Source organism: Pteronotus mesoamericanus, unplaced genomic scaffold, assembly GCF_021234165.1.
Source record: "Pteronotus mesoamericanus isolate MK-2021 breed Mesoamerican mustached bat unplaced genomic scaffold, CSHL_Meso_final contig_20, whole genome shotgun sequence".
In the NCBI taxonomy this organism is placed as follows: Eukaryota; Metazoa; Chordata; class Mammalia; order Chiroptera; family Mormoopidae; genus Pteronotus; species Pteronotus mesoamericanus.
This window is the reverse complement of record NW_026555085.1, coordinates 22,322,428-22,466,606: the sequence shown is the minus strand read 5'-3', so window position 1 is coordinate 22,466,606 and position 144,179 is coordinate 22,322,428. Positions and strand designations below refer to the sequence as shown.

Here is a 144,179-nt window from a genome sequence, read left to right as displayed (position 1 = left end):
AGGGAAACTACGAGGAACTTACTGCAAACTATATCAGCATGAGAAAGGACATAGGAACTATCAATAAGAGAAAACAGGAAATGAAGAATACAATCTCTGAATTGAAGAGCACAGTAGAAGGAATCAAAAATGGTCTAGATGAAGCAGAGGATCAAATCAGTAAGCTGGAGGATAAGGTAGAAAAAAGCTCCCAGAAAGAGCAAGAAAATGAAAAAAGACTCAAAAAGAATGAAGAGGCATTTAGGGAAATTCAGAACAACCTGAAACATAATAATATCCACATAATAGGGATACTAGAAGGAGAAGAAGAGGAGCAAGAGATAGAGAACCTGTTTGAAAAAGTAATGAAGGGAAACTTTCCTAATTTGAACAGAGAAAAAATCACACAAGTTCAGGAAGCACAGAAGGTCCCATTCAAGAGGAACCCAATGAGGCCCACTCCAAGACACATCATCATTAAAATGGTAAATATCAGACAGAATCCTAAAGGCAGCAAGGGAGAAACAGGTAGTAACACACAAGGGAGCCCTGATACAGCTAGCAGCTGACTTCTCAGCACACACTATAAGCCAGAAGAAAATGGCAAGAAATATTCCAAGTTATGAAAAGCAAAGACCTGCAATCAAGACTGCTCTATCCAGCAAGGCTCTCAATTAAAATGAAAGGTGAAATTAGGAGTTTCCCAGACAAAAGAAGGCTAAAAGAATATACCTCCACTAAACCAGCACTGCAAGATATGCTAAAGGGGCTGTTTTAAGAAGATGAAGAAAAAGAGTGAGAAAGAGAGGAACACAGGTACAAAGGGAAAAAAATGAATCAGTACCAATCAATAATAACTTTAAATGTAAATGGATTAAATGCCCCAATAAAAAGACATAGGATAGCTGAATAGATAAGAAAACATGACGCACCATTGCACTGCCTACACAAGACCCACCTCAGAACAAAGGACATACACAGACTGAAAGTAAAGAGATGTAAAAAAATATTCCAAGCAAATTGACAGTAAAAAAGAAACAGGGGTAGCAATATTTATATCAGAGAAAATAGATTTCAAAACAAAGGCCATAAAAAGAGCCCCAGAAGGACACTTTATAATACTTAAAAGAAGAATCCATCAAGAAGACATAAACATTGTAAACTTATATACACTCAACATAGAAGCACCTAAATATATAAGAAAAACCTTGGAGGACTTCGAGAAAGAGATAGACAGCAACACACTGATTGTAGGGGATTTTAACACCCCACTTTCAAAAATGGATAGATCTCCCAAACAAAACCTCAACAAGGATATTGTGGAACTAAACAATGCATTAGACCAAATGAACTTAACTGACATATATAGACCCCTTAATCCCAAAGAAGCAAAATGCATAATCTTTTGAAATGCACCTGGAACTTTTTCAAAGATAGACCACATTGTAGTACACAAAACAAGCCTTAACAAATTCAGGTACATTGAAATCATAATAAGCATTTTCTTGGACCACAAGGGCTTGAAACTAGAAACCAACCTCAAGGGAAAAACTCAAAAACATTCAAATACATGTAGACTGAATAGCATGCTATTTAACAATGACTGGGTCAATGATGAAATCAAATAAGAAACCAAAAAGTTTCTGGAAACAAATGAAAATGAACACACAACTGTCCAAAACCTATGGAACACAGCGAAGGCAGTCCTGAGAGGAAAGTTCAAAGCAATACAGGCCTACTTAAAAAAGATAGAAATATTTCAAATAAACAACCTAACCCTCCAGCTTCAAGAACAGGAGAAACAACAACAAACAAAGCCCAGAGCAAGTAGGAGGAAGGAAACAATCAAGATCAGAGCAGAAGTGAATGACATAGAGACTAAAAGAACAATTCAAAGGATCAACCAATCCAGGAGCTGGTTCTCTGAAAAGATAAACAAAATCGACAAGGCATTAAGCACACTCATCAAGAAAAAAATGGAGAGGACCAAGTAAATAATATCAGAAATGAAAGAGGATAAATAACAACTGATACCACAGAAATACAAAGGATTGTAAGAAATTACTTATGAACAATTATATTCCAAGAAATTTGAAAACCTCGATGAAATGGACAAATTTCTAGAAAAGTATAACCTTCCAACACTGAATGAAGAAGAAGCAGAAAGCCTGAACAGACTGATAACAGCTGGGGAAATTGAAGCAGTAATCAAGAAACTTCTGGCACACAAAAGCCCTGGGCCGGATAGTTTCACAGGAGAATTTTACAAAACATTTAAGAGCTAACCCCTGTCCTCAAACTGTTCCAAAAAATCCAAGATGAGGGAAGACTCCCAAACTCTTTTTAAGAAACCAGCATCATCCTAATCCTAAAACCAGATAAAGACACAACAAACAAAGAAAACTACAGGCCAATATCACTGATGAATCTAGATGCTAAAATCCTCAACAAAATATTGGCAAACCCCATCCAAAAATACATTGAAAAGAAACCAACAGAGACAAGAGGGAAGTAGGGAGGGGGGGCAGGGGAAAAGGAAGGGAAGGGGAAAGTCAAGGAACATATAGCAAGGACTCATGGACAAAACCAAAGGGGAAGAGTTGAGGGAGGGGGGGAGCAAGAGAAAGTGGTGGGGGGAAGGCAGAGACAAATGTATTTGAAAAAATAAATTAATTAATTTAAAAAAATCATCCACCATGATCAAGTGGTATTCATCCCTAGAGCAAGGGACATAAAGGATAAAATAAACAAATGGGACTTATTCAACATAAGAAGCTTCTGCATGGCTAAAGAAAACTTTGACAAAATGGAAAGGGAACCAACCGTATGGGAAAATATATTCGCCAATGCTCTCTAAGAGAAGGGTTTGATCTCCAAAATATGTAAAGAACTCACAGGACTACATGCCAGGAAGACAAAAAATCCAATTAAAAAATGGGCCAGGACCTGAACAGACACTTCTCCAAGGAGGGCATACACAGGGCCAAAAGACATATGAAAGGATGCTCAGCATCACTAGCCATCAGAGAAATGCTAATTAAAACCACAGTGAGATACCACTTCACACCAGTCAGAATGGCCATCATAAACAAATCAACAAATAATAAGTGCTGGCAAGGTTGTGTAGAAAAGGGAACCCCAGTACACTGCTGGTGGAAATGCACATAGGTGCAGCACTGTGGAAAACAGTTTGGAATTTTCTCAAAAAGTAAAAAGGGTACTGCCTTTTGACCCAGTGATTCTACTGCTGGGATTATACACTAAGAATCTGAAAACACCAATTCAAAAGGACCTATGCACCCCAATGTTCATAGCAGCACAATTTACAATAGCCAAGTGCTGGAAGCAACCTAAGTGCCCATCAGTCAATGAGTGTGTCAAAAAACTATGGTGCATTTACACAATGGAATACTACGCAACAAAAAGAAAGAGCTGCTACTCTTCACGACAGCATGGATGGAATTGGAGAGCATTATACTAAGTGAATAAGCCAGGGGGTGAAAAACAAATACCATATGATCTCACCTATAAATGGGACTTAATCACCAAAACGAACAAGCTAGGAAAATATAAACAGCAACATTGAAAGAAAAAAGAAACCAACTGTAACATGAGTGAAGAAGGGAGGGGGTTGGTGGGGAAAGGAAGGGGAAGGGTCAAGCCAAGGAACATGTATGAAGGACCCATGGACAAAGCCAAAGTGGGGAAGGAGTGAGGGAGGGAGGTTGGGGTGGTTGGGGCAGGGGAAGGTGGTGGTAGGAAAATGGAGACAAATGTTTTTGAAGAATAAAAATTAATTAATTAATTAATTAATTAAAATTATATGACACAATGAGACAAAAAAAAAAGAAAGAAAGAGCTTTATTTAAGACAGGGAAAGAATACCCAGACCATCTCTGACCCCTCTACCGCTGTATCACCTTTAATCATTGATTTTTCTACTGAGATTTCTAATGGCAGAAACAGATCATTGGTGATTGTAACTATGATAAAAATGCTGGATATAATTCATGCAGAATAAGAAAGAACAGTTCTGGTCTGTATTATTTTCCTAGAACAAATGCGGTTCTGATTTCCAAGTTGTTAAATGAAGACATTCTAATTTAAATCAACTATGTATATTTTCACTAAGGGTTAACGTAAAAATCTAGTTTATTTTTAAATGGCTGTCAATATCATGCAATATAATTTGTTTTCCAATATATCTCAAATAATTGAAATGACATAGTTGTCTTATACTTAATCCCTGTAGATACTTATTTCAATTTATGAAATATGATAGAACTCTGTGTATGTTTGTGTATGTGCACACACATATATATTCTTATTGTGTTATCACACTATCTTAATAATCATAGATTTATAATAATAAGGGCTATTGAAATGTATTTTTCAAAAAGGTCTCAATTTTGTCCACGAATCCCTTTACTAAAATTTAAAGTTTCACTACAAAGATATAAATATTAGTTTTCAAAATTATTTTAATAGGATATTATTAAAGACAAATTTTGACTCTATATATTTATGGCACTTTTTAATTTGTTCAGTAAATTTTCTTAACATTGGTCCTGCATATTTTTTGATATATTGATCTCTAGGTTCTTTTTCTTTGTTTTAGGGGAAGAGGTAGTCAATGGTGTTAATGGGACATTTTAAAAATTATATTTTAAGAAAAAATTTATAACATTTATTTTATTTCAGGTAACTCTATAAACTTGCAATTATAATTGTTCTTTAATTAATTCTCTTAGTATTTCTAAATACTTTATCTTATAATCTGCAAAAAATATTAATGGTCCCTCCTTCCTTTCAGAATTTAGAATTGGTATTCTTTACTATTTTTTTAGCTGAAATGACAGATCCCACTTTATTTATTTTTTAAAATTTATTTTATTTTTTCAAATACATTTGTCTCTGCCTTCCCCCCCACCACCTTCCCCCGTCCCCTCCTCCCCCTCAATCCTTCCCCTTTGGTTTTGTCCAGGAGACCTTGCTACACGTTCCCTGACCCTCCCATTACCTTCCTTTTCCCCGTCCCCCCTCCCTCCTTTCCTCTTATCTCTGTTCCTTTCTTTTCCTTTCAGTGTTGCTGGTCATATTTTCCTTGCATCTTTGTATTGTTGGTTAGGTTCCGCTTATAGGTGAGATCATACGGTATTTGTCTTTCGCCCCTGGCTTATTTCACTTAGCATAATGCTCTCAAGTTCCATCCATGCTGTCGCGAAGTTTAGTAGGTCTTTTTTTCTTTCTGCTGCGTAGGATTGCATTGTGTAAATGTACCATAGGCTTTTGATCCAGTCATCTACTGACGGGCATTTAGGTTGCTTCCAACACTTGGCTATTGTAAATTGTGCTGCTATGAACATTGGGGTGCATAGGTTCTTTTGAATTGGCGTTTTGGGATTCTTAGGGTATAGTCCCAGCAGGGGAATCACTGGATCGAAAGGCAGTTCCATTTTCAGCTTTTCAAGGAAATTCCACACTGCTTTCCACAGTGGCTTCACCAGTCTGCATTCCCACCAACAGTGGACTAGGGTTCCCTTTTCTCCACAGCCTCGCCAGCACCTGTTGTTTGTGGATCTGTTTATGATGGCCATTCTGACCGGTGTGAGGTGGTACCTCATGGTGGTTTTGATCTGCATTTCTCTAATGGCTAGAGATGCCGAGCATCCTTTCAAATGTCTCTGGGCCCTCTGTATCTCTTCCTTGGAAAAGCATCTTCCCAGGTCCTTTGCCCATTTTTGGATTGGATCGTTTGTCTTCTTGGAGTGGAATTGAGTGAGTTCTTTATATATTTTGGAGATCAAACCTCTATCTGATGTATCATTAGCAAATATATTTTCCCATACGGTAGGTTCCCTTTTCATTTTGCTGATGTTTTCTTTGGCCATGCAGAAGCTTCTTATTTTGATGAGGTCCTGCTCGCTTATTCTTTCCTTTATGTCCCTTGCTTTAGGAGACATATCGGTGAAAAAATTGCTGCTTGGGATATCTGCGAGTTTCCTGCCAATGTTCTCCTCTAGGACTTTTATGGTGTTGCAACTTATGTTTAAGTCTTTTATCCATCTTGAGTTTATTTTTGTGTATGGTGTCAGCTGATGATCCAATTTCAATTTTTTGCATGTAGCTGTCTAGCTCTCCAGCTCTGTTGAAGAGGCTATTATTGCTCCATTTTATGCTTCTGCCCCCTTTGCCAAATATTAGATGTCTATAGAGACCTGGGCTTATTTCTGGGCTTTCTATTCTGTTCCACTGGTCTATGGGTCTGTTCTTGTGCCAGTACGAGATTGTTTTGAGTATAGTGGCTTTGTAGTAGAGTTTGATGTCCGGTATTGTGATCCCTCCTACTTTGTGTTTCTTTCTCAAAATTGCTGCGGCTATTCGGGGTCGTTTATGGTTCCATATAAATTTTTGAAATGTCTGTTCTATTTCTGTGAAATACGTCATTGGTATCTTAATAGGGATTGCGTTGAATCTATAAATTGCTTTGGGTAGCATGGACATTTTGATGATATTAATTCTTCCAATACATGATCATCTTGATAGATGCAGAAAAAGCATTTGATAAGGTACAGAACCCATTTATCATCAAAACACTCAACAAAATGGGAATAAATGGGGCATTCCTCAACATAATAAAGGCCATATATGAAAAACCTACAGCCAACATCATACTCAATGGGCAAAAACTGAAAGCTTTCCCACTAAGATCGGGAACACGACAAGGATGTCCACTTTCACCACTTCTTTTCAACATTGTGTTGGAAGTTCTAGCCACAGTAGTTAGACAAGAAAAAGAAATAAAAGGCATCCAAATAGGAAAGGAGGAAGTAAGACTATCATTGTTTACAGATTACATGATAGTGTACATAGAAAACCCTGTATACTCTACCAAAAAACTACTCAACCTAATAAGTGAATTCAGCAAAAGAGGAGGATACAATGTCAATATTCAGAAATAAAAGGCATTTTTGTACACCAGCAATGAAATAGAAGAAGAAGAAATCAGAAAAAAAAATACCATTCGATATAGCAAGAAGAAAAATAAAGTACCTAGGAATAAATTTAACCAAGGAGGTAAAAGACCTCTATGCAGAAAACTATACAACATTGAAGAAAGAAATTAAGGAAGACACAAATAAATGGAAGTGTATTCTTTACTTTAAATGTGATGACTTTTAGATTAATGTTAAATAAGAGCATGAGAGGAAGCCATTCTGTCCTATTCTTGATTTTAATGCATCACTCTAAGGGCATCACAGAAGAACATATGGATGACCAATAGACGTAAGAGAAGATGCTCAACATCACTAATCATCAGAGAAATGAAAATTAAAACCACAATGAGATATCACCTCACACCTGTCAGAATGGCTATCATCAATAAATCAACAAATGAGTGCTGGCAAGGATGTGGAAAAAGGAGAACCCATTTGCACTGTTGGTGGAAATGTAGATTGGGGCAGCCACTGTGGAAAGCATTATGGAGATGCCTCAAAAAATTAAAAATGTATCTGCCTTTTGACCCAGCTATCCCACTTCTGGAAATATATACAAAGGAACCCAAAACACTAATTTGAAAAAACATAAGCATCCCTGTGTTCATTGCAGCATTATTTACAATAGCCAAGATATGGAAACAGCGCAATTGTCCAATAGTAAATGAGTGGATAAAACAACTATTGGACATTTACAGAATGGAATTCTACATAGCCAAAAGAATGAAAATTTTACCCTTTACGACAGTGTGGAGAGAACTGGGGAACATTATGCTAAGTGAAATAAGCCAGTTAGAGAAAGACAATTGCCATATGATTTCATTTATATGGAATCTAATGAGCAAACTGAACTAACAAGCAAAAAAAGAGAGACAGACTCATAGATAGAGAGCAGAATGACAGCAAAGGGTTTGGCGAGGAGGCTAGAGGGTAAAGGGACTGAGCAACAAGGAAAAAGGACACATGAACATGGACAACTGTGTGGTGATTGCAGGGATGGGAGGTATAAGGGGACTAAATGGTAATAGAAAAAATACAATAAAAAAAGGAAAAAAAGTGAGGCCGATAGTTTCTTTAAAACTGTTGGAAGTTTCATGATTTTTTTGTGCATAAGCTTTATTTTTTAAGAACGTATCATTTGATTTGTATTTTAATCAGTGGCTATTTTTGCAGTTGCTAAATTTTATCAGAAGCTTTTTTAAAGGACTGTTGAAATTATAATTTTGACTTTTTATTAACATGCTCAATAATATTAATAAAATTTATGAAATGAACCCCATTAAGTCATGATATAGTGTTCTTTTATGTTTCTTGAATGCATTTGATAATAGAATGTTTCAGATATTTAATTTATTATCAACTATAAATTTTATCTTTAGCCAGAGTTGCAAATTCAAATATTTTAGACAAATTATATAATAAAAATTATGAAAAGGCTGAGTATTATGTAAACAGGAGTGGCCTATGCTCAATGGAATGGGAGAGAATTTTTCTTGCCTAATGACATTCCTTTTATTAATATTTTTATTGAGTTTATTGGGGTAACATGCGTTAATAAAACCATATAGGTTTCAAGTGTACAATTCTGTAACACAGCATCTGCATACTGCATCATGTGCTCACCACCCAAATCAGAGTCTCTGTCTACCACCATTTATTCCTCCTTTGCCCTCTTCCAACTTCCCCCACTTCTCTTTCCCTCTGACTATCATCATACTGTTGTCTATTATCTATGTGGTCTTTTTTCTTCTTAATCCCTTCACCTTTTTCACCCAGCCCTCCAACCCCTCTTCCCTCTGTTCTTTGTATCTATGATTCTGTTTTTATTTTGGTTTTTGTTTTTGTTTTTATTTTATTTTATGTTTTTATTTCTAAATCATGTTTATTCTATTACACTTGTCTCAAATTTTCCCCCTTTGCCCCTGCCACCCATTCCACCCCCACCCCCCTCTCTCACAGTCAATTCCCACTCTGTTGTCCATGTCCATGGGTCATTTATACATGTTCTTTGTCTAATCCCTTCGCCTTCTTTCCACCATTTCCCTCTTTCCCTATCCCCTCTGGTCACTTCCAGTTTGCTCCATGTTTCCATGTGGTTTATTTTGTTCATTAGTTTATTTTGTTGAATGGAGTCCACTTATAGGTGAGAGCATGTGGTATTTGTCTTTCATCAACTGGCTTATTTCACTTAGCTTAATATTCTCCAGTTTCATCTATGTTGTTGCAAAAGGTAGGAGTTCCATCTCTCTCTCTCTTTTCTTTCTTAAATGCAGATTGATTTTATTTATTTTTTTAGATGTCAAAGTTAATTATAAAATATTTAAAAAATATAAAACCGTTATAAAATCTCAGCAATTAAACCAACATGACATCAACACAGAAATAATCAAGTAGATCTATGAAATATAATGAGCATTCTAGAGATAAACATATATAATCTATCTAACAATATAATATATGATTAAGTTGATGCTTCAAATCAATGTGTAAAATAAGGATTATTCAACAAATAAGGTGCATAGACCACTATTACTTGAAATAAAACAAATATAGAGCCCTATTTCACACATTATACAAGAAATATTCAGGTGAGTTAAAAATCAATATGTAGAATCTAAGGAGTTTTAGAAGAAAATAGAACTAATATTTTTAATGACCTGAAGTAAAATATTCAAACCCAGAAGTTATAAAGTAAATATTGACAATGACTATATTAAACATTTAACTATATATTAATATACATATAAAAAAGTTAAAGGATAAAAGAAATTTTTAAAAAAAGAAATAGAATAGAAAAGTATTTGCAACACATCTAAAACATGGTTAATAGGTTTTTGGGGGGCTTTTTAGGGAAAAACATTCTACAAACCTTTAATCAATAAATGGATAAAAAATACCAAAAAGTCATTTAAAGCTACTTTTTAAAAAATAATAGAAATAGGCAAGAAATATACTAAAATAGGTTTAGTTTCAATAGTAAAGGAACAATTAAAATAACATCACTGTCACAATCAGATTAATGAGTATTAAAAATATTGGTAATATCAAGTGTTGGCAACTCTGAAAGGAACTGGATATTCATAGAATGTTTTTCTTCATCTTAAAGCAGTCCCTTTAGCATATTTTGTTTCTATTTTGTTTGTTACTGTATTTTGTTCAAGATTACACATATAAGTGAAATCATATGGTATATTTATTTGTCTATATTCTCTTCTGGTGACACCAAATTATCTGAGGGGGAATTCACAGAGGTCCCAGGTTTGTTATCCCTGATATATGGTTTTGCAATACATTGTGACTGGACTATCAGGACACACAGACTCCGAAGGGGGAAATGTTTTTGCTTTTGTTTTATTTTTGATAAATTTGACAAGCAATGAAATCCCTTAGCTGGAGATTCCCCATGCATGCTAACACATTTCAGATCTCTGAGTGCTTCTACAGTAAGGGAATCTGTTTAATCCAGCTTTCACCACACATTTTTTGCAATCATTGTATCTCCCCTGCCAGGTAAGTATCCCCCCTGCCAGGTAAGTATCCCCCCGACACATTTTTCACCACAGCAATTACTATTAATACCCAATCAAACATGAAAATCTGTAATTAGAAAAATACAGTCCTGCTGTTACTGTTCCATCCTTTTGCTAGATATTTGCTTAGTGTTATTTAATTCCCTCACTAAAAAAAAGAAAAAAATATATTCCTGCCTTGTTTAGACTTTGGAAAAATTAACTTAGCATTATAAATATGCATGGTGGTTGAGATGCTTGAGAGGTTAAAAATATTCTCAACAGAATTTGGTGGTCTCAGCATTTGATAGGAGAGTGGAGAGTAAAAAATGTAAATCAAGTGGGCTTTAAAAATATTGTTAATTTAATCCTTCCCTTAGGTTTATGTAAATTTGTAAAAAAAAAAGATATTAACATTATCCATGATTTTAAGGTTATTAACAAAATGTTCTACTAAATATTCTTTGTCATATATTATATAAAAAAATAAATTTTCTTATATATATTTTAAGTACATCTGGATGTGTGGTAATTAAATATTTCCTATTTTTATTGTTTTAAGTTTGTGGATTCTGGTATCTTCCTTATTCTTTATTAGTTTAAATAGTCATTTATTTTATTGAATTCTTTCTTAACTGGAAGATCAATTTTTTGTAATATATATCTAGTTAATATTTTTGTAATCTAATTTATTAACTTTTTTACTCCTCTTTTTTCTTTATTCTACTATTTATAGGTGTTTTATTTATTTCCTACCTTCTTGATTGCTGAATGCAATTATACTTATTTATTTTCTTGTCATGTTATAAAAGTATATATGAACATACCTTTTTCTTCTGAAAAAATTTTACATCTTATAAATTAGATATATTTTTAATGTTATGATTTTATATATATTCAATAATTATAATCCTATTTCTTCCTTTCATTCCAGTTTTCTCAAAAAAATTGAATTTTCAGTAGTTGAAAGATTTCTCCTTAGTTTTTATTATTTTAACATTATTGTTATAAGAGTATGGTGAAAATGGACTATTTCTAGTTTTATATAGTTCAAAAATATGACTAATTAAAATTCATGTTCCAGCTATTTCAAGATGTGTCTTTGTTTTCACATAAATATCTATTAGCTCACCCATTTTTGTTGTTATAACAGATGGACTTGGTGTATTTAATTTTATTTCAAGCTTTTGGCTTAGTGCTGCCTTTTTATTATTATTATTATTTTTTGTTGCTCTTTTTATTTTTAAAAAATATGACCCGATTCCTGGAACACTGATCAACCTCTGCAGTAATTTAGAGGACACATAGTCTGTTTTTCTATTCTATTGGCATTTACTTTTCTTCCAATAAAGTAATTACTTAACTACATAAACTACGTTCACAGTCATACACTGTGAGTTACATCTCTCCTCCCTTCCATATTGCCAATCTCCTGATATTTGTTCATAGTATCTGTAACTGTTTTTTGATTCTATTAATGATTATCATCTGACATTATGAGGGCTTTTACAAAATTTTTAATATTTGTACTCAATGTAGTAACTGTAATTATTTTATTTATATTTATTTATCATTCGAATGGATTCAGTGCTCACTGACAATTTTTCATGACAGAGTTTTAACATTCATGAGTTCCTCTTGATTCATATCACATATGAACAATTGTTATACTGTACTTTATTAAGTTCAAGAACAATTGTTATATTGTACTTTATTAAACTATTTGGAAAAGTATACTTATGCATTTTTACATATAAATAACAATTTGGTGTATATGACAGGCACTGTTGGTTACCTAGCTATTACCAATTCCTTCTTACTTGCCAACAAAATTTCAGGGTTTTCTGAGCCAGCAGTGCACACAAGTAAATGTTCCAGTCTCCCCAAACAACAGGATATAAACACTATGATAAAAGGTACAAATGCAGTTGACTGATACTCTCAACATTCTCGTGAATATGGACACGGGAAACTGATTCAGTGCCTGCGGACCAGGAGGCCACAAGCTTGAAGACAAAATCTAAGAGGGTAAAAGGGTTGAAGAAAAAACCTAGCATTTATGCCTCTGGGGTCATTGTTTATCATTTGGACTAAACATCAGCACCTGTCTGCCCCTGGAATTCTTGCATTTTTGTGGAGGGGAAGAACTGATTTATTTAATTTGGGTTTTCAATTATACAGAACTGAATGCATTCCCAACCGGTACAGTTTGACAAAGAATATAGCCAGTCCTAACCTGGTCCACTACTTGACCAAAAATAGGGTAAATGGAAATTCTAAATAACAGTTATCTTAGTAGTCATCAAGCTAATTTAAAACTCCTAGAGATATTTTAATTATGCTGATGTTCACATAACCCAGTCCTCAACATTTATTCTGAGCTATGTAATTCTTGCTTAAACATGTGGCCAGTCAAGAACTACTGATCTAGACCTGTGGTGATGAATACGGCAGCCACTTGCCTCATAGATCCAATTAAATTTCCATTTTTAATATTAAATAAGAATTCAATTCCATGGTTACAATAACCACATTTCAATAGCCACAAGTGGTTGGTAGGTATCATATTAGAAAGAGCAGATATAGAACATATCATCATTAAAGAAAGCATTCCACTGGACAGCAATCTTCTAGACTTCACTACACAAAAAAAGAGTCCTTGGACTAGAAACATCTACATCATCTGGGCTAGTTAGAAATGCAGAATTTCAGATTCTATTACAGATCTCCAAATTAAAATCTGAATTTTAATGAATCCCAGGTGATTTACATAAAGCTTAATGTTTGATGTTCACTGTCCTATATGATCTGGTCTTATAAATACCTTGGTGTGAGCATTTAATAATGATCTAAGACTTACTGATCTCTACAAAGTGACTAAGAACTATTCTAAGTACTCTACAAAAATCTCCATTAATCTTCACAATATCCCTATGACATTTGTATTATAGTTCCTTTTTATTTGTGAGGAAACAAAGTCACAAAGCAACTACATAATTTTACTCAAATTACTCTGTGAATATGTCAAGAAACCAAGATTAAAACTTACTCGCTCTGTTGGTAAAACTCACAGTACTGGCTTGCCAGAATGCTCCATTATCTGTCTACTTTAAACACTAGGATGTAGACTCTTTGAGGGATGTACTATGTTTTATTTATTATTTGAGGTTAGAGTACAGTACCGTACTTGGAATGTAACAGGTATTAGGTTCCATTGATGGGATGAAGCAGGCATGAATGAATGAAGGGATCAAGGCTACTTTTGTCCATGTCAGGTGGAGTCCATGGCAACATTGTCATAAAGCCCACTTTTTTTCAGCTGAAGTCAGGAAGACTTTGTTTCCATTTAGCGTAGGTAAAAATAAGAACCCACCCCCTCCAAAATACTCTGCACAGCTATTACTTTAAAGCAAAAAACAGATCTAGTTAGTGGCCCTGTATCAAGCACTATGAAAGAGAGTGGATAGAGTGTGCTTAGTAATGAGCAACTAGCAAAGCAATAAAAAAGTGTTCGGAGTATGAAAATATTTTGAGAACCAAATCAGGAAAAGCACACTTGCTGTAACAAATAAACTCCAGGATGTGGAATGGCTTAAACATGATAAAAGTTTATCTCTTATTAATGGAAAATTCTAAACAGATGTTCTTAGTTGGTGCCAAGCTTCCTTTCAAATGATTTTTTTGGGAGAGGCAGGTTCCTTGTCTTTTATAACTGTGCCAGGTTTACCATGCTGATTACAGTGCTCAGAGTTCATCGATAAGCCAAGAAAGCATGGTTTAAAACAAGGGTTGAGAAAGCACATCCTCGTTTTAACCCTTAGCCTGGAGATAACATACATTGGCATAGGCTAGGCATGTAGCTCCCTCGGGACGCCAGAGGGCAAGTGCTAGGGAAATACTGGCCTCATGATGAACACCTGACTGAACACACCCTGCAAGGCACCCAGTTTGCTAGGCTGCACTCTTCTGCGTCAACCCACAGCCCTCTTCCCTAGCAGAAATATAGGGAGAGAGAACACCCACAAAGGAGGTATTTACTAAGCCAACATTAAGGAAATTCATAAGATCCACTAGTGCTGCAAACAGAGTAAAAGTGAATTATATTAAATAAGTCTTTAAAGTCAGATAAATATGGATCTATTATTTAACAGCATTGTGAACCTGTCCTGGGGAATGGCTTAACCTTTCTAAATCTAAAAGTCTCCAGAAATAAATAAAGATGGGCTGACACCTACTCCACGAGTGTCCTATGCCAGTGTTTTATGCTAGACTGGCATAAAAGAAAGACGAGAAATGTGTGATATATTTTAATACTGAGATAGAAAATAAGTCAATAGCAGAAAAAGTGGAACAAACCAACTGAGATAAAAATACTGCAAGAATTTCAAAAAGAGTAAACAAGGGCCTTAACACTCAAGTCTTGGCTGGCAAAGAAAGTATTCCTATTCCTACTCCTAAGTTGGTTTTCTACATTTAGTGTCATATCAGAAAGAAAAATGCCCATGAGCTCTAGCAATGTTTATAAAATATATTTATTTCAGAATGAACATTTTCTGCACTAATCAAGGTGCGACCTGCCTCCCCAGACCCCCTCATCGTTCTGTCTCCACAGGTAGCTCTAGAAAAAAAAATCAATGGCACTATCTCCCTGGGCTCTTCTTTGGAAGGACTAGAAGCAAGCCAAGTGACTTTGAAGTTGATCTTTGCTAAAAAATCAACACAATAGAGGATGTCCTCAACATCTGTAGCATCACTGATGAATTATTTATTCCTGATCATTCTGACCAGACTTGTTTGCAGTAAATGTCATGTGTAGAGCACCTTCAGTACTATGGTTCAATAAAGATTGACCTTGTAGTAGGATAAAGTGATATAATCATATTTTCATAACCACAATAATTTAATAATTAGAAATATTAATTAATGTCTTTAGTGTTAGTGATAAAAATATTTTTATCAGGGTCTGGTTTTTGATAATATGTTACTTCTATGCTTATATTTCTATTTCACTTATCAACTTCTTAGTAGTTGTGTAATATCTGTCAATATTTACCTTAACGCCATTATTCTGGAGGATGAATCTTAATTATGTCTCTTATTACTAATTTAATTTCAAGTAACAGCTATGTTTTCAATAATGAGTGGCAAATAGAAATATAATCAAAAGTTACTTTTTATTTAGTCTAAAAAACATATAAATCACAACTGAGACACTTGGTCAAAGAAAGTTCATTTTTTAAAAAATATTACAGTGTGAATTTAGCCTTAGTGTATGCCAAGATTTGTGCTGAAGTCCCTTCTAATGGAAATAATAATAAAGAACCATTTTTTTTGTTTAACTAAAATTTATATCATTGCTGATAAATGTGGTACTCACACATCTCTTCTTTATTGATTATAGGTACTAGCTATTATTGAAATCATGAGTATCATTTCCCCCCCAAAAAAATACCACTTCATACTTTATCCACACCAGATGCCCCCTCCCCATACTATTCAATGTCTCCACCACTGGCAATGGTGAGTGTGCACAGACACGCGGTCATAGCTTTGCTACCTTGATACTATTTATACTACTTAATTGGCATCCTGCTTCAGTGAACTGCTGAATAACTGCCCCAACACTTCCATGGAAAACATTTTCTCTGGAGCTACCATAGACAGGTCTCAAAGACGGTGTTAATTGAAATGTTGAGTGGTATTGTCAAGGTTATCATTTCTAAAGTGGTTTTTTATCATATTTTTCAGTATTCACTTTTATATGCTTCTTTAGAAAATTTATTTGTTACTCAAAAGGAATTTAGAAAACACTGATAATCAAAATAGAGAAAATGAGAAAACTCATCAGTCTGGAAGAACTCGATTAATTTTGCCACATTTCCTTTAAGCATACTCTTTTCTGTATTTATATATTACATATATGTGGTTTCCTCTGTAAGGAATTATTTGTCATAGTATTTTTTCAGCTGACTTTTTTTACCCTGATGTCTTGAATATCTTTTTATTTTACTATTCTACTACAACACAATTTTAATAGCTACATGGTATTAATTGTATGGATGTATTATAGGTTTTTCCTTATTTTCTGGTTTGTCCTCTATTAGACATTTAAGTTCATTCTAATTGTTTTTATAGAAGTATAGTTGACACACAATATTATTTTAGTTGCAGATGTATAGCATAGTTATTCAACATTTATATGCCTTATCATGTCACTAAGTCTAGCAACCATCTGTCAACATACAAAGTTATTACAATATTATTTACTATATTTGTTGTAGTGTATATCACCATGACTTAGTAATTTTATAACTGGAAATATGTACCTCTTATTCCCTTCACCGTTTTTGCCCGTTCCGCCCCATCCTCCCTCCCCCATCAGCCATCAGTTTATTCTCTGTGTCTATGAGTATGTTTCTGCTTAGGGTTTTTTGTTTGTTTGTTTTTTGTTTTGTTTTTATTTAGATTCAACATCAGTGAAATCATATAGTATTTGTCTTTCTCTGTCTGACTTATTTTACTTAATATGCTTAGGTCCATCTGTGTTGTCACAAATTGCCTGTCAGGATAACCATTATTAAAAAGTCAACAAACAGGTGTTGGCAAAGACATGGAGAAAAGGTAACCCTCAAGAGCTGGTGGGACTGCAAATTTGTGTAGACACTATAGAAAACTATGAAGGTTCCTCAAAAATTAAAAATAGAACTGCCATATGATCCACCTGTTCTACTGGTTGTTTCCAATTTTTGGCTGTATGAAGAATTTTGTGATAAATGTCATTTTAGCTAAACTTTGCCTACGTTCTTGATTATTTTGAGGATAAAATCCAAGAGCAGTAATTTCTGGATCAACGTATAACAATATTTTAATGATTTTCAATATCTACAGAAAAACTGCCTTTCAGAAAAGAAGTATAAATGTACACTTCCACTATTTATATTTAAGGGTCCCCTTCATCTTGAACCATCATCAACACTTGCCATCCACTGTATTCTGTGTGGCTAATAAAAGAAGGAAGAAAAAACACATAACTGGGATGAGGCAAGGGGGAGATTGAAATCAGGGAGAAAGGAGAACCCTGACTTCTAAATGTTGGATAAATCACTGCTGAACAAGGAGGGGGTTCTTCTGAAAGACACTTCTCCAATGTCACTTAACGGAATACACTACTGAAGGCCTTCTTCAGGAGTTCCCCGGACACTTTTCATCATTGTTTCTCTGGGGGAACTTAATACCAACAGTTTGGAGCGCTGGAGGTTGATCTTTTTTGAGAACCTCCATACTGTTTTCTATAGTGGCTACACCAATTTGCAATCCCACCAAGAGTCTGATGTAAAAGCACTTTAAAACTATAAATTTCTATGCAAACATATGTAATGTTACAAATAATAATGATTCATAATGTATTTCCCATTTAGTTTTCTAGGATTATCTCTCCACCTACCTGCCCACCGCAGAAGAAAGTGCACTCTTAGTCTATTATTACTAGATTTCAAAATAATTTATAGAACACAGATCAGATAATCTACAAAAACACAGTCGCCTATTGCTTAGTTTACTGGGAACATGTTGAAAGCACTGTTCAGATGAAGAGAGTGACAGGGAAGGAGAATGTGCTGTTTTCTAACTTTTGTTCTTACAGAAAGAACTCTCTCTTTTAGTTCTTTTATACCGAAATTTGGATTCACTTCTTAGTCTCAGTTGGAAACCATCACCAATGCCCTCCAACTCAAACTAGCCTCTTTTCTCTGCTTAGAAATTTCCTGAATCAATTTTTTCACCTCCCTTGGATGCACTGCACTTTTTTTCTCTTAAACCAATTTTATATCTTCACTGTCACATTCCGTTGTAGCTTACATTTTATATCCATAAATTATTTATATATTAATCCTATAACTTTCCATTCTAGGCCTCCCAACATCCCTCAAGTTTTCTAAACTCACATATTTATGCTGATCAGATCAACTGGTTTAATTTTCCTTGGAAGAAAATCTTTGGAAATTTAAATTCTTTAGACATTCTTTCAACCAAATTTCATTTGATCATGACTAGGAACTGAGTTCTTTTGGATAGAACTTCAAATTGTATAAGCTACATACAAATAAAAACAAATACTTGTTTTTATTTCTTTATAAATATATGTAAATAAAAAGGTTTGATATTACATTCTATTTAACAATGGGCTTGTCAAAATGGTTGCACTATTCATTGTAACAAAATTAGTCTGATTGCCTACTTTTTATGTAAATATAATTATGTGGCATTTTTACAGGATGGATTACCCAGAAGGCAAAAAACAACTCCTAACAATAATTGAGTGTCTATGTTGAAATTTGTTTTCTTTAAACTCTGTATTCTACATCATAATAATCATTTTGTCAATGTTATTGGAGAAATAGATTTAACATTATAAAGTCCCTTCTTTCAGGACTCACAGACTTTTATTTCTCTATTCTTTGCAAATGGTCTTCAGTGTGAAACTCTCAGAATCATGAAATAAAATCAGTTTGGTTAATAAAGATATTACAGCTTCGAACATCTTACAGGTATCCAAAACCCTTATGTGATTTAATTTTATATAAACTTAATACCTCCTGCACAATTATTCTTTCACAAGTATTAGTTGATCTATTATTTCAAATATTACTATATTTCAATTTTACAAAGAGAAAGTTGTTTTAATATGATGTTGCATATTAGTCTAAATCAAAGTTATCAAAATCTACTTGTTTGTTGATATGAAAGGCAAAATAATTGTCCCCAACGATATCCATGTCTTGCTCTTATGAATATATTGGCTACTTGGCAAAGGGAAATTAAAGTTGCACACAGAATTATAGTTGTTAATCAGCTGATGTTAAAATACCAAGATTATTCTAGATTATCTAGATGGGCCTAAAGTAATCACAAAAGTTTCCTAAAAGTGGAAGAGAGAGTCAGAAGAGAGAGAATCTGATGATCGCGACATGAGGACAAACTCCCTGCTGATGGAGAAAGAGGACCATGAACCTGGAAAAAGGGTGGGTGGCCTCTAGAAGCTAGAAAAGTCAAGGACATGGATTCTCCCCTAGAGCCTCCAAAATGGAATAATACTTTGCTGAAAACCTTGTTTTTAGCCCAATGAGATTCATGTCAGATTTTGATCTATAGACCTATTAGATTTAAGATAATAAAATTGTATTAAGCCACTCAATACATGATGACTTATTACAACAGCAATAAAAAATGATAAGTTGGTACTTTGGTTATCTGTGTGAATGTTTAAATTTAAATTCTACATAATTTAAATGAGCTTAAATATACTGTTTTCCTAACTCTGATTCTTGGTTCTAAACTTTTTTTCTCCATTTACAGAGTTCCAGTTTAATTCTAGTGAGTGCTTTTTTCCCCAGTCGTAACTTTAATTCCATCACTCCTTTACCCACAACTCTGTGATGACCTTTCAGCCTTGTCAATCTAATCATAATTCTTGATTATGGGTTCTCATTCCACCAAAAACCCCAAATTCTTAGGAAATACATTTGTCATCTCCTCAAGGCTCCAACAACATTTTGTGTATATTCCAACCCCTACTGCACTTGGTTAACTTGTACAAATCTATCTGCCCACTGGATGATGAGCTCTCTGGGAAATCAGTATAATATAGGAAACATACAAGAACATCAGTAGATACTTCTGAATAATTTCTAATGAGAATACTTATTAGCATCATAGTTATTCAAGCTGTACTCTATTGCTTCTGATTTCCAGTATATAATACAATCACTGACCTACACTAAAAAATTGTGGTGTTTTTTTTTTCTCAAATAAATGAAGATATTCAATACTAGTCCCTCTTTATGCCAGGAAACACCCCTTGCAAATTCCAATATATGGCAATAGCTGTCGCATGTTACTTTAAGATTATGAGTGAGGAAATTTTTGTATCTGTGTAATTTTGGAGTAGGCAGGGCTGCTGACAACTGCACTTTCATATGATTCTAAGAGCGTTTTTTCCTGTTGGCTCACTATCTCACTTGCTTTGCTCAGCTTAAGGACTGTGGTGAACGGAAAGTGATGGGCGCTTCTTCCGAATTACTAACTTGAAAAACTGGCTTCTCCAGGAAGTATCACCAGGATGTTGAAACCATTTTATATGAGAAATAGTCTTTGTAAAAAACTTTGTCTTTTAAGTTGTACTTATGACAAAAGAAAAATTAAAATTCATATGCTAATTTATTATATGAAGGAGGAAGTATATTTATTTTCTCTTCATTGTTGTTCCAGACACCAGAACTTAGAAGAATAGTTGGGAATTAAAGAAGGAGAATCTGGCTTAACACTAAAATTAAATCCATCAGTCTTATTTATTTATTTAAAATGATATTTTATTGATTAAGCTATTACAGTTGTCCTGATTTGTCCCCCTCCACCCAGCACCCCCCACTCCCTCAGCAGTCCCTCTCACCATCGTTCATGTCCATGGGTCATGCGTGTAAGTTCTTTGGCTGCTCCATTTCCTATACTGTACTTTATATCCCCATGGCTAATCTGTAACTACCTATCTGTACCTCTTAATCCCCTCACCTCTTCACCCATTACCCCATAACCTCCCCCCATCTGGCAACCATCAAAACACTCTTTGTTTCCATGAGTTTGTCTGTTTTGTTTGCTTAGTTTGTTTTTTAGATAGATATGTATTTTTTGTCATTTTATCATTCATAATTTTTCAGGATTATCATGTGACTAAGTAGATACGACCTAGTTCCCAGCAAATTTTCTAACAAAGCCTGTGCAATCATCCTAATAAAAAAGATCCTTCTTTGGGGTGGGGACAGGATACTTCTTAACTTTCTTGTGTATAATAAAATATGATTTTCTTTTCTATTCACATGCAGTACAAAGTATCCTTAATATCATTCTCAAATATCCAGAATGAGAACTATTGGGTCAAACTTCCTGATTTTGAATATTGGCTCTCATAACTTCATAGTTGTTTGACTAAGCAAGCCTTGAAACTTCTATTTGACTTGATTTCCTCAGCTGAAATCTGGGGAGTTCACTCCCAGTGGTATTGTGGGGAGTAAGTGAGATTAGGCATATAAAACATTTGAGACACAAGTACTCGAAAATAAGATATCAATATATGTTAACCAGCATTCTCAACAATTCTGCATTACTTAGTCAGAAATGAGATCCTTTTTCTGATAATTACCTTTTTAAATAGTTTTTATTTTATTATAAACTTAAAATATATGTTTATAAAAGTAATAAATACGTAATATGTATCCCCAAATACCAACAGAAATTATGTCTAATTTAATATATATCATAATAGAATTTTAGCCACATAATTATAATTATGAGACATGTATATAGATTTACCTATATAAATACATGTATTCACATATACTATCTTACATCTTAATTTTTTGCCTTGGTTATTTATTGGACACATCTCTCCATTTATGTACATATAGTACAAATGTAAGCTTCACAGCTTGAGGTTAATGTTTTATTAAGAATTTTTATTTGATTGATATTTAAATTTTTTCTCTCACCATCAGTGCTACAATGAATATTCCTAAGAATTGTAAACACATTTTTGTTAGCATCTCTGCAGGAGAAAGTTTTAGATCTATAATTGACTAGTCAGATTTTAAATTTTATATTCTCACACAATTTGTACTCATTTTCTATCACTTAGGATTAAAAATATTGTCCATTTTTTTTTACCAATTTTAGAGACTAAAATCATATTTAATTGCTATGATCTTCAGCTATTTATTTGCAACTCCTCACATGTTTACCTGCTTTTACTCCTTTGTAAAATAAATAAATAAACATCCCAAAGGTGAAACTGTGTTCATTTTCATTTGGGGCTGTTTGATACTCTTATAAATCTGCAGACACTGTATAGTCTAAGGAGAGTCATGTGTTGTCATACTTAAAATTTTTTTCATTTTCGCTTTCACTAAGCCATCAGTTATGCAGACTTATTTGTGTGGTATAAATATTACAATTTTTAAAACATGAAACAAAACAGCCCATTTATTTTTAAGTCATGCTAAAAAAAGAAAGCTTTTCCTAAGCTTGGATTATTATTTTTTTTTAATTTATTTACTTTTAAAATACATTTGTCTCTGCCTCCCCCCCACCTCTTTCCCTTGCCCCCTCCCACCTTCCCTCCCTCAGCTCTTCCCCTTTGGTTTTGTCCATGAGTCCTTGCTGTATGTCCCTTGACTTTCCCCTTCCCTTCCCTTTCCCTGCCCCCCCTTCCCTCTTGTCTCTGTTGATTTCTTTTCCTTTCAGTGTTGCTGGTCCTAAGCTTGGATTATAAAAATGTACTTCAAAATTTCCTTCGTTTAATTTGCAGATCTACATTTTTCTTTACATTTTTTATTGAACTTAAATTCATTTTTCTCTTTTGTATTTGGCTGAAAGATATTTTTCCCTTAATCTATGCTCAAATATTTCCATGCCATTTATTCAATAATCCATCTGTACCCCACTGATTTGTAATGTCATATATTATCCAATATTAAGTTTTAACTTTTTTATTGGATGTTTCTGGACTTCGCAATTTACTTCTTAGTGTTTTTCTATTTTTATGTCAATATGTCATAATTATTCACTAACAAGCACTTTGTAATGTCTTGATATCTTTCTCAAAATCATTTTGGTTATTCAACAAATGTATTCATCTGGATGAATTGAAATCAGTTTGTCAAGTTCCTCACCTCAAAAGAAGAAAGGAAAGGAGAGAAAAATAAGCTAAAAAAGAAAGAAAAGGCATTAACCTATCCTCCCAATGGGGGAAATTCCATTTAATTTATGTTTTGAAAAACTGTGTGTTTACAGTCTTAAAACTTCCCTTTCTGAAATATTAATTTAATCTTTCTATGACTCTCTTTGTTACCTTTCTTACTCTGTATCTTTTGAACTGTATTCATATTAGTATAATATAAAAATTAGAGCATAATTTGGGAAAAAACGATGCTTTATTCAATGCTTAGTCTTCTTATTCTTTAATTTTGTGTCTGTAGACAACTAATGCCTTCTTTAATGTCTTTTCAGAAAACTTAATTTTTTTTTTATTTTTTTTATTTTTTTTTTTAATTAATTTATTTACTTTTTAAATACATTTGTCTCTGCCTTCCCCCCACCTCTTTCCCTTGCCCCCTCCCACCTTCCCTCCCTCAGCTCTTCCCCTTTGGTTTTGTCCATGAGTCCTTGCTATATGTTCCTTGACTTTCCCCTTCCCTTCCCTTTCCCTGCCCCCCCGCTTCCCTCTTGTCTCTGTTGATTTCTTTTCCTTTCAGTGTTGCTGGTCATATTTGCCTTGCTTCTTTGCATTGTTGGTTAGGTTCCGCTTATAGGTGAGATCATATGGTATTTGTCTTTCGCCCCCTGGCTTATTTCGCTTAGCATGATGCTCTCCAGTTCCATCCATGCTGTTGCGAAGTTTAGTACTTCTTTTTTCTTTCTGCTGCGTAGTATTCCATTGTGTATATGTACCATAATTTTTTGATCCAATCATCTACTGATGGGCATTTAGGTTGCTTCCAACACTTGGCTATTGTAAATTGTGCTGCTATGAACATTGGGGTGCATAGGTTCTTTTGTATTGGCGTTTTGGTGTTCTCAGGGTATAGTCCCAGCAGGGGAATCGCTGGATCAAAAGGCAGTTCCATTTTCAGCTTTCTGAGGAAATTCCACACTGCTTTCCATAGTGGCTGCACCAGTCTGCAGAAAACTTAATTTTTTAAAGTATCAGCCACACTCACCTCTTACCTTTCCTAGACATTTGACTGTTGTCTTTCTTACTCTTTTTATTATTATATGCTTTTCTATTTAGAAGTTTTTTCTGCTATATATATTTCCTACTTCGTTATTGTTGACATTGTGTTTTGTGGCTTTTTGATCTTGTGTTTTGCCATGTTTTAAAGAATTTCCACTTGAAGATGAACATTGCTGCTGACTCCTACTTTTATGACTTTGTGGATCAGATAGTGACCCATTCAGTCACATGCACATTTTGTGCCTCATGGCCAAGCATTTTACTTAGGTCAGTACACAGTATCAAGCCAGGAGCTATTTCGCAAAGCAGAATAGTCATCTGCAAAAAACGTCATGCTTTTTTCCATAACTCGGGGGCCTGCCTGTAATTTCCTAGTGGAACTTTCTATAGTTTGGTCACATTTCATGTAGGCCGCCAGTGCCTTCAGTCTTCAGTCAACCAATCAGACACACAAGGCCAATCTTAGCCACTTGGACTAGAACAATAAATTCAAGTAAGTCTGGCTCATATTCCTAGAAAAACAAATGCAACTGAATCTAAAAATTATGGTCTTTTCTCCTAGGTTTAGCATCCTTAGAATCTATTCTCACATATTCCTCAGATTTCTCCTAATACAAATTAACAAGATCTTCCTAGGTCAAACTTTGTAACAATATATATGGCCTCTGGAGTCAGGGCATGGGGCCTTGTGTGAGGCAATGAGTGGTGAAGAATGAACCTAAGGAAAACTCCTGCCTAGTGAAATGAACATAGCTGTTAATGTCTCTGAAGAGTCTCCAAGCAAGGTAGGACTAGCTTGCTAAAACAACTTGTAAAAAACTACTCTCGCTAGCAAGGATGACTTAATAGGGTTTTTAAGTTCATAGTGCTCAGAGTTAACTTAAATTTCTAGAAATATTCCAGTTCCATTACTCAGCATTTCTATCCTTTGCAATTGAGAGGTTACCAATTTTCACATAAAAGATTTAATACAAATATAAATTCAACTTATATTGTATTTCATTAATCTATAAAATCAGATTTTGTATCTCATTTTCAGAAATTTTAGTTCTGAAATTCTTTTAGGCTAGTGATAGAAACTATCCCTAGTCCCCTGATCATGCCTACAGGCAAAAAATTATTTATTTGTTTTATTGTTTTATTTTTCAGTATACTTTATTTTTAGAGCAGTGTTAGTTTCACAGAAAAATTGAGCATACAGTGCAGAGAGTTTCCATATGCCCCTGCTCCCATGCATATATAGTATCCACCACTGTCAACATTCTTAACATAACATCATCACCCAAAGGCCACAGTTTACGTGTGAATTCACTCTTGGTGTTAGATATTTATGGGTTTTGACAAAGGTATAATGACATGAACCCACCATTACATAAATAGTATCACAGAGAGTAGTTTCACTGCCCTAAAAAGACCCTGTGCTCAACCTATTCATCTTCCCACCCCTTGGCAAATACTGATTCTTTTATTGTCTCCCTGGTTTTACCTTTTCCAGAATGCCATCTAGTTGAGATTATAAAGTATGTAGGCTTTTCAGATGGTCCTCTTTCACTTCACAATATTTGTTTAAGCTTCCTGCATGTCTTTTCACAGCTCGATGCCTTATATATTTTTATAAGTTAGTAGTATTCCATTGTTTAGGTATACCATAGTTTATTCATTCACCTACCGAGTTTTGGCAATTATGAATGAAACTGCTACAAACATCCTGCAGACTTTTGTGTGGTCATAAGTTTTTGATTTATTTGGTAAAAACCAAAGAGCATTATTGCTGAATCATGTGGTGAGACTATGGTTAGTCTTTTGAAAAACTGCCAAACTGTCTTTCATGGTGGCTCTACTATTTTGCAGTTCCATTAGCAATAAATCATAGTTCCTGTTGTTCCACATATTCACCAGAATTTGGTATTGTTGGTGTTTTGAATTATGGCCATTCTAGTAGAATTGTAGGGGTATCTCCCTGTTGTTTTAATTTGCATTTTCCTGATGATACATGACATAAAACATCTTTTCAGGTGCTTCTTTGCAATCTGTGTGCCTTTTTTGGTGAGGTATCTGTTCAAACATTTTGACCATATTTTGACTGGATTTTTTTATTTTCTTATTGTAGAATTATATATTTTGGATAACAGTCAGAAACCTCTTTCGCAAATATTTCCTCCCAATCTTTGGCTTGTTTTATTATTTTCTTGAAGGAATTTACTTTTAAATACTTTTTAAAGCCCCCAGTGCTGCCGGCGTTAGTCTGTCCAGTCCGTAGTGCCTGTGAACCTCATTCACACCCTGCTCTACTTTCCCCGCTTGGTCCAACAAGACCTGCCTCCTAAGAGCATGTTGTTGCATGCAATTGCGAATGCTAATTTAAGTAACTCTTTTGCCTTTGCAGTCTACGTAATGGTAATGTTTCACTTTCCAACAATGAGCAGGTCATCATTGTCTTTAGATTCTACCAGGTAAGATGAACATCATGGTTTTCCTCCTTACAGCTCTATTGTATGCAGGCATTTATGGTTTCAAATATGGTATCAGTCAGGTTTCAGTGTAAGAAACAGAAGCCAGCTGATTTTTTTTCTTTTAAGAAGGCAAATGTATTTATGCCAGTCTAAGTTACTGAAGGACTTAAAACATGTGTTGCATGGCATCCATTGTTAATATTTGATCCAGTAAGGGAAGAATGTGCCCTAACCACAGCAGCTCTGCCCGAGGCTTGCCAATAGCTACTGTGAGGTTCTCCATCAGCTCAGGCAGTCTTCTTCCTCATGTGCAGTCCATGAAGCTTTTCCCTTGTAACAAAGGGCTCCTTAACTCTGAATTCATTTTGTGCAGAGAAGAGGAAAGAATCTGATATACTGATTGTTCCTCACTGAAGCCAAAACTTAAATCCTATCTCAATATTTAACTATTTTCTGCTTTAACATAGAAAAAAAGGGGAGAGTGAGGGAAGGGGCAATAGAAATTTCACTGTGCTGATATAAAGACTTTAAATTTTAGTCAAAGTAAAAACCCATTTTAAAGGTCAACTGATGGTTCCCAGGAAATAACTACAGAGAGTCTGACCGAAACATATATCAGTTGAGTTTCATTAGTAGCCTCAATAATGCAGGATAACAATTCTCAACACAATTAGAGTCCACATTTGTATTTGTAGGTGTGCTATGTCAGGCATTGGTAGGAAAAAGTCTGGAGAAATGGGTTCTCTCCATGTTCCTGAGACAAAGAAAGGAGTCTGATTTGATGGAAAAAGCAGCCCTGTTCCCAGCACTGTCTGCAGCTCACAGGTGAGTTTAGCAGCGGGATCGAATGGAGAACTTCGGAGACATGGGCACAGTCAGAGGCTGCTCACTTGCATGTTAGGTTTGTCTGTGTACCAGTCCTTTCCGGGGCTTGTCCAACAACCTTCTCGGATGCTCTTCCCCTGCTGCCTGGCCTTTTGGCCTGCCGGACTCTGGGCTCCTCCCTCTGCCATGTTCTTCTCCAGCTCTTGCCTCGCCTTGGCTCTCTTCTCAGTGGTCCACAGAAAAGGTTCCTGAGCAGCTGCGGATTTTTCTGTCTTTCTTGGAAACAAAGGGCTCCTGGCAGATGACATTGTTTGGAGGAGCCTTGAAGCAAGTTGCTTCTTCCTGCTGTCTCAGTTCTCAAGTCTGTGCCTTTGTAACACCTCTTTGTCAGTCTCTAAGCAGAAAGGTTCAGTCCGGGTTGTATTCTTTACCTTCTTCTCTGACAGATTAATGGTGTCAAAATGAGGCAAAGTGAGTGCCTTGAACTTGGGCACCTCCCCTCTCTGCAGTTCTTTTATTTTCTTCTCCTTCTGTAACTGACATCCTCTGACTTTAGAGTTAAAAAAAAAGAGGGGGCACATATTTCCACAGATTTTACCTCTGGGATATGGGGCTTAAAAGGCACCCCAAAATGTGGCACAGGTTGAGCTCTTATCACTACTGGCTCCTCTCCTTCATTGTTGGTGGGCATTCAGATTTTGTTTTTTATTGCAAAGTCAGTGATTTAGGGACAGCAATTGAAAGTATTTTCTTTGCAGGAACACCCAGGACATCTTCCAAGACATTAGTTGGGCAAGATCTGGAACAAAACTTAAAATGCTCATCCTCCTATTTCTTCTTTGACTCACGCTCCTGATTTCCAGATCAATTTCCAGATCAAAGCCAACAGGCAGAGTGGGTGGCTTCCCAGGTGGTTTCTTGGGCAAGATGGACCCACCTTCAAGAATTCTGGGATCAAGTTCCTATGCTTTGAATTTATATTGTGGCACTTTCTCAAGCTCCTCGACCTTCTGATCCTCTGCACTTTTGCAGGTCACAGAATGTGTGCACTGTTTGGTTAGTAATGCAGGAGTCTGTGGGTCTCTGGAAAATTGGCCACAGCAGATTTGGAAGGTGATGGAGTAATAGCATCCTCAAGTGATATCTGTTAGTGGTTCATTTATAGAAGGCTTTGAACTGCTAGATAAGAGGCACATATGAAGAAGCTGTTTCATCAAAATGTTCTTTTCTTTCCTTGAAACAGGTTGAAAGGCTGTATAATAGTATATCCCTTAGTCACTTGGGCAGAAGAGAGAGGATACTTTCATAGTTTAGATATAAAGTTCACTTCCTTATAATTGTCCTGGTTCTTAGAATGCAGTTTGATTCACTTATCTGTGTGGAAGTGGAAGTTGACTGATTTGGTTACCTGGCTCACTAATTTCTTCACAGGTTGCCCCACAACTGCAAGAGCAAGTTTCTTGAGTTTTCATTTTTTTTTTCCAGATCTCCATCACCTCCTGCTGTATTTTCATGCTCTTCTCCAACTCTTGCTCCTCAGTACTTTTTAGAACCTGCTGCCTTACAGGTGATATACAAGGCATAGTATGTCTGTCCTTGGCTTTCTCTGGGGAAAACTCATCCTTACCTGAAGTGTCTTGGTGAACACTATCATCTCGCTCTTCTTCTGGCTTCTTTATATTCTTAGAAACTATCATTGTTTTCGAAGGTGGAGTGTCACTGATTATTACAGAAACAGAATATCTTGGCTTTCATTTTTACATGATAGTTTCTTTCTGTGCCAAATCCTCCGGAGCAGAGCATCTAATAGATCACCTCTGAGGCTGGGATGGAGTATTTTTTGAGGTGGTTCCCTTGACATCCAGAGAAGAACAAGCATTTGAGGGAATGCACTAATGCAACAGATTTTTCTCCCGACTCTTTGTAATAAGTGTGGTCAACTGGTCTCAAAGGTATGATAATAACTTGCTGAGAACTTACCTTTTTCAAAGGTTTTTCCTGGAAAAGCCCTGACCCATTCTTACTAGGAAATTTATTATTCAAATTGGCCTCTTCAAACCAAGAATCCATGTTTGGGGTATCTTCTTGATCATTCAAAGATGTAAAGTTGATGAAGTCCATGGGAGCATCATAGGAGTAACTTGTGACATTGTCCCCACCCAGTATCACACAACTGTGTGAAGGCAAAATTAGATCGAGAGCCCAGGCTCCTGACTTCGATACAATGTTCTTTCCGTATTGTTCTCTCCTTTCATCCTGTGGTTTTATATGTCAGTCCAATCAAAGTTGCAATATACTTTCACTTCCCTTCTAAAATCTTAAAGTCCAGCAAGGACTTCCTATCAAGAACCTGGTCTCAGCTGTCAGGATGGAGTGCCCATAAGAAATGCGGCAGGATCCATTCAGTACCACTGAAAATTTGAACCCAGGCTCTCCAGTCGAATGCACCAATCAGACCACCATGTAATATTTTAAGAAAGCAGTTTGATACAAATAATAAGATACTTTCATATGCATGACTCAAAGGTTAGGAATCAGGAGGCTACCACTGGAATTATTAAATTCAAGGGTATGTGGTTGTAACAACAATCCAGTTATTAAAGAAACAACTATCATCGGTACACCTAACTCCAGGACCTGGTTTGCTTGTAGGAGCAGCAGCAGAAACTGGGTTTTAGCATCATTATGTCTTCTACATCTCATAGAAATACATCGAATTGATAGAATCTAGTTCTCATCCAAATCTCTGGGTGTAAGTATATGGGAAATGCAATTCTTAGATTTCTGGGCTCTGCAGTTCAGAAAAACACATATAGGAATGGATGCTGACTGCAGGAATCTTAGTCATGCTATAGCCTCATTTACAGTCCATGCACTTTGATTAAAAATCTATTTTTCTTTTTGTGCTGGAATACTGTCTCACCCATAGCAGTAACTACATAATTGTCATCTATTATTATCACTATTCATAAAATATATCTTCCTAGATCAAAATATATGTGCATTAACCACTAACTCATATGAGTTCCCTTAGCACATCTTTTAAATCTTTGTAAATCCCTAAAGGGTGATGGGGCTCTGGAAGTGATTGTCAGTGGGTGAACAGGTAAAACCCATATGTCCCCACTTTATAGTGGCAGTTGGAGGTTCATGATGAATTCCCAGACAAGGCAAGTAGTAGCAAGAAGTGAGGAGGCAGACGTGCTGTCTACTCCTCTCCAGGTCTGCTTCCGCGGGAGCCTTTGGTTCATCCGTGTTGTGCAATGTTGAGATAAACAACAGCTGAGTTTCCTTAGAGAGGGTTGTGAAAAGGAAGGGACTAAATATGTATGTGCCCTTAGATTGTCTTAACTTTTCATCTCTAGAGAGAATCAGAGCTTTAACCTCCCCTTGGGGGTGGGGCGGCTGGAGATGGGAATTGTGAAAGAGAAGTCCAATGCCCATTTTCTGAGGTCATCTTAACTTTCCCGCCAAGGCTGTATTTTGACTTTAAATTAGAGTAACAGAATTTAGGATTAAGCCAGCATACTACAACATAGACTATTTTAAGGCAGTTATTTGAAACCTTAGTTTAAAGGTGAACAATAAGTATGTTCACAAACTTCATTAGACCTGAATTAACTATTTGTTGAAAATTAATTTCTTTAAGGTGCAAATGCCTTGGCTGGTATGGCTCAGTGGGCTGAGCACTGGCCTTTGAACCAAAAGGTTGTCAGTTCAATTCCAAATCAGGCCACACACACCTGGGTTGCGGGCCCGGTCCCCATTTGGCAATGTGCAAGTCAATCGATTGATGTTTCTTTCACACATCGATATTTCTCTTCCTCTTTCTCCCTTCCTTCCTTTCTTTCTAAAAGTGAATACACAAAATCTTTTTTTAAAAAAAGAATTCAGGAAGGAAGAGGTCCTCCTCTTATCATTAGTTTTCAGTTCCCTTTTGAAAATGTGACAAAAATAAAGACAGTTTCTGCAGCATATACAAAGGCCCTTCTAATATTTCCTTCTTTATAGTTTTATTTCAGCTATACTAACCAAGATATTTCAGGAGTTAAACAAAGAAGATGTTAAATAAGTAGCTAACATAGATTAGTCAGAAATAAGAATGGGACCGTTACCTTAAACTAAACAAGTTAGCAGTTCTTTTGTTCATGCTATCTCCCTTCCATCATGCCTCTGAAAGTTAATTTGGCAGAAAAATATATGATAGAAATATAGACCTTATCTTTTGAAATTCATTAGAAAATATGTCCCCTGATAAATTTCCCTCCATCAAACACTGTTTTTAAATTATCAACCAAAGCGCACTGATTGCATGATAGCTCGCTGGGAGTGAGGCTCCGTCCTGAGAGTCCCCATCAGCGTTTTCCCTCTAACCTGCTTTCCTCAGAGACTCTGCACTCTGATTGTTAATCTTCTTATAGATGAAAAGAAGAAAAGGATTTCCTTGGAGTCAATCCCACCTCTGGGTTAGAATGGGTGAGGATTACTCATCAAAATGGTGGGAGATACAGAATTTATACTTAGTTCTGCTAATCTCTAAAGGCTTTTACAATTGGCTAAACAAATGAAGAGAGACTAGGTCTAAATCTCTTGGAAAACAACATTGCTTAAACCACTTTGTGACTGTGAAGCTGAGATAGGAGGAGGGCCTGAAAATGTATTTCAGATTCTCCTTATAAAAATGCCTGTTTGTGAACTGACCCCTTACTATGTCTTTCTTGGAAGCATTAATCTCTGTTATTTTCAGGGATTTTCTCTCTTTCTTCAGGGAACATAAATTGGGTATGAATATAAGAAATTTAAAGTAAATGGACATTTTAATATTCTTCACCAAATCATCATAGACTAAATAGCAAAAGAAGTGACCTTCATAATTATATTGTACCTTATCATGGGATTTAGACCTGGGCATAATAATGATACAAATTCATGTGGAGTCTGCCACTGTTGGAAGTTCAGACTGAAGACACTTTTTAAATAATTTATAGAAGGGAAAAATATTTGTGAGGAAATATTGCCCTATTAAAAATTAGGGCCTTTCATCAGAAGAGCAGGGAGGCCCCTCCTATTCTTGACATTTTTCCGATATCATGCAATTGTGTCTCAGTACAGATGTACTTGGTGTTATTTAATATGTGCAATTTTACACGAGATCAGGATCTCAGCGTACAGTGCCCAAGGAAGCAACTGATGAAAACAGAGCCTTCCCAGTAAAGCACAGACACAAATGCTTTCCATACAGCCAGACTGCTTCTTGAATAAATCATGTCATAGGAGACATTTAAAGTGGCATTGGCTCAAGGGATTTCTACACAATTTTAAAATAAGTCTTTTTGAAAAATATTCATCAAATATGAATTTAATATATGAGGCAAACCAACAAAAATGCTTTCACTCTGTCAAATACTGTATCAGGCACCAAGAGGGGCATAGCATCTTATTATAGTGGCAGTGTGAATGTGGTTTGGAGTCCACAGACTTGGATTTAAGTCTTGTGTTAAGGGCTGTATTATTTTTTATCTTAAGCTGTACTCAAGCTAATTTTGGAAGGAGAAATTTATTGAAAAGTCTACATACAATGAACAAAGTCTATAAAGTTAACAGCTTCTCTAAAGCTGTTCATTGTTTTCTATGATTTTTGATTAGACTGTCTTGTGTCACATGGCTAAAAACATTGCTATCAGAGGTGATTTTGCTTCATCATCTCTGGTCCCCAATTTAAAATCCTAGAAAAGGCTTTGTCATAGCTTCATTTTAAGTTAAGTATTTATCAACAGACAAAAGCCTATGTCTGGGAGTGAAAGGTAGTATAATAAGGAAAGGTGCTTATAATATTTTGGCACTGTTGCAATCCTTAAAAAGAATTCCAGAGCATTTTTTGCAGAAATAGAATAAACAATCCTAAAATTTGTATGGAATCCCAAAAGACTCTAAAGAGTGAAAGAAATCTTGAAAAGAACAAAACTGGAGGTAGCATGATTAGTGGTTTCAAACTATATCACAAAGCTATGATAATCAAAACAGTATAGTACAGGCATAAAAACAAAAACATAGACCAATGGAATAGAATAGAGAACCCAGAAATAAATCAACATACATATAGTAAATTTATGAAAGAGGAGCCAAGAATATACAGTGGGAAAAGGGCAATTTCTTCAATAAATGATACTAGTGAAAATGAACAACCATATGCAAAGAATAAATTAGAACTCTATTTTCACCAGACACAAAAATTAACTTAAAATGGGATTAAAGGCTTGAGCATAAATACCTGAAACCTTAAAGCTCCTAGAAGAAAATATAGGTGGTAAGCTCCTAGACATCAGCAATGATGTGTATGTGTATGCATTTATACATATATGTGTATACATATATACATATATGTGTGTTCATATATACATATGTGTGTATACATATACACATATGTGTGTATACGTGTGTGTGTGTGTGTGTGTGTATAAGGTCTGTTTGGAAGAAGTCCAATCATTGTTAATATGTTAATATAATGAGAATGATTTACATGACATCAATGTAAACTGGCAGTCAAGGAAAGTGGACTGGAATGTGCATGCATAAACAATGACCACCTCACTCTACTAGTCAGTGTGGGCAGTAGATACCATTGAGTAAACATGTGTATTGTGTGGCTGTCACATTGAGTGAGAGAGTAGAACAACAAATGTGAATCAAATTTTGCATTAAATTTGAACATTCTTCCACAGAAACTATCCCAATGACTCAGAAGGCCAGATCTATGGGCCACTGATGATTGGCAGCTTCATCACAACAATGCACCCACTCATGCATCACACCTCATGCAGAGTGTTTTGGACAAACTTCAAATCACCCAGGAGACTCAGCCACCCTACAGCCCAGATGTGGTGCCCTGTAACTCTGGCTTTTCCCAAAATTAAAATCACCTTTGAAAGGAAGAGATTTCAGACCACTGATGAGAACTCAGGAAAATATGATGGGGCAACTGTGTGAGGTCCCAGGGTACCTACTTTGAAGGGGACTGAGGCATCATTGTCCTTTGTACAATGTTTCTTGTATCTTTTTCAATAGATGTCTCTATTTTTCATAATACTAGGCTGGGTACCTTCTGGGTAGACCATATATATGATTTGACACCAAAAGCAACAAAAGCAAAAATAAACAAGTGTAATTACATTAAACTAAAAAAACTTCAGAGTAAAGAAAATCATCAAAAAACTAAAAAGATATCTATGGAATTATAGAAAATATATGCAATTAATATATCTAATAAGGGGTTAATATTAAAAATATATAAAGAACTAATACCACTCAATAGCAAAAACAAAACAAAACAATCTGAATTAATAATGGAAAAAGGACTTGAATAGACATTTTTCCAAAGAGGACTATAGATTGCTGAGAGATACATGAAAAGGTGTACAACATCACTAATCATCAGGGAAATGTAAATCAAAACTACAATGAGATATCATTTTATTTCACACCTGTTAGGATGGTTATTATCAAAAAGAGAAGAAAATGTGTTGATGAGGATGTAGTAGAAGGTAAACACTTATGCATTTTTGTTGAGAATGTAAGTTGGCAAAACCAGAATGAAAAACATTAAGGATGCTCCCAAAACACTTATAAAAAGAACTATCATATGCTCCAGAAATTCCACTTCTGAATATTTATTGGGAGAAAATAAAAACACTAACTTGAAAAGATATATGCATCCTCGTGTTTTTTGCAGCATTATTTACAGCAATAACCCACACATAGAAGCAACCAAAGTATCCATTAATGGATGAATGAATAAAGTATTCATATAATGGAATATTATTCAGTCATAAAAAATAATTAAATCTTGCCATCTGCATCAACATGGATGGACCTAGAGGGTATTCTGCTGCGTGAAAGACAAATACTGTATGATCTCCCTTATGTGTGGAATCTGAAGAAAAAACAATAACAACCAAGCTCATAGATACAGAGAACGGACTGGTGGTTGCCAGAGGCAGGGGGTGGGAGGTGAGTGATATGGGTGAATGTGGTCAAAAGGTACAAACTTCCAATTATACAATAAATAAGACCTTGAGATGTGATGCACAGCCTGGCGACTATAGTTAAAAATACTGTATTGTATATTTAAAAGTTGCTAGGACACTAAATCTTTCAAAAGTTATCATTGAAATAATTCATAACTATGTGGTTAAAATATGCATTTTTAATTTGCATCTCCTGGTTACAATGAATTCAGTACTGGAAAAAAATAGTCCAATGGACTCACTCCTAAACCCATTTTAGCTAGCTCCCTTTGTTGCAAATGAGAGAATTCCAAATTCAAACTGACAGGCCAAAAATAAAAAAAAGTATTAATTACCTGACATAACAGAAGTCCAGCAATTGCCAGAATTTCAGCTCTATAAGGTGTCTTATATATATCATCAGCACACAGTTTCTTTCTCTCCACCTCTTGGCTACACTTCTTTTTCTGACCTCTCCTTTCTTGGATACAAACTTCTATTCTGATGCTAAAATGGCTGCATGAGCTTCGTCTTTTCAGGGTAAAGTCCCTGGAAATAGTGAGCTTCTTTTCTAGTAGCCTCCATGGAAGTTTAACTGTTCATTCTGATTAGATTCACTGCAGCCACATTTCAACATGCAAAATAAAGAGTAAGGTTAAGATAGTGTGAAGGTTTACATTGAAGTAGGCTTGAATCAGGAGCTGAATGATGGTGCACAGGTGTGGAGCCCCATACAGATAAACCTGGAAAGCTTTTTGAAGCATTGATCTTCATCTAAAAACTGAGATTATTTCTAGAAAATGGTGAAATGGAGGCTAGGAAAGCCAATAACAAATATCTATAAACAATACCTAAATAGAGAAAAGGTAATAGACAAAAGATGAAGGAGTTATTCTAATAGATGACATTCTCTATAGTAAAGAATTGCTACTTTGGTGCCAAGTGACAAGGTGAGTCATAAGAGGTAGAGCAGAACATATTCTTCGCACATCTCAGAGTACCACTTAGCTTCAGTACATTGAGGAATACAGAAATACAGATAGTGGCTAAACAAGAATGTGTGGCCTGAGTAGGGTCAGGAAATAAAGTGTTCTAGAAGCATTTGTAGTAGAAAGTTACCCATAAAAACTTCACAAAGAGTAATAAAGGAGAACATGAGATGATTATTTAAAAACTCATCAGTCATCTGGTAAGCTCCAAGAAATCAGTGAGTTGAATCAGACAATGATAAGAGCCAGGGAAAATGTATCATTACCTTAGAGTTTCTCGGGTTGCATCTATAGGCAGGTGAAACCACAGGAAACCTTTGTTAAAACTATCAAAAACTCACAAACAGTCAATGTATTACGGAAAGAGAAAAAATTACAGAGGGAGAGAGAGAGATCAAAAAGGAAGCAAGGAAAATGAAGAAGGAAAATTAAATTTAGTTCAGGGAATTGAATATTGCAAAGCACAGTGGTGATGAGGAAAAAGCAATGAACTTGACCGGAAGCCTTCTCTTGAGGTATCTATCATCTAGGAACAAATATAAGACAAGGAGTTAAATAACTAAAATGTAACTCAAAAAGCAATGAGAGGACCTGGTATTCTTTTGAGAATTTAATAAAATAATAAAAGTATGTGAAGCATTTAGTATGTTACCTGGCACACATGAAACTCAGTGAATGTGGCAATGATTATTTTTTAAATATATAGTAAAGGCCAAAAACAAGTCACATGAAAAAAATCCTTTGGAGTTTTATAGATAAGGAAGGAACACATGGAAAAAACAATATTTCTGGCATAAGAAAATAACAGAAGCAGAAGTACAATGGCAAAAATTTTAGGACATTTATATCGGTAATTTGATCAATTTAACCAGGGTGGAGAGATGGGTGAAAGAAGCTTATAGAAATGAGAAGTAAATGGCAAGTTAATCATTGAAAGCGGACTCCCAGAATATAGAAAAGTGTGCTGTGATGAGTAGCATCTACTCATGGTAGTGAAAATTAGAACAGATGACAGGCGTGCCAAGAGTGTACCATCCCAAACAGAACGTACAGTACACTGGAGGTAGATGATCCTGAAAACAAATGAGGTAGAGTTAGAAGATAAAGGATTTTAAATGCATGCTCACAAACTTACTCTTTTCCCATCAGTAACAGAAAGCTAGCACAGATTTTTTGTGTGAGGAGGTAATATTATACATTTATTTTAGAAGCATAAGTCAGGCAGCATGTGAATGATAGAGGCACAAATTTATTTAGGAAATGATTGCTATGGTCCTGCTGGAGTAGTGATAAGGCTTCAAATAGGATTATGTCAATAGGAATGAAAAGAGAACGGATAAGAAAAATGATTCCAAAATATAATGAATCAACTATACTTCAGCTAGAGAGTAAAAGAGAAAATTTAACACAAAAGATATTGTGATTTCTAACTTGAGCTTTGAGGAAGAGGTAATGAAAATCTTAAAAGGAAAGGAAATTTTGGTTTTGGACATTTGAGTTGAATGTGCAGTAGAACCTCTAGTTAAAGTTTTTCAGCAGATATTTAGACAACTAGCTTTAAGTTCTAGAGAAAGATGATATCTAGAGATAAAGACTTGTGAATTTTCCAATTACCAGTATTAGTTTAAAACAATGAATTGTTTCTATTTGCCTTTAGTTAAATAAAGCATCCAAAGCTATTGCACTGGTGGTCATAAGAATGAAGCAGTGTTAGAATGACTCTTCACAAATATTCTATATGGCGGCTCTTCTCGAGTAAATACATGCAGGCTACAAAAAATTTATTTTATGGAATTTTCAAAACAGTTGAAAATTAGAACAACCTATGTATGAAACATGAGATAAAAAGCAGCCCTTTGACTTGGAGGAAAGGGAAAAAATAAAATTGATGTAACAAAAATAAGTTATTATTATTGAGAAGCTTTGCAGAGAAGATGAACCTCCAGCTTTAAGACTTTAAGGCAAAGGTGAATTTTAATTATGAAGGTAGTTTCTTGGTGAATGAATTTTACATTCCAGAGAACTCTGGCCAGAGTAAATAAGACAAGTCCAATGGACATTGAGTTACTTTACAAATGTTTTTGCAATGGATGACCCTGGATATTGTTGCTTTTCTGCTAAAATCCACATTTGTAATTATAGCATTGATTCATGTAAAATGTTAAAATTCTTCCAATCCATGAACACGGTATATGTTTCCATTTATTTGTGTCTTCCTTAATTTCTTTCCTCAATGTTGTATAATTTTTTGCATATAGGTCTTTTACCTCCTTGGTTAAATTTATTCCTAGCTCAACAACCAATAAAATATAAAATTTAAAATTTAAAAATATAATTTAAATATAATAAAATATAAAATTATTATTTTTTATATTTATTTTTTTATTTTTTATATTTTTTATATTTTATATATATTTATATAATATATATATAAATTAGCCTAATTTAAATTTTTCAAAATTTAAAAATATAAATTTATTGGTTAAATTTATTCAAACCTTTATTTTTCTTGTTGCTATATCAAGTGGTATTTATTTTTCTGAATTCTTCTTCTTCTATTTCATTGCTGGTGTACAAAAATGCCTTTGATTTCTGAATGTTGACTTTGTATCCTGCTGTTTTGCCAAATTCATTTATTAGGTTGAGTAGTTTTTGGTGGAGCCTACAGGGTTTTCTATGTATCCTAAGAATCCCAAAACGCCAGTTCAAAAGAACCTATGCACCCCAATGTTCATAGCAGCACAATTTACAATAGCCAAGTGTTGGAAGCAACCTAAATGCTCCTCAGTAGATGATTGGATCAAAAAATTATGGTATATTTACACAATGGAGTACTACGCAGCAGAAAGAAAGAAAGAACTCCTACCCTTTGCAACAGCAGGGATGGAACTAGAGAGCATTGTGCTAAACGAAATAAGCCAGGGGGCAAAGACAAATACCATATGATTTCACCTATGAGTGGAACCTAAACAACAAAACAAAGATGCAGGAAAATATGATCAGCAACACTGAAAGAAAAAAGAAACCAACAGAGTCAAGAGGGAAGGAGGGAGAGGTGGGCAGGGAAAAGGAAGGGAAGGGTCAAGTGAAGGAACATACAGCAAGGACTCATGGACAAAGCCAAAGTGGGGAAGGGCTGAGGGAGGCAGATGGGAGAGGGGGCATGGGAAAGTGGTGGTGGGAAGGCAGAGACAAATGTATTTGAACAAAACAATAAATTTTTAAAAATGTTAAAATTGTTTATCAATTTTCTATTTTTTGCCAGGATGAAGTAACGTAAATAACTTATTCTTCCTGTCCTCAAAAATAATAAAACTGAACAAAGTGTATCAGACACTTGTTTTCAGACTTTGAAATGGGTAATTTGGGACTCACTGAGACAATGAAAATTAAAGAGATGAGCTCACATTCACTTAAGCTTTCTATGAAGGGGCAATTTCCCAAATTGCACAAAGAAAAGTAGTCACAAACAATAAGTGGAGGTCTTCATGACAAGAAAAAGGCATAGGTCAGAAGTCAAAGCTGGAGAAGAAGCTGGGCATGGTGGGATAGAAACCAAAGGGAAGCAGTCTTCATAGAAGCTGCCCTTCCAGTTTGCATGTGGGTCCCTTGTGAGTTCTTAGCTGAGGACCAAGCTGTTTATATTGAGGGCAAGACTCTACAATGCCTAGCACAGAGTGACCAAAGAGGATCTAAGTGGAGGAAGATACCAAAAAACTTATAGGATGAAGTGAACATCAGAGTTCTGCCCCAGCCAGTGTTGAGACCTCTGACCAGCTTCAGCAGTTAGTTGTAAAACCTGGAAAAACCACGTCTTAAGAGGAAGAATCATGCCCTGAAGTAGGAGCTACAACCTATAACTAAGAGGAACTGGAACAGATTTACCTTCCAAAAGAGTAAAACCAAAACTGAAAAAACCAAGATCATCTTCTAGTAATTTAATTGCCTGTAAGGGCAAAATTTAAAACTATTTTAAAAAGACAACATAATCTCTACTCTCTTCAAAGAATTAGCCAAAATGTTTAGTCTTCAATACAAATTACTAGCCTTGCAAAGAAGCACAGAAAGTTGACCAATTCTTAGAGAAAATAGGTATCAATAAAGAAAGACTCAAAAGAGACAATAAAGAGATTATTCAAGTATTAGAGGAAAAGTGTTTTGTTTTGGTTTTTTTTAAAAAAAGAAGTTATAAATATGTTCCAAGACTTTTAAAAAATGGACATAGTGAATGAAGGTATGGGCAATAAGAAAGCTATAAGAAAGACAAACTGAAACAATTTTAATAAAAGAGGGTCAGTTAGAAAACTCATCTTACTTGATTTCAAGGCTTACTATGAACCTATAGTAATAAAGACAATGCGGTATTGGCAAAATAATAGATACATAGATTCATAGAAGAAGAAAAAAGAAGATTAATGGATTTCAAAAAACACCACTGGCCCAAGTTCAGAGCAGTAATAAAACTCTTCAACAAATAGTGCTGGGACAAGATTTCTTCTCTAATTCATACCACCCACAAATTTAATTCGGTATGAAGCATCAACCTATAGATAAAAGTGGAAGTTATAATTCTTCTAGAATAAAGCATAGAAGAATTCTTAGAGAGGATACAAAAATAACTACAATAAAAAGAATTTGGACTTCATCAATAGTAGAAACCTCTGCTTATTAAAAAGTAGGATTAAGAAAATAAAAAGGTGATGAAAGATAATATAACTTTGGGTGGTGGGCTCACAGTGCAATATACAGACCATGTATCATAGCAATGAACACTTGAAACCTATATGATCTTATTAACCAGTGTCACCTGAATAAATTTAATTTAAAAAAAAAGAAAAGAAAAAGGCAAGACAATGATGGGGAAATAGTCTAAAAACATACTTTAACAAAAGACTGGCTTTCTTAATAGATAAAGAAGTTTTATAACTCAGTACAAGAAGCCAAACAACCTAATTAAAAACAAGCAAAGGATTTAAAAAGACATTTAACAAATAATATTTTCCAAATGACGTCTAGGCACACAAAAAGTTGCTCCATATCTTTGTCATTATGGATATGCCAAATAAAACCACAATGAACTATTACTTCATACATTCCAGAATGATGAAAATAAAAAAATAACATAAAATGTTGGCAAGGATGTGAAAACCTGGGACTCTCTCTCATTGCTAGTGGGAATGTAAATCACTACTACCTCTTTGGAAGATTCTGTGGAAGTTTCTTATAAAGTTAAACACAAACCTGCCCTACCACCAAGCAACTCCAATCATAGGTATTTACAAAGAGAAGTAAAAGTATGTGTGCACAAAAAGAATAAAAGAAGAATATTTACAGCAGCTTTATTTAAAATAATCCCAAACTGGAAAGACTCTGAAGAACTAATATCCATCAACAGAGAATAAAAAGTCAAATTGTGGTATATTCATACGATACTTCTCAGCAAATAAAATATAATTACAATACAAGTAATAACATGGATATAGCTTAAATAGCTTAAGAACAAACTTATTGAGGAAAAAAAACAAAAATACTAATAACTCCATTTAGGTGATGTTCAAAAACAGGCAAAATTAATCTGTGGCCACTGAAATGAGAACAGTGGCTGTGCCTACTGAAGACTGACTAGAAGAGAACAGAAAGGAACTTGCTTGGGATGGAATTGTTCTATATTTCAACTGGACTGCTGGTTACAAGGGCATATACATTTGTTAGAACTCACTGAATTATATGTTTAAGATCTGTATTTGTCATTGTATATAAAGTTTACATACATATATATGAAAGAATGTACGTTTAGACTCTGCTAAGTGTAAAGCACTATAAAAGGCAGCATGGGGGACTCAATGAGAAATAAGAATTTAAAATAAGAATACAATGCTATTTATTAAAACATGGTTTGGAGGTCTAAGTACCCAAGAAGCCTTAGTTAATCATTCAATTGCTTTTATCAAAGCTAGCTTTTCTGTTTTGTTTCTTTGTTTTCATTACAACAATTAGACATTTATAAACTAGAACAATTACTTATTTCTAAATAGATAATATAACTAAAGTATGTTTTATAAATATTTGTATAAAATATATATATATTTTTAAATATGAATAAAAGTATATGTTTATATAAATATATATTTATATATAAATATACACACACATAAATATATATGATATATGTATATCAGATGGTTATAGATACATATATAAATATACACACACTTTAGAACTATTCTGTAAGTTTTACTTATATTTTAATCACATTCTTGGGATTTTTTTATGTTTTAGTGCATTGACTTTTAAAATTTATTCTTACTTTATAATATTTTCTGCGCCTGAGTTTTCCAGGTCTCCAGAAACTCTTTTCTAAAGGTAGCTTGTTTTCCTTCTTTACTCTTCACTCTAGGGAAAAAACTGATCAGCTCCATCTTAATCAGAGAGCTGGCAAGAATTGTCTTTTTAGCATTCTCAATTAGATTGCTGAATACCAAGCATCCCTGCTGTGTTCCCTCTGAGGACCTTGTTTCTTTCCCTCTCTTCTTGGCAAAACTGAAAGAGACAAGAATTATGCAGCAGCATGAAGTCTCTGGTCTGAATGAAAACTCTGTTATTGTCTTTTTTCAACCAGCCAGTTCTCTGGTAGACAGCATCTACATTGCCTTAAGCTCCCCGCCCAGTAGATATGCTAGATGCTTACTAATTAATTTGAACTGAATGGGCCCTTAGCAACTCTCATTCACAGAATTAAATCTCAGTGCTCTGCAAATTTGAAAGGACTGTACCTTGCAAGAGTGCATCACTTTACAACCTGAATAAGGTTTATGAGCAGATATAAAATAATTTCTATAAGCCTCAAGTTAAGTCTAGTATTTGTAGAACATATTACAAAGAATAGAAAGCATTCATTGATGAGAAATTTTAGACATTAAACTGAGTCACTTAACTTTAATAGATTTTTAAGTACCTGTTATATGTAGACGCAATGAAAAGAGCATTTGACCACAGAATGTACGTCTTTTTCGAAAATCTCTAGTATTCGCTGATTATTTATTTTTAGGTAGGTGATATTAAACCATGAGAAATAAAATTAGATTCTAAAAGAAGAAAAAACTGAATTACTTCAGAAGTTAAAATGTTAGGAGTGGTTGAATGTTATCAAAGAGCAAACTGGTAGTTGATTAGGAATATTTGTACTAACAATAATTCTGTAAAGCTTACTGAAAAGGGAAGTTATAGAAATCACCCACTTATCATTTTCTTCACTCTTACGGAAAATAATTTTTAGAAAAAGGAATGCTGGTAATGGTGTATATTACTGGAACTAAAATATCTCTTGTAGTACATATTGAGTATATATTCTATTACCTGCATATGTATCTTTCCTCAACTTTACATATGTCATCACTTAATGCACTTGGCCATGGTAGCATGCCCCACAGAGGTTGTTTTATCCACATGTCAGCAAGTGACTTAGCGGACACTAAGTGCTATGGATTGAATGTTTGTGTCCCCAAAATTCATATGTAAAATCCTGTTGCCCAATATGATGATATTTGGAGGTAGGGCCTTTGTGTCATAAGGAGGTCATGAAGGTGAAGCCTTTATCAATGGCATCAGTGCTTTTATGAAAGAGACCCTAAGGAAGCTCCTTTGTCCCTTCTGCCATGTCCTCAGAGCAAAAAATGGCCATCTGTGAACAAACTAACGGACTCTCACCAAACACCAAATCTATTAGTACCTTCATCATGGACTGTCTGGCCTCCGTAACTGTGAGCAATAAATTACTATTGCTTATAAGACACCCACTCTATGGTATTCTGTTTTGACAACCCAAAGGGAGGAAGACAGCAGGCCATGGATAATGTACCTGCACTGTGGATGTCCTCAATTCTGGTTATTCATCAGAATGAAGTATGAAGACTTTTAAGCATACAAAAGCCTTATCTAGACTTCTGAGTCATAATCTTAAGAGGAGGGGCCTTTACACCAACAATTTATTTAGAGTAGCACAGATGAGTCTGATGTGTAGCCCAGTTTCATAGCCACTGGTATTGATCGATTCTCCTACTCAAGGATGCAAGTGAAAATTAAAGCCAACATAATTTTCTCCCTCTGTGTTAAATTATATTGGGACAAGGCATGCTTTCTTATCCCCATGTTAAAGAATGCAGGGATTAAGCAAAAATAATTTAGCTACTTGCTCCAGGGAATATTTGCTTTTGGAAGATAAGTCTGTAAAGCAACTAAAAATGCTTACTTATGAAAAGCAACAGTTAATCATCAAAACTGACTTCAAAACCCTTGCCTCATTGTGCCCATAAGTCCAAAGCTATTATCTGATAACATCTGCTAAATCCCAAGTAGTTCTTGCCTTGTAAACTGACCTTTAAATTTCCTAGCCCAGGCCCTAATACATTATAGACGTTCTCCTTGGTCCCACTCTTCTGAGAAACTTCCAAGACTCTGTCAAGGTAGTTTTCTCCCCGATGGCATTATATCTAATGAACTTAGCTTTGCTTGATCAACAGATAGTTTTAGTGAGTTGGAAGTCACAATTTTTTTTATATTTAAATTAAGTAAATAACATTTAAAATAATAATCACTAAATTTAATAAAAAGCAAATAGAGATTGGTTGAAAGGCATAAGTCACCTACGTACAGACTGATGAAATGACTCAATTGAGCATTTTTGCAAATGTTCCCTTGTTTTTTCCCATCTATAGATGATTTTGTTCTTCAGTAAGCTCTAACAATGCTGCAAGCTTAGATATCCCAGAACATTCTAGTTTTATACCTTTATTGGAATCAGCTGTCAAAAAATTCTATAATGCATTTTCTCCTGAAAACCTTTAACTATTTAAGCACCATACTGCTCCCAGGAATCCAAAGTCCCTGCTTATTTTCCTTGCTAGGAGTCATTCTCTTGCTGTTCCCATCTATTAATATATGTGCTAAGCCAACTAGGAAAATACTACCTATAGCAATTAAACACTTATGACTTTACTTCAGCTTTATCTTTGTCTCCTCCTAGAAATCATCTGTTTCTATTTGGTTTTGCACAGAAATAGCTTAATATTACCATATAGAAATTCTAAACCTATGCTTGCATTAAAATACAAATTTCAAAAATTCCTAAGAGAATATATTTGAGCCCATAAAATGAATTTCCAAAAGGGAAAAATAGTCAAGAGATGAGACTATAAAAAAAAAAAAACAAACCCTGGAGCTGGGGTGAGTGGCAGGGGAGGGGGGGTGGGTAGGAATGGGAATGATCTGAGAGGAAGAAACACTAAGATAAATACCTAACAGACAAATAGGAATATTTGTGACTGATGAGCCTGGACTTTTAAAAGGCACATATAAAAGATAACTAGGAGTAAATATGATAGAGAGAAATAATGTGAGAGTTTAGAAAGAAAAGCTAAAATCCAGAATAAGCTTCATGTTGCCCCCCAAAATAAAAATTAGTTTAAAGCAAAATTTAGCCAAAAATTCCTCTTAAATTATGTGTACAGTATGAAGAAAAAAAAGAAACTGACCTTGAAAAACTGGAGGGGCAGTTACATCCATTCTTGGGAATGGGTGGTTAAAGATGAAAATCCTTAAAATTTTTGTATTCATCCTCAAACTCCCATATTAAAGATAAAAAGATAGACTTTAATCATAAATTTCACTATACATATTTATGATCTATTATTTCAGGCCCTAGGACATGTCCTGTTTGAGGTGAGAAAGCCAGGAAGTAACTTAAAAAATGTCACAGCAGTTGAGATCAAGTGGGTTATTTATTTTAACTCTAAGGAACTGAAGTCAATCTGCAAGTTCAGACACAACTATGATACATTACATAGTATAGGCTAGACTCTGTCATTTTTTTTAATAAAATGAGCATTATATTTTCCAACTATGATACATTACAGAGTATAGGCTAGACTCTGTCATTTTTTTAATAAAATGAGCATTATATTTTCCATTATTATTTATTTCTGGTTTTACTTTACGATAATGTTGAAATCAGTAACAAAGACAGCAAAGATGTACACTGATTTGAACATCCAATTCTCAACATCAGATAAAACAGTTGCTAATATTTTAGACTGTGTGTATGTAGGCATAGATGTCAGACACATCAAAAGATTGGTATAAAGCAGTATATGTTTTATAACCTATGTAATTTTATATATTAGTGCTTGTCAAAAATATTTGTCAAAAATTTTCATTTTTGCATAGAGAATTGGATCATGATTTAACTATCAAACTAATGTAAAAATTTTAACATTTTACCCCAAAACATTCTTATAGCTATAATATTTACATACACTACTAATTATTTTCTTCAGACAAACTCCTAGAACTACAAATTCTGGGTCCAACACTATGAATATTTTAAGGCTTTTCTTTTAACACTTACGCTATAAAAGTCTCATTAGTAGAAATTTATTAATGTAAGAATTTCTATATGAAAAAGAGACAAGTGGCAATAACTTTACTTCTTCACAATACAATATTTTAATGTACTAGGTGTATCAAGTTGGCGACCAATGTGTTATAAGGTCAGAAGATCTGGATTAAATTCCCACAATGTCACCTTCTACTGCAGTCTTTCAAGTGATTCATTCACCTCTATAAACCTATTTCATCATCTTCAAAGTTGGATTAATAATACCTGTCACAGCAACCTCTCATGTTTGTTTTAAGGATCAATATGAAACAAAGTACACAGAACACTTAGAAAAATATGGGATTTTCACTAAAGTCAAAGCTAAATTGAGATCACAACCAGAACTCAGAGGGCATCTGCAGCATACACAGAAGCCCATGCGTGGCTGAGGGGTCAGGAATCCGAACAATGTTCTTGACCAACCACAGACTTCAACACCTATGTCATTTAGTGAAACAGCTACTACTTAAAGTAAGGGAGAATGAAGATTTTTCTTTTACTGCTATGTCACAAATTAAACTCTTTAGTTTAAGTAACAACAATCATCTATCTTTCACAAATCCTAAGGGTTAGGAATTGAAACAAGTCACTGAAAGTAAAAGCATTCAGATGGTTGGGAAGCTAACGTGAAAGCACCTGATGTCTAGAGGCTGATAGCTTCTCAAGGCTCCTTCAGGTGCATACCTGGCAGTTGATGTTGGTTGTGAGTGTAAGGTATAGTTGGACTGTCACTTCCAACATCTATATGTAACATTTTTAAGTGCCCTGATTTTTCTTACAACTAGTGAATGGTTAACATAGTGGTTAGGTTCTATGGACCAGCATCAGAGCGAATGAGAGAGAGAGACAGAAACAGTGAAACTGAAGAAGAAACCACCTTGCTTTTATGACCTAGCAACTAGCTGGGAAGTCAGATGGCATCATCTCCATCTGACTATCTCAAAGGCCCACTGTGGTTCAAGAAGAGGGAACATCTCTTGATAGAGGTGCAGTCAGTGTCACATTGTAAGACACCATATGGAATGCAGTATATCTTGTGAGGCCATCTTTGACAAATGCAATGTGATACAGAGCCAGAATATACAATGCTCTCCATAAAGTCGTAAAAGCCACACTCTTCTTCCCAGGAGCTTTCTTGTAGAATTACCAGGTGTGGTGAGGTGGAATGGAAGACTCAAGAAACATGACTGAGTAGAAAGGCTAAACATTATAAAAAGCTACCTTGATAATTATTAGTATTAACTAAAGTTTAAACTGGATTGGACTAATTATTATTATTATTATTCTATACTCAATGTGTGGGTCTTGAAAGAAAAAAATCATTTAGTAATGCATAATATTAAAAATACCACATTTTCTCAACATCTTAATTCTAGTGTAAGTTAAAAATGTTATCCTGCTTTTATTGAATTCAGTTTGTTTAAAAAATTACTTTTAGTTTAGAAATACTCTTCAATATTATAAAACAATGCTTACTTATATTTAACATAGCAAGGTGCCTGATTAAAATGGAATATTAAAATTGTTGAAGTTGGATCCCAAACTTCAACAAAATTGTTGAAGTCTCATTTGGGATTCAAGCAGACACTTCTAAACTAGGAAAACGGTTGTAATTTGATAGGCCTCTATAAACATGCACATATTAAACAGGTAACACAATAAGTCTTGGAGCAGTTCTAAACCTATCATTTTGATGCCCCAGAGGAAATCCCAGATATAATAGATTAGGGGAAAATTTACTGCCAGATATTATGATTATCTTACATGATTCGTGCATGCCAGAGTAAAGAAAATGAGGGTTCTCAATATCGGTACATCTAGTGAGCAAAGGAGGCAAGCTTTGGACGTACAAAGATAAATAACTCCTCTTTCCTCAAATAAAGATGCATGAAGACTGTTTTTATCCATTGAGCTGGCAGTCAGGAGACATGACAGGGCCTCTTCTTCCTTTCAGACATTTCTTTTTTGTTCTTGTTTGAATTTTTGTTTTGTTTGTTCTTTTTTGTTTACTAGATTTTGTCTTTCATTCCCTGTACTCGAATACTTATTTTGGATATCATATTTATAATTTTCAGAAGTTTTTCCAATTGCTCTATTTTTATATCATTTTTTCTCATCAATGCAATATTTTCTTTTACGTCTCAAATACATTGATTGTAGTTACTTTGACCTAAAATTTCTTGAAGCACTTTTTTTGTTTACTTATTTTGTAGCTATTTTTGATGTTGGAGAGTTTCCTCAATTATCTGGTTATATGATGCCAATTATATTGAAGAGTGAGACATCAAAGTTAATCAGTAGTTTAGCGTCTGTGGGTGAAGTTGATGAACTGGAAGGCTTCCCTGGAGGGTGATTGGGTGAACAGCTAGCTTTTCTTGAGCTTCCCATGTAAATATTGATAAATCCTGCCATCTTTGGTTGATTTTCCAGAGAAGTATTGTCCATTATCATCATGGGAAATTTTAAAACTAGTTTAAGAAAGATATAGGGAGGTTTCTCATCATTCCATGTGCACATCTTTACCTAATCTCCAGGTACAGCTTTCCCCTTTGGCCTCCTGTGTGCTTGTCTCTTTATATCTAGATTTATATGGTAGAGGGGAATTGAAGAGGGATAGTTTTCTATGTTTGTTTAGGGTAGAAGCCTGAAGGTACAACAATTGCCTTATAGTCGCCTCCTTACATGTTCTCACATTCTGCATAGCATGTTGTATCTACTTCCTGAAGCTTTCTGAGATCCCATGGAGTGAACTCCCTTGCAACATCAATCCATTCCAGCAACTGTAGAAGCATTAGTGAGTCATGCATTTTCCCCCATCTGCCTGATATCATTATATGTTGGCATAAGAGGGCTATAGAACTCTGTTAGTTTCATTTAAATTCAGAATTCATATTTCTGTTCTTTATTCTCTCTGACATTTTGAGATAATTTTTTAAAAGGGAAGGGGAAAGATACATGGATTCTAGTCTCTTGAAATTGTAAGTCTGGTGTACCTGTAAAGTACATTTTTATAAAATTTGTGTGTATGAGTTTATATACACATACACACACATACACATATATACATATACACACATACACATATATACAAATATATATATATATACACATATATATGCTAGAACATCTAGATTTTTAAAAATAAAAATAAAATATCCAGAATCCTATTGCCCTGATAATCACTCAAAGTATATATTCTTAATTGACATATTTGTTATTCTTTCTCTCTGCCCTAAAGTTAATTGTTAAACCACTCAGGGCCTCAAGATTTTATCTAGCAAAAAAGATAAAAGAGTTTACACCAAATAAATTGAAAGGTAAAATACACCTTCCAGAACCAGTTTGCCATTTAATGGAATGAAGCTTCCTGTTAGTGTCAATATTTACTGCTTCGATTTTTCTAGAAGGTGTTTACAAATATTAGGAAGCACTGCATACAAAAATAGATACTTATGGTCTATACAAATAAATAACTAAAGTTAAAAACAAATACTCCCATACAATGGAGAAAATGAATGGTTAGTCATTAAAATTACCTCTACTTTCACTTTCCACAGCTCAGGAATAATAACACCGTGAAGCTTTCTCAATCAATCATGAGTCACAACATTAAAAAATGCCTTCACAAACCAACATCCATGTCTTACATATCTTTATCTCTCATGGTGCCTAGGTAACTATTTTGCACATATTTGGCTCTTAAAAAAAGGATATTAAATACCTGAAAAGAAATACCTCTGTCTATATTTTTACATGCCGGTTTTTTCCCCTATGCTCAGATCAATTTATATTTAGACCAAGATCTGAGAAAAACTATCTTATTGTGCAGATGACATTTGCAAGTCAAAATAAAATGCAGTTTGCTCTACATAAGGGTGCTTCTCTTTCATGCAAAAAAATTATTTGTAAAAAAAAAAAGTGAGAGATGACTAATCTTTTCCTTTTTAATCAGGTTTAAGACAAATACCATATGACCTCACCTATTAGTGGAACCTAATCAACAAAACAAACAAGCAAACAAAATAGAACCAGAGACATGAAGATAAAGAACAAACTGACAGCAACCAGGGCAGGGGAGGAGGATAATGGGGGAAAGAAGGCGAAGGGTCATCAAAGGACAGTATAAAGGACCCATGGACAAGGACAACAGGAGGGTAGGACTGAGGACAGGAGGTGGGGGGTTGGTGCGGTGGGGGAGGGTAGTGGGGGAAAAGTGGCGATAACTGTGTTTGAACAACAATAAAAAAATTTAAAAAATTTAAAAAGATGTTTTTTAACTTTTTTTCTTCATGTTCTCAAAATTCATCTCTAGAGACTGTATTTCCAAAGAAAATCCAAGCAAATAAAAGTGATAACTCAGAGGTAAAAATATAAGGTGTATTTTTCACAATCAATATTATTCTATGAAATCTCTTACTTTTATTGTATAGCAATGAAACCTATCAATCCTATTATAGTGTAAATGTAAGTGCCCAGAATGACTTCTAATAAGGAATTTAAGCTCTTTTTTATTGAATTTATTGAGATGATACTGGTTAATTAAACCATACAGATTTCGTGTACAACTTAAAAAAATCATCTGAACATGCCCATTGCGCAAAGAAAAGCCCCCTTCCATCACCACTTATTGCCCCGCTGCCCACTTACATCTCCCCCTCCACCTCCCCCCTGGCTGTCACCATACTGTTTTCGAAAATATCAATAAAAGTGGTGTATTTGGAGCAAAACAACTTTGGTAAATTTTTAAATATACTGACTTATTTATTTGTTAATACACAATATAGATTGCTTGCATTAAAAACAAAAATAGAGATAAACAAAAGAAACAAAGATAGAAAAATAAACTCAGAACCATAATCCCAATAATCAAAGATAGCCACTGTTTATATTTTGTTCTAGGTGTTTTTGCATAGTATGTTCACTATATTTAAAAACAAAGAAATGCATGATTTGATCATACTAATTATCAGAAATGAGCTCTATTTTGCTCACTGTTCTGAGTAAGCCTGAGAATTACGGGGCTACCCGAACCTCCTGATCAAATTAGGCCTTCAGAAACCCAGATTCCACACAAAGACTGGATTGTGTGTGGAGGGGATGAGTAGCAAGCGGCGGCTCTCATTATTAATCCACCTGTTCCTTGCAATCTCCCATCTTTCTTGCACAACATTTTTCTTTGGAAAGGAAACAACTGGGAATGAATGGGAATGCAATGACTCATCTTGGACAAAGACTTGTGTCTGTCTGAAACTCCTATCTTTCCAAGTTAGGAAATCATCCAGACACATAGGATGTGCAATCACTATAAAACCATCCACAACTTAATCCAGGTGTTGTCAGTCCATGGCCTGTGGGACACACTCAGCCTGCTGCCTGATTTCTTGTGGCCTGTGAGCTAAAATAATGGGTTTTAAATTATTACATGGTTGAAAAGAAATCAAAAGAATAATATTTTATAACGTGTAAGTTCTATGAAACTCAAATTTCAGTATCATAAGTAAAGTTTGATTGAAACAGCCAAACCCATTCATTTATATTAATTTGTGGCTGGTTTCCCACAATGCAGAGTTAAGTAGTTGAGACAGAAATTGGATGGCATAAAGTTTAAATGCTTACTCTTGCCCTTTTACAGAAAAAGTTTGCTGGCTCTTGGTTTAATCTATTTATCCCACTTCTAATACCCACAACAAGGGCTCAACATCCCTGTCCTAGATCCTCTAAGGCTGATATTTTAGAACAGGTTTAATCTGAGTTGACTCATTCAACCTAAGACTAACTTATTAGATTGGAAGCCCATTTTTAAATTTGTTCAGCTACTGTATCTTAAATAATAAAGTAAGATTCAGGAGAGCTAAAACAAATAGAGAGATGGCTGCTAAAGCATACAACATTTATCCACTGACTATTCAAGAGCGAATTCCAGCTACAAGCATCATTCGCTTTCTCATGATCTCTTTATTCCATGGTGAGATAACCATTGAAATATCAGGGTTTTTTAAATTCATTTTTTTAAATTGGTCTACTCTTTCAGGCTTACCTTATAGAAGCTAGGAATTATTTCTTAGTGTCTCACTTATTTATCTTAATTAATGAGACAAAGCTTAGAAGCCCTGGTTATTGTCAGCAGTTACTGACAACTTCAGCTTTTTTTATCCCAGTATTTGCAATATGTGATCAAATGTAATGCGTATTTTTCTTTATGTCCCAAGGCAAGATCATCTACAACAGAACTTAACTTTCAAAAATTATGGTAGATTTTGGTGTGATAGGGAAGGAGTGCATAAAAATTAGCAGTCATTTCTTAATTGCATTTAGCACAATTTAGAAAAAAAACTTGAGAATATCTTACTTCAGTTTTTGAAGAGACAACATGTGATTTATCATCAGTATTTGGTATTTATTATCAAGATAATATGTAATACAGTAAAAGGCATACTTTTGTTTGTTTCTGGCAATATTATTATGACTCGGTTTCTGAGACTGGACTACGTAACAAGCTCTATGGATAATCCAAAGAGTAACTCAGATATTTAGTTACCAACAGTGACCTTCATTTTCTTTGTTCATCTACCACTTTTACTTTCAGAAGACATAATTTAATTGGATCAGTTTTTCCCCAGCCAAAATGGAGTGGCAACACGAAATAGTTTCATACAAGCCCCCTTAGAGATAGTTAGCCTTCATACATTGCATAGACGCTTAGTTGCCCACCATCTCTTCTTTGGGGTGTCATTCCTCCCCTCTTCCATTGCAACGCCATTCCAGGTACTTGGTTTGCTTAGAAAGGACCCTGTCAGCCCAAGGCCAGAAGTAGTCATGTGATCCAGGCCTGGCCAATATCCCTGGCCTTTGGTTAGTTCAGACTTGACCATGTGGCCATATTATAGCAGTCAGAATTTCTGACAGGGATTTTACTATCAAAAAGACATAATCTTTTTCTTCTGAATTTAAGGGTCTTCGTTAATTAGGTTTTTTTTCCACTTAACAAATATTACCGAATACCTTTATGTGCCAGTCTCTGCTCTGACCTGTTGAACCAGTGAAACCGAACAGGACAAACATTCCTGACCTATAGAGTTTACATTCTCATTGGCGAGGGAGATGGAAGATGTGCAATAAATAAAATGTTTATGTAACATTTTCGAGAGGAATAAGAGTCATAGAAAGAAGGAAAAATAGAGCAAAGTAAGTGGGATTAGGACTGCTGGGGCTGATGGAATGCAATATTAAGTAAGGTGGTTAGGTAATTCATTAAAATAAATGACACGAGCAATAAATGGAGAGAGGTGAAGGAGTTAGCAGTGTGGGTATCTGAGTGTAAAGTGTTGAAGCTACAAGACCCATTATATTATGAAAGAAAGGTAAGAGGCAAATCAGGAAAGTGTGATATCATGGAAGAAGGTGTAATCAACTTCTAGCCACCTTACTATTGTTGCGTGAAGAGAACTTGTATGATGTTGAATCCCAGCAATGCAGAGAAACCATGTTGAATTAAATTTGTCTGCCTTTCATTCTCACCCTGATCTCCTCTAAATCCCTTTTGCCTAGGACAATGGATTTGGATTCATTCAACGCATATATGACAAGAATCAGAGTTACCTGAAGAGAAGAATTCCATTTTGAAGTTTTTTCTAAAAATGGAACAGTGTAATTGACAGATATTTCATTTGTCCTCTACATTAAAGAAAATACTTGCTAGACTCAGCATTTTCTTCCTAGCGCTACATTTCCAAAGAATTAATTTTTCAATAATATAGCTAGTTCATATCCAACCAAAAATACATCCATCTCCTTTCCAAATAAGTTGCAGCCAAAACTATGACTTACGTTTGCAGCCAAATATATCTTCCAATCATTTTGAAGCTAATTTCTAATATAACGATCTACTCTTTGAGTGACACTTATATACTTTCTAAATTTGTAGATAATATCTTATTTATACAACTTACCACAAAGCCATTTTTAGTTTTAGACTTTTATTTTCTTTCCTTTGCCTTTAGCTAGTTCCTTAGTTAACCTCATGGAATAGTAATATACTATGATTCCTAAGAGGTCTAAAGATATATTTTCTCAATGACATTCAGCAGGAAATAAAAAATGTACCCCAAAAGTCCCCCAGTTAACCTATTCACCTATGACTTTTTCAAGCTCTGTTTTGGGGTAGAAGATTTATTGTCCCTGCCAACACAGTGATAATCTTTTTAAAAAAAATATATATGTGTGTATGTATGGGTATATATATATAATTGTTTATGCAATTACAGTTGTTATGATGATCTTTCTTTCTATTTTTACCAAGTCATGAAATGTCAATATTGTTTGGTACCAGCCACAGTTTACAATTTAGAAGAACTATTTCTATATTTTACATATAATATAAATATGTGTGCCTCTCTTGGCTATTATCACTTTCATATATATAAGCTTATAATGCAGAGATTAGAAAAAAATCTTGAAAAAGAGACATCATGTAAGATTTTAAAAGGTACCACTCCTGCTACTTCTCAGTCCCCAGACCTATGCATTTAGCTACAAATGAGGCAGCATTATACTATATTAGTTGTTGTTTCAGATCATGCATCACACAACAGAAGGCAGATCTTCCCATTATCTTACTAAGATCTTATGGTGAAGGAAGGAACACTGTGAATGAGTTTTCAATAGAGCAAGTTATCATTACATAAGGCCAACCACTTATACATGGCGTGAAGATAATAATGGTTCCTTTCATGGGTTTCAGCTTATTGCTTTTATTTCTGGGAAATCAATGACATTGATAGAAGCAACATTGATGAAAGAACTTGATGATACATGACATATTCAATTAAGTCTATTGTCATAGACAAAAGTAAAATGGCCACAGGAAATAAGGTTAGATTCCTAACAGTGTTTTCCGGTGACAGTAAATAATTGTCATATTTATGCTGCAAAAACCCTGAAGTAATCAACATAATATCATAGCTAGGTATTTTCTAACAGAGTATAGTGTTCTAGTAAAAATTCAAAGCTTGCTTTTGTTGGTAAATTTGGCTTTCAGTAATGGCTGCAGTCAGAATTACTTAGTAAGAAGAAAACAAGCCACTAGATCCAAATATAGTTTCTGTTCTTTTCTGGTGAGATAACAAGGCTCTGGCCTTTTTAAAAAGATTTATCTGCACAATGTTTGTCCAAAACCTTAGGGCACAAATCCTCCAATTATAGTTCTTTAAAGTCCATGATCATTTAGCGAAATGCCTACCACTCTTCCCAAATAAAGGTAAATTCGAATTTCAATCTAGACTTCCTCCCAGGCATAACAAACAGTACAATGTCCCAGATGAAGTTTTGCTGAGTGGGAGGATTTCCTCAGTCCATTATCTTTTAAGCCCACTCTTAGGAGTGTTTTAAAGCTGCAGCAATTCACTTTTGAGTAGTGCTGTCATGTGCTGCAGAATTCCCCGTAAGCATATCTTAATACTTTTATCCTTGTTAAGTTGAACAAAGCAAATTTTTATAAACATATAGGCATAGGCTGAGTGAGAAAGGACAGCAGTGTGACCTACATAGAGTCAATGAATATTGGGAGAATTTGTTCACTAGTGTACCCAGGCCCTTGATCCTAAAAAGACCACTTCCATTTAATGGGAGACTTTGGGCATATCCAAGCTTATTGTGCAGTGGACCATGTAATAGATAATAGGGTACAATGGTCAGCTCGTGACTCAAGATCACTTGGATTTCATGATCAGGCTTTTGTACTCTAGATGCTTGTGGAATATCAAGTATTCTTTCTCAAAAGAGAACTAGTATTCTACTACAAGACACATAATTTTGTGTCTAAACTTCAGGGTCACATTTAAGTGTCCTCTTTTGAGCTTTTATTAGTTGGTATTCTGCTCTGTCAGAAACTACAGACCTCCCCTAATCAGCAGTAACATAGGAACTAACTGGTCCTGCTTACAATTTTCTAGTGGTTCTATAAAGTATACACAATGAAGTATAGTAGAACAGCCAAAATAAATTATTAAGCAGTGAAGGTTATCTAGGAGGGGATATAAGATGCCTCCAAATTAAGAGGACAATTAAATGCTATACCTCCTTCCAAATTGAAAGGTATAAAAACGGTCCTTATCGTTAGAGAGGATTATAATTTACCCCATGTCTTTAGACTGATAAGCACTTCATTAAGATATGTAGTCTTATGGGCTTCATTTTTAACCTCTATCACTCATTTTTAAAATTTAGAATACCTACAACTTCCCGTTTCCTAGGCCAAGTGCTATGACATCATCACATTGACAGGAGAGTGTAATGCCCTGTGACGCAGAGGTGGTCCATATTCTTGATGACTAATTTATGAGACAAATTCTTCCCGGCCAAACATAGATGGTATATAAAACACTCCTCAAAAGAGGTATCTGAAAACACACACACAAAAACTAACATATGTTACATTGTTACACTGAGGAGGTTAGCCCTGGCTGGTATGGCTCAGTTGGTTGGAGCATCATCCCATAGATAGAAAGGTCTCAGGTTCGATCGCCAATTGGGGCAGGTACAGGAAGGCAAACAATCAATGTGCCTCTCTCTCATCAATGTTTCTCTCTTTCTCCTTTCTCTCTCTCTAAAAGCAATGAAAAGAATGTCCTCAGGTGAGGATATAAAACAAACACACACCCACACAATACATAGGAGATCTTGGGTGGCAATTGAAATCTCAAGGAAATTTCTGGAGATAAAATATTATTTTGGTTTATAAACAGAGTAGCTAGAAGGGGGACCCATGGCTTTCTCCTGGGCAGCAGCATCCTAACTCTATCCAACATCATGTACTTGATGGGATAGGGAACCATGAGTTTGATTTTTTTTTTTCAATTACTAAATACACATTCCGAGTATATACTCCCAAATTTGGAACACAACTCTTGGGAAAAAATGTAGACCATCTGTCCCACCTACTGTGAAATTAACTCAGTCACAGTCATTCATCACTTGATGCTATAAGCCTCTGGTGAACCACTGGGGTTGATGTCTAAAATTTTTAAAGTATTCCTTCTCTAAATAATGATCACATGTCTTTATAATTTTTTGAGTTCTTGAAGAAGACAGGAGAGTGGCACAAGTATATATAAAAGTAGTTATTGCAGCCTTTATGAGACATTCTTTGTTTTCTGGTTTTCTAATTGTTTCCAGTCTTTCTACAATAAAGGAAATCAAGTATCATATCTTAATAACAAGATATAATATTTACTATGTCCATAACTTTGAGTACTTTATGTATATTATCTTTATTCTCACAGTAAAAGTTCTGAGTAGTATTCTTATCCCCATTTTACATTGCTTTTGAAGAGACGAGGGCCCAAAGTCACTGAGTAAGTATAACAGGTCTCGGTGTTTGAACCCAGGCTGTTTGCACTACACTGTCAATATGATATATTGTTGGTGTGAAAGAAGCATAGCTCCCTCTTTCATCAGTCCAGGACAGTTTCCTTAGCTGTACAGACCAAATGGAATCTTAGGAAATACTTTTAAATTTCATCCTATACTTTCTAAGCATAACCAAATTATCTCTGGTGTTACCATTCCCTAAAGTCAGAGTACTGCATGCACTTCTTGCTTGTTGAAAGTCACTACCTCTGCCTGCTGACTCTGATCATCCCCATTATAATAACAACACTCCTGTGGCTACAGCTTCTCCCACACGTGGGGGAAGGACAAGAGGTCATTTTAGCCCTCCTAGAGATTTCCTATATCAGCTTCTCCTTCTGACCTCTAATAGCCAGATAGGTTATAGATCTACTATATAAGTCTTTTCTCCTTGAACTATTGAATGTATCTTCCTAAATTATGTCAAGCTCTGGCTCTTCACAGCGGTCATCATGAGCTGGGGCCTAGTATAATCGTACATCAGTTAAAATAGCCAGCAGTTAAAACTCTTGAGCACTGTCTATGACTGTACTTTAATGTGCCTTCCTGGTGGATCCAAAAAAAAGCAACATACTCTAAGTACATGTTCCGGTCTCCTGGACAAAGTATGTTTATAATCAAAAAGCATTTCATCTCATCTACCTTCTTTCAGTACCCTGACAACTTGTACAACTCCTCCTGGGCACATTTCCACTGCTGAAAGTGGTTTTGCAGAGTGATGCTGAAACCAGTGACAAATTTCAACTCTCATTACTGGATGTGTCTCATAATTGGAAAGATCTTCCTAATGGCACAAAAAAAACGGAAAATGAAAGGAGGGGTTCACATGGTAGGAAAATGATTCTAAATGCTCTGGTGTGACAGGTAATCCAACTCTAAAGCTTCACTTAATCCTTCTAAAAGTCCACACTTCATTAGAAAAAAAAAGAAATCTAATTTTTATCAACCAGAAATATGACTTAACCATGATAAGGTAATGTAGCTGGGAATTCGGCCTTGCCTCACAGGGTCCTTTGTGTCCCACCCCATCGTACCGCCCAAAGCACAGCAGCGCAAGCACTGGGTTTGAGCTAAAAGTGTTTCCTCCTGGAGTCATGTGGTCAGGACTCTAGAAGTTAGGACACATTTGTACAAAAACCAATGGACCTAACAATGATCTTCAAAATTAGGCTTTGTTTGCTTATACTACAACAAAATTCTAGAGTAAGGGTGTCCCAGTGTCCTTCCAAGAGCTCAGTAACATCATCAAAGATGGAGGCTTTTTGTGTGTGTGCTCCTTCTCAACCATGCTCAGATGCTGGCTCACCTTTGGTCTTGCCTCTCATGGTCAGAGCATCACCATAGTCCACAGAGCATTCGGAGGAAAGGAGTATTTATCCAAAATTTCTATTGTTATAGATGAAACCTTTACTAAAAGCCAAGAAGATTATCCTTCAATTCCCAAACCAGACTCCAGCTATAAGGAGCTGAGATGGCCGGCATGACCTAGCCACAGATAAAGCAGGCAAAATGAGTACATGGCATTTTGTTCTTTGGTCAAAGATGTCCTTTAAAGAGAAGAAAGGGAGGGGATGTTGTTTGGATAAGCAATCTACCATATTTGACACAATACTAGAACTTAGTGTGGTTAGTTGTGTACTTCACAATATCTGAATATAATGCTTTCACCATGTAGATAACATAAGGCCACCAGAATTGCCTGTTTATCAGGTTATTCTTCCACATCATAATCCCTCCAAATTACTTTAATATATGGTGTCTATACAATGTGGCTTAAAGCCTTGATTTTTGGGGGATGCCATCCTGAAATAAGAACATAACAGGTTGATACTTCACTTTCTAATTTACCCAGACCCAAAGTATTAGCTCCCCATTACTGAATGGGAGCACCTCATGCTACAAGTTTCACCTTACTCCATTCCAAGTCTGGGGTCTACTTCTTAAAACCTCACTATGGGATGCCAATATGTAGCAAAAAGTCTACAAAAAATAAAAGAGCCAAAATCCAGGTATCTTTGCTATGGGATGTTTATTACAAGTGTACTCAAAAATGTTATGTTTCTTTATCCATGCTGTTATTCTGGGTTTGGGTAAGTTTTTATAAAAGTAAGATGTGCACCAGACTGTTCAGAGTGAGATCACGTGGCGTGCATTCTCTTCATTTATTTAGTACTTATTTGATGTCTGTCCAGAAAAAGTCCAGCCATTATTAATATAAAGAGAATGGTTTGCACATCATCGACATAAACTGGCAGCCAATGAGAGGGGACTGGAATGCTCATGTGTAAACAGTGACAACTTCACCGTATTACTCAGTGGGGGCAGTAGATGTCCTTGAGTGAGCATGTGTACTGTGTGGCCATCACATTCAAAATCACCAAGTGAGTAGAACAACAAATCTGCATCAAATTTTCCATTAAGCTGAGCATCTTCAACATTCCTCCCCAGAAACTGTTCAGATAATTCGGAAGGTTACAGCTATGGGCAACTGGTGATTGGCAGCTTCATCACGACAACATGCCTGCTCATGTATCACATCTCATGCAGTTTTTTGGTGAAACATCAAATCACTCAGGTGACTCAGCCCCCCTATAGCCCAGATTTGGCACCCTGTGACTTATGGCTTTTCCCAAAACTAAAATCACCTTTAAAAGGAAGAGATTTCAGACCATTGATGAGACTCAGGAAAATATGATGAGGTGGCTGATGGCAGTTGGAAGAACTGTGTGAGATCCCAAGGTGCCTACTTTGAAGGGGACTGTGGCATCATTATCTTATGCACAATTATTCTTGTATCTTCCTCAGTAAATGTCTCTATTTTTCATATTACATGACTGGATACCTTCTGGAGAGACTTTGTATACCCTGAGAATGATCATATTGTCACCATGCAATAGGGGGAAGATGACTGAGCAGGGTTTCATCTTGGCTATCTCAAGAGGAATTGGTCTTATTCAAGAGCAGATGCCAGTGGACTCTTTGAATCAGGTACCATAATCCCCGATTCCATCATTTATGTCTAGGCCCGCAGGGTTACTGGCATTCAACACAGTGGATAACACACAGCAGTTTATTGTTAAAACAATATTTATCAGAAGGATACAGTGAATTTCAAATATTCTGTAGACTTCATTTTTGAGCCAATCCAAAGCATCAACTAGAGTGGTACTTGTTTCATACCACTCAAAATGCTGTGTTGCATATGTAATCAGCATAGAGGTAGTAACATCTCTATTAAACAGATAAAGAAACATAATCAGAGAAAGTGACTATCCCAATATCATACAACAGGGAAGTTTATCTACACTCATCAAAGTATTTGACTTTGAATAGTCTAAAACAGATAATGAAAAGAAACAGAAAAGGCATTTAAATTGATCACTCTTTAAATCTGGGGCATGTAATGAGAAATAAACAAATGGAAGCAAAAAATTATTAATCTGGTCTTAAATGTTTAAAAGCTAATATTTTTAAGCGGTCATTAATTATTAAGTAAAATAATGTGAAGGTAAGATATCTATGAACTTTAAGTAATAATCTTCAATCTACTAGAATTTTATTTATATCCTTAGTTTCTTAAACACATTCTGTGCTTTTGTTTTAGATTTTTAAGTGTTGCTTGTCCTATCTGTTAAACTAGAAGGAAACTAACTCTATTGTGACTACTGTATGCATGAAGTCAGGTGCTTTATGCACAGTGGTTCACTGAATTTTAATAGTCTTGCATTTCTCTTACTTGAAATATGTACTTTCCCATTGATTAAAGAAATAAATTACAGTAATGACTTGTGAGACTTCCTTAATATATAGATTTAAATATTACATTATATAATTTGCCTGAGAACTTTAAGTCATCTCTGAAATATCTCCAAATTTATAAATTATGGTTTCTCAAAAATGATTACAGGTATTTGTCATTGTTACCATGATGAATAACTGTAATTTCCCCGATTATAACCATGCTCTAAATGGAACATTACAAACTAACCTGGGTAACAATTTTGATCTATATTCTGATGTTGTATACATGGCCCTCACTTTTAATTTGTGTTCAGTTATTCATATCAGGAGGCAAGAGTCTGACTGTTCTGAAGACAGAGTACAATACCACATCAAAATAATTGAAAATTTGGGACTCAGCCTTGTATACATAATGCATTTTCCCCTGGTTAAGATTTCTTTTGAATTTGAGGTTGTATAGGAAAAAAATGCAAGCATTTTGAAAATGTTTAAACTGGCAACTTATTTTTATGAATACTCTCCAGTTTATTAATATGTACATTTAAAACACCAGAAAAGTCACATTATAGGGACTTGCTTTATGGTATTAGCCTAAATTAAATTTCATTTAAAATTTATTTTTTACTTTTTTTACTTGACAAGTAAATACATGATTCAAGTTCTGCCTCTCCTGCTATGAAATTGTTTAACATCAAGTTCAAGGTCTCTAAGCCTCTCTTTTATTCTAGAAAATCCCATAATAATTTAGAGTATTTCGTGTAAGGATTATGAGATAACATGTATGAAGGTGCCTAGCCCAAGGTAAGCTTTTGGGAAACGTTTCTGTGTTTTGTTTCTGCAAACTGTTAACCTGTCTAAATGTTACACAAGATACATAAATTACCAAAACTGAGGAAAATTACAGTTCATAAAATAGATGTACATACTATATCCTAAGCATTTTCTTTTCACTCTCTACATGTAAAAATATTGAATTCTGAAATGAAGGATGATTCTGGTAACTGGTGGCAAGACAAGATATATTTACTACTTTTCTTTCTCCTTAATTAGTTAATCAAATATTTAAGTCTCCAAGGGGTAGAAGGACTAAGTGTTTTCAGCAGTCATTCAGGACATTCTCACCTACAAAACATTGATGATTATTTTCCAGTCCCTGCCTCCATTCCAATGTCTACCTCACAGTCAAAGCTTGCTTTTTCAACTGAAAATACACCATGTTTTTACCCCCACACTTCTGCAATGCTAGCCACCTGGCCTTGAATCACCTCTTATCACCTGACCAATTCCTTTATGATACCTGCCCTACAAGGCCTTATGTAAACATCATACCTTCCCCAAATAAAATATAATTACTTATAATTCTATCCTTTCCTCTGTCACTGGAGAGAGTAAATGCTTAATAAAGAGGAACACATATGAGATTCTCAATGCTTGTTAATTTAATCTGTTCCCTTTGCACCACTGACTTCTTTTCCTATCCAACTGTCCATACTTAGCTAAGGGAATGTGCTCAGTCAAGAGCCCAATGAGGCTTCTGAGGATTAATCTATGTGATTTTAGTAGCTAATATTTGTAGTTTGGAATCTAATGTACCTGTCAAGTCCATGGGCACAAATAAGCTCAGAGTGGGAAAAAAGTGAAATTAGGAAAACACCTTGGTCTATGTTATGAAATGAGCTCAGCTAAAAAAAATTAAAATAAAAATAAGATGATTAAATGAACAACTGTAAGAGCAGTGAACTATTATAACTTCTGCACCTGGAACCTTAAATTTCAGTTCCATCCTGATGTCTTATTGGGCACCAGCCCTTAACATTGACCTTAGAGTAATATTAAGCAATTCTGATTGACCAATTTAAAGCTTTTATTCTATAAGTCTAATAGTAAGAAACAAACACAATGATAAGATTTAAAAAAATTGGATAGTATAAATGTTATGATTACATTAAAAGTAACTAAATATTAACTTGAAAAAACATGTAATAATGCCTCACATTTATTCATATTCTATTCAGAAGCACAAAGGAAACACAGCTTCTTCATTTTCAATGAACAGATGTGATGTTCACCGAAGCCGCCACCTCTTGGGGAGCTGGGAAAGGAGGGTGATGAAAGCAAGGCAGAGAACAGTTAAGTTTATTCCAGTCCAAGGAACACTGGTCCATTATAATAAGTAGAAAGTATTTTAAACTTACATAGACTCTTTTAGATCATCAGTCGTAGACCTACATTTATTCCTGTGAACCTGAGGGCTCCTCTCCAAGCCAGACCTGGAGAGATTGTGAAAGCCACATGGCTTACGCTTCAGAGTCTGAGACTTGCACAGGTCCCTTTGAGGGCTGTGGAATTTATGCACAAGGTGATACAATTTTGAATGAATTTTGCAAAATTAATCCCTACTAACCACAGCCAATGCAGACCACAGACTATTTTCACTTGGATTGCCTTTCTGTCACAGTTCCCCTCTTGTGTGGTAACACTGGCTTGGCCATGGGAAATTCTGGAATCAGCCTATGGGGATGTCAGCTGAAAATGCATATAGTCTAAACTTAATGTATGTTTGTATTTTGCTTTCATTTCTGCGTAAGTTAAATTATTGCTCACAGTCTTGAGAGGCTTCTAGGAGTCATGTAGTCAATTGAAAGATTGATGTGGTGCTGAAGGAGACTGAAATGCCCTCAATTTTTCTAAAGACTATGTAGGACAGAAGCCTGGCAGAGGGTTTTCCAGTCTGACTGCAATCTATGTCTGGGTCTGCATGGCATTAGTAATTTGCATCGTGAATCCAAAGGAACTAACTGTTCTTAAACTGATACTGTTTTTTAAGAAATTAATTTTCAACTGACAATTATTTAAAAGCCAATTTCTATTGAACATGCTAGAGGAAAGATAGTTACTTTTCTAATCTCTCTGTGTAGGGGTGCAACAAACTTATGATATGAAGAGGCAATTAAAATGTAAGCAGTCAATAACGCAGGGATAAAATGCATCATAGATGTAAGTCAGGTAGCTAATAAATAGACATCAGTTATATCCTTTTCCTCTGGTATTTTTAGAGCATTTTACAGCTTTTGATAACATATTTTCTTCTGTATTTTTTTCTCATTATGAATATATATATCTCTTTTCATTCCTAATTTTTTACTTCTAATTTTCTATTTTTTTCTTTCTCAGTAAGGTTCCAAAAATCTTGTGAGTCTTAGGTACCAAAAAGCCTGAATCATCCTCTGGTTGTGACTAAAGTGAATTTGCAGCTCCAGTTGGGGCGGGGGCCACAAATGTCGGTGGTGTCTGCCTTCGCTGCAGAGCTCATGGTGTGAAAGGATGTGGATGGTCCCATCTGGCCTGTGGCGCAACATGCTGGCTCTGTGGCAGGGATGCTTCTGCTCAAACACTGGCCGCTTTGCTCTCTTTGCTGCAACCCAATCCTCTGCTGCTCCACCAGCCATCTCTAAATACCCCCACATCCAACAAGGAGGTATGCAGGGACTTTGGGGTTCCCTTCTCACACAGCACACCAGTCACAGTGGAGCAGGAACAGTGCTGCAGGTTCTTGAGAACAGCTGCCTTTCCCCAGCACCACTAAGTTCCTGCACCAAGGTGTAGGCGACTCCAAGACAGGGCTTCTTCGAGGTTGTCACGAGGTTGTGACTCCCGTAGAAAACATCAAAAGTGTTCTCCTCAGATCACCATTAACCACCTATACATTTCTAAAGACCATTATCTCCTATGCACAGGGACCCCCAAAACCCCAGGATTTAATTTATAAAGAACTGTGCATTTATTCTTACATATTTAGACTTCAGTCACCTTCAACATACTCTCCATTTGATGCAATACACCTATTGAGACTTTTTTCCCACTGCTCAAAACAGTTTTTGAATACATTGATTTTGATGTCTTTTAGTACTTCTGCCATTTTTTGTTTCACCTCTTCCACATCAGCAGAACATTCCCTTTTGAGGAATTTTTTCAGTAGGGGAAACCAAAAAGTCACTTGGGGCGAGATTGCATGAATAATGAGGGTAGGGCCTGGGGGTTATGCTGGTTTTTGATAAAAAAACTGTTAAACACTCAGCGCTGAGTGAGCAGGTGCCCTTGTAAATAACCCATCATGAAATAGGCAAACACATTAAAAGAGTCTTCAAAAAAAATTACTGAAGTCGAATGCAGCTTCTCACAACAACACCAGCTGGTAGACAGATACAGGTGGGTTCCTAGAACACTCACCTACTGGGAGGAAGCCTGTACTACAAAGCGCCTGCCCTCCAGAAGATAATTCTGGGGGATTTCTTTTGGGGAGTGGGGTCCTCCTTCAAAATTTAACAGAATGATGATAATCCAAACATTTAACCTAATTTCCATTTTCTTGATCCATTTAGATCATGATTTTATTTTGCCTGTGACCATAACCTCCCTTACGTAAACTGCTATATTCTAGGTCTATTTCTTGATTCCATAGAAAATAAAGTCATACTCTTATAGCATGGAATCCAATCCAACTTTATTCCTAAGTTTTGAAAATCCTATTTTTGATGTCTGAAGCTAAATATAAATAATACCTTTCTTTATTCATTTTTGCTGCAATAAATCCTAATCCACCCCCAATGAACTACTCATGAAAAATAATGAATCTCATGTTGATTAAGGAAAAGGTCATAGACCCAAGGAAACAAAGAAACAAAACAGACATCACTAGATTTTCCCAGTCTTCCTTCTCCCTTCACTTTTCAGGAGTAGATGAAAAAGAAGAAAAATAATTTCAGAAAGTGTATTTCAGAGCTAATTGGATGTTTAATGGTAAAGGAAAAACCTAACACGTTATAAGTACCAAACTGTCTTCCATTTGATCATCTTTACTTCTCTTTAAGGGCTTTCCCATGAGTAACCCTTTTGTGAGGGAAAAACAGGAGGAAGAGCAGAGAGTTGGATCCACCACAGGAAGTGACTTAGGGCTGGCATCCAGGGCTACAGCCATGTGCTAAGCTCCTGCTCCAAGAACAGAAGGTGCTCTTCAAGGTTGGGATTCTGTTTTTAATGGTGACAAGGCAAAAAATAGAATGAACATCCATTTCTATATCTTATTTGCATTCAAATCTTTTCCCTTTAGTAACTGAAATCTATGCAATATGAATTTTTTTATTTTATACTTGCTAATGGCTTTTCTGACTGACATGGCATAATCTGACCACTGAATTAATTTATTCTTGCTTATATTTGACCAACTATGTCACATAGCAGGAGGATATATTTATAATTAATAAAAATATCAACCTAAAGCAAAGGTCAATACCAATAATCAATCCAGTTAGTTAAAAGACGAACTCAACCCCTAAAAATGCTGATATATTTTTATCTACTATCCACCTGTTTCATTTTTCCTTTAAACATTCTAATGATCACTGAAACATTCAATGCTGCCAACATCTCCTTTTCCTGTGTTTTCCAATAATATCCCTAATATGCAAGTCATCACATGTTAAACAACCCTATTTATTTTAAATGGAAGAAACTGAGGCTTTAATGGAAATAAATGTATTTTCTAAAAACTGACACCAAGACAGCTGATACTGCCTTGTGACTCCCAGTCCTCACACTTTATACTGTGCAATAGCCTCCTGAATTTGGCTAAAAACACTTGTATCATCTCCATTTTACATGAGACTTGCCCAGTAGAATCATAGAGGTCTTGAGAGAAACCTCAATGAAATATTGTTAAAAATTTTTTTTTTTACTAATGAAAGCAAAATCCAGAAAGTTAAATTTTTTACTTAAAGTCTCATACCCAAATGATGACAGATCCAAGACTCCAATATTATGTACCATATAAGATTGGTGAAAGTACGACCTAAAAAATAGGATGAAAGATAAGGAAATGACACTTGCGTTTGTCATTGGGCAAAGCAAAAAATTTAACCTAAGAGTATTAAGATTTTGCATAGCACATGGAGAAAAAATATTACTTTTAACAGTTTTCATATGTTAAATATGCTCAGAAATCTCATTTTGGGAAAGATCAAAAATAAATTCCAGAATAACAAAAGAGTAAATTTTAAATGTAAAAGAAACAAAATTTTATTTCAAGTAGGAAACAGAAATTAAAAATTTTTAAATCTCTATGTAAAGTATGACTTTCTAACTTTAAGATCAATCAATAAAGAAAAAAATGAATCTTATCATACAAAAATATAAACCATCTTTGAGTAGAATACATACAACCAAAATATCAGAAGCAAAAGAAAAAGAAAAAAAAATTCTGATCACAAAGAAAATAAAGACTCAAGCAACAAGCCTGGAAAATGTATTTCTAAAAACATTACAGATAGTTAATACTTTAATATTTATAAAGAAATTAAAAACATTAAGACTCTGTTCTGAGCTTAATTTTGTTCCCTTAAAGAAAAGATATGTTGAAGCCCTAATCCCTAAACCTTATTAACTCAAAATGTGACCTTATTTGGGGTCTTTACAGAAGTAATTAAGTAAGTTTCTTACAGTGTGCCCTAATCCAATACACCAGTGTCTTTATAAAAAGGGGAAATTTGGATGCAGAGACACACATGCCTACAAGAAGAGTGTCCTCTAAACATGCAGATACAGATGGAGTTATGTACCTATAAGCCAAGGCACAGCAGATTGCCAGCCAACCACCAGAAGCTAGGAGACAGGCGTGGAACATACTCTCCCTCACAGTTCTCAGAAGGAACCAACACTGCCAACAACTTCATATTGGAATTCTGTTCTCTAGAGCTGAGTCAATAATTTCTGCCTTGTTTCTCTCTTCTTGTTTAAGCCCTCCGGTCTATAATATTTTGTTAGGGCAGCCCTGGCAAATTAATACAAACCTCAACTCATAAATGGGCAGAGGATATGAGCAGATACATTTTTAAAATAGCTTATATGAATGGCTAATACATGGTTTTAAATACCTAAAATTTGCAGATAATTTTAAAATGTATATTTAAAAAACATAATTTTATTTTTCATAAAATAAATTGGCAATTAAAATGCTCATATTGAATGTTGTTGGGTATACATGGAGAAAAAGTTTTTCGTCAAGAAGCTTCGAAAAAATGTTCTTAATTTTTCACTGGGTATTTTTCATTTCTCTAAATACCTGTTTAAGGAAATAGGCAGTAAAAGTTCAAAGTAAACAACATTGCATTGAAAGAGCAAGTAACTAAAAATACCTTAATTTCCAAACATAGGAAAAGATTTAAATAAAGTACCTGTACAGGAGGGATTAGTTTATATGTGTTGGCAATAATATTAAACAAAACAGTTTTTAATACTACTGGGGAAAACTCATTATTTAATTTAAAAAACAAAATTACATGTGACTTACAACTATAAGCTTCACTATGTAAAATGTTACTTGGAGAAAATAGGTAGTCATTTTTAAATGTGAAAAGTGACTATTTAGAGGTATAATAGGGTTATTTTACAGATAAGGAAAGCCCCAGGCTACCCTGTGAAACCCACGTAAAAGAAGGGAAAATAATCAAAATGGAAAGTGTAACAGTTCCCTAAAGCTGCCATAACAAATTACCATAACTGGGTTGCTTAGGAAAACAAATGTATTTTGTCACAGTTCTGGAGGCCAGAAGCTCAAAATCAAGGTGTTGGCAGGGCTACATTCTATCAGGTGGCTCAGGGTATGTCTTTGCCTCTTCTAGCAACTTATGGAGTCTGGCTTTGCTGTCTTGTGGCAGCATAGCTCCACTCTCTGCCTCCATCTGCACACAACATTCTTTCCCATCTTTGTGTCTTCATCTTTTCTTCTAAAGAAACCACCCACTGGAATTAGGGTCCAGTCTAAATCCAAGATAATTTCATCTCATGTTCTTTAACTATTGAATGTCAACTGTAATTTAAAAATTAAAAAAGAACAGTATAAGATAAAAGGAACCTAGATTAATTCTTAATAAATACTAAAAATGAACTTTAAAAAAAGGTTATTAATTACCTGTGCAATTAAAAAAATTATTAACTAATTATATCCTCAAAGACCTTATTTTCAAATAAGGTCACATTCTAAGGTTTCAGGTAGACATGAATTGGTGGGACACTTTTTAACCCATTACAGAAAACATAATAGGGAAAGAAAAAAAATCATAATAAGAAAATAGTAATCTTTCTGTTCTGAGGTTATACATGATATATCTTACACAGCGTCCTTATATCATTCAGTTCGCAATTCTCTTTTAACTGTCACAGAATAATTTTAAGTTGGTAAGATGAGTCTTATGTAAACATACAATAAACATATCAAATATTTATTTAACTCATTTAATGAAGATACAGTAAGATGTTAAACTACTGTAACGATATTTCCTTTAGGACAAATCACACTGCTTTCAATATTCCTGAAGTTAGGAGAGAAGACAAGACAAAATACAGAGGTCAACATCAAGGAGCTCTGGAGATTTGATGTCTAAACATCTGTGATGACCCAGAGCTAACCTAGTTCTTTCCTCTGAACAAAAATCAGCTCTGAGCTCCTGAGTCTGGGAGAAAACCAAATCACTCTACCTGCCAGCTAACCCGGGAGAAAATCTGGACACGGGGGAGTTAAGTATTTTCACAAGGTTGCTGAAAATTTTGTGCTACAGTGAAATACTGTGTAGCAAGCGTTGACTGGCTTTGTAAATAAAATTTTTGTAACACACACACAACTGATTCAAAGTGGATTTGAGAAGCTCAATATTCATATGTAATATTAGGATAAGATTGCTGATTTGGATATAAAAATGGTTAAATCTAATAGGGTTATAAACTATAACTTTTGAGGAATCTTTATTTTATCCTCTAGAGAGGCAAAAATCATCTGCATCTCTATAGGATAAAAATTTTGAAGTCAACATGTAACCTCACTAAGTCTCAGGCCTTTAATCAATAGTAAACAGTGAATTCAACTAAACACATTCCCCTCACACCCATATGACACTGAAAGAAAAATACATTTTAAAAAAGAAAAATTGTTATACATATTATACACTGACAATCTTAAAAGTTAGTTTTTAATTATATCAGGGAAATAGCTCATAAAATGGTGAAGAGATATGACTGAAAGCAATTAATATTTCTTTTAAATATAAAGGTTTGATGCAATTTAATAACAAGGTTCTTATGTGATTGTAGATTATTTTGAGTAAGAAAAATGTATTATGAATTATTAGTTTCTATTTTTCAGTAATAAATTCAAGCTCATTTATATCTAAACTTTGTTTTGAACAGTTTTACATTATAAATAAAATTAAAGTGTCATCTACATAGTTTCTGAAACAATTAACTGTATATACAAAAAGTAAACTACAATATCCATAATATTCTTTTATTTTATTATACAAGGTGAGGCAAAAATAGGTTCACAGTTGTGAATACACAAAACACAGTTTATTCCTGTATATTATTTATGAATTGTTTTATTATTTTCCATATGAACAGCCATAAACCTACTATTGCCCCACTGTGTATACATATGTATAGTATGGTTTATATGTATATATAACAGTCCATATATAACTCCATATATTGGGTTGGCCAAAGAGTCTGTTTAGATTTTTTTCCATAAAATAAGACACATTTTTCATTTTCACCAATAATTTTATAGATTTGGATATTTTGAGTATGCTGACTCTCTCGATGTGGCATGTTGATTGTTCTCAATTAATATCTTGATTGATCTCTATCAACGTCAACTGGTCTACCCTACAGTGGAGCATCATCCAGCCTGAAACCTCCAGTATGAAACCTTGGAAACCACTTTTGAAATGTTCAGTCAGGCATGACACCTTCTCCACACACTGCACAAATCTTTTTTAGCATTTCAGTTGCATTTTCACCTTTCTTGAAATAAATAATAAAGCATAATATGCTGAAAATTTTTTGTATTTTATCTTCAATATCAAAATTGCTATACAAAAGCTTGCCAATTCTGTTTTTTTTAATGCACACTGATATGACAGTTGTCACAATAGAATCTAACAAAATTGTTTCAAATGAAGTTAAAGACAACTACATGCTACTTACAGAAAAAGACCAAAGTTTTTGGCCAACCAAATAGTTTTAAAAACTACATAGGTAGTTTTAAAAATTGTAATTTTATAAAAGGTGGATCAGAATTTTTACATTGTTAAAAAGTTTTTCATACTCAATAATACCAAGTAGAAAGTACATTTTTAAGCAACCATATGTAGCTATGGGAAGGCTTCAAAATATTCTTAGATACCTACATGTATTTCACTAACTGCTACAAGAATTTTCTCAGATAAAAACTATTAGAGTATTTTGCTCCTCAAAAATCACATAGTGTATCTATGTGATTTTTTTTATAAGTACCCTTTTCTTCATCTATTACAATTGCATCCACCTACACTGCTCATTTTATATAACCAGAACAGGATGACATAAATATAAGTTGTCCCTTACACACTTAGATATCAAGTATGAGGCACAGGCAGAGACCCAGAAATAAGCCAAAAAATTTATTTCAGAGGAACTCACTGGAAAATATGTAAAAAGCATTTTAAAACTTCTAAATATTAACTATTTCATTTAAAGTGCAACCAAATAATAACTGAGTTGCTTTTCTGAACCTGGTGCTTGGCTGCATGCTGTCGGAGAAACAAAAGTCATACTTCCAGAGCTTTCAGTTTACCCTGCTAGACAATTCCCTTATTCTGAGAAAGCTGATAATTGCAATATTTTATCTGTATTACAAATCAAAATTTGTGTTTGTTTCTTTGTTGATTCATAATCTGAGAGAGAGTTCAGGACTAGTACATCATCAAGACTGACATCAGAAAGAAACAATAAAACACATTCACCAATTTAGCAAATAATTACAGAGTACCTACAAGGTACTAGATGCTTTGACAAACAACTGAAGTTAACCCCATTAAGTCCTCCATTTCCAGATGCTATCTATGATATTGTAGATAAAAATCTATTCGCATGAAATGAAATATTTTGAAAATTATCAAAGAGTATATATAACCAAATATAGTTTGTAATCCAGTAGTACTAAAACATTGAAACAATTCTTGACATCTTTACTCGTCTCATATTCCATATCCGGTCCATCAGGAAATCCTGCATGCTCTTCCTTCAAAATCTCAAAAATCCAAATACTTTTCATACCCTCTTTTGTCTGATCCACCATTATCCTAACCTGGACATAGCAGTAAGCACCTATGCAGTTACCCGGCTTCCATCTTTGTCTTCCTATTGACTGTTCTCAACACAGCTATCAGAATAATAATCTGCTTGAAATTTAAGTCAGGTCATATAACTCCCCTGACAAAAACCTGCCCCAAATCTCCCATTTTGTTTACAATAAGAGCCAACAACTTGACAATGGCCTACAAAGCCCTACCTGGTGTGGCCCTGATTATCTCTCTGACTTGTTTTCTTTGGCTCTCCCGCCTGCTGACACTTTATTTTCCATACATAATAAACCTACTCTCACCTCAAAGATTTTATACTTCTTGTTTACTGTGCCTTGATGGCTTTTCAATGACAGTACCTGAATGTCTCCCTAGCTTCCTTCTAGGTCTCTACTTACACATCGGCTTATTAGAGACTTTCTCAAGGACTGCTATCAAAATATATAAAATATATGAAATAATAATATACTTCTGTCCCTTTCAACCTTGCCCTGTTTGTTGTTCTTCATAGAAGTTAATAGCCATTGGTCACACTAGATAGTCACTATTTTTTTTTCCTTTTGTGTGGTTTGCCAAAAGATGAGGTAAGAGAATTCTGGATAGAGGAAGTACAGAACTGTTTCATCAGCACAGAGCACAGTGGAGCTGGAATGGAGAGAGGGAGAGGAAGATAGAGATGAAGAGGGAGCTGGCGAGAGAGAGAGACTGAGATAGGGGTTAAATGAAAAGATAAGCAGAGGAGACATGGTGAGAAATTTGAATTTCATTCTTGCTATAGTGGGTTTTTACGTATTTGATTCACAAGGTGTAAGTGATAATATTGAAAGATCACTTTACTATGTGGAAAAAAGTTTGTGGTGGAGTGTGTGGAATATTTTCTGGCACTCCCTCTTCACTTTCTTCCTTTGTCTATTCTGGGAGGCTGATCTTTATAGGCAGTATAATCAGACACTCTGGCCTTCTGACTTCCATTAGGTTTGGCCAATGGCAGAATTCAAAGGGTGGAAGGAGAGGGAAACTGGGGGAAAGTTTCCCTCCAAAAATACACCTGCTGAGCTGAGGTTTAGAAGCTTCCATGTTCCTCTACTGAAGGCCTCAGCTACTAAGTTTGGCGGGGCCGGGGGGGGCACGGGGGGGGCATCCTATTGTCACTGCTCACACCAGGTTCCAGTCACCCTTCACTTGTCCTGCTTCTTATGACCTTGGACTGGGCCAGAGATGTTTGACCATCCCTTCATAGCAAGTAAATCAAGAATGAGTTAGGAAGCAGCTATGGAAGTTCACAAGAGAGATAGCTTAGAATGGCATAGTGTCAGCAGAGATAAAGATAGATATGAGATATATTTTGGTGGTAGAGCTGTAGGACTTCACCGTCAGACTGTCATTAGGAGACTTTTCAAATAGAATAAATAGGAACTTCTATGTTTGTACTGATTCTAGCTGGATTGTTGAGTCATATGAAGAGACAGAGAAAAACCAGGGTGATGGAGTACAGTATGGAGGAGGAAAATATCAAGTTCCTTTTTGACGTGTGGAGCTAAGTTGTCTCTTTGGCACAGAACTAGATTAGGAGGTTGGAGGACAGGCAGATAAAAGTGTGAAAGTTGTGTGCACAGAGGTGGTGTTTAATATCAGATAACTGGATAAGGGGATCATGTTAGATAAAAGCATGAATTTAAATTTTAAAATATCAGGGCATAGCCCTTCCAAAAGTGGAAAACTCAAACATTTAGAAATTGAGTAGAGAAGGAAGAATCAGAAAAAGTGACTGAGAATAAGCAAGGTGCTGTATGAGGTGGTAGAGATGAGAGAATCAGAGTGTAGTGTTCCAAAGGCAAAAAGGTGTAAAAGTTATTGCATGAAAAGCAATTTTAGTTTAGGTGTGGAGTGAGAGTAAAATTAAACTAAACAAAAGTTTTCATTAGCATCCAGTCGAGCTCATTAGAGAGCTCCTCTGAGGATAAAAAATAAAAACATCACCTACTAATAAAATGTTCCTTTGTTTTATTTATGTATGTATTTATTTAGTACTTAATTACTGACAGCTGAGGACATATTTTTCTTGGCACTATTTTTTTAAAAGATTTTATTTATTCATTTTTAGATAGGGGGTAGGGAGGGAGAAAGCAAGGGAAACATCAACGCGTTATCGCCTCTCAAGGGCTCCCTACTGGGGACCTGGTCCACAACCCAGGCATGTACCTTAACAGTGAACCAAACCGTCCCTTCGGTTTGCAGGCCAGCACTCCATCCACTGAGCCACACCAGCCAGGGTTCTTGGCACTATTTAGAAAATTGTGCTACTCACCGGTAGGATTCACGTGTTCACTGCCTTGCCCCAGTCACTATATGTTTATTCATAATAATCTATTACCACTTCATCTTACCTGAATTATATGACAAATTATGTTTTACAAGCAGAATAACAATAATCACAAAACAAATTAGAAATTCAAGATGATATAAGAATGAATGTACTGTCATCCAAAATCCTATTTACAGAGTTTTCAGTATATCCAAAGACCTTTATTACTTTTTTCATTGACTGGCTTTAAAAGTAATTATTTGAAATCTGGATGCATAAAATGAAACTATACTAGCTATATGGTCTCTTTTATTAATGGATTTCATGGAGTATTTTGATTAGAAAAAGAATTCCATTGTTAAATATACAATCATTTTTGGAAAAAGTGGCACATTTATTCCTTAAGACTGTTTTCTTCCTTAATATTACACCAAAAAACTATTAAAAGCAATAAACACACACAGTAAAGTTGCAGGGTACAAAATCAATATACATTAGTTTGTTGTGTTCCTATACACTAAACAAGAAAAAATAAGAAAGAGAAATTAAGAAAACAATACCTTTTACAGTCTCAAGCACAGCAAAACAAAAAACGAGGGATACATTTAACCAAGGAGGTGAAAGAACTGCATACTGAAAATTGTAAGATATTGTTAAAAGAAACTGAAGACACAAAGATATGAAAATGCTTATTAACATTGTTAAAATGTTCATGTTACCTAAAGCAATCTACAGATTCAATGCAATTTCCATCAAAATCTCAATGACATTTTTCACAAATATAGGATCAAAAAATCCTAAAATTTGTATGGAAGTACAAAACACCTTGAATGGCCAAAGCAATTTTGAGAAAAAAAGAATAAAGCCAGAGGGGTTACACTCCCTGATTTCAACTCTAACACAAAGCTATAATAACAGCAGCAGCATAGTATTAGGAGAAAAACAAGACACACAGACCAATGAAACAGAATCAAGAGTCAGGAAATAAACCCACACGTATATGGTCAACTAAACTAACAACTAAGGAGCCAAGAACAGACAATGGAGAAATCTCTCCTGCAAATGGTGTTGGCTTATTTCACTTAGCATAATGTTTTCCAGGTCCTTCATGCTCTTTCAAAGGGTAAATTTTTCTTTTTATTTGTTTATTTTTTTATTTTTTTATGGCTGAGTGGTATTCCATTGTGTAAATGAACCATAGTTGTTTTATCCATTCATCTATGATGGACACTTCAGCTGCTTCCAAATCTTGGCTTTTAAAAATAACATTGTGATGAGCATAGTCTTTCAAATTATTATAAACCAGTAAGAGAAAGACAAATACTATATGATTTCACTCATATGTGGAATCTACTGAACAAACTGAACTAACAAGAAAAATAGAGAGACTCACAGATGAGAGCAGGTTAACAGCTCTGAGGGGGAGGTTTAAGGGTGGTTAAATTGAGTAAAAATAAAAAATGGTTCATGGACATGGACAACAATGTGGTGATTACCGGGAAGGAGGGAGGTAGGTAGAAGTGGAAGAGAGTATAAGGGGTATAAATGGTAGTGGAAAAATACAGTAAAAAACTATTTAAAATTTTTTAATTAAAAAATATTTTAATTAAAAAACTTGTAAATGGTGTTGGTAAAAGCTGGACTTCCATCTGCAAAAGAATGAAACTGGACCACTATCTTACAGCACACATGAAAATGAACCCAAATTGGATTAAAGAGTTGATGTAAGACATGAAACCATAAAATACACAGAAAAAAAACACGAGAAGATTGTTCCTTGGCATTGGTCTTAGTGATGTTTTTGTGAATTTGACATGAAAAGCAAGGGAAACAAAAGCAAAATAAACAAATGAGACTGCATCAAACTAAAAAGCTTCTGAACAGCAAAGGTACCTACCAACAAAAGAAAAAGGTACCCTACTGAGTGGGAAAAGATATTTGCAATTATATAGCTAATAAGGGGTTAATATCTAAAATATATAAAGAACTTATACATCTTAATGACAAAAAAATAATTAAAAAATGGGCAGAGGATTTGAGTAGACATATTTTCAAAGAAGACTGACACAGATATTTGATATCAGATATCATTCATTGCTAGGGAAATCCAAATATAAATTACGATGAGATATTATCTCATACCCGTTACCTGTTAGAATGGCAACAATCATCAAAAAAAGACAAAAAATGGCAAGTGTTGAAGAGGATGTGGGATGAAAAGGAACCCTCGTACACTGCAGGTGGGAATGCTTGTGAGTGCAGCTACTATGGAAAACATTATGGTCAGTCTTCAAGAAATTAAGACTAGAACTACATTTGTATGACCCAGCTATTCCACTTCTGGGTATTTATCTGAAGGATATGAAAACACTCATTCAAAAAGATATATGCACTCTTATGTCCACAGCAGTATTATTTACAATAACCACCTAAGTGTTCATTGATGGATGAATAGATAAAGATGTGGTATGTAAATACAATGGAATACTTCTCAGTCACAAAACAGAAGAGAAATTCTGCCATTCGTGACACCAAGGATAAACCTTGAGGGTCTTATAGTAAGGGAAATAATCAGACAGAAAAAGAAAAAGAGCATATGATTTCACTCCTGTGGAATATTAAAATAAAAAACAAAACAAGCTCATGGAGACAGACAATACATTGGTAATTACAAGAGGGGAAAGAAGGATAGAGGGAGGGCAAAATGAGTAATGGGACTTAGTTGTTTGTTGACAGATGGAAACCAGACTTTTGGTAGTGAACACAATGCAGTACATGCACATATTGATTTATAATGCTACACATCTGAAACTTATATAATGCTAGAAACTAATGTTACTACAATAAAAAGTATTTTTCTTTTTTCTGTTGAAATTTCATAATTCCAAATGTTTTTAAATAGTAATAATTTTATTGTTTTTTTCTCTTGCAAATATATCATGCATTAGTAACATGGTTCAATCTCATTATTAGGATAGGATTAACTGTATTGTCAATAAAAACCTGGTAAAACTAAAAAGATTTGAGTCATAGAATGTATTTTTAATTTTACTGGATTTTATTATAAATATCATACCAGAGTTTCTTACTAGTTATCCTATTTTTCAGATGATTTCTTTAAAAATGACATTCCTCAAAGTAGTGTAAATAAGAATACAATATATATAAAATGATCTGTGGGCTAGCTTTAACTTTTTTGTTCCAAATTTTAAATCTTTCAGATGTTCCAACTGTCTCAGTCTTTAAAAGAATCAAACAAATTAGAATGCAAACTGACTGATTAAGATTTTTTATCTAATATGAAAATGAATGCTTTGATCCAAGACATGGACAGATGGCTAATGCAGTAATTAAATGAAACATGGATCTGTTTTGTTTTGTTTTATTAAGATTTTATTTATTTATTTTCAGAGACAGGAAAAGGAAGGGAGAAAGAGAGGGAGAGAAACATTGGTATGTGAAACGTCAATCAGTGCCAACTGGGGACCTGGCCTACAACCCAGGCATGTGCCCTGATGGGGAAATCAAACCAGTGACCTATCAGTTCGTAGGCTGGTGCTCAACACCAGCAAGAACATGTTTTTTACATTTAGATAAACAATATCTAATATAATCCCTCTTTTTACTTAAAGATACCTGCATCTCTCAAACTTCCTTCCCAGCTTCAGAGTTGTATTTAAATAAACCAGAGTGTAAACAGATTAAAAGTGGATTACTTCAACTGGGATATAGGTCATCATATTCAAAATAGAACATAGTGGAACAAAGCCCACTCTCAGAGCAAAAACAAGAGAGACTTAACATAAAGCTTTACTCTTACTCTCTAACACTCTTTAACACTCACTCCTGAAAATACAAAATTTTGCTTATGTTACTTTTGAAATTGCTTTTTTCTATTTAAAGGAGAGTATAGAAATTTTTTGAGATGGGAGGATTTGTTGTTATTGTTGTTATTGTTATCATTTGTTGAACTTCCTATGGAAATGAGAATTATAAATACAGCTTAAATTTGTAAAATAGACAATTACATATATTTGAATAAACACCTTCCTTAAAAGATCCAGCTTTCATGGATTGCATGCCTTAACTTTAATAAGGTGTCAAATTTCCACAGTATGGGTTTGGTTTCTCCATGTGAAAAAAGTAATGAATTGACATTTATTGACATAAACTCCATGGATAACTGTTAATTTAAAGTAGTAGCTATTTTTTGAACAGTTCATCAGCTTGTACACAAGTTTAGAGAGTTTCCCATCTGATATCACTCTAGTGACCTAATTTGGAAATGACATGTACCTGGTATTAATATTTTCTTCTACTGATTTTTTGAGATATAAATGCAACTTCATTTTTGTCTTCTATCATCTATTAAAAATTTAATCAGTGGAGACAATTTTCTCTGCTGGCAGGGGGAAAAAAAAACTCCGGCAGGATCTATGACATTTCTGGTGACTCGGAGGTAATATAAATCCTATGGTCACTTTAAGTTGTAAACAATCTTGACTCAAAAATTATATTGTCAAGACTAATATGTTAAACAGTATTTTAATTTCCAACCCTCTAGTAGGCAAGCTGCTGACCTTCAGGGGAGAACTGTTTAGTGGACCCTACTTCCTCTTTTTTCTTTTAACTTTTTCTTGACATATCAGATTTACAGATACATTGCAAGAATAATACAGACAATTCCCTTATGCCCTTTATTCAAGTTTTAAAAATTGTTCAATAAATAAATATTTTACCATATCTTTTTTTTATTCTACTTTATACATAATTTTTTCCCTGAACTATATGAAAATAACTTGCAGTTTGCCTCTTTATTCTTTAATGCCTCCCTATATAGTTCCTAACAACAGGATGTCCTCTTATATAACTTCAGTATCATTTTCAAAATCAGAATATTATTGATACAACACTATGATCTACTCTGCAAGCCTTATTTCAGATTTTGCTAATTGTCCCAATAATATTCTTTATAGCAAAAGAAGATCCCAGGTCACACATTGCATTTAGTTGTTATGTTTCTTTAGTCTCCTGTGTTAATCTCAAACAGCTCCTCTGACATTTAGTGTGTTTCAAGATGTGTGCCAGTAATTTTGCAGAATGCACTTCAATTTGAGTCTGTCTGATGTTTTCTCATGAGGAGAGTCAGGTATTTGGCAAGTGCCCCACTGAAGCCATCTTATGTTCTCAGCGTATTCTATCAAGGGACACATGACGCTGATTGCTCCCATTACTGGTGATGTTACTTTTGATCACTTGGTTAAGGTGTTGTTTGCCAGGTGTTTCCACTATAATGATACCACTTTTCCTTTGGTAACTAGTGAGTATCTTGTGGAAAGGTACTTTGAGATTATGTAAAAAGCTGTTTTTCCACAAAGTTTCAACTTAGTTTTGCCATTCCTTGATGATTTTTGCCTGAATAGATTGTTGCTATGATGTTTACTAAATGCCAATTTTAAATTCCATCATTTCTTTTATAGCTGTTATTTGGTACTCTACTATAAGAAAGGGTTTTTCACTTCGTTCCCCATTTTCCTCTCATTATTCTTTCCTCCCTCCCTTCTTCTCTTACTGTGGGTGTGGGCTCATGGATCCTTGTTTTATTTTGTGTTACACATTATTTTGTATCATTATTTATTTTGATGCTCATATCCCAGATTTAGGGATCCCTTGAAACCAGATCCAGAATTCTTTTGACATGTCTTATTCTTTAATCATTTCATTTTATTCTGCAAATTAAATATTCCAGACTCGTCATGAACATTCTGTTATCCAGCACTGGCATCAGACATTTCTCCAAAGAGGCCTAGTTTTGCGGGGGAGGCGGGTTATTTTATGGAAAAGATGTTTAGAAGTCAAGGTCTGAGGTCTAGGTGATAAGTGCCTGTTTCTGGATACTCTCAGCAAAGCAGCTAAGAAACATGTACACACACGTACACACACACACAAGATACAAACACATACCCTTATCAATTGCTATTTTTATTTGTCTATTAAAAAAATGTGTAGACTTAATATCTCTAGTTTTAACCCACCACCATAGGGTTCATTCTATCCTCTCCCCTCTATTATCCAAATTCTTATGCCAACAGTGGCCACAATATATCTTGTTATTTGCTCAATCTTAAAATATACAGAATATAGTTCCAGAATTATCAATACTACCCCATGCTACCCGCTAAGAGTTTAATATTTGTTTATAGTTGTTTTTTTGTCTTTAACCTGGGAGCATATGAACCAAACACTATGTTTAAATTTTCCTAAGGGTTATTTTTTTTTCTCCTCAGTGTGGTTATGCTATCATTGTTAATACAACTCATTTGTTTGTTTCTGTTTTTATTACAGTTTGGGTGTTTCCCCTATTCTTATTGATTTCATTTATTTTTACTCACTGATTATGTGAACTATAAACATGGTTTCAAAAATCAGAGCTGTCCACAGAGATGCCTGTCTTACCATCTTCCTTCTGTCTTTTCTGTCCTGTCCTCATCCATCTCCTGCAGGTAACAATCTCGTTACTCTCTGGTTTATTCTTCATGTATTGTATTTTGCACAAATTAGTTGATACATGAAAAATTTCTTACTTCCCTTTCCTTCTTACGCAAGATATTTCTTTCTATGTAAGTGGTTTCTTTTGTATTTTTTCTATCTGTTTTCTGAGGACGAAATGTGGCCCAATGCCTATTGTTGTGAATTAAGTTTTATTGGAACATAGCGGCACTCATTTATTTATGCACTGTGGCTATTTATATGTTACATGGTATAGCTGAGTATTTCAATAGAGAATTTACAGTCCCCAAAGATCAAATTATTTATTTTAAGGTCTTTTATTAAAAAAAAAAAAAAAAAAAAAAACCTCCCTCTGGTCCCTTCAGAGAACATCTCTACCTGGTTATTGTTTTGTATATGAAGTCTATAGATTTCTGTATGTTAGCTTTATATCTTACTAATTTACTGAATTCCTTTATACTATGGCTTAGTTTTAGCTTTATTCTCTAGGGTTTTCAGGTATACAATCATATAATCTATAAATAGATGTTCCTCTATTTGGATTCTTTTTTTCCCAGCTTTTCCACCCTTAATTTTTCCCCCTCTTTTTTAATCACATTAGCTAATATCTTAAGTAAAATGTTGAGCAATAATGGAAATAGTCTCTCCCTTCTTCATGATCTTAGTGGAAATACCTCTACAGTTTTCCCATTCAGATATTACCTTTAGAACTAATACCTTTTTATTTAGGATTAACTGTTTTACTATGTTAAGATAATCTCTATCATTGGTCTAAGAAATAAAAATGCAGGCCAGTGAAAGAGAATGGGGAATTCTGATACAAACTCACATACATATGATAAGTGAATTTCAAAGTTAAGATAATAGAAAAATGTGTCTTTCAACATATGGTACTCAAAGAAAGAAATATTTATGTGCAAAACCATAAACTTGGACTTTAATTTCACATCACATATAAAAATTAATTCCAAATAGATTATTCATAAAACAGTGTACGAGCTAAAACAGTGTACATGTCTATACGACATGTAGAAGAAAACATAAGAGAAATTTTTCATGACTGGATGAGGTAAAGATTTCTTAACTGGCACACAAAAAGCACAAATGATAAAAAATAGATCATAAGACTTCATAAAAATTTTAAACAATTGCTTTTCACAAAGCACTGTTGTAGAAAGACAAGTCTTAGACTAAAAGATTATCATTGCAAGTGATAGATCCAATAAAGCACTTATATCTAGAATGTATTCTTATAATCAATATAGGAAAACAAAAAATTTTTACAGTGTAGCTCTTACCCTTAAGTCTTTGATGTTTTGACTTTTTTATGTATGGTTCAAGATGGCATACAACTTCTTTTTGTCCCTGTAGATATTCAATCATCCCAACACCATTTGTTAAAAAAAAACTCTTCTTTCCCCATCTAATTGTCTCAACCTTAAATAACTTTTTAAATTTATACTTGAATCTATTCTTCCTCAGATACTTTGTATTTTAGTTTTTATTTATTATTTTTCTTTCTATAATATTTTCTTGGGTTTGAGCAACTCTCATTTTCTCTTTCCTGCCTCTCTTCATTTTTCTACCTAGTTTTGAATTTTTTATTCAAAATCTGTGTCTTTAAATATACATTTATAAGTATGTATTACAAGCTATTGAACTCACTCTTAATTGTTCTGCTACACACTGTCATATAAGTACTGCACGCTAACCGATTGTGCCACTGGAGCTCCTTAATTGTTATAATTTTCTTTACTGTCCCATTTCTTTTAGTAGAATTCACATAAGCTGAATTATTTGGATTCTCATTTTCTATTCTCTTATTAAAGTAGTCATATAAGCAATGCATGAATGTCTGAAAGCTATATACAGAACTGATTATTTGCTGTGATTTATAAAATCATTAATTCAAAAGTGTCCCTTTTGGTCAGTGTGGAGCTGTCATTTCTTGACTGATAAGTTTATTTTCAAGGCAAAATTGGAGAATTTTGTGCAGTTCAATTTTTTTTAATTTTCTTTTCTAGGATTCTGAATTTCCTTCTGTTTTTCTTTTTTGAAAATTTTCCCTTTATTACAGAGTCTCCAAAAGGCTTCCCTCTCTTTCTTTTAACCTCTTCTTTTCCCTGTATTATTACTGCCTCTCCACATCCTGTGCACACTTTTAAGCTCTTTTCCTTTAACTAATACTCAGATCTACCAAAATGTTTCCCAAGAATTCAAAAGCTTGGTGTAGACTGACTGACTGACATTTCTCAGGCCAACACTAGCTCTCCAATTGTCTCTCCCATGCAATTTTTTTTTAGACCGCTTTTCTTCTTTTATGAAGTCTTATCCTGGAAGCCTGGAAGCACAGGTGATAGCTCACAGAGAGGTTTTTATTTTTCTATAATAGATTGAAATTTGAATGTTTTCCACTTCCTAGATAGGTTGAGCATGTAAGCTTTTTGGAAGTTATTTATTTTTATTACCTTTCTATGTTCTTAAAAGGCTTTGGAGTTTTCAGATTTATTCCTGTATTATTTTGATGATTCTACAGATGTGCAACGTAAGACTCCAAAAAGACCAGGTAGAGACGTTTCCTTGAAAGCAGTGAGATAAACAGACTCTAGAGGTCACACAATGTGTGGGAGTCAGTGGAGTGCTAACCTGCCATAGTAGGGACACCTCCCAGAGCATCCTAGCATTTGATTTAGGCTCCCCCAAATTTCCACGCTACAGGGTTAGGGCTACTCAGCTCCTAAAACAATGACTACTTGAAAACTTAACAAAATTCCAAGCAACCCTGGAGAGAATTAAGCTTATCCATCCATAAAATAAATGGTTGCACCTCTGGCTACAAAGTGCCTACACCTACCTCCTTCAAACATATAGAACCTCCCTCCACCAAGAAATACCATAGTCCCATTCAGCCCCTCCACTCAGCTCAAACGCTGGATCTTTGAGGGAAATGAAATCCTATCCCTTAGATCCAGATAGGTCATCTATGCACTAAAAATATATATATATATATATATATATTTTCCTCAAGTTTTCTGTTTTCCCAGAGATATCAACCCTCCTATGCTATAGAATAACAGGGACAAAATATTTTCAGTGAAAGTTCACAATGGAATAGAAAGAAACATAGCAATCATTAATCAACTACACAAATGGTCCTGATTAGAAATCTATTCTCTCTTTTCTGTGACTCTCAGCTCCACCTTCTGGAATTTTCCTGCTTGTTTATTTTCCTCCTTGACCACAACTGCAATGAATGTTGGAGACATAATACTTTGGATCTTCTAGAATTTCACATGATGACTCTTGCTCATACAAAACTGGTGGGCTTGCAGTTGTATTGATTTCCAAATAGTTACAATTTTTGTTTTTCTTGGGTTTATAATTTTTTTTTAGCAAACCAATTCTCTAAAAATAGTATAGGTTTGCTCTGTTTGATTGCAGTTTCTGGCCTCAGTAGGTACACTGAAAATGTTCCTTTTAAAACATGATTCATAAATGTAATATTTTTTCATATGTTTATGAATCGTCACTATTTTACTGTTAAATCACAAATAACTGACTCCAATTTGTTTTGCATTTCCACTAACAAATTCTCTCTCCATATACATAGAGTCTATGAACCATATTTCAACCTTTTGCCTATTTTATTAATGAATATTAGTAATAGAGTATTAATTACCATCATAAAAGCATTTTTTTCTGAAGTGGGTCTTCATTTGATTTGGTCTAGAACACTATTTATCTTTCTCAGCGTTTACACACTTTGGAATCTTCATTGTTTATTTTTAACCTTGCAAGATTTCTGCCTCCTCATACATTATAAAGAGTATAAGGCAAGTTCCAAGTGTAGTATCCTGCACATAAAGGGCACTCACTTACTATGTACTGAGTTAACACATGGATAAATGGGAAAGAATGTACCTCAGTTAAACGTGTGATACAGCATTTCAGAATTATTGTTTTTAATGCCTCCTGAAACATTACTTTTTAATGGCTCACAAGCACAGTACATGAAAAAATGGGAAGAAAACTCTAAGCAATCTCAAAGTTCTACATTGATTTTTGAGCCATGCTTAAATACTTGACATGGAACAGAACATACTCTCAGTAAAAGTAGGCATTAAGCTGATGAATACTTTGTCCCCACAATCTGCCTGGTAAACTAATTCCAAATGGACCTCAAGAGTTTCCTGGGCTTGCTGTTCTACCTTGTCATCCCTCCCTGATACCTGAGTGAAATCTTCAATAGTGTGTCACTGTCAAAAATGTAAGGAACCCAGGAATGGCCTTTCTTCATATGGAAAATTGACAAAAAAAAAAAAAAAACCTCAAGAACTTCTTAATCTTATGGTTTGGGGGCATGTTATCTGAATCAGTAATATAGCAAACGTAGAAATTCAACAAAATATACCAAATTAAAAAATCATACTACTTCTATAAGGATACAAACACACATTTTACACTTTAGCAAGTTAAATATAATGGAAAGGTTGATATAACATTATCAAATGTAAGGTATCAAAAAATACTGATAATCTGACAATATGTTGTTCTGAGATGTCTGCCTGACTTCAAACCTAAAATTTTTAATTATTATAAAACTATTTTAAAAGGAAGATCCTTTTGGTCCTCTGTGGTTTCACTTTCCATGCTAGCATACTCTTACCCTGCAAGGATGAAAACTTTATTGAGCAATAGAATATAAAGCAAGTTCAAGGCTAAGGAAGTTGCCTTTTTCAAAAGAATGCCAATACATGATTTTAATTGATTTCTGGATGTTAGTTGTAACAGGTAGCAGCTCAGATTGAGCAGTAGAAACTGAAAGCTCCTGGTGTGTATATATTTACATCTACATACATATATCAAGTTAATTATATATATTTATATAACTATATATATCGCAGGTCATAAATATATAAAATCAGATAAAATTTATAATCACATTTATATTTAATAATTTTACATATTCCTCAAATTAGAAATATATATTTGGATAGTAGTAAATATTATTTTTAGGGATTCAGACAAACTCTGAAATGATAAAATTTATCAACCATCAACTCCTCTGTGTAGTATAATATTGTCATTAAATTTTTTTACAGGAAATAGGTTAGAAATAAATGGAAAGGATGTGTTTATGTGTGTGAGTGTTTTGTGAGGGGTGTGTGTGTATAGTTTTCGAAAAAGCCATTTTCCTCGCAACAATAGGAGATAATCCTCAGTTTTATTTAATACACATTTTTCCTAATTTCTTGCTAATTGGAGGATTCATCTGCATTTTCCAAAGAACAAGCTCAATATTACACCTCACAGAGTTCCCAAGAGAACAATTAAGATTCAATAAAATGTGTAGTTTTTCCCTAAAACAAAGCCAACACCTTCTCCAGCCTGAATTCAGACAGCAGAAGAGGTCAGAGAGGAACTCCATAAGACTAATCCATCCACAAAAGAAAATTATGCTCATGCTGAGCATGAACTAAGGATAAGTTCAAGACTCTGGTGTGTATGTGTAGGGTTTGTACAGAAAGTTTACAGCCATTTAATATGAAAAATGGAGATATTTACTGAAGAAGATACAAGAAACATTGTACATAAGGCAATGATGTTTCAGTTCCCTTCAAAGTAGGCACCCATGATTCACCTCCAGTTATGGCCTTCTTGAGGAAATCTATTTCATTGGTAGCAGTTTGAATCAAGTCATTTGCAACTGCAGCACAATGTTCCTTCTGCTCTGGTGGCAGAAGCCATGGAACAAATTTTCCATGATACATTTCATGCCAGGATCCTGTGTCAAAATCTCAACACAGCAGTTTTTGGAATCCCCAGACCTCCTCCTAGTTCTCTCACTGCCTGTTGTTGATCTTTGTTGATTGCAGCCTATACACATTGAACATCCTCAGGTGTTCTGCTTGTTGCATGCCTTCCAGAACATAGATCACTTTCAACAGATTCTCCACCACCTCTGAAATGTTCGTGCCACACTTTTATTTGTGCTGCACTCTGATGCCTTCTGAATCATCTGAATAGTTCCCATGAAGGGATGTTCAAGCTTAACAAAAAATCTGATGCAGATTTTTTGCTCTACCCGCTGTCATTCTGAATGCAATGGCCACACAGTCCACATGCCCACTCCGTGGTGTCTACTGCTCTCAATGACTAGTACAGTGAAGTCATCATGGTTCACACACACACATTCCAGTCCACTCTCCTTGGCTGCCAGGTAACATCAAAGTTGAGCAAACCATTTTTGTTATATTAACAATGGCTGGACTTTTCCAAGACAATTTTATTTATATATACACACATACACATATAAATATGTAAATATGTGTATATATGAAATATATGTATACATATACACACATATTATTTACATATATCATGTTAGTGATTGGTCTAAGAGTCAATTCTACCTACCCATTCAAGTCATTTCTACATCCAGGAAATTTGGGTTGTTGTATGATCTGTGTTATAAACTTGCTTTCTCCATCCTGCTGCCTAAAGTCTGAGGGAGACTGGAACAATAAACTAGAAGGTACTTACCTCCCAGAGACTTTGCAGATCAGAACTAAAATTCCAGCTTTAAATTGTATACCTAGAGACTTCTGTGTGAGAAAAATGGACTTCTGATTGTTTGAGTCATGGATACTTACATTTGTATCACTTGTACAAAAACCTAACCCGGGGTGTCCAACCCGAGGCCTGCGGGCTGCATGGAGCCCTGGATGGCTTTGAATGCAGCCCAAGACAAAATTGTAAATTTATTTAAAACCTTTTTTGCTCATCAGTTTTCATTAGCGTTTGTGTATTTATACCAGAGCTTTGCATGGCCCTCATGATCTGGTCACTGGCTACTGCTCTGCTCCCATGTGCCTCCCACCTCTGCCCGCCCTGCAGCCATCCACACACACACAGCAGGTTCACGCCCTGTGATATTTCCTTTGCCTATATCACTCCCCCACCCCCACCCCCACCCTGAGAAATACATGGCTCTTTACTGAGGCTTCTTGTTCAAATATTATTTCATTAGAGTGACCATTCCTGATTTATACAAAATACCCATCTTTTCTTTCCTCTACCCACTTTCCCTTTCCTGTTTTTCCAACTTTGTTTTTCTTTCTAGAACCTGTGATCTAAAATAGTACCTATTCACATGTTTGTTTATTGCCTGTCTCACTTCACTAGAATATAAGCTTCATGAGTTCAAGGTGCCTTTTTATCCATAGCTTTAACTCTACTACCTTGAAGAGTGCCTGGCTTACTGTAGTTGAATGCCTAAAGGAATGTGAGTGTATATAATACAGAGCATAAAAATACAGCAGTTAATTAATATTACCCCATGACTGAAAACAAAAGAGTGTTGTAAGGGTTACGTTTTCAAAATTAAGAAAGCTGCAAATATTAAAACTCCTTCCTGCCAAACAGCCATGGATATTCAATCATTTTGTTCTAAACAATGCAACAAACATGGAGAAAATTAATAGTATTAGAGGGCCCACAGAGTAAAAATGTCATGGCTAAAGAATAAGCAGCTTTAGTTGGCAGTAGACAAAAACATTCAAGTTTTTAATTTTTGTGAGTAGTGTAAGACAGGGGTCCAATTTTATTGTTTTACATATGACAATCCGGTTTTCCCACTACCATTTATTAAAGTGACATACTGAAAACAGATGCTTCCGTTTCTATACACTAACAACAAAATATCTAAAAAAGAAGTAAAAAATATTCCTTTTACACCTCACACCTCTCAGAATGGCTATCAATAAATCAACAAACAAGTGTTGATGAGAATGTGGAGAAAAGGGAACCCTAGTGTACTGTTGGTGGGAATGCAGACTGGTGCAGCCACTGTTGAAAACAGTTTGGGATTTCCTCAAAAAACTAAAAATGGAACTGCCTTTTGACCCAGTGATTCCATTGCTGGGAATGTAATCTAAGAACCCCAAAAGATCAATTCAAAGGAACTTATGCACTCCTAGTTCACAGCAGCACTACTTACAGTAGCCAAGTGTTGGAAACAGCCTAAGTGCCCATCAGTAGATGAATAGATTAAAAACCAGTGGTACATTTACATAATGTGATACTATGCAGCAGAAAGAAAGAATTCCTCCTCTTGCAACAGCATGGATGGAACTGGAATCAATTATGCTAAGTGAAATAAGGGAGTCGGTGAAAGACAGATACCATATGATCTCACTTATAAGAGGAATCTAATGAACAAAATAAACTAATGAGCAGAACAGAACCAGAGACATGGAACAGACTGACACCTGCTAGAGGAAAGGAGAGAAGCAAGGAATGGTGGAAAGAAAGGGAAGGGATTAGTCAAAGAATGTGTGTGAATGACTCATGAACATGGAGAATGGTGTGGAGATTGACTGTGGGAAAGGGGGTGGACTGGGTGGAGGAGAGCAAAGGGGGAAAAATTGAGTCAACTGTAGTAGAATAAATAAGAATAAAAAAATATTCCCATTACAATATCATTAAAAAACACTTAGGAATATATTTAACCAAGGAAGTGAAAAATATGTATACTGATAACTGTAAAATTTTAATGAAGTAATTGAAAACAACACAAATAAACAGAGAGATGTTCCATGCTCATGGACTTGAAGAATTAATATTGTTAATTCTACCCAAAGCAATCTACAGATTCAATATAATCCCTATGAAAATTTCAATTTTATTTTTACAGAAATAGTTAAAACAATTCTAAAATTTGTATGGAACCACAAAAGACTCCAAATAGCCAAAGCAATCATGAGAAAGAAGAAGCCAGAGGCATCACACTTTTCTAGCTTGAAACTATATTACAAAACTATAGTGATCAAAACAGAATGGTACTGGCATTAAAACAGACATACAGATTAATGGAACAGAATAGCGATTCCAGAAAGACACTTGTGCATATATGGTCAACTAATTTATAACAAAAAAGCCAAAAAATATACAAGAAGGAAAGAATAGTCTATTTAATAAAGTGTTTGGAAAACTAGGTATTTACATACAAAAGAATGAAACAGGACCCCTATCTTACACTACATACAAAAATCAACTCAGAATGAATTAAAAACCTAAATTTAAGACACAAAACTGTATAAACTCCTAGAAGAAAATATAGGTAAGCTCCTCAACATTGATCTTGGCAATGATGTTTTAGATGACACAAAAACAAAGGCAACAAAGCAAAAATAAACAAATAGGGTAATACCAAATTTAAAAACTTCTGTACAGCAAAGAAAGTCATCAACAAAATGAAAAGGCAAACTGCAGCATGGGGAAATATTTGTGAATAATATTTCTGAGAAGAGGTTAATATCTAAAATATATAATGAACTCATGCAACTCAATAGCGAAGAAAAAAATCTGATTTTAATAAGGGCAGAAGAACCGAACAGACATTTTCCCTAAGAAGATATACAAATGGCTATCAGTACATGAAAATGTACTCAATATCACTAACTAATAGAGACATAAAAATCCAAACCACAATGAGATATTTCCTCACACCTGTTAGAATGTTTATCATCAAAGAGACAAGAGTTAAATGTGAAGATACATTAAAAAAAAAGGAATACTTGCATACTATTTCTGGGAATGTAATTTGATACAGCCATTATGCAAAACAGTATGGAGGTTCCTGATAAATTAAAAATAAAACTACCATATGTTCATCCAAGCAGTCCCACTTTTAGGTATATAACCAAAGGAAATGAAAACAGTATTATCAGCATCCCCATATTCATTGCAGCTCTGCTCACAATAGGAAAGGTATAAAATAACCCAAGTGTCTATGAGTGAATAAATGAATGAATGAATGAATATGTGACATATAACCAAGGTCTGTCCAGAAGGTATCAAGCCATGTACTATGAAAAATAGAGATATTTATTGAACAGGATACAAGAAACATTGTACATAGGACAATGACACCACAGTCCCCTTCAAAGTAGGCACCTTGGGACCTCACAGAGTTCTCCCAATTGCCATCAGCTGCCCCATCATATTTTCCTGAATCTCATTGACAGTCTGAAATCTATTCCCTTTCAAAGGTGATTTTAGTCTTGGGAAAAACCAAAAGTGGCAGATCACCAAATCTGGGCTGTAGTGGGGCAATAGGGGGCTGAATCACTTAGGTGATTTGATGTTTCACCAAAAAACTCTGCATGAGATATGATGCATGAGTGGGCATGTTGTCATGAATGAGGCTGCCAATCACTGGTTACCCATAGCTGCAGCCTGCTGAGTCATCCAAATAGTTTCCATGGAGGAATGTTCAAGCTTAATGCAAAATCTGATGCAAATTTGTTGCTCTACTTGGTCAGTCATTTTCAATGTGACGGCCACACAGTACATACGCTCATTCTATGGCGTCTACCTCCCCCAAAGACTAGTACAGTGAAGTCATCATTGTTCCCATATACACATTCCAGTTAATGGCTGCCAGGTTACTTTAATGTTGTACAAACCATTCTCATTATATTAACAATGGCTGGACTTTTTCCAGACAGAATTTGGATGTGCACACATACACACAAGATGCAAGACATGGTGGGGGGGGGGTGTGTTGTGTGTGTGTGTGTGTGTGTGTGTGTGTGTGTGTGTGACTATTATGCAAAAGAATGAATTCCTGACATTTGTGACAATGTGGATGGAGCTTGGGGAGATGCTTATTTCATGCTAAATGAAGTAAGCCAGCCACAGGAAGACATACCTTATGGTATCACTGTTTATATGTGGAATCTAATAAAAAGAAGTCCAACACACAGATACAGAGTAGAAAAGTGTTTGCCAGAGCCTGGGGGTAGGAAAAACATGGAAAGGTTAGGAAAAAGCTACAAACTTTAAGCTATAATATGAATAAAGGTTGATGATCTAATTTATAACACATGACTATAGTTGATAACATGTATTGTGTAATTGAAATTTACTAAGAATGTAGAACGTATATGTTCTTGTAAAAAACAAAATAATTTATAATATTTAAAAACTGGAAATACCATCTAGAGAGAAAATGGATAAAATGTAGTATATTAATACAATTGAATACTCCAGAATAATTAAAATTTAAAAATGAACTGCTGCCTATAATAAAATGGATGAATCTGACAGACATAACATTGAACAAAAGAAGCCAGACACAAGAGTACTTACGTGAAATTCAAATATAATCAAAAGTAATACATGCTGATAGGAATTGGTTATTTGAGGTTATTGATTGAGAACAGTAATAAGTATTGTTTTTTTTAAAGATTTTATTTATTCATTTTTAGAAAGACAGGAAGGGAGGGAGAAAGAGTGGAAGAGAAACATTGATCAGATGCCTCTCACATGCCCCCAATCAAGGACCTCACCCACAACCCAGGCATGTGCCCTGACCGGGAATCAAACCTGAGATCTTTTGGTTCACAAGATGACAGCCAATCAACTAAGCCAGACCAGTCAGGGTAGGAGTATTCTGTAGTAGTGTTCCATATATTAATCTGAGTCTAAAATTCACTGAGTTGTGCACTTAACATTTATACACATTACTATAGATATGATATACTTTAATAAAAAAATATACTTAATCCTTGGATGATAGGGCATGTGTTAACTAAAAATTTCTTGTTTGTGCTGTATTCAGGTTAATTTGTATTGTCATAAGTAATTTCTATCTATATTTCAGAAATACTGCCAGTTTCTCATCTTTCTACCCAGTTGAATGTAGGACATCTATTTATTAATTACTTGACATTCTATTTCATTAGCAGATTCTGTTTCTCCTGGAAAATTTTCCCAATTTGAACAACCTAAAGAGCACTTAGAATTTTGAATAATCTGAATAAACTTGCCTAAATCAAGGTTATCACTTTGAAGTTCAAAAATCCATTTGAATGACCAAATATTTCTGTGTCAAAGAGTGTGATTTAAATTACAGCAGAAATGGAAATAAAATTCATAGTAAAGCAATGCGATAGGAAGAAAATGAATCTAATAATATTTTTATCACTTTTTCTAGAAGTACCAGATTAACATAATCTCTAATGCCTTCATAACTCAGACACTGCCGTACCCTGAGAAGCCAAGGAATCCAGTGAGGCCGGCACACTTTTTTTTAATAAATAAGAGTTTTGTGTGCCTTTTGCCTTTACTTAATCGAAGACAAATATATAAACTAGAAAGAAACTAATACCATTCAAGAAGTTTACAAAATATACAATATTGAAACATATTAAATTACAGTCCACATTTTAGGGAAAAAATAATTGTTTTAGTCAGATTAGGCCACTATAACCAAATCTCATAGACTGTACAAATTGATTTTCTTACAGGTCTGGAGGCTGGAAGTCTGAGAACAGGGTCCCAGCACGGTACAGCTCTCTGCCTTCTGGTCCTGTGCTTGTGGAGAGTAAGAGATTTCTCTTCTTTGTCTCATAAAGCCACTAATACTATTAGATTATTACCTCATTTAGCCCTTAATTACCTCCTAAAAGTCGTATCTCTAAATACAGACCTTTGGGGGTTAGAGTTTCAACATGAATTTTAGGGGGAAGTAATTCAATCCATAGCAATAATCTAATAGTTAAAAGTAGGAACTCTGAAGTTAGTAATCAAGGTCAAATCTCTGACTCACCACCTCCTGTATGATCTTAAACCCTCTATGATATGCATTTCTCATATGTAAATCAGTTAATAATACTCACCTAATAGAACTATTGTGACATTTAAATGAATGCATATATGATATTCAAAATAGTACACAACTAAGTTTTATCAAAACATAACTGACATAACTTTGTATTAATTTTAGGTATATACCATTGATATGTGTTACTATCACATAATATGGTAATCATATTACTAAATGATTACCACAATTCATCTTCACACAATTATAAATTCTTTTTCCTGCGATGAGAACTTTTAAGATCTACTCTCTTAGCTACTTTTAAATATAGAGTATTGTTAACTATAGTCACCATGCTGTACTCACGGCACTTATTTGTCACTAATCGGTGTTTTAAGAATCACTACAATCGCTTTCCAACCTGCCATCTGCAGTGCAATCACCACCAAGATGCAGATTTTCATGCAAACCCTTACAGGACAGTCTCTCATTCTCGAGGCTGAGCCCTCAAATACAATAAAAAATGTAAAGGTCAAGGTCCAGGATAAGGAAGGAATTCCTCCTGATCAGCAAAGACTGATCTTTGCTGGCAAGCAACTGGAATATGAGTGTGCTTTGTCTGACTACAACATTCAAAAGGTGTCCCCTCTTCATCTTGTGTTGACACTTCATGGTGGTGCTAAGAAAAGGAAGAAATCTTACACCAAAACCAAGGAGAATAAGCATAAGAGAAAGGAGGTTAAGCTGGCTGTCCTGAAATATTACAAAGCACAAATATTTTGCTATGAAGATGGCAAAATGAGTTGCCTTCGACAGGGGTGTCCTTCAGATGAGTGTGGTGCTGGTGCTTTTATGGCCAGCCACTTTGACAGACATTGTTGTGGCAGAAGTAAGGCCATCTTGTCAAGGAGGCAGACTTCATAGAGAGGCAGTCTTTGATGAGTCCTTGGCATGGAACATGAGCCTTATCTTAATTTTATGCCATGATGAGTAATAGGAGAAGCATAGAAATCTATAGGCAAGTAAAGTAATGTAGGTTTATTTAGCATAAATGTTTTGCTAAGTTAATTCTACTTTAGAGATAATAGTGAGAATTCTGGTGTCTCCCCCTGAAATCTCTAGGATTTTTCTTTTTCCAGAAAAGAGAAAATGTCATATGAGGAAATATGCTGATCGAGACTTTATGCAAACTGTTTATGTTCTGGGCTAAGAGCTCACTTAAGAGCAATCTCATTTAATAACACAATTGTACTAAAAATTTGATTGAGAACTAGAAGCCACTTTTTCATTATCTTACTCTATCTCTGTATTTGGCTTTGCAAATGTGCTTCACTTTATTTTATAATGACATTATGCCATTTTTTAGTTGGATAGTTATTGATTGACTAAAAGTATTATATGAGAAGGACCTGGCAAGTGTCCACAGCAGCATCTCCAAGACTGAAAAATAATTCAGAAAAAGAAGTCAAGGTCATTACTCGGTTGCACAGACAAGGAGACAAAGTGGATCAAAGATTTCAGTGGCCTGTGGTTTGCCACAATTGAACATGAAAGTCAAAAAGAAATTGGCTCATTGTATATGTTAGTCCTGCATATAACTATTTACTGGAAAACCCTCTCATGGTCAGCATATCAAGAGGCCTCCTTGGTGCCCTCAAATGGTTTCCTGGAGAAAACTCTTCACCATTTATTTAACCTCAGGATTTATTTCTTTATTCAGTACATATTTCTAACCTTGGGCTATAGCAACAAAAGAACATTCTTCTAGAATTTAGGAGTGGGGGATAGATGAGTCAATGGATAAGGGGTAAAGGGAAAGTTGAGGAGAAAAAGTGATGGTAAGTGGAAATCTTTAACGCTAACCATCCTTAATATTTTCGAATTCATTAGATTGATTTTCATTTTGTTTACCTGTGGTAGGATCTTCATGCTATCAACTAATTAAACTACCAATGTATGCAGTTTCTACCTATCTGATGAGACTATGCAAAGAAAAGTCAATATAATGCTATGCAGTGAATAAATATTCAAGAAGGACTCGGCTATTGATTTGATAAGCAGGATAAAAAGACAAATACTCTTAATCATCAAATTACCTCCCTCTATTGTTAGAGGAACATCTAATTAGTGGAACATCTAATTGTGTCCCTGTGGTATTGCAAAGGGTTGCCTATGTGCTTGAGTCAGTTTATTAGCACAGTTTATTTTGTGACTTTACAGTGACCACATTATTTGTACAGGTAATGAGAAACTCCACAAGTGCTTAATTAGTATTGTACTGTAAGTGGAACTGAGGTTAGGGGCTTATGGAAACTGTATTAAATCAGTAGTTAACTATAAATAGGGTACGACTTTAAACAAATGTGTATTATATTGAAAGACAGCAGAGTTGGTGTTATTTTGTCATGCTAATGGATTATCATTCTAACCACCCTACTACTAAAGTCCAGTCCTTGAAACATAATTTTTTCCAATAAGATTCACTAACCATAATTGTCACACGTAAATCAAAACAGCTTGTTTTAATTAATGGCTTAACCTAAAAACATTATTTAGATATTAACTCACAAGAAAGCAATTTGTAGCTCAAGTAAAATTGCTCATGGCCTACCAGTTTATAATAGACTATTTAATTTTAGTTAACTGAGACCTTCATTTGCACACCAAAGGATTAAAAAATGGGTCTTTCAATTTTTTAATATGAAGGAATTTGACGTGTCAAGAACAATCCTTGTGGAACTCAAGTTACTTTGGGAAATACTATTTAAAAATACTTTTATGGTAGTTAACTTTTACATTTCCAAAGAAATCACTTTGCCCCCTTAACACCACAGAGACTACTATAAATATATCTTTTCTGAAAAATTAGATTTTCTTTTCATTATATAAATTAAGCAAAAGTTTTAATTTTATCAAAACTGTCAAAATAGACTTTGCATACAGAAACTAAAAACATTTTGAAAAAGTGTTAATATAATTTAATTAGCAATCTATAATTTGCAGAATATTCTGTTTTAAATCACAATAATCTGCAATACGAAACATCTTAACTCTACTGCTCAAATCAAATATGTAGAAAATGAATCCATTCCTTCTCAGAATAATTTTGTTTTGCTGGACAGTTTTACTAGATACAATTTTTAATAGTCATCATATATTCAATACTAGGTATTTGATATATTATGCTCATGTTGCCTGTGGGTCTTCAATCAAGTTTTAAAAATTATACCAAATTGGTTATCCATGTAGCTCTGGATCTGGCTGCCTGGGATTGACTCTTGGTTTCCCATAGAACTAGCTACAATGGAGTACAAATTATTTCTTTAGTTTCCTTATCTGCAAAATGGGCTGTATCACGAACCCTGTGACATTGATCAGGTTCCACCCTCTTCCAGAGCAGGGAGTCCTCTCCAAAACTCACTTGAGTTGTTGACAGAATTCAGTTTTGCGCAGATGTGGAACAGAAACCCTCAGCCCTGAGGACTGTCTCTTTCCTCAGGGGGTCTCAAATGGCTGGCAGCTTCTATGCAAACAGGAGTGTCTCCTACTTCAAGTCTCTTCTCTCTGGGAAAGCATGAGGTCTCTTTCAAAGGGTTCAGTTGATACCATCAGTCCTACCTAGGATATTTCCCCTCGTGATTAATTCCATGTCAGCTGATTAAGTACCTTAATTTTACCTGCAAATTCCCTTCACCTTTGCCATATTTATTGGTTAGAGGTAAGCCACAGTTTCCACCTGTACTCAGTGAGAGGGGACTACCAAAACAAGTGGATACCAGGAGATGAGAGTTATAGGGAACATCTTATAATTCTGCCTACCACATTAGAATAATAACACTACATGCATCTTTGGACTGATTTTTAAAAAGACTCTATTTGTATAAATTACTTAGAATAATGCATGATACAAATTAGATATTATTGATTATTATTTTTTAGTTTGATATTCATTTCTGCAGAAGCTCTGAGTAACTAAAATGTTTGCATTACTGGGAAAATATGCTTCAGCTGACATGTAAGTGGTACGTTGTAAGAGAACCTCATGGTGTTCACTGTTCTCCATTTATATCTCAATGGTAAGTGTGTTTTGTGTACATGTAGAACTAATGGAACCAAGTGTAAATTTCCATAAAACCATTAACATGTCCTATAATATCTCATGGGCTATCATATTTCAAACATTAAATAATTTTCCTACTGAATATTGAGATACTAAGTAAAAGTTGATAAGAGGTAAGTAGGTTATTATACAAGTTATTCCATAATTTTTATGTTCTCTTCATTACTTTTATGTGGGATCCAGATATTCTAAGGAAATGGCTCCTGCTCATATAAATAGTAAACAGTACTTCATTTGCCAAAGAAAGCATATTTTTAAAATAGTTCTGAAAATCTTGCCCTTTCCTATACCCTCCACATTCCACAGAAATATTTTCTAATCACCCACAGAAATGCTTCATTTAATTGGAATAGACTAGACAACCTATGATAATGTTAATTTTTTGCTTCGGAAAAGAGGAAAAACATTACTTGAGTTCAGCCTCAAGCTAGAGTGAGGTAAAGAGAGAGGGAGAGGGGAAGATGATATCCTGCCACATGAATTTCAGGTAAATAAAATTTTTATTTCCCTGAACATGTGAAATTTGAAAACAAATTCATCAACATTTCCCTCCACTTTACCCAGTTCTCCTTTCAATCCCTAGAAAACTCAGAGGAAACTAGGGGTACACCCAAACACAGTTTCCATTATTGTTAATAATGGTCACTAAAAAATCACAGCTTTTTCTCATTAATTATCAAAAAATCCTGGTGGAAAAAGGTAAACCTTAAAAACAAATTGCAGAATGCAATGATTCCAAAACGTAATTAGAAAATATATATTTTGTTTGTTGTTGGTTTGTTTTGATAAGTCATTGACATTTTAGCTCAATTTACAAAATGGAAACTTCAAGATTATTCTCACTTAAAAATGCATCACTAAAACAATTCATTATGTACTTTCTCTGGTATATATGTAACCTGTTACTACCTTTCCACATTCCTCTTGAGTCTTCCTTTCTAAGATTACTTGAGGAATAATTTGTTTGTGTATGTTGCCAAAGACATTGATCATATGATTGACCATATACCAATCAAAATATTATTAATAAGTTTAGTTTTAAATTACAAAACAGGCAAATATGTTCATTAATGTACAAAGAGAAACAATTCTATTGATTATTTTCACCTTGTTTGCCAAATTTTGTTCTATTTCTTATCTCAGCTTTTTAAATCATTCCCATTTTTTCATTACTTAATATCCACTACCAGTTTGAGTTTAGTTTCTTCATTGCGTAATGTTAATAATAATTTTTTTGATTTGACTGTTTCTGGATGTAGAGAAATATTTTTAAAAAAATAGTTCAAGCAAACATGCATACCCTCATACACCTTATATACATATACCCATATAATATTTTCAAGGGGGGGACCCAAAAAACCCAGAATTTATTTATTAAAAATTGTGTATTTATTCTTACATGTTTAAACTTCGGTCACCATTAAAGCACTCTCCATTTGATGCAATACACCTATTGAGACATTTTTTCTACTGCTCAAAAGTTTCTGAACTCATCAATTTTGATGTTTTTTAGTGCTTCTGCCATTTTATCTTTCACATTGGCAAAATGTTTCCCTTTGAGAATTTTTTTCATCCAGGGAAACAAAAAAACGTTGCTTGGGGTGAGATTGGGTGAAAAGGTGGGGTGGGGCTTGAGGGTCATGTTGTTTTGGGTCAAAAACTGCTGAACACTCATCACAGTGTGGGCAGGTGTGGTCATATATCACCCATCATGAAATGGGCAAACATGTTGAAAGAGTCTTTAAAAAAATTAACTGAAGCCAAACACAGCCTGTCACAACAATGCCAGCTAGTACACTGATACAGATGGGTTCCTAGAACACTCACCGAGCTGAGGAAATATGTACTATAAGGGGCCCACCCTCCAAAAGATAATTCCGATTTTTGGGAGGACACCCCTTGTATATTTGTGAGTGGGGATGTAAAGTATATATGTATGTATGTATGTAATTACATTTGGGCACGTTTTCAGGTCTTTTGAGACCACCTGATCCCATATTTACAAATTTCCATCCACTCTCCTATGTGTAAAATTTCATATTTAGTTTTAATTTTTTAAATTAAAATGCTGATGCTATTGGAAAAATAGGCCCCTGGATAGTAGATCCCTGGCCAAAGGGGACACAAAGCTGCCTATTGACTCTTGAGGAGAGACTGGAGTCGGAGGCGTTGGGGAGAGACCTAAGGGAGTAGCCAGGGGGATCCTGGTGCTGACTCCTTCCCCATTTCATGTTCTCCATCTTGTTCAGTCAGACCACTCCCCTGAGGGGCAGCAGCCTTTAAGGACATGATAGCCGCACCCTCAGGAGGCACTGTCCCACCCTGTGATGCCTAAGCCTGACAGCTGAGGGCAGAGTGACTAGTTTAACAACTGTGGGAGACAGACACAGACAGTAGATTCCTGGAAGGCTCAAACAAATGGCCTAGGGTCAGACAGGGTCAACAACTGGCATCATCAAGGCAGACCCATAAAGAAAAGGGGGGGGGGAGATGTACCTATTACCTTAGAAGTTTAATCCACAAAGTCAGGAAATTGATACTGATGAATTTAAGAAGCAGAAGCAAAAAAAAAAAAAAAAGAAGAAGAAGAAGACTCTCGCAAATAATGGGAAGGAAAAGAAACACCCCCCCAAATGAGGGGAAAAGAGGAATCCCCACAGAGGCAAGTAAACTATCAGATATGGAATTCAAAACAATGGCTCTAAGGAGGTTTGATGAGCTCAGTGAGCTCAAGGAGAACTACGAGAAACTACAGGGAAACTATCAGGAACTTACTGAAAACTATATCACCCTGAAAAAGGACATAGAAACTATTAATAAGACACAAGAGGAAATGATGAATACAATTTCTGAATTGAAGAACACAGTAGAAGGAATCAAAAGCAGGCTAGATAAAGCAGAGGATTGAATCAGTGAGCAAGAGGACAAGGTAGAAAAAGCGCCCAGAAAAAGGAAGAAACGGAAAAAAAAACTCAAAAAGAATGAAGAGGCATTTAGGGAAATGCAAGACAACCTGGAATGTAATAATATCCACATAATAGGGATACCAGAAGGAGAAGAAGAGGAACAAGGGATAGAGAACCTGTTTGAAAAAGTAATGATGGAAAACTTCCCAAATTGAAGGAGAGAAAAAGTCTCACAAGTCCAGGAAGCACAGAGGGTCCCATTCAAGAGGAACCCAATGAGACCCACTCCAAGACACATCATTATTAAAATGGTAAATATCAAAGACAAAGAAAGAATCCTAAAGGCAGCAAGGGATAAACAGATAGTAACATACAAGGAAGTCCCAATACGGCTAGCAGCTGACTTCTCAACAGAAACACTACAAGCCAGAATGGAGTGGCAAGAAATATTCCAAGTAATAAAAAGCAAAGGCCTACAATCAAGACTGCTCTACCCAGCAAGACTCTCAATTAAAATGGAAGATGAAAAAAGGAGTTTCCCAGACAAAAGAAGGCTAAAAGAATACATTTACACCAAACCAGCACTGCAAGACATGCTAAAGGGACTGGTTTAAGAAGATGAAGAAAAAGAGTGAGAAAGAGAAGTACACAAGTGCAAAGGGAAAAAATGAATAAGTTCCTATCAATAATAACTCTAAATGTAAGTGGACTAAATGCACCAATCAAAAGACACAGGATAGCTGAATGGATAAGAAAACATGACCCACATATACTCTGCCTACAAGAGACCCACCTCAGAACTAAGGACCTACACAGATTGAAAGTAAAGGGATGGCAACAAATATTCCAAGCAAATGAATGGGAAAAAAAGCAGGAGTAACAATACTTATATGAGACAAAATAGATTTCAAAACAAAGGCCATTAAAAGAGACCCAGAGGGACACATTATAATACTCAAAGGAAGAATCCATCAAGAAGACATAAACATTGCAAACTTATATGCACCCAACATAGGAGAACCCAAATATATAAGGAAATCTTGGAAGACTTCAAGAAAGATATAGACAACAACACACTGATAGTAGGGTATTTTAACACCCCACTGTCAAAAATGGATAGATCTTCCAAACAAAACATAAACAAAGATATTGTGGAACTGAATGATGCATTAGATCAAATGGACTTAACTGACATATATAGACCCTTTAATCCCAAAGAAGCAAAATACATATTCTTTTGAAATGCACCTGGAAATTGTTCAAAGATAGAGCACATGGTAGGACACAAAACAAGCCTTAACAAATTCAGGAACATTGAAATCATAACAAGAATTTTCTCAAACCACAAGGGCTTGAAACTGGAAACCAACCTCAAGGAGAAACCCCCAAAACTTGCAAATTCATGGAGACTGAATAGCACACGATTAAACAATGAATGGGTCAATGATGAAATCAAAGAAGAAATCGAAAAGTTTCTGGAAACAAATGAAAAAGAAAACACAACAGTCCAAAACCTAAGGGACATAGCAAAGACAGTCTTGAGAAGGAAGTTCATAGCAATACAGGCCTACCTAAAAAATATAGAAACATTTCAAATAAAAGACCTAACACTACAACTTCAAGAACTGGAGAAACAACAACAAATAAATCCCAGGGCAAGCAGAAGGAAGGAAATAATCAAGATCAGAGCAGAACTGAATGACAGAGAGATGAAAAGAAAAATTCAAAGGATCAGCCAATCCAGGAGCTGTTTCTTTGAAAAGATAAATAAAATTGACAAGCTTTTAAGCAGACTCATCAAAAAAAAAAGGGGCGGGAGAAGAACCAAATAAATAATATCAGAAATTAAAGAGGATAAATAACAACTGATACCACAGAAATACAAAGGATTTTAAGAAACAATTATGAAAAATTATAGGCCAAGAAATTTGAAAACCTCAATGAAATGGACAAATTTCTAGAAAAGTATAATCTTCCAACACTGAATGAAGAAGAAGCAGAAATCCTGAACAGACCAATAACAGCTGGGGAAATTGAAGCAGTAATCAAAAAACTTCCGGCACACAGAGCCCTGGGCCAGAGAGTTTCACAGGAGAATTTTACAAAACATAAGGAAGAGCTAACCCCTGTGCTTCTCAGACTATTCCAAAAAAATCTAAGAGGAAGGAGGACTCCCAGACTCTTTTTATGAGCCCAGCATCACCCTAATCCCAAAACCAGATAAAGACCCTACAAAGAAAGAAAACTACAGGCCAATATCACTGATGAACATAGACACTAAAATATTCAACAAAATATTGGCAAACTGCATCCAGCAATACATTAGAAAGATCATCCACCATGATCAAGTGGGATTCATCCCAGGGATGCAAGGATGGTTCAATATACGCAAATCAATAAATGTAATACATCACATAAACAAAAGGAAAGACAAAAACCACATGATCATCTCGATAGATGCAGTAAAAGCATTTCATAAGGTACAGCACCCATTTATGATCAAAACACTCAGCAAAATGAGTTATAGGGGGCATTCCTCAAAGTAATAAAGGCCATATATGAAAAACCTACAGCCAACATCATACTCAATGGGTAAAAACTAAAAGCTTTCCCACTAAGATCAGGAACAAGACAAGAATGTCCGCTTTCACCACTTCTATTCAACATAGTGTTGGTAGTCCTAGCCACAGCAATCAGACAGAGAAAGAAATAAAAGGCACCGTAATGGGGAAAAAGGAAGTAAAACTATCATTGTTTGCAGATAAAATGAGAGTATACATAGAAAACCCTATAGACTCCACCAAAAAACTACTCAGCCTAATAAGTGAATTTAGCAAAACAGCAGGATACAAAGTCAATATTCAGAATTCGAATACATTTTTGTATACCAACAATGAAATAGAAGACAAAAAATCAGGGGAAAAATCCCATTTGCTATAGCAACAAGAATAGCAGTTTCCCAAGTACATAGGTTATAAATAACTACCATACAGATTAAATATTGCTCAAAAAAAGTAATGAAATAAAATGCAAGATTCTGTGCTTGAGTGACTGAAAACAATAGGTTAATTTTTAAAAACAGTTTTGAAACTCAAGATTTCTCAATTTCTATTACACTAATATCCATTGTAATGAGGGCCATGGGGCAGCAAGCTGCATAGCTTGCAGCATATACAAACAAGTGTACCATGAATTGCACCTCTTCCCACATTTTATGGGACTAGAATTCTGCAAAAGGATACAATTATTAGAAACTACATATGGAAACCCAGCCTTAATCTGTAAATTAGATTACATAAAAATAAAAAAATCAGACTACATAAAAATAGGGATTTAACGCAACTATGAGTTGAATGAAACAAGCAAGTCTTGGTAGATGAGGCCGACTGGGATAAAACTATTTGTTTTCATCGCCTGCAATACCTCTTTTGGTAACCCATTCTCTTCTCACTAACTGGCCAACTCTTACCCAGCAGACTTGTCAGTACCCTCTTGTTTCCTGGTCCAAAGTCAAGATGAGCCAGTGTGTGTAACTTGATTAATTTATACATATTAGGCAGAGCTCTTATGGTCTTGCCAGTTCTCTGCTCCATGAGTGGGGTCCCCTTTAGCACAAGGACCTATCTACTGTCCAGTTAGAGCACAACTTAGCTTATTATGTTTTCCTGACCTAGGGGTTATTGGAAAAGAAAACTCAGCAGGAACAAAACCTGGAGGGACAATTCCATAATTGTGGAATAAAATCATAAAATTAAGGGGAGGGGTTAGCATCGTCCTAAGAATACAGAGGAAAAGAACACCCCTGAAAATTAACTTCTGAAAGAAGCCAATACAAGTATAGAAAAACATTGGGTAATTTCAATAGATTCCAGAGGACATTATTTATTGGCAAAAACAGAAATCCTTAGGAAGCAAAAATGTCAAAACAAGGAAAAAGTACGGTGAGTTAAAGAGAGAAGGTATCAATGAATGAAAAAAATGCAACAGGATAATTCAAATATACATTACAAGGAGTAAAAAGCAGAATTAATGATATAAAAATTTAAATAATTGATGTGGAAGTCAAAAGCACAAAATGATGAACACAGAAAAAGATATTTATGTAAGATAGAAAACACTATTTCAAGCCTAAGCTCTCTTGAATCTCCACTCTCTGCCCTTTGAGATCAATTGCCAATTACCAGAATCTTCCCTACATGTAGTGCTCACTGAAATTTTTCCCAGAGGGCAACATCTAACTTACAGCTCTCTCATGTCAAGCTTGCTTTAAAAAAAAAATTATTACATTTATCAGGGTGACATTGGTTAATAAAATTACTATATAGGTTTTAAGTGTACAATTATATAATACATGATCTGTATTATTGTATTGGGTTCACCCTCCACAGTCAAGTCACCTTTGAGCCTGCTTTTATGTTCTATACAAACTATCCCAGTACACAGAGATAAGCCAAGTTTCTCATTGTTCCACATTGCCATTTCCAAACCACCTTTAGTTCTCTTTCTTTTACATATCTTATTCATACTGTAAGTCATGTTCTTCAACTCTGCCACTTACTACCCTTCCTTATATGTCATCTACATATTTTTATACAATGCAATGTCTCCCTCTCCACCAGTATTTCTCCACAAGACTAATTTCTGCAATTAATCTTTTTTCACCTATCATGGGAAATACTTCATTTATTTTTCTTTTATAATTTTTTTGAATTACAGGTTACATTCAATATTATTTTGTATTAGTTTTAGGTGTATAGCACTGTTTAGATAATCATATACTTTACAAAGTGATCCCACTGATATTTCCAACACCATACATAGTTACAATATTATTGACAATGTTCCCTATGCTGTATTTTATGCTATAATTGATAGTATCAAAAGTCACTGGGGCACATGCTTGACTTCTGGTCAAGATGGCAGCATAGGTAAACGTGGCTTGCCTCATTGCACAAACCCATCAAAATTACAACTAAAATACAAAACAGCCATTACTCAGAACCTTCAGAAGGTGAGTTGAATGGAAGTCTGACAGCTATGAAATTAAAGAAACCCCATCCATCCAGACTGGTGTGGGTGGAGGAGACGTGGAACAGGCTGGTTTCACATGCACATGTGGTAGATAAAAATTTGGGAGGACTATCTCGGGAGCAAGAAGTCCCAGCACAATACCAGGATCCCCAGCGCAGGGTTCCAATGCCAGGAAGACAAGTCCTCATAACTTTATGGCTGCAAAAACCAGTGGGGATTGGGTTAGTGGAAGAAACATCTGAAGTCCAAGCAGTTCCTCTTAAAAAACCTATTTATAGACTTACACAGAGTCATTCCCGCTGAGCTCCAGCTCTGGGGTAGCAGCTTGAAATGTACCAGTGGCATACAGGGAGAAGCTGAGGTGTCTGGCATCAAGAAAATAGCTGGGTGACAACTTTCTCTCAGGCAGAAAGACAGGCAGTGGACACTGTCTTATTTCCGAATCCTTCCCCAACAGAGCCACAGAGCCTGCAAGGTGCTGCTCTATCTGAGACTCCATCAACCTGGCTAATACTGTTTAACCTACCCTGGAGATCCCCAGATATTCCAACCCACACAACTTACAGGCCCACTCAAGCTGCATTTTTATATGAATGGTGTGTCTTGGCTCATGCTTCACAACTTCGTAAATCATCTCTAACAAGTAACAATGAGTCTCAGTGTAAGACCCCTGTAAGTCTTGCTAAGCAGCCCCAGGTCCAACACTAGCATCAGCCAGCCTAGATTCACAGCTTGGCTTCACTTGGAAATCTGTAAACCAGCACAAGTAGTAGCCATCTCAGATTGCTTTATAGTTCAGGCAGGGTGGCCCTAGGCAAAACAGGTAGGAGCTGACCTTGGCCTGCATCATCCAGGAAACCCCAGAGCAGGCACACCCAGTGGACAGCTATAGGCCACATCAGAGCACCACCACACTGCCCTCACACAGGTAATCATCTATGGAAGGCAGAGGTTGGTGGTAAGTGGTTACAGCCAGTACTTGAAGCTCACTGGCCTGGGTAAATCCCTCCCATTGACCTGCCAACAACTAAAACTCAACTACAAGAGGAGGGTGTACTCAATTCCCATGAAGGGCACACCTCAAGTACCTAGCTTGGTGATACGGGAGGCTGTTCCACTGAACCCTACAGGACACATGCTACATTAGGCCATCCTACCAAGAAAGGGAGTCATAGCAGTTCTACCTAAAACATAGAAACAAACACAGGGAGGCTGCAAAAAAATAGAAGACAAAGAAACATGGCCCAAATGAAAGAACAGATCAAAATGCCAGAAAAAAACTAAAGAACTAAATAAAATGGAGATAAGCAATCTATTAGATGCAGAGTTCAAAACACTGGTTAAAACGATGCTCCAGGAACTTAGTGAGGACCTCAACAGCACAAAAAAGATCCAGTCAGAAATAAAGGATTCACTAAATGAAATAAAGAACAGCAGGGAAACAATACTAAAGTGGATGAAGCCAAGAATCAAATCAATAATCTGGAATATAAGGAAACAAAAAACAAGCAATCAGAAGAACAAGAAGAAAAAAGAATCCAAGAAAAAAACAAACCAAGGATAGTTTAAGCAGCCTCTGGGACAAGTTCAAGCAGTCCAACATTTGCATCATAGGGGGACCAGAGGAGAAGAGAAAAAAACAAGAAATCGGAAATCTATTTGAAAAAATAATGAAAGAAAATGTCTTTAATTTGGTGAAGGAAATAGACTTGCAAGTTCAGGAAGCACAGAGTCCCAAACAAGATGGATGTAAAGCGGTCCTCTCCAAGACACATCATAATTAAAATGCCAAAGGTTAAGTATAAAGAAAGAATCTTAAAACAACAAAACAAAAACAAAAACAAAACAGCTGTTTTTAAAGCAAAAACAGTTACCTATCTATAGGAGAGTTTCCATAAGACTGTCTGCTGATTTCTCAAGGGAAGCTTTGCAGGCTAGAAGGGATTGGCAAGAGATATTCAAAGTCATGAAAAGCAGGGCCCTACAGCGAAGATTACTCTACTCAGCAAAACTATCATTTCATATCAAAGGGCAAATAAACATCTTCCCAGACAAGAAAAAAAGAAAAGAGTTCATCATCACCAAACCATTATTATATGAAAATATAATAAGGCACTTATTTAAGAAAAAGGATGCCAGATGGAAGGGGTGTGTGTGGAGAAATGGGTGAAGAGGTGAAGGGATTAAGAAGTACAAATAGGTAGTTACAGAATAGCCACAGCGATGTAAAGTACAGTTATAGGAAATTGAGTAGCTAAAGAACCTCTATGCACAACCTGTGGACATGAACAATGGTGTGCAGATTGCCTGAGGGAGGGGAGTGTGCTGGGTGGAGGGAGGAAAATGGGGAAAATTGGGAAAACTGTAATAGCATGATCAATATAATATAATTTAAACAATTTAAAGTCATTCTTTTTTTAATTTTTTCATTGTTTGACCTTTTGTTTTGTTGACCTTCCAAGCTCCACCGATCATTGTTTTTTAAATCCCACATTGGTCAAACACACAGTTATACCCATGATTTTGTAATAGCGACAACTGTTCCAAATTCAAAATCACAATAAGTACCCCTTTTGCTCTTGAATACCTCTAATTCTTTTAGTTTACCCTACCTAGAATCTCTTATGCCATCAGTCCTTCAAGATCAGTGATTTCTCTGATCCATTCACCCTATTACATGTTCAATGTTAATATTTCTTATCTCATCTCACCACTTCCCTCCAGACTCTGCCAAGATTCCTGCATTCTTGATTCTCCATCAACTCAAACCTTTCCCTCCTCTGGTCTCCATTATCTATCCTTTTGTACAAATAAACAAAGAAGTAGCAATTTTTAAATTTGCTACTCAACCCTCGTAGTCAACTCATCAGCAAATCTTGTTAATTCTACCTCCAAAATATATCCCAAATCCATTTACTGTTCTCTCTTTCCTACTGTTACCCTGATTCAGTCCACTGTTATTAACCACCTGACCTACTGCATAAGACCTTGACTAGATTTCTTGCTCCTACTCTTTTGCCTCTTTGTAATCATTTATGACATCATAACAAAGTTAAATATTTAGAAAATGTACACTGACTCACTTCACATATTTCCACTTTGTAAACCCCTCAGGGGCTTTCTACGTCAAACGCTGCAGTGCCATCAGACATTTCGTGATCTGGGCCATCCCACTCCTCAGACTTCAGCTCCCAGCGTGCCATACCACCTTCCCCATGCCTGAGACCTTCTGGATGCCTTTCATTTTTTTGAACAGTCCAACATATCCCTCATGCTTCCACCCAAAATGTTACCTTTTTAAAGAGAATTTTTCCCATGACTCTTTAAAATTGGTCACCTTCTCCCTCATCTCTCACCAATATTTTCTATCAACTTACCCTGGTTTTTACCTCCTTTTTTATTGTCTGTCTCTTCCTGATAGAATAAATGTAAGATCCTCTAACACGAGGATCTATCTTGTGCACTGTGGCATCTCCACCAGCTACAACAGTGTCTTGTACAGAATGATGAATACTCGTTAAGAAGTCAGAAAAATTAGAACACCAATATATAATTTAAAACCTTTTCAGGGCTTAAGAATGATCTGAATGTTCTGATTTAAAGTGTGCAAATATGTAAGAAAAATTCTTGATACACTCAGAACTAATTTTTGAAAACTTTGCCAATGAAGATAAAAAGGCATGCTTTTCTTAGACTTTCACCTGCAAGAATAGGAAGGAGTCCAAGGACAGTAGAACTATACAAAAGGATGGCTGTTATTTCAAGTTTGTAATCAACTTAATTTTCTTTCATATGGAATGCTACTAAAAGATGCTCTCAGATATGTTATGGTTTAGGAAGGTTACCACTGAGTCTCTTTGGGTTAAATTGAGATAATAATATAAAAATAAAGAGTGAATAAAAACATCAGGAACCAAAAATAAATAGGCTTTTTTTTTATTCATAAGCTCAGATGAAAAACATGCTGTTAGGTACAATTTAAGGACTTACAAAATATGCATGGTTCAGAGTACTTATATTACATCTTATCTTTTCCTACAACCTCTTTTGCATACCAGGAATTATTTATCTCATTCCACATGGTTTAGATTTCAAATGAAATATCTTGCCTACCATAATAATCTATTAAAACAGTAATTGGCTTCATCCAGTTTCAAATGTTGAAGTACTTCGCCATTGTGACTGTGCTGGGTGGGCTGTGAAGTCAAATCAGTCTCCCTCCCACTCTCCCTCCCACCACAGGAGGAGAGTTCCCAGAGCTCTGTAATGGTGATTTTCACTAAGATCTTCAGTAATAATTTTTATTATCATTGAATGATCTCAAACACTGGGTTACTTTTATTTTAACTTGGGAAGACTAATAAAGGATTCTGTGCCAGATGTTATCTGTCATCAATCAGCCTTTCTTTGTCACTTGCTAAGTATTTGACTGAGAATGTTCCTTCATTAACAACACTGAATGGAAAATGATATCAGCTACGTTAAATATATGCACAGATAAAAAGGCCATAAATAAATTAGTGAAAATACTAGTTACTACTGAATAACAAGGTTATGCATGATTTCCCTCTGTACATGTTTCTGAATTTTTATATTCTGCGACTAACATAGTGTCTGATCAACGGGAGGTCTTTATATATGATATAATATTATACATATATAAAATTTGATTATAATTTGGTAGAAAAATGCATAGCAGGAGACTGAGAGAAAACAAACCACAGTGTTAATGGTAGTCATCTCTGGCTGTAAAGAAGAAGCGCTTTTATTTTCCTTTTAATTTATTTTTTTACTTTTTTTTTCAAAACGAACATGTGTTAACTTTATCATAGGAATGAACAGAACTTGATTTTAAAATTCATGTATTTCTTAGAAAAGTTAACATATCAGGCTGCAACCAGCTGCTTTATATTTCAGTGTAAATAAAGAAACTGAGCATGGGATTACTAAGGGGGAGGGGCGTAAGGGGAGAAAGGGCATTAAGGCACAGGAAGTGTTTGTAGAGGTGGGGATACCAAAGGAACTATAATAAGTATTTCCCAGGGATACTTTTCTTTACATATTTTTAAATACAGTTGATCCATTTACCTACTTTTCAATTTTGCTTAAGACCCACTTCACTTTGAGTAAGAAAAAAAAAGCCATGAGATGCAAATTGTCAGATTGATGTTTTTGACATTAGAGGTAGATTTTACAACGATCCATCATTTCATCCATCCATTCTCCCAATTACATATTTACAATCTACCACTCGGCACTGGAGCACAACACTGAATGGGAAAGATGTAAATTTTAAATTCTAGTGCAAATGTGTGAGTGAGGGATAGATAACAAAAGGTAAGCACCTAATCAAGATAATTTTAGACATTTATAAATGCTATGAAAGAAAGAAAGCAGGATAATATAATAAAGTGGGAGAAATTGAAATTTGATATGAATCTAAGGGCTACCCGCATAATACCTCAATTAAATATTTAACTGTTAATGTTCTCAGTAAATACTGATTTACTGAGAATTTATGTTCAATACATTGTGTACAGTGAGATGAGAAGTGATTAAAAAAACCACTGCCTTTTTTGGGAACCCATAATTTAGTAGATTTATAGAGTACCTATTTTTTAATTCAATGGTTCCCAAAATGTAGTCCACAGACCAGCAGCATCAAGATCATGTGGTATTTGTGACAAACAGAATTCCTTAGACCTACTGAGTCAGAAATTTTAGCTGGGGGGCCAGGCACCTGCATTTTAAGAGCCCTCCTGGTGATTCTGAGGAGTGCTCAAGTTTGGGAACCACTGCCTTGCTTCCCACTCAGCTGAATCTGAAAATTAGAACCAATTTTCTCAGCTAACTAAAAATTACTAACAATTCAAATATGTACCCTTTGCTCCCTCCTTACCTAGAACTTCTCAGAAAGTCACAGATGCTGCATATTGGCTTAGACAGTCTAAAAAAACATAGTCCCTTCTCTGAGTACAGGGAAGGGCAGTGGCTTCCTTTCACAAATAACTGCAAAGGGCCTGGTCACCATGAGGCAAGAGAAGCCACAGCCATCCAGGAACGGGGAGCAACCTCACCTAGTCTCAGCACCCTGGTTGCTCAAAGAAAAAAGGAAGAATGGTTTTCTTCTTAAAAACTCCTAACCAAGAGGAAAACTTGATTCTTTCTGTTCCTAAGAAAAAGGAGCTCTCTTTATATGATGTAAATTGATCGCAAGACAAATAGCTCATTCTCATAATTTGTTAGTTCTTAGAGAATAGCTATGGGAAGCAAAAAGGTAAGCAAGAATGTAAGTTTTCTAAGGTCAAGTGACTATACCAGAAAACTCACTAAAATGTTGACACAGCAAACTCTTAACATTCAATATGTATTTTATTGAGTATATATTGTACTTTCTCTAAAAAGGCTTCCATATGCTTTACACTGTTAGGACAGGAAGAGGGGTGAAGCTGCTAGTTTCTCTCTTCAGTTGCAGAAATTGCCTTTACAACACTTTCAGGTTAATAGTGCTACCGTCCATTTTCTATATCATAAATGAAGTTTGGGTGGTATGTTATTCTCCCAGGAACATATCTTACTATTTTATGGAAAGAGAGAATATGAGGTCATCTTCTCAGGTACAGGCCATACTAATTCTTACCTCGAAGCAAGTAAAATTCAAATTATATATACTTTTCAGAGAAGAAAATGAAGACCAACCTCAAGGTTTTCTTCATCTAGGTTTGTAGTTCCAAAAAGTCATTTAAATGAAAAGAGTGGCAAATAATACAACTCTAGGAAATTCTATTCATCAGATACAGCCACTGTGGTTGAATTTGCAAACCAATCATTTGTCCTCCAAAATAATGTTTTAAGATTTATTTACAAGTTAAACTCAGCCTCATGCTAGTTTCTTATTCTGTTATTTTCAACACCCATATAATTCTTAGCTGTTGTGTTTCTTTCCAGTTTTTAATATTACACCCGCTGTGCTTCCAAGTGGTCTGGAAGAGCACACTTAGCCAGAATTATGGTTGTCTGCCTAGCTGATAGGGCTGTCACGGACTTGTTATTACTCTTGGTGAGCTCTGTTCTTTCATGCCTAAAACGTGTTTGTGATGAAGCCAAACTAATTACACAATTTCAATCCCAAATTGTTCCAAGTTTCTGGGAAATTAGAGTGTAGAGCGTACAGGTTTTATTCATTCACTCATGGATGTAGAATGTACTGCTAATACTATGTGAAATCCAGTTTAACAAAATTCATAGTTATCCAGTCAAAAATAATATACAGAGAATAAAAGCACTCTGATCTTTAAACTACATGTAGTATACAAGATATATCAATCCATTTGAAAAACATATTTGTAAAACAATGCATCAGTATATATAGCATTTGGGACAAATGAACAATTATTATATTTTCATATTTTATAACATTGAAAAATCTTGATTCTTTAATAAACATATCTAAAATTGGAACATAGTAAAGAAAACTCAAAATTATAAAAGATGGGATCACTGTAGCAATATGATAAAGTATATATAAAAACAACATATACAAGGATGTTATATATATGGAAGTATGCATAAATAAGGATTACAAGAAGGAAATATAATTAAAGTTTGGGTGAGGAAATAATTTAAATATGTATCTTGTGAAGAAAGCAAATAGAAAACTCTTATCTTACAATAAAATAAGAGGGATATAGGAAGATCACTATAAAACTGGAAAAATTGTGAGCTTGTGATTTTTAAAAGACATCTCTTTTGCAGCTCACTTACTAAAGTTCCGGTTTCCTCTGTTATCTGAAAGTACAGTGTTTGTCTGAAACCCTTCATAAATTGAAACAGTGTTAAGCAAGGCATGATTCCCACTTTCAGAAAGTTCTAGTTAAGCCCCTTCACTTTTACAAAAGGCCTACATTAGTACCCATGTTTGCTAACTAAAGAAACCAAAGGAGGATTTTAGCTTTTAGGAAAAAAGCTTGCAGCAGCCCTAAAGAAAGTCTTTCACAAAAGCAAAGTGGAGAAAGGCAAACGTTCAGAGAACAGGGGATACAATGTCATATTGCCTACATGGTATGACTAACAATCTTATTTGCACCCCACTAACCACCACGAAAAAAGAGAACAAAGGGAGAGGCTGATTCCATGTTGTGCAAAAAGGAAAATTCAAGGTGGACCGGGACTATCTTGAGAAAAAAGCAAGAATATTTTAGAAGGCCTCAAAGGTATTGCTGAAAGAGAATAGGAGACACATCACTCTTTCAGATATTGACCCTTAATGACAAAAATTATAATTAAATGAAATGAATGGAATCTGTGAAAACCTGTAAGTTCAAAAGGATACCCAAACAGGGAAATAAATGCCATGTGTTTCAGCAGTTATTTATTATGCACAAGAATGGCAAATCTTATATAATTACATTAAATTTTTGGAGATGCTCCCTCTGTTCTTCAAAATCAATTAAAAATTATGTGCTACCTATTAATCCCCTAATCCTAACTTCTCATGTCTATGGATGTCTTATCTTCTATCTGACATCATTTACGATTCTTGGATACAGAAAACAAAAACCAACTCTAGGTAATTATTCACTAAACTAGCACAAACACAAAATAATAGCACAAAAAAGTAAAAAGAAAAAGAGGGGGAGCGGTTAGGCAAGTGTCAAACCCCAAGGGCAGTTATGCAGTGACAACCACAAGCCAGGGCCAAGGTCAGGGTTAGTTGAGACTCACTTTCTGGTCCTGCCACCATGATGCTGGAGGACTTTGCAGCTATAAAAGCAGAGACTTGAAACCACCACTTGAGATATTTGATGCTACCACTGCTACTGTAAATAATATCTAAGCTTATTGACACCTTTTCCTCCAGTTCCAAACTCCCTGTTGAGAATATTCTCTGGCTGTACTGAGGTCACCTACTTGTGTTCTTGATGTCAGGCATGGAAACAAAGGCTATCACTCTTCTTTGGCTTCCCCAGTGAGGGGGAGGCATTGTGTTCCACCAACTTACTCAACACATACAGGGTGGGGCAGAAGTAGGTTTATAGTTGTGAATATGTTACAGAATTTATTCTCGTAATATTATTTATTAGTTATTGTATTATTTTTCATAAGAACAACTGTAAGTTAACATTTTTCCACCCTATATTTATGGAGTATGTACTGCATGCCATTTAGGGACTGGGTACAATGCTAGACAAAGCTGCAAAAAACCCTTGCCCTCAAAGACCTGTTGGGTAAGAGTTCCAGAATGTTTCTTGTATGCCTCCGCCTGAAGCTTTTTTCCCAATCTGTTATGAATGACTTTTGCAAAGACGCAAACTTGAGACAAATGGTTGACTGATTTTATGAAATGTATGTTTCCTTAAGAATTTAGGTCAACTACAGGATTAGAAAAGCTCTAAGTTTGTTGAGTCTGAAAGGCAGTTAAACCTCCATTCAATTTCTCAGATCTGCACTTTCCACAAACTTAGCCCCCTCAACTTCCTACCCAGTGGTGTCCAAACTTTTGGCATCTCTGGGCCGCACTGGAAGAAGAGTTGTCTTGGGCCACACATTAAATACACAAACACTAACGAAAACTTCTGAACAAAAAAAAAAAAAGGGTTTAAGTAAATTTACAATTTTATATTGGGCCGTGTTCCTAGCCATCCTGGGCCGCATGCGGCCCCCCGGCTGTGGGCTGGACACCCCTGCTCCATGTCTCCCGCTGGCCCCACACTTCTGTTTCATTTGGGTGCCACAATAAAAACTTGTATCAGTCAGGGTTACTCTTCTTATACCTGTGACAATTTTTTTATTTTAATTTTATATGCACTGGCAAATCCTCAAATATTAGACAAACAATAAATACCTGTGTAGGTTCAAATCTAGACCCTCCATCAAAGAAACTCCCACCTGCAGCCATCTCACACTCAAACTCCCAATTGCACAAAAAATGCAGTTGGTATATTAATTAATTTAGAACACTCAGTATTTTTTTCACAAATTAGGAGGGATAAACACCTAAAACGTTTTATGCAAGAGTTTCAATCCCAGTCCCCTAGAGTCCCACATGGGGGAAGTTCAAGAGCTTGATACTGAAATCTATAATTAGCAACAAAATATCTCACAGACACAATATATGGAATGAGGTCAAGTAAAACTTAAATCATAGCCATAATGCGTCAGGGTTTATTAGTATTAGCATTCCTCAGTTCTTCACTGTAAAGAACTTGGCTAGCAAACACTTAAAAAAAAAATAAGTGTTTTCCAGGTCTAGATGTCAAAATGACAGCAGAGGCTCAAACTGTGCTTCAACCAGGTTGCTAAAGAAAATATCAATCTCCTAGGAAACCTGCATGAACTAGAAATTGTGGAACGCTTTCACTGCTGAAAATGTTCACAAATTGTTGCCTTGTGGTAAAATATTACTTTGAAAACCCTAAAAATCAAGATAAAAAGCAAAGCTAATTCACTGATTTATGCAACAAATACTTTAGAGAGCCAACTACAGGCTAGGAACTGTTCTGCTAGCTGAGGGTAGAGCACCAAAACACCTGTCCAAGCCCTTGCTTCTCTGGAACTGATAATTAAATGAGAAAGCAATTAGTAAAGGAAAAATAAAGTACTAGATTGTAATGTCAGTAGTGGGGGGCGGGAAGCAGACTTCAAGGATGAAGAGCCATGAGTTTTACATGACACATTAAGTAGAGTGGATGTGGAAGGTGACTCAGAGGAAATGAAACTAGAGCAGAGACTCGTGCAGTGAAGGAGAAAGCCAGGGAGCAAGCCAAGTAGTTATTTAAAGGGGACAAGTGATAGGGCATGTGAAAGCTGCATAGCATAGAGTGAGCCACATGCCAGGTGGGAGTGATGCTGGTAGGTGTTGCAAGCGGTGCAGCTTCAGCAGAGTGAGGGAGTGAGCAGAAAGGAGGTAGAAGCTTCAGCTGGAGAAGTACCAGGGCCAGCAAGGACTGGGATTTGTTCTGAGATGGGAAATGAGTTAGGGGAGTTTCTGTTGAGTAAACAATCTGACTTTATCTTTAAGTGAACCACACTGATGCCTCTGTGCAGGTATGTGAAAGATCTCCTAAGATGTAGGAATATAATAAATATTCTATGATAATCACTTAGATGTGGAATCTAAAAAAGCCAAATTCATAGAAACAAGAATAGAATGTGGTTACCAGGGGCTGGTGGCGGAGGCATCATTGGGAAGATTTAGGTTAAAGGGTATAAACTGGAAGTTTGAAGATGAGTAAGTTCTCGAGATCTGATGCACAGTATGGTGATTATATACTACAGTACTGTATAACATGCTTCAAAGTTGCTAAGAGATGATATTTTAAATGTTCTCATCAAAAAGAAGAGAATTATATGATGTGATGAAAGTGTTATCTAATGCTATGGTAGTAATCATATTGAAATATATGTGTATCAAATCAATACACTGTACACCTTAAACACAATGTCATATGTCAATTATATCACAACAAAAAGATGGAAGACTGCCCATAGAACAATGTCAGTTTTTGCAAATGAGTGAATTATCACTTCTGATTATTTAATTTTATCTTCCCATATATATATATTTTTTTGGAATGAGGGATTCTAAAGCTTATATAATATTCTACTGATGCCAATCATGAAGTGTTTCTTTAGACCACCACTGATGTAATTATTTTCTATACTCCCCAAATTCTTGCATTTAAACTGTAGTCCCTATCAGACTTTAAGCAAGCATCACAGAAAAAAACCAAAAATTCCTGTTCTGTGAAAACTTGATCTCTCAGTATAATATACTTCATAAACCTTGATGACAACAAAGAAATTTATTTTTTGCATTCAACTAAAAATAAGGCATCAGAAATACTCATGACTTATGGTTTGAAAGGGTAAAAATTAAAGATCAAGAGGAGAAGATCTGTTATCTGTTATCTAAAACCATCAACCATTCTCTGATTAGTATACATGGGAGAGGCACCTCTAGGTTTTGTGTGAGATTCATTCTTTAGCAATCAGTTCATCAAGTGTTCTGAATGAGACCCTCCATAGCTCAGCTCCCAGCAGGAACTCATTCCATGGCCCACAGTGGCCATAATGACTGGTTCGGATGTGGGTACATGAACCCAGTCAGAACAGCCAGAGCAGATCTCAGGGATTATGGGAAGCTGAGAGAAAGGACGTTCTCTCTTTCCATTAGACATGGAAATGTGAGTTTATATGATTAGACTTGCTGCAATAAGGCAGAGCCTCTTAGAGAAAGGAACCAACTCAGAAGAAATGGAACAGAAAGTAAGAAACTAGACTTTGGTGTTACCACTTGAAACTTTGCCTTAAGGTACACCAAAAGCGAGTCTTCCTCTAAATTTATTCCTTTATGTGCGTCATAAAACTAATTTTCTTTAAGCTAGTCTGGGCTGGGATTACAGCCCAAAACTAAAAATGTCGTTTTTTATATATATATATATATATAGAGAGAGAGAGAGAGAGAGAGAGAGTTTAAATAGTCTTGAAATGAATACAGATGATAAATTCAATAATATAACACTAGATATTTGAATATTGTTCTCCTAAATAGTAGGTAGCAGATCTTCTCTCCTCATGAATGGAGAGTTGTATATTGACATACATAACATCAAATCAGCAAGTTCTCTCCAAACACACAAAGAAACAAGAGCTTAGAGACTTACAAATTGTACTTAGGATGGAGTGCTGAGACCTGAGCCAGACACAGAGGTGGAATGAGGGGAATGTGAATGTCAAAGCCAAGTAGACAGTTCAACGGAAGCCTTAAGTCACACAGGTGAGTTAGTCAGTCAGAATAGAAGCAAGAAGCAAAAGCATACAAAGGCCCCATGCCAGCAAAGAAGATTTAAAACTGGTACAAAAAGGCCAGAATTAAAGGAATGGCTGATGACCTAGAGATTAGCTGCAGTGCTTTTCATAGGCCACGTGTGTAGTCAGCACAGGTGGAATGGGAATTACCAAAGCCTCTGAATAGACACGAATGCACTTGACAAAATAAAATATTCAGTTATGCATCCAGGTCAAGTAATATATTCAGAACTCAGTAGACCTTCAAATCCCCAAGGCAACATTACTTTGAAAGGAAAAATATCTTCATGTAGAAAAACACTCCCTGTTGATGAAATGGTAATTCTCTATGACCTGCAACTAAATCACTGAAAGGACAAGATGCCAGTTGTATTTCTCTACTAGTCACCCACCTACACACTAGCCTCTAACATAGAATGTGTTTGGCATTGATGCTTCACAATAAAAAATAAAGACATAACCTACACTTAATGTACATGTATGTGAGATTAAGGAAAGAACTGCTTACTTTAAAGGTATTGCTACATTGAGAGAACCTAGAGAGTCCACTTGCACCACAGCTACAGGTCAAGGCTAGACTCAGACAACATTTACTATGAAATAAAAGTTCTTACCCAAATAGTTATCAGAGCACCTCCCCGACCAGCAGCATCGGTGTTGCTTGGGAACTGCTTAGGCCGAACTACTGGATCCGAAACTCCTGGAAGTGGGCTCAGCAGGCTGTAGTTTAACAAGCGTCCCAGGTGATTCTGACTTACACTCATGTTTATGACCATCTGCCTTAGTCCAGCCTCCTCTCAGCTGGAGACATCATAGTGTTCCCTGTGACAAGTTGGCCATAACTGTTTTCCAAGCACATACTGACCACAAAAGAGAAGATAAGGAGAAAAAATCTTCTGGTAATTATGATAAATGTCCTCAAGCATTTACAGATGAAAAAATATAGAGACACACACACACACACACACACACACACACACACACACACATATATATATTAGCAGATAAAAAAAGAAAGAAGAAGATGGATGGGTCTTACTAAGAAAAAAATTTTGTTTTTTTTTCTTTATGAAAAACAAATGTTACTGATAACCAATCACAAAAACTTTTGGCAATATGGTTGTAATATTGCATATGCCTACATTGTGTAAAGATACCAGTATGCATTTGTTAATATTTTTTCTTTTTCATTTTGGCAAAAATATATTAAAAGCATGCATTGGTGATTGAACTAGGAAGTAAATACTAACCACACTGAAACACACTCTTCTGATCATACACTCTTCATATCAAGGACGATATTAATGGTCATGAATTCTAGTCTCTTAGCCAATGCAGAAACCTCATCTCCAACATGCATAGTAAGTAATCCTCAAGACTCTGGTTGAAAATTTATAGGGAGAAGAGATAGTTTGAGCCTAATAATCAGAAAAAGGTTGTATTTTTTTAACTTTAGCCAATAAAGCTGCCTTGATAAATCATTTTGTCACCAGTAAGCCTCGTTTAATGCACTTCTCAAAGCCAAGTCGTAAGTGGGATTTCCTATAAGATAGTATTTAGACAAGGGTCCTGTTTGCACACCCCATGTTGCTATGATACACTTGACTTTCATGTAATTTAACCACAAATGCTCATATAGCTTTTGGATATATATGTGACTACTTGTGGGTTGCTGGTATTTTGGAAGGTCTAATGAATCTCATGACACCACCATTCTCTTTCTTGAAATTGTTTTTCAGCATACCAGTCATCTGGTTCATTAAATATGGGACATTAGGCATGTATCAAATTTCCAGACAAATAAAAAAAATTCTCTATTATTAGTAACACTAAAAGGTGTAGTGCAAACTTTTACATCCTGAAATGAGTGGGTCTCTTTAAAAAAGTTATTGGTGTGCAGAGCTGATCTTTGTGCAAGAGGTAGGTCAATTTGCTTATAGCATTTTCAAAGATAAAAGTCCAAGACTTTGAGTCATTTTTCATAAGAATCAGTATCAGCTAGAGCTAATCGAGTGCATTCATTCATGCGTTCATTTATTCATCCTTCCATTTATTAAGGACCAAGCACATAACTAGGTGCTAGGAACACAGCAGCAAACAATGTTCCTGCCCTCAGCTCCTGGCCATATCTTCTGGCAACGGAGGACTCCAAGGATGTACTTGAAGGACAGCATGCCTGATCTCCAAGGGCTAAAGTGCATAGGAGGAGAGATGACGTTAGCACACCAGCCTCCCTGGCATAGAGGCTATGTTTTATGGAGCAATAACCAAGCATGGGAATAGGAATAAAAAGAGTTTTGATTTTTGTATTCATTGTGGAACATCACTATGGTGCTGTTAGGACCCTGGCCCAGCAGGAATATTTCTGCTGCAGTGGAGAAGCACCATCCTACATAGTATGTCATCCATCAGCTTCCATGCTGTTAGAAAGGAAGGAATGGATGGCAACAATGAATCAATTATGTTGTCTTCTTAGTGGCTGAAAATAGTACTAACCTTTTACTGAATGGAATAAGCTCCCGAATTTTTTTTAACAATGGGAGTTGGTAGGCAGCTATTTCATGAGAGAAAGAGAAAATGGATTTACTGTTAATGAATAAGCAAATGATTGAATGGCTAATTGAAAAAAAAAATTAAGTGGTGGTATACTTTTAAAAGCAGGAGAATTGGTAAGGTTGATCATGGAGGTTATTACAGCAGTAATGCCTAAGGTGTATGTCACTGTACTATGAGGTACACACGAGGTCTGTCTAGAAAAAAGCCCAACCATTGTTCATATAATGAGAATGGTTTGCATACCATCGATGTAACCTGGCAGCCAAGGAGAGTGGACTGGAATGCACATGTGTAAACAATGATGACTTCACTGTATTAGTCAGTAGGGGTGATAGATGCCATTGAGTGAGCATGTGTACTATTGATCATCACATTCAAAATCACTGAGTGAGTAGAGAAACATCCCACATCAAATTTTGAGTTAAGCTTGGACATTCCTCTGTAGAAACTATTTGGATAATTCAGAAGGCCACAGCTATGGAAAACTGGTGATTGGCAACTTTATCACAACAATCTATACACTCATGCATCACATCTTGTGAAGAGTTTTTTGATGAAACATCAAATCACCCAGGTGACTCAGGCCCTCCAACAGCCCATATTTGGTGCCCTGTGACTTTTGGCTTTTCTCAAAACCGAAATCATGTTTGAAATGGAAGAGATTTCAGACCATTGATGAGATGCAGGAAAATATGATGGGGCAGCTGATGGTGATTGGGAGAACTGTGTGAGGTCCCAAGGTGTCTATTTTGAAGGGGACTGAGGTGTCATTGTCCTCTGTATAATGTTTCTTGTATCTTGCATCTTCTTCAATAAATGTCTCTATTTTTCACACTACATGGCTGGATAATTTCTGGACATACCTCCTGTATAGCTAACCCTCCTCTCAATTCTACATGATAGATGATCCCTTATTTAATAACTTTCACAACATCACACAGCTATCTTGTAGAAACTAAATAATATTATAAACCACTGTTTGTATATCTTAAGAGTTCAGTGTTTTCTCTTATTAAACAAAGAGGTCTATAGAGCACATAGTGTAGCCATATTAAATAGGAATTACCCAAAAGAAATGAAAGCCTTTTTTTAACAACTAGAGTCTTCATTGGAAAAACAATATTATAGAAGCATAATATTACCATATGGAGTTCATACACTCAAAGAAATTTGAAATTGTTTATGTTGATGAGAAAAAAAATTAACCCTCTGCTTTGCCCAAAGTTTCCTCTATTTCTGCATGCTAACTAGGAATCTATAGGAAGCTAAATGTACCAGGGTGACCCACCATTTGTATAATGACCATTTTTGGTTCCACCACGTTCTGCATTTCTCCTTATCTACAATGTTTACTGCTATTTGGGGGAAGGAATCTAGTTTTTGGGGGTGTTATTTACTTTTTTTTCAGAACCCCACAGAGCCACTGCCACCCCTTTCCCTCCTTTTCGCTCCTTGAATGGAGACTAAGCAACAATGCTCTGTCATCCACACCCTGTCTAGTGCTGGGGTTACTGAAATGAATGAGACAGAGCTCCTGTCTTTTGCAGGGAAAACAAAACAATAAACAGCCAATTCCAACCCATATGATGGGGAAATGTATTAGCTTACTAGGACTGCCATAACAGGTTACCACAGGCTTGGCTTAAAGCAACAGAAATGTATTCTCTCACAGTTCTGGAAGCTAGTATCCCAAAACCAACGCGTCACTGGGGCTGTGTTCTCTCTTAAGGCTCTTGAGGAGGGTCCTTCCTTGCTCTTCCAACTCCTGGAGTTGCTGGCAATCCTTGGCGTTCTTTGGTTTGTAGATGCTTCACTCCAAACTCTGCCTCTGTCATCACCTGGACTTCTCTCTGAGTCGGTCTGTGTCTACCCTCTTTTTCTTATCAAGATTTATTGGATTTAGAGTTCACTCTGCTCCAGATGAACTCATTTAACTTGACTACATCTACAAAGACCCTATTTCCAAGTAAGGCCATAGTCACAGGCACCAGAGTTTAGGACTTGAACATGCCTTTTTTTAGGGGGGTGGAGTAGGGCAGGAAGAGGGCACAATTCAATTCACCACATATAAGGAGTGCTTAATGTTCCATATAATTCATAGATTTCACCTTTTTCCCTAGTATTTTGGATGAATGGTTTCTGAATTTTGAGAGAACATGCGTGAAATTAAAACATGGAATGGGGAAAGTTTGGAATATTAGACTGCCTTCGTAATCCACATGACTCCCTTGGTATGCTGCAGTCCTGAAAGGTTAAAAAGGAGGCAGGGCCCCCAATGATAACATTAGAAGCTTCCCCTATGGCTTTTGGTCTCAGTAATATATTTTGGGACATGATTATTTGTGGTAATGGTAAATAACAGAAAATTGTTTTATATAGAACGGGGATCGTGTATAAAATTATTTGTGAAAGATTATTTCCTTGAATTCATCTTGAAACAGAATAAAGCCTATACTTATGGTACAGCTGGCCATCATTACAATAACAAGGTCCAAGGGTTAGGACTTGAACATATCTTTTTAGGGGGTGGGAGGCCTCAGTTCATTCTACCACAGTATAAGTAAAGGCCTGCTTGATGTTCTAGTTCATAGAAGGCTTCATCTTAATTTTATTAAAAAGTTATTTAACAAGTATAATTTAATATAGAACATTTATGTGTAATTGTACTATAATGTATTGGTCAGACAAATATTTTATTCATCCCATAACTATCTATTGAAAACCAAGTGTATATCTGACATTGTTTGTTGTTCTGAGGATACAGAATGAATAAGAAAGACAATGTTCTTGATCTCAAGAAATTTACGTTCATGTGGGGAAAAAACTTTAAAAAAGCAATTAATTTAAAAATTTTAGATCGTGATAAGGTGTATGAAGGAAATAAAAATGGATAACAGTATAGACAGGGACAAGACATGGAGTTCAGAACTTGTATGAATAAAGTTGTGAGGGAAAGCCTCTCTGAGGAAGTGTACCCTAGCTCAGCCCTGATTAAATGTTAAAATTTAAACATTAAAGTAGCATTTGGTATGAACAAAAAAAATTTTGGTAAAGGAAAGGCCTAGAAAAAAAACAAAGTATGCAAAAGATAGTTGTAAAACTCAAAGGAAATAAAGGTAATTTAAAAAGACACATTTATGTTGCATAATAGTAAAAATTCAGGATTCTTTTTTTACAGCAGACATAATTATATTGATATGTGGTCACTGGATGTGATTGAGAGCTCTGGCAATTATTAAAGGAAGATATGCTCTGTGCACATTTAAATGATGGAAGAAAGATAAAAAGCAGGAGTCTTATTAAAAATCACCTACCTATATTTTTGCCCAGGATGACACACATTTCCTGTTCAGATCACCTCCCTGCAGGAGAAAAGAATTTGTCATGCTGGATTAGAGACTGCTCTATTCTGTGTGCAATGCCAATGCCAGCAATAGTCAAATAGTTCTTGTATCAAAAAAGCAAAAACTTCCAAAGCAGGCTGTCATACTTGCTGTGCTTTCAACAGCAGGCAAATTTCATCTGGAGCTACACTTCACTGGACTCCAATTTTAGATAGAAGTTATTTTATTCAAAAACTTTAATAACACTATATTGTATATTTGAAAGTTGCTAAGAAGGTAGGTCTTTAAGGTTCTCATCACAAGAAACAAATGTAATCATAAATGTATGGTGACAGATGTTAACTGCATTTATTGTGGCAATCATTTCACAATGTACACAAATATCCAAACATTATGTCATATACCTGAAAATAACATAATGTTAAATGTCAGTTATATCTCAATAAAAAATGAACAAAAAAACTTCAAGACATTTAGTTTTATCAATGTCTGTATGAATGATAATGGTCACATTTTCCAGATTCCCTTTTCCTCCTACAAAATAACTCCTTTTTACCCAACATCTGTACTCAAGTTGGGTTTTAGAGAAGGTTGAGGAGACATAAAGATAAAAGGCTAGAGTTCCATGAGGTGTGGTTGAGGCAACAGCCATGCTTATGTTTTAGGCTGCCCTTTACTTTTCTTTTTGATTCAAACAAAGCCTGTGTTGTTTATTCTATTTTATACCTATGTGTTTTAGTACGAGGTATGCGTAGTACGATTTGCTGTGGTCCATGAGCCCATAGGAATTGCACCATTATCATCCTTTAGAATATACTCTGGCTGAAATGCCATAAAATTCATGGCAGATACTTCTCCTATGAAGAGATGGTTAATTAAGCATAGGATATTTATGTGGTCATATGCTTATAAAAGCAGGAGAGTTGGTAAGGTTGATCACGGAAGTTATTACCAAAAAAAATGCTTTATTGTACTATGAGCTACATATACACATTATAGCTTACCCTCCCAGCAATTCTGTATGATAGATGATCCTTTATTTAATACATTTCACATCACACAGCTGTCTCATAGAAACTTAATAATATTATAAACCACTGTTTGTATATCTTAAGAGTTCAGTGTTTTCTCTTATTAAACAAAAAGGTTTATAACACACATTATGTAGCCATAGTAAATAGGAGTTACCCAAAAGAAATGAAAGCCTTTTTTAAGAACTAGAGTCTTTATTGGGAAAACAAAATTATACAAGCATAATATTACCATATGGAGTTCATATACTCAAATAAACTTGAAATTGTTTATGTTGATGAGAAAAAAATTTAACTCTCTCCTATCCCCTAAAGTTTCCGCATTTCTGTGTTCTAACTAGGAATCTACAAGAAGCTGAATGGATCAAGGTGACTTACCATCTGCATAATGACTTTTTGTGGTTCCACCATGTTCTGCATTTTTTCTTAACTACAGTGTTTACTGCTCTTCGGGGAAGGAATCTAATTCATTTTTTACAGGGTCCCACAGAGCCACCACCACCACCCCATTCCTCCTTTTCACTCTTTGAATGGAAACTAAGCAGCAGGGTCCTTCCATGCACCACCCTGTCCCAATACTGGGGTTACTGAGATAAATGAAACAAAACTTCTGCCTTTTGCACTGGAAAGAGACCAATAAACAGGTAATTTCAATCCTATATGATGGGGTTATGTGTTAGCTTACTGGGGTTGCCTAAAGCAGGGATTGTATCTTACACCTCTCTACAACTCAACTATGCTTGTTTTGCCTTGTATATTCTCTTCCATGTTGTATGTACTGTACTCAGTAGACATTCTTTATATCAGCCTGTCATATTACTTTTTCAGTTGAAGAGTTTTTAGGATATTTATATTTTTTAATTTTTATAATCGTTGTTCAACTACATTTGTCTCCATTTTCCCCCCACCACTTTCCCCTGTCCCACCCATCCCCACCTCCCACCTCCCATCCTCAATCCTTCTCCTCCTTTGGCTTTGTCCATGGGTCCTTTATACATGTTCATTGGTAACTCTTCCCCTTCTTTTCCCTCTTTATTTCTCTCTACCCTCTCCTCTGGTTACTGTCAGTTTGTGCTTTACTTCAATGTCACTGATTATATTTTGCTTACTTGGTTAAGTTCCACTTATAAGTGAGATTACTTGATATTTGTCTTTCACCCCTTGGCTTATTTCACTTAGCATAATGCTCTCCAGTTCCAACCATGCTGTCACGAAGGGTAGTAGCTCTTTCTTTCTGCTGTGTAGTATTCCATTGTGTATATGTACCATAGTTTTTTGATCCACTCATTTACTGTTGAGCACTTAGGTTGCTTCCAACACTTGGTTATTGCAAATTGTGCTGCTTTGAACATTGGGGTGCATAAGTTCTTTCAAATTGGTGTTTTGGGATTCTTACGGTATAATCCCAGCAGTGGAATTGCTGGGTCAGAAAGCAGTTCCATTTTCAGTTTTCTGAGGAAATTCCAAACTGTTTTCCACGGTGGCTGTACAAATCTGCATTCCCACCAACAGTGCACCAGGGCTCCCTTTCCTCCACAACCTCACCATTCCTTGTTGTTTGTTGATGGGACATTTACATTTATTATGATAACCAACATATTTAGTTTTGTTATATCATGTTGCACTTTCTAGTATTCTCTTTTATTATGTCATTTTTCATTGTTATTTTCCTTTTTCTGTGTTATTTTTCTTCTTTTACAGTTTTGTAAGTCATAAAATATATTAGACTATATTTTAGTGTTAACTTGAGAATAGTAATAGTGTATTTAAGTTAACAATGTTTAAAGTCAGTCAGTATTTTTAACTGCAATCTATACAATAAATGGGCATTAGAGTGCTTTCAGTTCAATCACACATTTTTTGTTATATTCTGATAAATACTATTTTAGGTTTATCTTATTTAACCTTAACTCCAAAAAATAGGCACAGTTATTAATTTATACAGTCAATTGTTGTTTATATTTACTCACATAGACACCAGCTTTTGTTCTCTGTTTTTTCTTCCACTATAGACCTTCCTCCTGGGATTCTTTACATTTTTCTTTTGCATTTCCTTTAGTGATAGTATGTGGATAAAACTCATCTTCATTTGTCTAAAAATTTTTTATTTTACTCCATTTAAGAATATCATTTCACAGGTTATGGGACTCTAGAATTTCTCATGGGTGGTTTACTCTCAGAGTCTTAAAATTATTGTCCTATAGTTTTTGGGTTTCTATTATTTTGTTAAAAAGACCCTCATCACTCTAATTGCCTCTTCTTTGCAGGTATTCGGGTCATTCTCTATGGAAGTCTTTAAGTTCTTCTCTTTGTGTGTGGTATTTTTCTGGCTCACTCAGAAGTGTCTACATTTAGATTTCTTTGTAGCATTCTGTTTGGAATTCGTTGGATTACCTGAATCCCTGGTTAGGTCTACTCAACTTAAATGAAACAGACAAATCCTTTGAAAGATGCAAATTTCCAAAACTGACATTGAAAGAAATAGAACATCAGAGTATCCCTATGTCATTGAAGAAATTGGATTGTAAATGAAATTTCCTTCAAAGAGAAAACTGCAAGCCTAGATGGCCTCCCTCACTATTAATTTTATTGAAAATCTAAGGAAGTTATAACAATCCAAAAAACTCTGAAAATAGAAAATGAAGAAATACTTGCCAATCTATTTTATGAGTCTGGTATTATCCTATATCAAAACCAGACAAAGACTTACAAGACAAAAATAATCATACACCAATATAGCTAGTAAGTGGCTAAATTGGGGCTAGAACTTAGGCAGTCCATACATTTAATTACAAAACTCTTCCACCTATAAGGAGTTACCAACATTTCCTAACAAAATGTGTAATTTCTAGTGCCTATGAGATTTCAAACCTAATGTACTGTGAGAGTTCTATTTCTATAAATATCTGGCCCCTTGATAAATTTTGCTGGATAATTATTTATTATAGGAGTATCTACAGATACCCTGGACTGCCAGGAAGACAAACAAGTGGGCCTTAGAGCGAATGAAGCCTGAAACATCATTGGAGACAAAAATGACAAAACTGAAACTGTCCTACTTTAGGCACATCATGAGAAGGCAGGGTTCTTTGGAAAAGACAATAATGCTGATAAAAAAAGAAGGCAGCAGGAAAAGAGAGAGACCAAGTATGAGATGGGTTGTTTCCACAAAAGAGCTATAGGTATAAATCTATAGGAGTTGAGCAGAGCTGTTGAGAACAAGACATGGTAGACATCACTCCTTCATAGGAGTGCCAGGAGTAGAAGCTGGCACACAGCACTTAACACACACATACAGTAGTGCCTAGGTTTCCTAAAATTGTCTTACTATAAATGTATATTTAATTGCATCTAGAAATACTAGCATTCTTTATTTTGGTTATCAGTTTTTAAAGGAATGGAAAGATCACAAAGCTTTGCATGAAAAAGAACATGCAAATATTTTAACATATACTTGACAAGAATAATAGAAACCAGAGTTGGGGAAAATAGAGAGCAATTATTTTGTCCACTCTACTCAACAATACCTTCGGCAGTTCTGCTATAATACTTATGGTAGGTGCATTTGTTTTATCATTGTTCATTCTGAAATTTTAGTAAGAAATCCCAGTTGCAATAAAAAAGTGAAGGTTGTCTGAACTGCTAGATTTATCACAAGTCAACATATGTCTTACCACCTAATTACACACATGAAAAGTGAAAAGAAAAAGAAAATATTGTATTTGTAAAACAAATACAATTTAGAACATTTTCCATATCTGTTATGTCATTTGATACTCAGCTCTGTAAATTTTCCAGAATGGTCATAGTTGCTCTATTTTACAGAAAAGTAAAAAGAGACCCAGAAACACCAAATAGCTTGCTTGTCCAGGATCACATAAATAAGAAGGAGCAAAGAAATATGGCAGAAGTCAGTCATTTTAATGTTAAATTTTTTATCTTGAAATGTATGCTTATCATCTCTTAAGTTGATGTAAATATGTCTAAAGATTTTCTTTTCAAATAATATAATTCAATCTAAACATGTTTGCAAAGGGCTTATAGTTCACATTTTAAATTCTGAACATGAAGTAAGGCATCAATAGAAGATCATCATATAACTGACACTTTTCCTTAGAATCCATGACAGGGGTAAAGCAATGGCAAATATTTAAGTATTCTGCTCACTGTTCTTATATGTAGAAAAAGTCTGATCTAAGATAATGCCTGCTACAGTGCCATGCTTCTGAATTTTAAGTCTATGTATTATGAGACAAATTTTGAGTTTGAGTTGTGAGCAGTAGTTTATGTTCTTTCTAATTGCCATTACACTAAAGGAACAAATGTATAATTCTGCTGTGTTTGTAAAGACATCAACATACACTAAGAACACATATGGTAAAAAAGAAGCAAACATTTCTCTATGGACAAAGTGCTATGAAATGGAAATATCTCTGCTATATCTACATACATTGGGAAAATATTAGTAATATATTCTTTATTTTTTATAGTTTAATGTATTTAAGAGCAAACTTATAGAAACAGCATAGAAGACAGACAGCTTTAAAAACATACTTGCATGTAGGACAACTCAGTAAGATACGTATAGTGAATGGATGAAATCTACAGTATGATAAAAATGCTACAAACACCATTTAGTTGCCATTAATAAGAAATTTACTTGTTTTAGAGAATCAAGATGGCAGAGGAGTGAGTGGAAGTCACACTGACCTCCTCCCAGGACAAACCTAGAATTACAACTAAATTGTGGAGAAATCACCTGGAACAAACAATTGAACACAAGCAAGAGAAGAGTCTTGTAACCTCAGAGACAGAAGAGTCAGCTTTAGCACACTCTAACTGGTAAGGAGTGTGGCAGAGACTCAAGAAGGTAGGCGGGCACCCACTGGCGGCAGCACCAGAACAATATTGAAACAGCCATGTTGATCCCCTGAGAAGAGTGGGGTCTAAACCATGAGCAGACATCTCCAGCCTACAGCACCAGAACCCAAAAAGTACAGAAAAAACAGCCGGCTGCAAAAAGCAGCAGGGTTGCTCTCTGCCAGAGACAGGTGGCTGGAGATGCAAAGAATTGTTTAAAAGAACAATGCATAAATTTTTATTTGCAGCCACTTACCCTGGTCTCCAGCAAAGGCAGGGGAAGAGTGGGCTAGAGACATCTGAGTAGAGACTGGGAAGGAGGCTTTGGGGAGAGAACTGAGAAGCAGCCAGTGGGATCTTGGTGCTGACTCATCCCTCATGCAGCAGCAGCCATCTTATTCAGGCAGAGACCACTCCCCTGAGCAGCAACAGCATCAGAGGACCCAATAGCCCCACCCCTAGGTGGGATTCCACCCTGCCCTGTGCTATCTAAGCTGCCTGCTGAGTGCAGAGTGAGTAGATTAACAGCTGAAGGAGACAGCTACAGACAGTAGATTTCTGGAAGTCTCAAACAGACTGCCTAAGGTCACACAGGGACATCTGACATCATCAGAGGCAGATCCAGAAAGTCAAACAGCAGTCTCCTGCCATAGAAGTTCACACCACAAAGTCAGGAAATCAAGACAGATCAACTTAAGAAGAAGAAGCAAAAGAGAAGAGTCACACAAATAATGGGAAGACAAAGAAACACCCCCACTCAAAGGGAAAGGAGGAATCCCCACAAAGAGAACTAAATGAAATAGAGGCAAGTAAACTATCAGATATTGAGTTCCAAACAACAGTTCTAAGGAAGCTCAATGAGCTCAGTGAGCTCAGAGAGAATTACCAAAAACTACAGGGAAACTACAAGGAACTTACTGCAAACTATATCAGCATGAAAAAGGATATAGAAAGTATCAATAAGAGACTAGAGGAAATGAAGAATACAATTTCTGAATTGAAGAACATAGTAGAAGGAATCAAAAGCAGGCTAGATGAAGCTGAGGATCAAATCAGCAAGCTGGAGGAAAAGGTAGCAAAAAGCTCACAGAAAGAGCAAGAAATGGGAAAAAGACTCAAAAAGAATGAAGAGGCATTTAGGGAAATGCAGGACAACCTGAAACAAAATAATATCCATATAATAGGGATACCAGAAGGAGAAGAAGAGGAGCAAGGGATAGAGAACCAGTTTGAAAAAGTAATGATGGAAAATGTCCCTAATTGGAGGAGAGAAAATGTCTCACATGTCCAGGAAGCACAGAGGGTCCCATTCAAGAGGAATCCTAAGAGGCCCAGTCTAAGACACATCATCATTAAAATGGTAAATCTCAAAGACAAACAGAGAGTCCTAAAGCAAGCAAGGGAGAAAGAGGTAGTAACGTATAAGGGAGCCCCAATACAGCTAGCAGATGACTTCTCAACAGAAACACTGCAAGCCAGAATGGAGTGGCAAGAAATATTCCAAGTAATGAAAAACAAAGGCCTGCAACCAAGACTCCTCTACACAGCAAGGCTCGCAGTGAAAATGGAAAGCAAAATAAGGAGTTTCTCAGACAAAAATAGCTAAAAGAATACACCTCCACCAAACCAGCACTGCAAAATATGCTAAAGGGGCTGCTTTAAGATGAATAAAAAAAGCCTATGAATACGCAGTTCCTTTCACAGTCACCAATACTTGATATTACCAATATTTTTTAATACGTGTTCATCTGATTGTGACAATGATGTCTTCTTTTAATTGTTCCTTTATTATTTGTTGAAATGAAACCTGTTTTTGTATATTTCTTGCCTATTTCTATTATTTTTAAAGAGCTTTATATGACTATTTGGTATTCTTTATCCATTTTTTGATTAAATGTTTGTATAACATTTCCCTAAAGAACAAAACAAAACAAACCATTAACCCTTTTCTAGATGTGTTGCAAATACTTTCCTATTCTATTACTTGTCCTTTACCTTTTTTATATGTATATTACTGTACAGTCTTAAATGTTTTATATAGTCATATTGTCAATATTTTACTTTATAGCTTCTGGGTTTGAATATTTTACTTTAGGGTAAGAAAAAATATTTGTATTTTCTCCTAAAACTCCTTAGATTCTAGATATTGATTTTTAACTCACTTGAATATTTCTTATATAATGTGTGAAAAAGGGCTCTATATTTGTTTTATTTCAAGTAATAGTGGTCCATGCACCTTATTTGTTGAATAATCCTTATTTTACCCATTGATTTGAAATATCAATTGAATCATATATTACATTGTTAGACAGATATATATGTTTGTCTCTAGAATGCTCATTATATTACATTCATCTACTTGATTATTTCTGTGCTGGTGTTATGTTGGTTTAATTGCTGAGATTTTATAATGGTTTTAAATTTTTTAATATCTTATAATTAACTTTGACATTTAAAAAAATAAATAAAATCAATTTGCATTTAAGAAAGGAAGAAAAGAAGAAGGAACGAAAGAAAGAGAGAAAGAAAGAGAAAGAAGGAAGGAAGGAAGGAAGGAAAGGAAAGAAAGAAGAAAGGGAGGGGGTGAGGGAGGGACCAACTGCTGTGCTCTGGAGGTGCAGATCTCTTTTGCAGTCCTGAGCAATTTCTCACACCAGATGCTGGAAGGGAAGTTTGCAAATCAGAAGTTCAGTGGACTTCTGATAACATCTAATTTCACCAACTGCCACAGTACCAGGCCTGGAACGAAGAGGTTTTTTCACCCCTCCAGGAAAGGAAGCACTCTTGCCAGTGGCTTTGGTAGCCAGCTGCTTCCTCAGGGCTTTACCACTGGTCGGTTTGCAGGCAGCCTGCTTTGTATGAGCCATGGTAGAGAGACCTCTTTACTTACCCCCTTCTCCTTCGGCTGGAGCCTGGAATGCTGGAGGAGGCGCTGGCATTAGAGAGAAATGACCTAATACATTCTACTTTAAATTAATAACTTCTACAAAACATCCTAAATAGATTATGACACAATCTTTTAAAAAATAATTTAACAAAAGCTGGCTAGATGAATTCAGTTATGTTGATACCAAAGCCAGTGATTTTTTTTTTTTAAATTCCCGGAAGTAATCTGGGAGAACCTATCTGGTTGCCACTGAATTTGTGAGCATTCTGTCTCAGAAATAACCAGGCAAACAAAAGAGTCTTTCTTTGCAAATTCAACCTATTCAGGACACAGGGAACATTGATATTATTGTAAGTTTCAAATTAGTAGCTTAAAAACTATAAAAGTTAACTTAATAACTTGTTTTGGCTATTCATTATTTAATTATTAAAAGAATAATAATCCATTCATTTATGTATTAAATATTTTTAGAACAATCATATAGAAGGCATTATAAAAGAATCAAAGATGTATAGGACACTTATCCTGGTCTCAAAAGAGTTTGCAAAAAATAAAAAAAGAAGATTTGTCAGTATACATCAGTTATCATATCATAAGCTGATACCATTAGAGGTGATGTGTGACAGAGGGAGGGGTGAGTTAATCAATGGTGAGTAGGGAGGACTTGCTAAGGAAGTGACATTTATACTGGATCTTATGGAGTAAGCAAGTTCACTATGAAAAATAAAAGGGAACCCAGGGAAGCGCATGAAAAAAATGGCCTGAAGAAGATCGGGCAGCATAAAGCATTTTTGAAGACTAGTCAGTATAATATTGTCAAAACCATTCTTCATGAAGTAACAAATATACTGTATTATATAATAACATTATGAAATAATTTATTAAATGTATGATTTACCTTAAAAGATAATGATTTTCTGGTAGGTTTTACTGACTTAAACTGATATCTTGACCCAACATTTTTATGAGCAGGGCAATTATGTCTGTACCTGAAAAATATAATTATAATTTTAATGAAAAGTTTTACTAAAATATTATGTGGATAACTATTGATGCTGTGCATATAAGCACTCAATGTGTCAAGTCACTGTCTTTCTACTACTTCTGCATTCCCAACAAATATTTTCAAACTTTGAAAGCTTCTAATTTTCCTATAAATATGCTCAAATTAGAGTATTTCAAAGAAAGCAGCAATTGTATTAAGGATAAATGAATAAGAACCAAGATGCATTCTATCTTCAATATCCACAAAACAAATATTTATCTTGATTACAAAGGATCAAACTGTGCAGATATTTTTATGGTGAAAATAAATACTCATATTACACCTTGACATTATAGGAAAAGAAAAAAACATCAGGGACCACTTTTAGGCATACAAGTGAACGTAAGCTAGTTTAGGTCTAAAACCTTGTGCAATTCCTTCAGTACCTCCCGACCCTGAAGGGTGCGGTTGGATGCAGCACTGAAACCCATCCAAGCCTTCCCTGGCTCTAGGCTCCTCCTTTACTTCAAGTTTGTGAAGCTGAACTCCCTACCTCAAGACTCAACATTCCCCCATTCCACCCTCTCTCCCTTTCTCTATAAGAGAATGGAAATGAGAATTGTCATACAGCCTGCATTCCTCTGAATTACTCACCCTCAGTAAAAATGCCTTAACCTCAAGTTCAACGTTTTGTGCAAAGAGCTCTTAAGCATTTTGATGAAATCCATGAACTCCTTCCCAGAAAAATGTTTTCATATGCACAAAATACAATTCAGAGTATTACAAGGAAGCTAGTTATACTGAAATTCTTTCATTAAAATAAAAATGTGGTATAATAATGTTTCCTTATTAACCTATTAAGTAGCAAAATCTAGTGAGATGTCTTAATAATGCTGTATTTTCAAAGTAAGGATGAGTATAAACGATATTCTTGTAATACTGAAATAACTTTAATATGCTATCAAAATATTTACACTTCTTCTGGTGATAAAGTCACAGGTATTGCTAACTCAACTGTGGTTTGTTGTCGATATTCAAAACTAATGAAACTGCTAAATTTGAGTCATATGTTACTTAAAGTTAAGATGTAGTATTTTTTTCTTCACCTAAGTTTCTGAATTCTCAATCTTCTCTATGCACCCTAGGTTAACCCCTGCTTTAATGATGTAAAATTAGGAATTAATGTGCTATAACAGCTAAGAAGCAGGGAAGTATCTTATAAAGAACATGAGTTTTATAACTAGTAAGACACAAATTTCAATCTATGTTATGCCACTTACTTAGTCCCAAACTCTGAACAAGTTACTTAAATTTTCAGCCCACTTTCCTGCACAGTGCAAGCAATAGTAACTACCTTGCCAGTGCTATTGAGTAAAGGCTTGCCGCGTAGTGGTTGTCCCCTATCCCTTTCTGGTAAAGCCAACTGCTGCACATAGACAATGTGTCTACCAGGATTTCCTGAACCTCATTACATTGACTGATGCAGACCACTATGGAACAAATTTTTGAACTATCCCAGCGAAGTCAAAAAACATTACTTTCTTTTTTTGTTCCTTAATATAGTACCTTATTTACATTTCTTCAACACTTGCCATCTGTGACTTGTGTATGTATTTAGAGGTCAGCCTTCTCTTTAAAATGTAAATAAAGCTGGTATGTTTATCATCTCACATTCAGTGTGTGAGCTAATACCCACCATAGAAACTTCTGTTTATCTTCCTAGGATGTGTTCTCTCACAGTTATTTCTGCCCAGTCTCTGTTTTTGGTGAACTCTTAGTCCCATGTGCATCTTGTCCTTTTTCCCCCTTTTTCAGTGCTAACCCTAATGGAGAATGGGTCACTTTTTCATGCATGATCCCTCCTTTTTGCCTTCTCTCCTACACACACACACACACACACACACACACACACACACACACCCCAGGACACTTTGTAAACAGGCTTGATTGATGCTTTAGGGGAATGGAGGACTTCATACCTGCAATGTTACTTAGCTTCTTCTCCTCTTCTCCTCTCCTCACAGCTCTGTTTCCCCAGATCTCAGCACCCTTGGGCTCTGCTACCACACTTATTCCCTTTCTGTTATTGGGCCAAATAACTTAGCTCTTCACCACATAATATGTGTAGAGCTTACTTTGGTAGATACAAAGACATTAATGTTGCCTCTAGCAAAGGGACCATCTCTTCCTTCAGCAGCAAAGAATTGGCACAGACATTTCTGGTCTTCTCCTTCCACCAGTCTCTGAACAGGAAAGACAGCAACAGCAGAATTTATTTTCTCACTGATGCAAATTTTCCCACTCATCTTAGAAGCCAGAAAGATGTAGACTAAGTTCTAGCTTTAAATAATGGATTCCTCTGTTGCGATATCAGCTATACTATCTGCTTTTCTCACTGCAGTCCTAGCTTCTGGAGGAGAAAGTTAGGGCTTTGCAATACACAAGTTCCTCACTGGATACCAAGGTACTTTGCACACAGTATTTCTTAAGGAGGAAATGAAAGGATAGGTGAATGGAGCAAAGATTTTGCAGAATTACATGTTCTCTGCATGTACTTAGATGTTTGATTAATGGTCTGTGTGAGCAGTAGATTGGTGTGTGAGCAGGGTACAAATGAATCCTATGGCAGCAATATGGTTTGTATGAGCTCCTCAGTGACATCTCCTCTTAAATTAACATATTTAAATGGTAAATATGTATACATGGCTATTAGAAGAAATAATGAAGATGTAAAATCATACTAAGCCCTCATAATACAAAGGATCTAAATAGAGCTGCCTGCTCGCTGATGTACTATAACAAGGTGATTAAGTAAATGGGATTTAGAATAAAGCAAACCCAAGTGCAAACTCTGGCTTGTCACATCCAACCCATGTAATGTAATTACTTAGCTTAATTTTTCTCACCAGTAAAATAGTTATCAAAGAAGAAGTATTGAGAGAATTAAAAGAGATATAGTATATACAAAGCTCCTGGCTCACTTAACATAATGTTTGCTTCATAATCAGGCAATATAATAAGCTACTTGCAATAATGACATGTTATTATTAAAAAGAAGCAAAAATAACTAAACCACTTGATGTTGAAGAATGTGCTGGGCACTAATCTAAGATTTTCATCAGCTTCAACCTGCAGAATTTGTTAATTCTTCTGATAATCTCTGAAGTCAAATGAAATTTTGTAATTGTTCCCCATTCCAATTACTTTTAGCTGTGTTCAAGAGGTATAAACTAAGCCATATGGGACATCTGTAGTTCAATGAGATTAAAAAAAATAAATAAAAGCTTTCCAGTATGTTATTAGCAAAAAGAAGTTGTCAGAATAGTCCTAACGTAACCCAATCCGAGGCACAATTTTACGTATTTTATTCTAAATTGTACTCTAAATTGAGAGGGAGCTGGTTGTACATGCAATTCATGATAGTTTTTATTGCCTACCATCAAGAAAATGTAGTATAGACAAATTATTTCAATGGTTCGTTTAACTACCTTAAAATTGTATCCAAAAAAATGTCAAAACTCTTAAGACTATTCTATTAAAAGGATTGAATTCAGTGAGTAGGTTGTGCTCTGATAATGTGCTGTCCCAAAACCATCCCTGGCTTTCAGCATTGCTGTTGTCAGTTTTAAGTGGGAACAGCCATCTTTTCTATTTCAGCATTTGTGATTGCCAAAGCCATGATGATTAGTATTTGTGGGCCTGATTGTGGTTTCTCTGGTCTACGGGTTGCCAACTGCCTCCACTTTTTCCATTTGTACTGAAGTCCTTATCAACAGCTGTGTGGACGTTTTAGCTCCACATAAATACTGAGTCCTTTGAGAAATAGAACTTAATCAAAGGGCAAACAGGATCCCATGCTGTTCTCTCTCCTCACATTTATGGGTAATCAATGTCCATTTAGTTGTGTTCTCTAATGCATGGTGTTTGCCCTATTACATAAAATATATAATATTTTGTATGTATGTTAATAGCATTTATGGAGCTGTTTCTGGTTTCTAAAAGCTAAAAAGAAAATTACTTTTAAAGTTACTCTTGTCATTGGTTTATTGCTGGAGGTGAAGAGCCAAACGGCCTAATGCATGTAGTGTTGCTCCATAGACCCAAGACATGTCTGCTCATGGGTTCTGTCCTCCCCACATGGGGGCACCTACATGTCTCTGCCCCTTTAGGGCTTCCTGCTGCACAGCCCCATGTCAAGCTCTCTTCCCTTCACCTGGGTACCACACCTGAGCAGAAATGACAAACAGAAAGAGGACATATCTAATTGCTAATACTATACATATAATTCTTTTCATGTCAAGGATATATAAAAAGTCTATATTACTAAATAAATGCAGTCTTAAGGGTATCAGGTCTCTAGGAAATTTCTGTATTGGAGTTGAGGTGCAGAGGAGATAAAAGACAGTAAAGGCTCTGCATTTGGAAGGGAGATGAAAACCCTCTGGGTGGTCAGCTGCTGCTTGTTAACAGCATATCTGGGGAGGGACTTCTGCTTTTTTTCCTTACAGGAACCACATTGAATCTGAGTCTTTTCTAGCCCCATAGATATCCCCTCATTCAATTAAAGACTAGAGAGATCCAGAAGAGGATTTGAAGTATAGACTATGGAGAATGTGGGAAGAAATTGGACCAACAATTGAAATGATAATAAATTGACTTTCTGTTGTGGAAGGTACACAGATGAGAAAAAAATAGGGTAAAAAGTAATGTGAGTTCACATATCCCTTCACATGCTCCTCCATTAAGTATTCATGTTTTCATATAAATAAAGAGATAGCAAGTGGAAAATAGGTAAAGCTGTATGACCACACATTAAAGTGGGTTCCATTCAACCAGGAATTCTGGCCAAGATGGAGGTGTAGATAGATATGTTTTGTTTCCTTGCACAACAAAAAGAAGTGTAACAACCAATTTAAAAACAAAAAAAATAGCTGCCATAAAATCGAACTCTGGAAGTCTGACAACCAAGGAGTTAAAGAAGAAACCTTCATCCAGACTGGTAAGAGGAGTGGAGTCAGGCAGCTGGGCAGACAGGATAAGTGACAAGGAGGTACCTGGCAGACCAGTGCAGGTAAGGCAGCAGCTGGCAACTGGGCAGTCCCATATTACTGGGAGGAACAATGGGGGAGTGAGACAAACCGTGCAACCCAGAGTTCCAGTGTGGGGAAATAAAGCCTCAGAACTGCTGGCTGTAAAAATCTACGGGGGTTGCAGTGGCAGGAGAAACTCCCAGCCGCACAGGAGAGTCCACTGGAGACACCCACAGGGTCCTAGAACGTACATAAACCCATTCATCCAGAATCAGCACCTGAAAGGGCACAATCTGCTTATGGGAAGTGATGAAAGTGATGGAAAGTAGGGCAAGAATTGAGCCAGTTGGCAAGCAGCATTGTTCCCTCTCTGAGCCCTCCCCCACATACAGTGCCACAGAGCAGCAAAGTGGGTTGCCCTGCTCTGGCAAATACCTAAGGCTCCGCTCCTTACCACATAACAGGTGCAACAAGACAAAGAAATATGATCCCAATGAAAAAAACAGATCAAAACTCCAGAAAAAGAACTAAGCAATGAGGAGATAGCCAACCTATCAGATGCACAGTTCAAAACACTGGTAATCAGGATGCTCACAGAAATGATTGAGTATTGTTGCAAAATGGAGGAAAAAGTGAAGGCTATGCAAAGTGAAATAAAGAAAAATATACAGGGAATGAGCAGTGAAGGGAAGGAAACCGGGACTCATATCAATTTGGAACAAAAAGATGAAATAAACATTCAACTACAACAGAATAAAGAAACAAGATTTCAAAAAAAAAAAAATGCGAGGCTTAGGAACCTCTGGGACAACTTTTAATGTTCCAACATCTGAATCATAGGGGTGCCAGAAGGAAAAGAGGAAGAGCAAGAAATTGAAAACTTATTTGAACAAATAATGAAGGAAAATGTCCCCAATCTGGTGAAGGAACTAGCCATGCAAGTCCAGGATGCTCAGAGGGTCCTCTAGAAGTTGGATCCAAGACAAACACAGCAAAACACATCATAATTAAGCTACCCAAGATTAAATATAAGGAGAGGCTCTTAAAAGCAGCAAGAGAAAAGCAGAGAGTTACCTCCAAAGGAATTCCCACAAGATTATCAGCTGATTTCTCCAAAGAAACCTTACAGGCAAGAAGGGGCTGGAAAGAGGTATTCAAAGTCATAAAAGGCAAGAATCTACATCCAAGATTACTCTATCCAGCAAAACTATCATTTAGAATGGAAGGACAGGTAAAGTGCTTCCCAGAAAAGGTAAAGTTAAAGTTCATTATCACCAAGCCCTTTTTATATGAAATATTTAAGGGACTTATCTAAAAAAAAAGAAGGTCAAAAGCTATGAACAGTAAAATGAAACAAACTCATAACTATGAACAACTCAACCTAAAAACACATAACAAACTAAACAAACAACTAGAACAGGAATAGAATCACAGAAATGGAGATCACATGGAGGGTTATCAGTAGGGAGAGAACATGAGAAAAGGTACAGGGAATAAGAAACATAAATGGTCAGCACAAAATAGACAGGGTGAGGTTAAGAATAGTATAGGAAATGGAGAAACCAAAGAACTTATATGTACAACCCATAGACATGAACTATGTGGGGAAGAGGGATGCTGGAGGGAGGGTGTGGCACATAAAGAGGAGGAAAAAATGTGACAACTGTATTAGCATAATCAATAAAATATACTTGAAAAATCCATTCAATCATTCTTAAAAAAATTTAAAAATAAATAAATAGGTTACAGATTATCTCAGTTACCTATACACACACACACCCCCACACACGAAGAAATAGATCACATTACCATAGTTTTTCAACAGATATAGATATTTTTATGAGAACAGCCCAGATCAGTTTCACCTAGGGTATAAATACTTGCTAAAATTAACTCTCCTTTAGTTGTTGATAGAGTTCCTATCCACCCTATGTTCATACTGCTTATCTAAAAATGATATATTTAAATATTTAAATGAGGCCCTTAGGGGTTAAGAAGTGAGGAGGATTGATGCATTTGGGGAAAAGACTCAGATTTGTTTGAAACAGGATCAGTTTCAAACATTTATGCTATAGTCACCCCATGATCTTCAGCTAAGTTGGCAAAATATAGTCAGTCAAATGAGTCAAAGACATAGAAATGAGCAGAGGTGGAGGTGGCTAGAGGCCAGAATAGACAAATAGTTTACCTGTTGTTTCAACTTTTCTCTCTGCTACATTCTTTATTTGCTGGCCCCCCTCTATCCCTTTCTCAGGCTGAGGAGCTTCTGCATATTTATTTATTCATTTTTCTTAAAAACAATGCTCAGTTTACATATTTTCTCCATTGTGAATCTGTCCTGAAAGAATCCACCCCACCCTAAAGGAAAATTATGTCTTTTTCTATGAACACAGAGAGTTTTTTTCATGTGCTGAACACTTGCTATTTATATGCCATTATTTGTGTTTATGCCCTTCTTCATCTTCACTGGGTCTTTACCTACCTGGTACTCAGCATAGAGTAGTCACTCAATAAATATTCATTACATAGAATGAATTCAAAGCAGTAAAAGGACTGCATCTGAGCAACACTCTTATTAAGTTCTTGATGTAAAGAACTTTTTGGTTTTGTTTTTCCTCATAGGCTATTCAATTTTGCTTTTAATCAGTTTTCACATTGAAATGCATTATAAAATAATTTATTTTGATATTTTATAGAGATCATGTTCTCTTACCTCCATAAAAATTATTCACATTTCAAAACACAGCATGGGGTATTTTTTTGCACTTTGCTATTCATTATAATATAACAACTCATTTTCTTGTTTGCTTGTTTTTCTTTCAGAAAAAGATTTGTTTTATGGAAAATGTACTGCTCAAATAAAAGGATAATTTACATTATTTTCTGTTACCATACACTTTCAAAAAAATGTATTTGGGTGACATTGGTTAATAAAATTAGGTAGGTTTCAGGTGTACAGTGAGATAATACCTCATCTGTATGTTGTACTGTGTGTTCGTCACTCCGATTCAAGTCTCCTTTCATCACCAGTTATTCACCCTTTACCCTCTTTTACCTCCCCCAACTCCTCTTTCCCTCTGGTGATCACCATACTGCTGTCTTGTCTATGAAGGTTTTTGTTTGTTTTGGTTTTGTTTAATCCCTTCATCTTTTCAACGAGGCCCCTAACCCCTCTCCCTTCTGAGGCCTGTCAGTCTGTTCTTTGTATGTATGAGTCTTTTTCTATGTTGTTTCTTAGTTTATATTATTCATTAGATTCCACATATAATTGAAATAATATGGTACTTGTCTTTATCTGACTGGCCTATTTTACTTAGCATAATAATCTCCAGGTCCATTCATGGTGTCGCAAAAGGTAAGATTTCTTTTTCTTTTTTATAGTAGAGTAATATTGCATTGCGTAAATGTACCACAGCTTTTTTATCTACTCACCTGCTAATGGACACTTGGGCTGCTTCTAAATCTTGGAGACTGTATATAACACTGCAATGAATATAGGGGTGCATATATTCTTTTGAATTAGCATTTTGGGTTTCTTCAGCTGTATCCCCAAAAGTGAAATCACTGGGTCACAAAACAGTTCCATTTTTAATTTTTTTAGGTAACTGGATACTGCTTTCCACAGTGGGTACACCAGTCTGCATTCCCACCAACAGAGCAAAAGGGTTCCCCTTTCTCCACGTCCTTGACATTACTTATTTTGTTGATTTACTGGTGATAGACAAACACTTCGAAGCCCACTTCTCATAACAGTATTTCAATATGATAGAGGAAAAAATAGGTTATTTTCCTTATTTTATAGAAGAGCCCACCAAATTTAAGGGAGGTTTTGTGACATGATCAAGGATGTATCAGGGAATAAAGAAATTCATATTTCCTGAATAAATATTTTATAAAACCTCATTTGCACT

At 35.4% G+C, this 144,179-nt stretch overlaps 1 protein-coding gene and 1 pseudogene across 1 annotated transcript; one reads left to right on the top strand and one right to left on the bottom strand.

Annotated features, from left to right (window-relative positions):
* Positions 1-27,616: 27,616 nt before the first annotated feature.
* LOC129066832 (targeting protein for Xklp2-like) lies at positions 27,617-65,564 on the bottom strand (annotated as a pseudogene).
* Positions 65,565-95,158: 29,594 nt separating this feature from the next.
* On the top strand, positions 95,159-95,632 carry LOC129066831 (ubiquitin-40S ribosomal protein S27a-like). The gene has a single exon (XM_054568614.1). It carries the CDS (start codon positions 95,159-95,161, stop codon positions 95,630-95,632), a length of 474 nt encoding a protein of 157 aa, XP_054424589.1.
* Positions 95,633-144,179: the final 48,547 nt, after the last annotated feature.

Bases quoted from the DNA above. Each gene is read 5' to 3' on its own strand.
- LOC129066831 (XM_054568614.1), top strand. From the start codon at position 95,159: ATGCAGATTTTCATGCAAACCCTTACAGGACAGTCTCTCATTCTCGAG.